This window comes from Eleutherodactylus coqui, chromosome 1, assembly GCF_035609145.1.
Source record: "Eleutherodactylus coqui strain aEleCoq1 chromosome 1, aEleCoq1.hap1, whole genome shotgun sequence".
Taxonomy (NCBI): Eukaryota; Metazoa; Chordata; class Amphibia; order Anura; family Eleutherodactylidae; genus Eleutherodactylus; species Eleutherodactylus coqui.
Genome location: NC_089837.1, coordinates 292,592,207 through 292,736,385, shown reverse-complemented (window position 1 = coordinate 292,736,385; position 144,179 = coordinate 292,592,207).

Sequence of the window (144,179 nt, the reverse complement as noted above, 5' to 3'; positions counted from 1 at the left end):
CGTTGGAAGAAAGTGTGAAGGCTTGAAAAGAGGATAGTGATGGAGAGCAATGCAAAGAGGAGAGCATTTCGCTCCAGGCTTTGGTCAGTTGTGCATGTTACCTGTCTCCTGCACTGTCGAACTGCGCTGTATAACTGCATCATTCTACAGCATCAAACACTTGTTGCTGGACACTTAATCCTCAGAGGATGCATATTTTTATGTCCTCAAGGATTAAAGCCCACTTAGGCAAGACGTAAAAAAGTAATGGGTCTGTCACTAATGGGTTAAAGACAGTCTAGGAAAAAAAAACATAAAAATAAAAAAAAGTAATAGCTTGGATTGAAGGTGCATAAGTGCATCTTGTACTGGGAATTGTACCATTACATAATTCAAATACTGGCAGTAAAAGTAATATGTGCTCTGTGCTCCCTCCCAGACGGCAGCTAACCTGTCTTTTTTGGCTGCTCCCGCTCAAGCTTTGTCACTTCCTTTTGCCCTCTGTGTTGCCGACGGTGCGCGGTTTTGATTGTGAGGGGTGTTCCGCATTGTGGGCCACTTGCTCTGTGGGATTTATGGTTTTATGCTCCACCTTTAGGCTCCACTTTTATGCTCTGGGGGGTTTATGCTCTGCCGCTGTATGCCTTTTTTTAATGCATCTTTAGTGGCCTGCAGTACCTGAAGGCCAACACCCTGTTCGGCCAGTCGGCATCAAGGGGCGTCACCTGGTGGAATTCCTGGTGGCATCAGGATACAATAATATCGGGCACAAGATGGTTTATTCTGAATGATAAAAACTAAATGTACTTTTAGGCCTCAGTCAAATGGGCATTTTTATGTGAGTATGTTACTTTCATTTACGGTCTGCATCTATATAGAACCAATGCTTTTCAATGGCAGCGGTAACGTGCGAATTTTACATGCGCAAAAACATCTGTGACGCAAATTATAGGACACCGTATTTTAAAATGCGGCTAGCTGCGTTCTGCATTCACAAAGGATTTTCTCATAAACGCAGGAACTGCCATTGGCTGCTATTGTGTTCTTTCGAGCACGCCGCACTGTACTCTGATCATCTGAACGAGTGCATAGGCCTATATGTGAAAGTGAAATCAATAGCAAATGCTGACGATGTTGTCCCTTATTGGGGCTACTGTGTAACTTCTGGGCAAAGGGGTCGTGTGAATGGAGGCATTGAGCCTCGTGTGGTGCAGAGTGTAAGCTCTCGCCTACGACCTGAAGGTTGCAAGTTCAATCCCCGTGTGATTCAGGTAGCCGGTTCAAGGTTGACTCAGCCTTCCATCCTTCCGTGGTCGGTAAAATGAGAACCCAGCTTGGTGGGGGGTAATAAGTAATAATTACCTGAAAGCGCTGCGCAATAAGTTGGCGCTATACAAATACCAAGATTTAAAGAACTTTGCATTTTCTGCGCCCCTCCTGGCAAAGGTTCATAGATGTATGCGTTTTAGCAGCGTTTGTTTTTGTTACCAAACCCTATTTTATTTAGGCCAGCTTCTCTCGCCTAAAATTAAAATAGTTGGCCTATTTTAACACCAACACATATAATACTACACTTTTTACATACTTGTTTCGCTTGATGGAATTTTTAACATCGCCACCTGAATGTTACAATCGTCTGTAATTATTTTGGACACTGATTCATGTGTTTCCACCCTTGCTTAGTAAGCTCCCCTTTGTTAAAGCATATGTAAATCTGGGCACTTCTATTCACCCAAAGCTGTTGTCGATTAATTAGGGGTGTATGTTCCCAGCTTCTATGTGTCCCCTATAAAAGTTTCCTGGTTACGTGGTTGAAGTACGGCTGACATTTATACTAAAAAACAAAATGGACAAAAAAGAGAACTGTGGAGAGTCGCCCCGCGTTATGGGATATGAGCTGCAGCGCCTATAAGAATTGAGGACAGAAGATCCTGCTGTGGGAGGAGGTAGCCCAAGGGACCTATAGAATGCAATGGCGCTCTTTCAACGACAGTACCCGGAATCAAAAGAGTGAGTTTTATGTCCCAATTATCGCTCAACCGCCTGCAAATTGCTTATAAATATCTGTAATGAGTCTGTGTTTTTCATCCTGTGTACGTGAACTATGGTTACCGTGTATGTGCCTTGATGATATTTATGTAATCTAAACTACTTGACTTAAACACTTGCATGCCATTGCCCTATGCGTTGGGCCCTTTGCTGTGACTTTATTTTGTGTCCTCGTATTGTACATGTTATTGTTTTTTTTTTCTCGCCTTTCTTATGTTTATGTTGCGTTGACATTTGTTTGATTACTTTGTTTTGTGTTCTATTATCCGTCTTTAGTTTCTGAAGTTATGACATTGTGGCGCTCCATAAGCGATGCATTTCGCAAGTACCTCCAAAAATGACCGAGCATGGCTCATAGGCGTGGCCCTACAAATTTGTGGACCAATTAAATTTTCTGCGGCCAATTATGGACCTTCCCCATAAGTAGAAATTAATATCACAGTAGGGGCCACCAGTAGGTGATGTGGAAAAAAATACTTTGTACACACGCCTTGTTTTTTTTGCAAATTAAATGTTTTTAATCCCACTACCAGTGTGTATAAACCGCTGGATAGTGCCTGGGCAGCACCTGAAAACCGAAAGTAAAAGATGTCTGGCAGAACATCACCCCTGGGACGGCGCGAAACCCGTTTGCTGGTCCAGATGATGGACCAGTTCGATTATGATGGCAAACATGAACCATACCTGCACCCCCACAAGCATGAAAAAAGGATATTGGAGAAGATCTGATGGGAAATGGCGAGGAAGTATGGGACTGTACGAAGCCAGTTTCAGTTACAAAAGAGGTGGGGTCACCTCAAATTAAAGGACCCCCAGCGCCTGCAGAGCATCCTGCGCGCACTCCCTCATCGGAAAAGAGGTAGCACGAATATGTGTTTGGGTGTGATAGGAAAGTGTTGGCATATATTGACATTGGGCGGGCTAAAAGGCGGAGCTTTTTTGCACGATCATGTAAATATTTAGAGTGTGGCTTATGCGCCTTTAGCCCTAGTGCAACACATAAAAAGTACACTTTAGTGACAGGAACATACTAGCGCAGACTTGCACCTTGAACTCTGTGGCATGGAGTCTGAAGTGTGGGGCGCCATGGAGTGTGTATGAAGCAAATCCTAGAGCCAGAGGTCTTGACTGTCCCATGGCCGAGCCCATGAGAGTGTCATTAAAATGTATCTATAAGGGCTCTTCCTTAAATGTATAATTATGTCAGCAGTAAAAACAATGTACCTTCATGACAGCCTTTGCCATTGTGGGAGAATTTTTAAAAATGTCCGTGCCACAAAGTCTGTGTCCGCTGTTCATTGGCTATTTCAGGGCCTTCAACATGTTATCACAGCCATGCTGCTCTTGTGTCAAGTGTGACTAATGTTGTGTTCACTTTAATGTCCCAACAGAAGAGTCACAAAGTCACAGGGTGGAATCTGGCCAGGCCGGCTCCTCAACACCACAGCTGGCCCGCCAGGCCCCACCTCCACCACAAGCCACTCTGGAGGAGCCACCCTGGAGGAGCAGTGTTAAAGACTGCACAGAAATAATAAAACCATACTGCCGTGTTTACTAAATTATGGGTTTGGCCCAGATTTTAAAACAATGCCTTGTTCTCCTTGTCTGCAGAAGCGCCCCCTGCCAGTAAGGCTGTATCAGCAGAGGGTTTCCCTGTCGGGCTGGCTTCTCTGAGGTGCCCACAGCCTCTGGTGGAGGTGGAGAGACCTGACTTGGACCCGTCCCGCCCTGTAACAGGTAATTGCAACACACTAGTTACACACTGGGGCCTGAACAAATAACCATCTGGGATAACAGTAGGAGAGGCAGCCAAAAGTCTCCTTGAATATTTGGCAGTCACAACGCTGCACATAGTTGAATTAATAAATGTGGTCTCCAACTACGGTGGTAGAGCAAGGGACACATGCCTTCACAGATGTTTCCTGCTTTTTAGGCTAAATAAAATAACATTAAAGACTGAAACATCTGTGTCACTTGCAGATCAGTGTGCTGTAGAGTGGCCTATGGACTTCGGGAGAACCTGTCCAACCTCTATCAGTGGGGAGTACACTACTTCCTGACGATGGAGCAGAGGTCGCTCCACCCACCTTCCACCTCCCCACAGTCCCCATCCATGTCATCGCCCTAGGATCTTACAATGACCCATTGAATTCTGCTTGCGGGGGTGCAAAGAGAGCCCTGCGTTGCCATCGTTCCGGCTGGTCCATCATCTGCAACCATAAGCTGGGTTTTGTGCCATCCCAGAAGAGGGAAATGTGTTTTTTATCAGAGAGATTTGAGCCATGTTGGCTCTGTATTTATACAGCCAATTTTTATAAATATTTTTTATAGTAAAGCAAACTAAAAGAATACATGATGTTGTCATTTTTTTATTACAATCTTTTATGATTCCACACAACAAGACCCTTTTTTCTAAACACAGGGAAGCCTTTATTTCAGATGTCACAGGTAAAATGCTTGCTGCAAGGCACATTAGGTGAAGTACATATATTTGAGGGGGAGTATATTGGCCCCGGTGAACTACATTATTTAAAAAAATAATAAATCAAACAATAAAATAACACAATATGCTGAGTTCCATTCCTAGACACAACTTGTATACCTTGTTTGGTCCTTTATTTTTTCAGAAAAAGGCGCTCTGGCTTTTAACAGAAACATACTTTTATGGTGGGTGAGTGCTTAGAGCTGGTAAGCATTTTTGCCATGGCAAAATAATGTACTCAGGTCAATACATGGAGTTCACATTGAAAAACATATATAGTTCATCCAATAAAATGGCAGCATGTAGGGCACAATAGTCACCATTCACACATGCTTCCAACGATGGTTCAGCCGACAATACTTGAGCTTCTATATCTGCTAGGTGTAGGTAGTCTTGGCACTTCACTTAAGAATTAACGATTTGTACTCGCATGGCAAGTATTGCTGTTTGCAAAAAGGTGGACAATATCTGAGCAAAGTTCCAAATTGTGAACACATGATTTTGTTAAGACAACCAGTAAGCAAATGCAACACACAGGTTTGACTTATAAAAAACAAGGAAAATATTAGAAAAACCGCCACCAACAAACATATCTCTAAAACATATATTGTCAGTCAGCAATTATTTGATAAACACTATCGGTAGCACTTACTTTTTTTCTTGATGTATGTAAATGTTTCAATCAGCCAACATAACTAGTGTGGCAACAGCACCAGATATGCTCATATACGTGATTCTTTGGGAAGGGTCATATCAGCATCCTTTACAAACACACTGAATTTGTGGCCTTGCCATTTACCTGGACGACATTCACACACCTTCTATAAAATACAGTGCTGCTGCATCCCTACTCTGCTGGCGCTCAATATTCACAGCTGAATACCTATAGAGAATGAGCAAAAAAATGTTACAATGCTCAGCCTTATATCTGTGGAAAAACAAAATATACCCTTCAAGATGTATAGAATGTAATGTTTGATAAGGTGTGTGGTCATGGGCTACAACGACACAAAAATCTGCCACCCAATTGTAATGTTGCTGGTAAAAAAAAAACATCACAGCCTGCAAATTTTGCACAACAGGCACAGAAATGGTGAGCTTATTTCCTTGGCGAACACAGGTGACCATACTTAGCACCAAAATGCAAAGAGGCCCACATTCGAAGAAGAAAAACATCACATGTCTCATTTTAAAGGCGGTCCCTTGGATGAGGCCAAAAATGAGGTATTGATTCACTACATTGGCCATTTTCTGCTGCTTGGCAAAAATTTTCAAAATAGGCCCAAAGAGGATTATCACACTTGATATGGGAAGTTGGCCAATTTAGTACAAGCTCGCAACTGACGTCAAGGGTGCTCATTATTTGTGAGTCCCTAACTACTGAAAAGTGCCAATAATGATCTAACTAAGAAAAAAGGTGAGCGCAGCCAGCTTAAAAAAATAATACTGTCTTGAGAAACCAGCTCATCGGCCTTCTCGCAGATGGTCCAACTGCCATGGAAGCGCTCTCTGTGAAGAGAGGAAGTACTCTGTAAAGAGGTCCCTGACTTGGATAGCAGAGCGAGCTGGCCTACCATACTGTACAGGCTCCTCCAAAACTTTGCACCTAAAAGCAGTGGGTAAAGCATCCACAGTATTCAAAACAGTATCATGTTGCCGGCAAAAATGATGTAGAACCACACAGGCACAAATTACCGCAGACACATTCTCAACAGCCATCTGAATGGCACTTAGTAACACTCGCCAACGATTAGCGAGAATCCCAAATGCACACTCCCCATAACACTGGGCACGTGTGAGGCAGTAATTAAACACATGCCTCCTTGTGTCAATGTTCCTGCTAGCAAAGGGACGCAGAACATGATTAGACAGGCCAAATGCCTCATCCACCACAAAGACAAATGGAGCTTCTGGACCTGACAAGCCAGGAAGGGTCTGGGGTGCAGGCACAGAAAGCTGCTATTCTCTCAGCCGCCTACCCATTCTGGAAGCTCTGAAAATGCAAGCATCCGCAGCGCTCCCTAAAGACCCAATATCAACCAGCAGAAATCGATATTTACTGTCAGCAACAGCAAGGAGGACCATCGAAAAGAACTGCTTAATGTTGAAATACTGAGACCATGAGTTAGGTGGCTTTCAGATACGAATATGTTTCCTGTCCAGCGCCCCAATGCAGTTCAGAAACTGCACAGCATCCATAAAACCTGCAGTAATGTCCATCCAATCTTGAAAAGAGGGCAGAGCCATCACCAAACATACAAGATGCCTCCAAAGGACAACACAGGTCTCCCTGACGATTCCACCAATGGTAGAGCGGCCAATCCAGAAAGCCAAATGCAGCAAAGCAAAGGAATTCCCAGTAGCCAGAAATCTGGTGAAAGAGAAGATAAAGAAGAGATCTTATAATGAAGGTACAAACCTTTCAGCCTCAGCTGACACTATTAACATGGGTAAACATCAATAACAACCATATATATACAATACAACTTTCCACTGACAAATAAAACACAGTGCGCATTGGGCTACACAATTTGCGAATAAATTATCGCTTGGGTGCTAATTTGATGCGCATATTTCACCGCCTCAGTCGAAGGGCATGATTGCTAAAAACATACTTTGGCCCTACATGAAGTGTCCCTCCCATCTTCCCCCCAAAAAAGGTTTCTAAGCCTTGCGCCTCCATTAACACAGGCTCCTTTGGGGGAAGTAAGGAAGGGGGGGGGGGGCATCGCAGACAAAGAGCCTTCGCCACAAAGTGTGGTTTATTATTTGGCATTAATGCCTGTAAAAAGAGAATCTTAACAGCTAAACATTTACGCCTTTTTAATTAAGGAAAAGCCAAACCATATGTCCCGTAGCCATGGAGCCTGTAATAGTGTTTCTGGTATAGGTGTTAGGTTTGCTAATGTGCAGGGAAATCAAAGACACAACCTTATAACCAAACATGTAACAAAATGAAAGTCCCACAGCACACCTCCGTATGCACAAAAAAGTGCAGAGGCCACGGTGATGCAACAGCCACTTAGGGGACCACGGATCCTTAGTCCCCAGCGTAGTACATCCAGTAGAGAAGCAAATGGCAGCATCAATGGTGTAGCAAAAGGATATACATTTTTATTGCTCCATATAGCAGGCAACGTTTCGACTTTAGCAGTCTTTATCAAACCTTGATAAAGACTGCTAAAGTCAAAATGTTGCCTGCTGTATGGAGCATTAAAAATGTATATCCTTTTGCTACACCATTGATGCTGCCATTTGCTTCTCTACTGGATTATAACCAAACATGTCTCATCAAAGATACAAAGCCTACACAGGGAAGGGATAAAAAATAAATACATACATGATGTGACATACAGACAGATGTTAACGCAGAGGGACCAGAAGTCTTTGCTCAGCACAGATACACTCACACATGTTGGGATCTCTGTGGGTAATCCCGGAATGCACCACCTCCAGAAGTTCATCGAACATCATGACCGACAAATGACAAAAGGTGATGAACTTGTCTGGGTAACGCCTCAGGTCCACATAAAGGGAGTAAAACTGTCCAATACGTTCGCGCTGCGACACCATCGGATGCACCCAGTACCTTCTAGTTCTCCTCCTGACCGGCCCAGGACTATTGCTAGCATTAGGATTGTCCCTAGTAAGGTAGCCAAACATATCCTCTGGCATGCAACACAAAAGAAAATATCATCTCGTGACGACATGTCTCCAAGTCCAGTAATGTCTTACACATCCAGTCCGAACCAGAAGCAGAATGAAGCAGAGCCCTTATTACCCCCAATTTATAACACCTTGTAGTGGGCTGCATCAGGAATAGATGGGTGGGGATCAATATATATATAGTGAGTTGCTATGCAAAAAAAAAAATGGAAGCCAAACATTCCTTATGGTCAACTTTGCAGAATTAAAAGGAGCTGCACCATTAATTCATACTTCATCAAGTAATCCAATATTTTAAAAACCTGTTTTAATGAAAAAGGATACCCTGAGACATTGGTATCATTGTCATTAACAAAAGCAAAATGTGACAAGCCAGCGGTTCACCAGAGAACGAATTGGCTTTAATAAAAGCAAAACCCTATGGGGTGCTGCTGCATGTTTGCAATTATTAAGCTAGCAGAGATACCCAACGTTGCCCATGATTAAAAGTTGAACGAAAGACACATTAACATGAATTGAGATTTTAAAGAAAATCTGTGTTGCCCATAGCAACCAATCACAGCACAGCTTTTACCAGAATAAACCATCCTGTGCTCTTCCTGTTTTTTGAAAAAACAATTTCAGCTATAATTTTTGATCACTATGAAGTCCTTTTTGATTTTGTGGTTTGTCTGAGAGACCCTACCTCTAAGTTTAGTTTATATTGTATGTTGCCAGTATTTGAAATATGTAATTGGTACAATTTCCAGGATAAGGTGCACTTATGCACCTTCAATTCAAGCATAATTCATTTTTTATTTTTGTTTTTTTTCCCAGACTGTCTTTAAGACTCTCCATTAGGCGTCTGCACCCTGTTGTGCGAAGTCTATGTAGCCCTGGCACCAGCGGGATGTGAGTAAAGCCCACCTTAGAAATGTCCCATGACTAAAGTCATGTGATGAACCTCTACGTGACCTCCTTCCCTCTCTCCTCCCTACAGATACTTTATTACAGTGAAACTATATAATTAGAGATGAGCGTGCATACTCGTCCAAGCTTGATGCTCGTTCGAGTATCAGGGTGTTCGAGATGCTCGTTACTCGAGACGAGCACCACGCGGTACTCGAGTCAATTCCATTTCCTTCCCTGCATGTTTAGCACCATTTTCTGGCCAATAGACATGCAGGGAAGGCATTACAACTTCCTCCTGTGACGTTCCAGCCCTATCCCACCCCCCTGCAGTGAGTGGCTGGTGAGATCAAGTGACCGCTGAGTACTTAAAGCGGTCCCGCCCACGGCTCGCCTCAGACACACGCTGGCAGAGATTAGGGAGAGTGGTGGTGCTGCTATAGGGAGAGTGTTAGCGTCTTCAAGAACCCCAACGGTCCTTCTTAGGGCCACATCTGACCGTGTGCATTACTGTTGTGGCTGCTGGGAGCTGCACCAAAAATTTTTTTTTTCATCTCAGGCTGTGCAGGCTATTACAGCTATAGCGTTCTCAGTCTGCAGTCAATTATACAGAGTATAGGGGCAGTACTGGTGAGGCAGGGACAGTGGTAGTGTAGAATCCTGTCTACAAGAACCCCAACGGTCTGCATTTTACTGTGTGTCTGCTGGGAGTTGTAGTGCTTCACTATTACGCAGCTAGGCCTGTTTGCAGCCTTCTGCATAATTTTTTTCTAGCTGCAGTTTGTGTTACATAACCGCTGACAGCCTCCAACTGTACGCCAATAATTCCATAATTTTTTACATTGCTCTGTCTGCCGTCAACTTAACACACAGCGTACGGCGACAGCCCCTGATAGAGGGAAAGTCATATACACGCTATATAGCCTGTATTCTTTTTCAAAATTTTTTTTAAAAAAGCTCCTTGGTTGGGCTACCTCTGACCGTCTGAAATTTACTGTGTGTCTGGTGGGAGTTGTAGTGAATCCCTATTGCACGGCTAGGCCTGTTTGCAGCCTTCTGTATTCTTTGTTTCTGCCTGGAGTTCGCGTTAGAATACCGCTGTCAGCCTCCAACTGTACGCAAATAATTCCATAATTATTTACACCGCTCTGTGTCTGCTGTTAACTTAACGCACAGCGTGCGGCTACAGCCACTGATAGAGGGAAAGTCATATACACGCTATATAGCCTGTATTTTTTTTCCAAAAAATTTAAATAAAAGCTCCTTGGTTGGGCTACCCCTGCCCATCTGAAATTTACTGTGTGTCTGGTGGGAGTTGTAGTGAATCACTATTGCGCCGCTAGGCCTGTTTGCAGCCTTCTGTATTCTTTGTTTCTGCCTGGAGTTCACGTTACAATACCGCTGTCAGCCTTCAACTGTATGCAAATAATTCCATAATTATTTACATCGCTCTGTGTCTGCTGTCAACTTAACGCACAGCGTGCGGCGACAGCCACTGATAGAGGGAAAGTCATATACACGCTATATAGCCTGTATAATTTTGCAAAAAAATTTAAATAAAAGCTCCTTGGTTGGGCTACCCCTGACCGTCTGAAATTTACTGTGTGTCTGGTGGGAGTTGTAGTGAATCACTATTGCATGGCTTGGCCTGTTTGCAGCCTTCTGTATTCTTTGTTTCTGCCTGGAGTTAGCGTTACAATACCGCTGTCAGCCTCCAAGTGTACGCAAATAATTCCATAATTATTTACACCGCTCTGTGTCTGCTCTGTTCGTAATCCACCATGCTGAGGGGTAGGGGTAGGGCTAGAGGACGTGGACGCGGGCGAGGACACAGAGGTCCAAGTGAGGGTGTAGGCACAGGTCGAATTCCTGGTCCAGGTGAATCGCAGCTGGCTGCTGCAGGATTAGGAGAGAGGCAAGTTTCTGGGGTCCCCAGCTTCATATCACAATTTTGGGTCCACGTGGTAGACCTTTATTACAAACAGAGCAGTGTGAGCAGGTCCTGTCGTGGATGACAGAAAATTAGAGATGAGCGAACACCAAAATGTTCGGGTGTTCGTTATTCGTAACGAACTTCCCGTGATGCTCGAGGGTTCGTTTCGAACAACGAACCCCATTGAAGTCAATGGGCGACCAGAACATTTTTGTATTTCGCCGATGCTCGCTAAGGTTTTCATGTGTGAAAATCTGGGCAATTCAGGAAAGTGATGGGAATGACACAGTGACGGATAGGGCAGGCGAGGGGCTACATGTTGGGCTGCATCTCAAGTTCACAGGTCCCACTATTAAGCCACAATACCGGCAAGAGTGGGCCCCCCCCCCTCCCAACAACTTTTACTTCTGAAAAGCCCTCATTAGCATGGCATACCTTTGCTAAGCACCACACTACCTCCAACAAAGCACAATCACTGCCTGCATGACACTCCACTGACACTTCTCCTGGGTTACATGCTGCCCAACCGCACCCCCTCCCCCCCACAGCGCACACCAAAGTGTCCCTGGGCAGCCTTCAGCTGCCCTCATGCCACACCACGCTCATGTCTATTTAGAATTGCGTCTGCCATGACGAGGGACCGCAGGCACACACTGCAGAGGTTGGCACGGCTAGGCAGCGACCCTCTTTAAAAGTGGCGGAGCGATAGCCCACAATGCTGTACAGAAGCAATGAGAAATAGAATCCTGTGCCACCGCCATCAGGAGCTGCACACGTGGGCATAGCAATGGGGAACCTATGTGCCACACACTATTCATTCTGTCAAGGTGTCTGCATGCCCCAGTCAGACTGGTAATATGCACCTTAACAGTAACCGCGTTGGTGGTAATGTGGTGGTGACTGCGGACCTAGTAGCACGGTTGTATTTTGTTGGTTTTCGGAATGTGGCCAGGATTAAGTAGGCCGTGGCGGGGGGATGGTGGGGGGGCTCTCTTGTAGTGTCGGTAAAGGTGAAATTCTTGGACTGCCACCAGACGAACCAATGCAAAGGCATTTGCCAACAATGTTTTCCCTGTTGGAGGAGGAGGGGGATGTTTTTGAGGCACTACGTGTCCTCTCCACGTGTCCGTTCCATGTCAGCAATAGTAGCACTCAAGACAGGCCCCAGTAACAATTCTGAAGCAGCAGTATAGCGGGAGCGCAGTCTTCGTTCCATGTAAGCAATAGTAGAACTCAAGACAGGCCCCAGTAACAATTCTGAAGCAGCAGTATAGCGGGAGCGCAGTCTTCGTTCCATGTAAGCAATAGTAGCACTCAAGACAGGCCCCAGTAACAATTCTGAAGCAGCAGTATAGCGGGAGCGCAGTCTTCGTTCCATGTAAGCAATAGTAGCACTCAAGACAGGCCCCAGTAACAATTCTGAAGCAGCAGTATAGCGGGAGCGCAGTCTTCGTTCCATGTAAGCAATAGTAGCACTCAAGACAGGCCCCAGTAACAATTCTGAAGCAGCAGTATAGCGGGAGCGCAGTCTTCGTTCCATGTAAGCAATAGTAGCACTCAAGACAGGCCCCAGTAACAATTCTGAAGCAGCAGTATAGCGGGAGCGCAGTCTTCGTTCCATGTAAGCAATAGTAGCACTCAAGACAGGCCCCAGTAACAATTCTGAAGCAGCAGTATAGCGGGAGCGCAGTCTTCGTTCCATGTAAGCAATAGTAGCACTCAAGACAGGCCCCAGTAACAATTCTGAAGCAGCAGTATAGCGGGAGCGCAGTCTTCGTTCCATGTAAGCAATAGTAGCACTCAAGACAGGCCCCAGTAACAATTCTGAAGCAGCAGTATAGCGGGAGCGCAGTCTTCGTTCCATGTAAGCAATAGTAGCACTCAAGACAGGCCCCAGTAACAATTCTGAAGCAGCAGTATAGCGGGAGCGCAGTCTTCGTTCCATGTAAGCAATGGTTAATGTGGCTTAAGTGGTAACTAGGCCTGGAGGCAGCCCAGTGTAACGAAAAATTGGTTCAAGTTAAAGTTCCAAAGCTTTTAAGCGCATTGAAACTTATAAAAATTGTTCTGAAAAATTATTTGAGTGAGCCTTGTGGCCCTAAGAAAAATTGCCCGTTCTGCGTGATTACGTGAGGTTTCAGGAGGAGGAGCAGGAGGAGGAGGAGGAGGAATATTAGACACAGATTGATGAAGCAGAAATGTCCCCGTTTTGGATGGTGAGAGAGAACGTAGCTTCCATCCGCGGGTGCAGCCTACGTATTGCTTACGTATCGCTGCTGTCCGCTGGTGGAGAACAGAAGTCTGGGGAAATCCAGCCTTTGTTCATCTTGATGAGTGTTAGCCTGGCGGCACTGTCGGTTGACAAGCGGCTACGCTTATCTGTGATGATTCCCCCAGCCGCACTAAACACCCTTTCCGACAAGACGCTAGCCGCAGGACAAGCAAGCACCTCAAGGACATACAGGGCTAGTTCAGGCCACGTGTCCAGCTTCGACACCCAGTAGTTGTAGGGGGCAGAGGCGTCACCAAGGATGGTCGTGCGATCCGCTACGTACTCCCTCACCATCCTTTTACAGTGCTCCCGCCGACTCAGCCGTGACTGGGGAGCGGTGACACAGTCTTGGTGGGGAGCCATAAAGCTGGCCAGGCCCTTAAAGACTGTTGCACTGCCTGGGATGTACATGCTGCTCGATCTACGCACATCCCCTGCTACCTTGCCCTCGGTACTGCGCCGTCTGCCACTAGCGCTGTCGGCTGGAAATTTTACCATCAGCTTGTCCGCAAGGGTCCTGTGGTATAGCAACACTCTCGAACCCCTTTCCTCTTCGGGAATCAGAGTGGGCAGGTTCTCCTTATACCGTGGATCGAGCAGTGTGTACACCCAGTAATCCGTCGTGGCCAGAATGCGTGCAACGCGAGGGTCACGAGAAAGGCATCCTAACATGAAGTCAGCCATGTGTGCCAGGGTACCAGTACGCAACACATGGCTGTCCTCACTAGGAAGATCACTTTCAGGATCCTCCTCCTCCTCCTCCTCCTCAGGCCATACACGCTGAAAGGATGACAGGCAATCAGCCGGTGTACCGTCAGCAGCGGCCCAAGCTGTCTCTTCCCCCTCCTCCTCATCCTCCTCATGCTCCTCCTCCTCCTCCTGTACGCGCTGAGAAATAGACAGGAGGGTGCCCTGACTATCCAGCGGCATACTGTCTTCCCCCGCCCCCGTTTCCGAGCGCAAAGCAGCTGCCTTTATGCTTTGCAGGGAATTTCTCAAGATGCATAGCAGAGGAATGGTGACGCTAATGATTGTAGCATCGCCGCTCACCACCTGGGTAGACTCCTCAAAATTACCAAGGACATGGCAGATGTCTGCCAACCAGGCCCACTCTTCAGAAAGGAATTGAGGAGGCTGACTCCCACTGCGCCGCCCATGTTGGAGTTGGTATTCGACTATAGCTCTCCGTTGTTCATAGAGCCTGGCCAACATGTGGAGCGTAGAGTTCCACCGTGTGGGCACGTCGCACAGCAGTCGGTGCACTGGCAGCTTAAAGTGATGTTGCAGGGTGCGCAGGGTGGCAGCGTCCGTGTGGGACTTGCGGAAATGTGCGCAGAGCCAGCGCGCCTTTACGAGCAGGTCTGACAAGCGTGGGTAGCTTTTCAGAAAGCGCTGAACCACCAAATTAAAGACGTGGGCCAGGCATGGCACGTGCGTGAGGCTGCCGAGCTGCAGAGCCGCCACCAGGTTACGGCCGTTGTCACACACGACCATGCCCGGTTGGAGGCTCAGCGGCGCAAGCCAGCGGTCGGTCTGCTCTGTCAGACCCTGCAGCAGTTCGTGGGCCGTGTGCCTCTTATCGCCTAAGCTGAGTAGTTTCAGCACGGCCTGCTGACGCTTGCCCACCGCTGTGCTGCCACACCGCGCGACACCGACTGCTGGCGACATGCTGCTGCTAACACATCTTGATTGCGAGACAGAGGAGGAGGAGGAGGAGGAGGAGGAGGAGGGTGCTTTAGTGGAGGAAGCATACACCTCCGCAGATACCAGCACCGAGCTGGGGCCCGCAATTCTGGGGGTGGGTAGGACGTGAGCGGTCCCAGGCTCTGACTCTGTCCCAGCCTCCACTAAATTCACCCAATGTGCCGTCAGGGAGATGTAGTGGCCCTGCCCGCCTGTGCTTGTCCACGTGTCCGTAGTTAAGTGGACCGTGGCAGTAACCGCGTTGGTGAGGGCGCGCACAATGTTGCGGGAGACGTGGTCGTGCAGGGCTGGGACGGCACATCGGGAAAAGTAGTGGCGACTGGGAACTGAGTAGCGCGGGGCCGCCGCCTCCATGATACTTTTGAAGGACTCAGTTTCCACAACCCTATACGGCAGCATCTCAAGGCTGATGAATTTTGCTATGCGGACGGTTAACGTTTGAGCGTGCGGGTGCGTGGCGGCGTACTTGCGCTTGCGCTCGAACACTTGCGCAAGCGACGGCTGAACGGTGCGCTGAACTACACTGCTGGATGGGGCCGAGGACAGCGGAGATGAGGGTGTGGGTGCAGGCCATGAGGCGGTAGTGCCTGTGTCCTGAGAGGGGGGTTGCATCTCAGTGGCAGGTTGGGGCACAGGGGGAGAGGCAGGGGTGCAAACCGGAGGCGGTGAACGGCCTTCGTCCCACCTTGTGGGGTGCTTGGCCATCATATGTCTGCGCATGGTGGTGGTGGTGAGGCTGTTGGTGTTGGCTCCCCGGCTGAGCTTTGCGCAACAAAGGTTGCACACCACTGTTCGTCGGTCGTCAGGCGTCTCTGTGAAAAACTGCCAGACCTTAGAGCACCTCGGCCTCTGCAGGGTGGCATGGCGCGAGGGGGCGCTTTGGGAAACACTTGGTGGATTATTCGGTCTGGCCCTGCCTCTACCCCTGGCCCTGGCCACCGCACTGCCTCTTGCAACCTGCCCTGCTGATGCCCTTGACTCCCCCTCTGAAGACCTGTCCTCCTGAGTAAGCGTTGCACACCAGGTGGGGTCAGTCACCTCATCGTCCTGCTGCTCTTCCTCCGAATCCTCTGTGCGCTGCTCCCTTGGACTTACTGCCCTTACTACTACCTCACTGCAAGACAACTGTGTCTGATCGTCATCGTCCTCCTCACCCACAGAAAGTTGTTGAGACAGTTGGCGGAAGTCCCCAGCCTCTTCCCTCGGACCCCGGGAACTTTCGAATGGTTGGGCATCAGTGACGATAAACTCCTCTGGTGGGAGAGGAACCGCTGCTGCCCAATCTAAGCAGGGGCCCGAGAACAGTTCCTGGGAGTGTTCCCGCTCCTGAGCAGGTGTCATTGTAGTGGAGTGAGGAGGCTGGGAGGAAGGAGGAGCAGCAGACAGAGAATTCGGATTTGCAGCAGTGGACGGCGCAGAACTGCGTGTTGACGATAGGTTGCTCGAAGCACTTTCTGCCATCCAGGACAGGACCTGCTCACACTGCTCATTTTCTAATAACCGTCTCCCGCGTGGACCCATTAATTGGGCGATGAATGTGGGGACGCCAGAAACGTGCCTCTCTCCTAATCGCGCAGCAGTCGGCTGCGACACACCGGGATCAGGAGCTCGGCCTGTGCCCACACCCTGACTTGGCCCTCCGCGTCCTCGGCCGCGTCCACGTCCTCTAGGCCTACCCCTACCCCTTAGCATGCTGTATTACCAGTGATTTGATTTCACAGGCAGGAAATAAATTGGCGCAAGACTGCAGGCCAAATATAATTTTTTCCCTTTTTGGAAAACGAAAGGCCCCACTGCCTCTAGTGAATGAATAATCTAAGTTTAATAACTGTGCTGTGTCCCTGCTAATGTGTCACAGAACGTGAGGGTAGCAGAGTTATTATAACTCTGGCAGAGCAGGTTTTTTTTTTCCCAATTAAGGAAAGCAAATGGCGAAGCCAGCAGTAAAGCGTAGCTGGGTGCGTATGATTTAGCAATGTTTTTCACGCAGCTCACACGTGTCCACAGGCGTTAGGACGGACAGAGGCTGGACAAATAGATTTGTTTTCAGTTTTTTTTCCACCAAAAGGCAGCACTGCGTATATTCAATGAACATGAGAAGTTTAATAACTGTGCTGTGTCCCTGCTTATGTGTCACAGAACGTGAGGGTAGCAGAGTTATTATAACTCTGGCAGAGCAGGTATTTTTTTTCCCAATTAAGGAAAGCAAATGGCGAAGCCAGCAGTAAAGCGTAGCTGGGTGCGTATGATTTAGCAATGTTTTTCACGCAGCTCACACGTGTCCACAGGCGTTAGGACGGACAGAGGCTGGACAAATAGATTTGTTTTCAGTTTTTTTCCACCAAAAGGCAGCACTGCGTATATTCAATGAACATGAGAAGTTTAATAACTGTGCTGTGTCCCTGCTTATGTGTCACAGAACGTGAGGGTAGCAGAGTTATTATAACTCTGGCAGAGCAGGTATTTTTTTTCCCAATTAAGGAAAGCAAATGGCGAAGCCAGCAGTAAAGCGTAGCTGGGTGCGTATGATTTAGCAATGTTTTTCACGCAGCTCACACGTGTCCACAGGCGTTAGGACGGACAGAGGCTGGACAAATAGATTTGTTTTCAGTTTTTTTCCACCAAAAGGCAGCACTGCGTATATTCAATGAACATGAGAAGTTTAATAACTGTGCTGTGTCCCTGCTTATGTGTCACAGAACGTGAGGGTAGCAGAGTTATTATAACTCTGGCAGAGCAGGTATTTTTTTTCCCAATTAAGGAAAGCAAATGGCGAAGCCAGCAGTAAAGCGTAGCTGGGTGCGTATGATTTAGCAATGTTTTTCACGCAGCTCACACGTGTCCACAGGCGTTAGGACGGACAGAGGCTGGACAAATAGATTTGTTTTCAGTTTTTTTCCACCAAAAGGCAGCACTGCGTATATTCAATGAACATGAGAAGTTTAATAACTGTGCTGTGTCCCTGCTTATGTGTCACAGAACGTGAGGGTAGCAGAGTTATTATAACTCTGGCAGAGCAGGTATTTTTTTTCCCAATTAAGGAAAGCAAATGGCGAAGCCAGCAGTAAAGCGTAGCTGGGTGCGTATGATTTAGCAATGTTTTTCACGCAGCTCACACGTGTCCACAGGCGTTAGGACGGACAGAGGCTGGACAAATAGATTTGTTTTCAGTTTTTTTCCACCAAAAGGCAGCACTGCGTATATTCAATGAACATGAGAAGTTTAATAACTGTGCTGTGTCCCTGCTTATGTGTCACAGAACGTGAGGGTAGCAGAGTTATTATAACTCTGGCAGAGCAGGTATTTTTTTTCCCAATTAAGGAAAGCAAATGGCGAAGCCAGCAGTAAAGCGTAGCTGGGTGCGTATGATTTAGCAATGTTTTTCACGCAGCTCACACGTGTCCACAGGCGTTAGGACGGACAGAGGCTGGACAAATAGATTTGTTTTCAGTTTTTTTCCACCAAAAGGCAGCACTGCGTATATTCAATGAACATGAGAAGTTTACTAACTGTGCTGTGTCCCTGCTTATGTGTCACAGAACGTGAGGGTAGCAGAGTTATTATAACTCTGGCAGAGCAGGTATTTTTTTTCCCAATTAAGGAAAGCAAATGGCGAAGCCAGCAGTAAAGCGTAGCTGGGTGCGTATGATTTAGCAATGTTTTTCACGCAGCTCACACGTGTCCACAGGCGTTAGGACGGACAGAGGCTGGACAAATAGATTTGTTTTCAGTTTTTTTCCACCAAAAGGCAGCACTGCGTATATTCAATGAACATGAGAAGTTTAATAACTGTGCTGTGTCCCTGCTTATGTGTCACAGAACGTGAGGGTAGCAGAGTTATTATAACTCTGGCAGAGCAGGTATTTTTTTTCCCAATTAAGGAAAGCAAATGGCGAAGCCAGCAGTAAAGCGTAGCTGGGTGCGTATGATTTAGCAATGTTTTTCACGCAGCTCACACGTGTCCACCGCCCGTAAGGACGGACAGAGGCTGGACAAATAGATTTGTTTCCACTTGTTTTTCCACCAAAAGGCAGCACTGCGTATATTCTATGAATAATAACTGTGTTGTGGCCCTGCCTATACAATTCTTTCCCTGCAGTATCAATGGAGGGTGGAATGCTCTGCAGAGGCGATTTTGAGAAGCCCAAAAAAAATGCAGCACAGCTAACAGCAGCCTGAACAGTACTGCACACGGATAAATATGGCCCTAGAAAGGACCGTTGAGGTTCTTGAAGGCTACACTCACTCCTAACACTCTCCCTGCCTATGCAGCACTTCTGTCCCTAATGCCAGGTGCAACGCTCTGCAGAGCCGATTTTGAGAAAAAAAAAATGCCACTGCTAACAGCAGCCAACACACAGCTATCAGTGGCCCTAATAAGGACCTTTGGGGGGTCTTGAAGCCTACACTAACTACCAATTCTTTCCCTACAGCAGCTCCGGTATAAACAGCACTGTCCCTCATCTAACTCACACCGCATCTGAGGCGAGCCGCGGGAGGGGCCGACTTTTATATTAGGCGAACACCTGATCTCGCCAGCCACTCACAGAAGGGGGGTGGTATAGGGCTTAAACGTTGCAGGGGGAAGTTGTAATGCCTTCCCTGTCTTTCAATTGGCCAGAAAAGCGCGCTAACGTCTCAGGGAAGGAAGTGAAAGTAACCAGAACACCGCATGGTGTTCGTTACGAATAACGAACATCCCGAACACCCTAATATTCGCACGAATATCAAGCTCGGACGAACGCGTTCGCTCATCTCTACAGAAAATGCATCCAGCAATGTATCGATCACACAGTCTTCTACGCCGTCCACTGCTGCAACTCTGAATCCTCTCGCTGTTGCTCCTCCTTCCTCCCAGCCTCCTCACTCCATGAAAATGACACATTCTGATGAGCAAACAGACTCCCAGGAACTGTTCTTGGGCCCCTGCCTTGATTGGGAAAAAATGGTTCCTCTCTCACCTGAGGAGTTTGTTGTGACCGATACCCAACCTTTGGAAAGTTCCCAGGGTCCGGGTGATGAGGCTGGGGACTTCCGGCAACTGTCTCAAGAGCTTTCAGTGGGTGAGGAGGACGATGATGATACACAGTTGTCTATCAGTGAGGTAGTAGTAAGTGCAGTAGGTCCAAGGGAGGAGTGCACAGTGGATTCGGAGGAAGAGCCGCTGGACGATGAGGTGACTGACCTCACCTGGTTTGCTAAGCCAAAGGACAGGTCTTCAGAGGGGGAGGCAAGTGCAGCAGAAGGACAGGTAGGAGGAGGCAGTGGGGTGGCCAGGGGTAGAGGCAGGGCCAGAGCAAAGAATCCCCCAACTGTTTCCCAAAGCACCCCCTCGCACCAAGCCACCGTGCAGAGGCCTAGGTGTTCAAAGATGTGGATGTTTTTCAGTGAGCGAGGATGACCAACAAACAGTGGTGTGCAACCTGTGTCACGCCAAGATCAGCCGGGGAGCCACCACTACCAGCCTCACCACCACCAGCATGCGCAGGCATATGATGGCCAAGCACCCCACAAGATGGGACGCAGGCTGTTCACTGCCTCCGGGTCACACCACTGCCTCTCCCTCTGTGTCCCAACTTGCCACTCAGATCCAACCCCCCTCTCAGGACACAGACACGAGCGCCTCCAGGCCTGCTTCCACACCCTCCCCTCCGCTGTCCTCAACCCCATCCAGCAATGTCTCTCAGCGCAGCGTCAAGCTGTCGCTAGCGCAAGCACAAATACGGCGCCACGCAACCGCACCCTCAAGCTTTAAACGTGCACATTGCCAAATTGATCAGCCTGGAGATGCTGCCGTACAGGCTTGTGGAAACGGAGGCTTTCGAAAACATGATGGCGGCGGCGGTCCCACGCTACTCGGTCCCCAGTCGCCACAATTTTTTCCGGTGTGCCGTCCCTGCCCTGAACCATCACGTCTCCCGCAACATCAATCGTGCTCTCACCAACGCGGTTACTGGGAAGGTCCACTGGGAATGGACACGTGGACAAGTACTGGCGGGCAGGGCCACTATATCTCCCTGACAGCACATTGGGTGAATTTGGTGGAGGCTGGGACCGAGGCAGAGCCTGGGACCGCACAGGTCCTACCCACCCCCAGAATAGCGGGTCCTTCCTCGGTTCTGGTATCTGCGGCGGTCTATGCTTCCTCCTCTAAATCCTCCCCCCCTCCTACGCAACCTCTACCTCTCAATTAAGAAATATGAGCAGCACGTCGCCAGCAGTCGGTGTGGCGCGGCAGCACAGCGGTGGGCAAGCGTCAGCAGGCCGTGCTGAAACTACTCAGCCTAGGTGACAAGAGGCACACGGCCCCCGAGCTGTTACAGGGTCTGACAGAGCAGACCGACCTCTGGCTTTCGCCGCTGAACCTCCAACCGGGCATGGTCGTGTGTGTGACAATGGCCGTAACCTGGTGGCAGCTCTGCAGCTCGGCAGCCTCACACACGTGCCCTGCCTGGCCCACGTCTTCAATCTGGTGGTTCAGCGGTTTCTGAAAAACTACCCGCACTTATTTGACCTGCTCGGCAAGGTGCGCCGCGTCTGTGCACATTTCCGCCAGTCCACCATGGACGCTGGCACCCTGCAGACCCTGCAACATCGGTTTAATCTGCCAGAGCACCGGCTGCTGTGCAACGTGCCCACATGGTGGAATTCTACGCTCCACATGTTGGCCAGGCTGTATGAGCAGCATAGAGCAATAGTGGAATACCAACTCCAACATGTGCGACGTAGTGGTAGTCAGCCTCCCCAATTCTCTACCGAGGAGTGGGCCTGGTTGGCAGACATCTCCAGGTCCTCGGAAACTTTGAGGAGTCTACCAAAATGGTGAGTGGTGATGCTGCAATCATTAGCGTCACCATGCCTCTGCTATGCCTGCTGAGAAGTTCGCTGCAAAGCATAAAGGCTGACGCTTTGCTGTCGGAACAGGAGACGGGGGAAGAGAGTATGTCACTTGATAGTCAGAGCACCCTAATGTCTATATCTCAGCGCGTTTTGGAGGAGGAGGGGGAGGAGGAGAAGGAGGAGGGGGAAGAGACAGCTGGGCCCACTGCAGAGGGTACCAATGCTGCTTGCCTCCCATCTGTTCAGCGTGTATGGCCTGTGGATGAGGAGGAGGAGGATCCTGAAAGTGCTCTTCCTAGTGAGGACAGCGATGTGTTGCGTACTGGTACCCTGGCACACATGGCTGACTTCATGTTAGGCTGCCTTTCTCGTGACCCTCGCGTTAGACGCATTCTGGCCACTACAGATTACTCTGTGTACACCCTTCTTGACCCACGGTATAAGGAGAACCTTTCCACTCTCATTCCCGAAGAGGAAAGGGGTTCGAGAGTCATACAATACCACAGGACCCTGGTGGACAAACTGATGGTAAAGCGCTAGCGGCAGAAGGCGCAGTTCTGAGGGCCAAGTAGCAGGGGAGGCGCGGAGATCAGGCAGCATGTTCAGCGCAGGCAGGGGAACACTCTCCAAGGCCTTTGCCAGCTTTATGTCAGTCAAGGCTGAGTCGGAGGGAGCACTGTAAAAAGATGGTGAGGGAGTACGTAGCCGATCGTACCACCATCCTCCGTGATGCCTCAGCTCCATACAACTTTTGGGTGTCAAAGCTGGACACGTGGCACGAACTTGCGCTGTATGCCCTGGAGGTGCTGGCTTGCGCTGCCACTAGAGTCTTGTCAGAGAGGGTGTTTAGTTTAGCTGGGGGAATCATTACGGACAAGTGTACCCGCCTGTCAACTGCCAGTGCTGACATGCTTACACTCATAAAGATGAACGAAGCCTGGATTTCCCCAGACTTCTCTTCTCCACCGGCGGAGAGCAGCGGAACCTAAAGATTCTTTTCGCTGCAACCGCAGATAAAAGCACTCCTCTCTATCACCGGGGCATTTCTCTTTGTCAATCTGTCTCTGACATTAGTCCTCCTACTGCTACTCTTCCTCCAGAAACAACATGTCATCGCACTGAACGGCCAATTTTTCTGCGGCCCAAAAGGCTCATCTACATCTACCAATGTTTTTGCAATTTTTCAAAGTTTCAAAAGATATTTTAACATGAACCAATTTTTTCAACAGGGCTGCCTACAGGCTCTGTTACAAATTAAGCAACAGTGAACTGTATCTTTCAAAAAATATTTATGGGTTTCACCTGCCCTCTCGGTTGATAGATTTTTCAGAGGTACACTTGTACTCTTGGTACACTTATTTTTCGGGCCCACGCCTACACTCTTATTCAACTAATTTTTCCGGCCATCGCCTACGCTCATGGTAGCCCAATGTTTCAGGGGTTGGCCTATACTATTACTACAGAAATTTTACTGGGTCTGCCTGCCTATACTTCTGCTACAAGAAAGTTACAGGGGTCTGCCTATACTGCTGCCACTTAAATGTTACAGGGGTCTGCCTATACTGCTGCCACTTGAATGTTAAAGGGGTCTGCCTATACTGCTGCGGCGTAAATGTTACAGGGGTCTGCCTATGCTTCTGCCACAAGGATGTTACTGGGGTCTGCCTATACTGCTGCCACGTAAATTTTACAGGGGTTTGCCTATACTGCTGCCACGTAAATGTTACAGGGGTCTTCCTATACTACTGCCACAAGGAAGTTACTGGGGTCTGCCTATACTGCTGCCACGTAAATTTTACATGGGTTTTCCTATACTGCTGCCACAAGGATGTTACTGGGGGTCTGTGTATACCGCTGCCACGTAAATGTTACAGGGGTCTGCCTATACTTCTGCTACAGAAATGTTACTGGGATATGTCTATACTGTTACTACAGAAATGTTACAAGGGTCTGCGTATACTTCTGCCACAAGGATGTTACTGGGGTCTGCCCATACTGCTGCCACTTAAATGTTACAGGGGTCTGCCTATACTTCTGCTGCAGAAATGTTACTGGGATCTGTCTATACTGTTACTACAGAAATGTTACAGGGGTCTGCCAATACTGCTGCTTCTGCTACATAAATGTTACAGGGGTCTGCTTATACTGCGGTGACAGAAATGTTACTGGGGTCTGCCTATACTTCTACTACAGACATGTTACAGGGGTCTGCCTATACTGTTGCTACAGAAATGTTACTCGGCTCTGTCTATACTGTTACTACAGAAATGTTACTGGGGTATGTCTATACTGTTACTACTGAAATGTTACTGATACTGGGCTCTGCCTATACTCCTGCTACTGAAATGTTACAGGGGTCTGCCTATACTGCTGCTACAGAAATGTTACTAGGCTCTGTCTATACTGTTACTACAGAAATGTTACTGGGGTCTGTCTATACTGTTACTACTGAAATGTTACTAATACTGGGCTCTGCCTGTACTGCTGCTACTGAAATGTTACTGGGGTCTGCCTCTACTGTTACTACAGAAATGTTACTCGGCTCTGTCTATACTGTTACTACATAAATGTTGCTGGGGTCTGTCTATACTGTTGCTACTGAAATGTTACTGGGGTCTGTCTATACTGTTACTACAGAAATGTTACTGGGGTCTGTCTATACTGTTACTACTGAAATGTTACTGGGGTCAGCTTATACCTTTGCTACAGGAATATTACAGGGGTCTGTGTATACTATGGGTGCACTAAGTCTTCCCATCGCGGTGTTCTATCTATCTGGCCCCCCAAAAAACCCAGACTGACTAGGGCATGGATTGTGGGCCGAGGCCAACATGTATTTTCTTTCACGTTACCACAGCTATCTGGGGCACTGCAATGGGATTTCCTTATGTACCGTCTGTGGGTTCCTGCTAGCCACCCATGCTGTGGGTGCACACAGACTTCCCATAGCAGAGTTGTACCTGCCTGGCACTTTTAAAAAAACCCAGACTGACTAGGGCATGGAGTGTGGGCCGAAGCCAACATGTATTTTCTCTCACGTAACCTCATCTATCCGGGGCACTGCAATGGGATTTCTTTATGTACCGTTGGTGGGTTCCTGGCAGCCACCCATGCTGTTGGTTCACACAGACTTCCCATAGCGAAGTTGTACCTGCCTGGCACTTTTAAAAAAACCCAGACTGACTAGGGCATGGAGTGTGGGCCGAAGCCAACTTGTATTTTCTCTCACGTAACCTCAGCTATCCGGGGCACTGCAATGGGATTTCTTTATGTACCGTCTGTGGGTTCCTGCTAGCCCCCCATGCTGTGGGTGCACACAGACTTCCCATAGCTGAGTTGTACCTGCCTGCCACTTTTAAAAAAACCCAGACTGACTAGGGCATTGAGTGTGGGCCGAGGCCAACATGTATTTTCTCTTACGTAACCTCAGCTATCTGGGGCACTGCAATGGGATTTCTTTATGTACCGTCTGTGGGTTCCTGCTAGCCACCCATGCTGTGGGTGCACACAGACTTCCCATAGCGGAGTTGTACCTGCCTGGCACTTTAAAAAAAAAAACAGACTGATTAGGGCATGGAGTTTGGGCCGAAGCCAACTTGTATTTTCTCTCATGTAACCTCAGCTATCCGGAGCACTGCAATAGGATTTCTTTATGTACCGTCTGTGGGTTCCTGGGAGCCACTCATGCTGTGGGTGCACACAGACTTCCCATAGCGGTGTTTTACCTGTCTGTCCCCAAAACACTGACAGACTTGGGTAGGGTGCAGAGTGCAGATGGTTTACCCCTTGCATTGTCGTTGATGTATCCGACACCCAAACAGAATGAGTAGTTTGTGGACACATGGATTCCCCATTGCTATGTCACTCGCTTCACCTTTGGCCACACAAGGTGTTTGCTGGGACAGAGGCTGACCCAGGGCCCGCTCACATACTTCCCACACCGAGTATTGCTGCATTGTGGAGATGTGTAGAAGTGCTGGGCTGGTAACTGAGTCCCCTTTATGCCCACATTTGCAGCTCCTGACGGAGGTGGCACAGGATTGGAATGAAGATCGAACGTCAATTTCTCATCGATTCTCTACAGCATTGTGGGCTATTGCCCCCTCCCCCCTTTTAAAGAGGGTCACTACGTGGCCCTGCAAATCCTCTGCAGTATGTACCTCCGGTTCCTCCTCATGGCAGACGCACTTATAAATAGACATGAGGGTGGTGTGGCTATGAAGCCAGCGTGTGGCATGAGGGCAGCTGAAGGCTGTGCAAGGACACTTTTGTGTGCGCTGCAGACGCAGGGTTATGCAGGGGGGTTGGGCGGCATGTAACCCAGGAGAAGAGGCAGGGGTGTGTCCCGCAGGCAGTGATTGTGCTTGGTTGGAGGTAGTGTGGTGCTTAGCTAAGGTGTGCCTTGCTAATGAGGGTTTGTCCGAAGTAAAAATTGTTAGGGGGGGGCACTCTTGCCGCTATTGTGGCTTAATAGTGACCTGGGAACCTGAGATGCAGCCCTGCATGTTGCCCCTCGCCTGTCCTATCCGTTTCTGTGTTGTTTCCATCACTTTCTTGGGTTTTCCAGATTTTCACAAATGAAAACCTTAGCAGAGCATGGGCGATATACAAAAATGCTCGAGTCGCCTATTGACTTCAATGGGGTTCGTTACTCAAAACGAACTCTCGAGCATCGTGGAAAGTTCGACTCGAGCAACGAGCACCGAGCATTTTGGTGCTCGCTCATCTCTATATATAATCCATACTTTTAACCAGTTCTCTGTAGAATAAGTTGGCGCTATACAAATAAAGATTATTATTATATTGTATACCTTTGAATGTCTTGCATTATACACCGGTCTATAGTATGTTTGTTATTTTGAATAAAAGAATTAATCAATTGAAGCCACTGAAAGATCCTTGGATTACTGAGGATTTACCTTGATTTAGAGGAGTCCTACCTTGGAACAGGACTCCTCTACGAAGTAAGTGCATCTAGCTCTCGCATTGTTTAATATGCATTCTCCAGGACTGCAGGGATTTTTAGTCATTTATTTTGTTGTGTTTATGCAACCGAGGTCTTCATCCTGTGGGTTTCTCCTCTTGATGCTCTCCCTGTGCCTTTTGAAGACATCTCCAGGGATTTGTGCATTAGATATCTGACAAGGTTCCCTTGGACTGGTGGTGTGGACACCTGTCACCTGATGAGTGTTCCACACCAGGTGAGTCCCCTCTTTTTTTCTATTAAATGATTTAAATATCCATAGATTGGCATGCTTATCCACCAATGTATTTGTTGTTTCCAGATATTTATTCTCACTTCTCACATTTGGCTGCAGTATCAACCCCCTTTGTATCTCTCCGGCTTCCCTCTACGTTTTTTTTTAAGCATGTTAGTTTATAACCACTCTTTAGAAAGTTGTTGTGTAATCTATTGGCCTATCTAAAGGAATAAAGTTGTTTAATATTAGATAGTCCAATAGATCAAAGGAAATGTGTGTACCGCCTTCACTCTCATTGAAATCAATGGGAGAGCTGTGCCGCTACGTCACTTCCTGCTTCTCTGCTGGTCAGGATGTCATATAAAGTGCTGACCAGGAGAGGAGCAGAAAATGCCATTACAGCGTGGCTCTCTCATTGATTTCAATGTGTGTGAAGCCTTTGCCAGCACTTTCTTCCCTTATGATAACATCTGACTGCTGCAATAGATAGCAGGCCAGATGATCAACTGATGAACATCGGTCCCTAGCAGCAGACCCCCATCCGTCTATTACTGATAACCTATCCAGAGCTAAAAGAGGGCAGAAAACCTTTTTAAAAGTGAGTTATGAGGGTTTCAAATCGGTAGGATCATTTGCAATAATTCTGTTTTATGAACATTACCAATGAACTTAAAATTACTTTGGATTCTTAAAAAAATTGAAACAGTGAAAATAGTTAGTGCCACCATGGTCTTTGAAATATCCCTTATCTGTCTTTTAAATTGCCATGCTATTATATTAATTAATTGATTATTTTCCTATTTGTATATTTTACGTCAGCAATAGTACTTAAACTTTTTTTTCAGAACAGGAATAAAAATTAAAGTGATCTAATTGGTTGCTTGTGTCAACACTGACACTTTGATATGAAGCAAACATGTTTTTTCTTTTAAATCTAAAGGTTATATCTAGAGATGAGCGAACGTACTCGTCCGAGCTTGATACTCGTTCGAGTATTAGCGTGTTCGAGATGCTCGTTACTCGAGACGAGTACCACGCGATGTTCGAGTTACTTTCACTTTCATCTCTGAGACGTTAGCGCGCTTTTCTGGCCAATAGAAAGACAGGGAAGGCATTACAACTTCCCCCTGCGACGTTCAAGCCCTATACCACCCCCCTGCAGTGAGTGGCTGGCGAGATCAGGTGTCACCCGAGTATATAAATCGGCCCCTCCCGCGGCTCGCCACAGATGCGTTCTGACAGAGATCAGGGAAAGTGCTGTCTTGCTGGAGTTGCTATAGGGAGAGTGTTAGGAGTATTTTAGGCTTCAAGAACCCCAACGGTCCTTCTTAGGGCCACATCTAACCGTGTGCAGTAGTGTGGAGACTGCTTTTTGCAGTGTTGCACTTTTTTTTTTTTTGTATATCGGCCGTGCAGAGCATTGCGCCCTGCAGTAATTATACATACTCCAGGGCCAGTAGTGGTGGTGAGGCAGGGACAGAAGACATATTTATAGAATACTAGCGTACCCGTCGCGCGTTGCTGCGAAGACAGACATACATACATACATTCGTTTTTATATATCTAGATGACGGCAGCAGCGACCACTGAGGTTTTGTAGGCCGCTGCTTCCCCCTTGCAGGCTGAATAAAATAGCCGTTGGGTGGAACATCCAATTTATCCGGCTGCTGTGGCTTCTTGGGAAGATAGCCTAGTACATGTTTGCCCACTTCCAACTCCAATGGAGACTGACTGTAAATGGCTGGCGTGCTCTAGTATTTATGGTTTCAAGCTGTACGTGTCATTGCATACAGTCTATCTATCTATCTATCTATCTATCTATCTATCTATCTATCTATCTATCTATCTATCTATCTATCTAGGTTATTGCATACAGTCTATCTATCTATCTATCTATCTATCTATGACATCCGGAAATGAGAGAATTAGATTCCGTACATAAAATTTGAACGCTAATTCTTTGGCGCTTTGAATTGAATAATCGAGTTGGGACCCATTAACTTTTCCTATTTATGACATAATCAATGCTCGTGCCAAATTTCAAGTTTCTATGACATTGGGAAGTGAGAGAATTAAATTCCGTACATAAAATTTGGACGCTAATTCTTTTGCGCTTAGAATTGAATAATCGAGTTGGGATGAGACATAAGGCCTTGCCCATAAGCATTCCCCAACCTCCAAGAACTGAACCTACCTACCTGAATGAGATTTTGTAGGCCGCTGCTTCCCCCTTGCGGGCTGAATAAAATAGCCGTTGGGTGGAACATACAATTTATCCGGCTGCTGTGGCTTCTTAGGAAGATATCCTAGTACTTGTTTACCCACTTCCAACTCCAATGGTAATTGGCTGGCGTGCTCTAGTGGTTCCAAGCTGTACGTGTCATAATACAGCCTTAATGACATCACAATGCAGCTTTATAGAACATGTTGGGGCATGTTCAAGGGCGTCCGATGTTGATGACATCAGTGATGACATCACAATAGCAGGTGGCTTACTTATTCGATCTACGTGGGGGGGGGGGCGTAACTTTCGACGACGCTCGCGCGCCATTTATCGTAGGATATTTGTACTATGCCTATAATCTTCCCAGGAGTGTACTTAACAACTTCCCAAAGTTTCATGGCGATCGGATGAATGGTGTAGAAGCGCATAAAGGACAAACAGACACGCACGCACGCAGACACGCACGCACGCACGCACGCAGACAGACATACATTCAATTTTATATATATAGATAGGCAGTGGGCCTTTCCAAAAACATTTGGGAAAAAAAATCTATTTGGGCTGCCTGTGACTGTCCTCAGTGTACTGGGTCTGTGCTAGGGGTAGTTGTCCTAATTCATACGCAGCCAGCTAAGTGTTACAGCAGGCTTGCGCAAAATTATTTCCTGGCTCTGTGTTGGCTGTTACATCACCGCTGTATTCCAGTCCACAGTGCAACAGTCTGCAGTTATTTTACATACTCCAGGGCCAGTAGTGGTGACGCAGAGAGAGAAGACATATACAGTGTATATAGGCAGTGGGCCTTTCCAAAAACATTTGGGAAAAAAAATCTATTTGGGCTGCCTGTGACCGTCCTCAGTGTACCGGGTCTGTGCTGGGGGTAGTTGTCCTAATTCATACGCAGCCAGCTAAGTGTTACAGCAGGCTTGCGCAAAATTATTTCCTGGCTCTGCTGTGCATTCCGTAAGCGAAGTCAGCCTCCAACCACAGGCCAATAAGTGGCACATTTAATTACAGCGTTCTGTTTCTGCACTACTGGTAATACAGCATGCTGAGGGGTAGGTGTAGGCCTAGAGGACGTGGACGCGGGCGAGGACGCGGAGGCCCAAGTCAGGGTGTGGGCACAGGTCGAGCCAGTGCGGTGGCCAGGGGTAGAGGCAGGGCCAGACCGAATAATCCACCAACTGTTTCCCAAAGCGCCCCCTCGCGCCATGCCACCCTGCAGAGGTCAAGGTGCTCTACGGTGTGGCAGTTTTTCACAGAGACGCCTGACGACCGACGAACAGTGGTGTGCAACCTTTGTCGCGCCAAGATCAGCTGGGGAGCCACCACCACCAGCATGCGCAGGCATATGATGGCCAAGCACCCCACAAGGTGGGATGAAGGCCGTTCACCGCCTCCGGTTTGCACCACTGCCTGTCCCCCTGTGCCCCAACCTGCCACTGAGATCTAACCCCCCTCTGAGGACATAGGCACTACAGTCTCCTGGCCTGCACCCACACCCTCACCTCCGCTGTCCTCGGCCCCATCCAGCAATGTCTCTCAGCGCAGCGTCCAGACGTCGCTAGCGCCACTGTTTGAGCGCAAGCGCAAGTACGCCACCACGCACCCGCACGCTCAAGCGTTAAATGTGCACATTGCCAAATTGATCATCCTGGAGATGCTGCCGTATAGGCTTGTGGAAACAGAGGCTTTTAAAAGCATGATGGCGGCGGCGGCCCCGCGCTACTCGGTTCCCAGTTGCCACTACTTTTCCAGATGTGCCGTCCCAGCCCTGCACGACCACGTCTTCCGCAACATTGTACGCGCCCTCACCAACGCTGTTACTGCCACGGTCCACTTAACAACGGACACGTGGACAAGCATAGGCGGGCAGGGCCACTATATCACCCTGACGGCACATTGGGTGAATTTAGTGGAGGCTGGGACCGAGTCAGAGCCTGGGACCGCTCACGTCCTACCCACCCCCAGAATTGCGGGCCCCAGCTCGGTGCTGGTATCTGCGGCGGTGTATGCTTCCTCCACTAAACCACCCTCCTCCTCCTCCAATGCAACCTCTGTCTCGCAATCAAGATGTGTCAGCAGCAGCATGTCGCGCGGCACAGCAGCACAGCGGTGGGCAAGCGTCAGCAGGCCGTGCTGAAACTACTCAGCTTAAGAGAGAAGAGGCACACGGCCCACGAACTGCTGCCGGGTCTGACAGAGCAGACCGACCGCTGGCTTTCGCCACTGAGCCTCCAACCGGGCATGGTCGTGTGTGACAACGGCCGTAACCTGGTGGCGGCTCTGCAGCTCGGCAGCCCCACGCACGTGCCATGCCTGGCCCATGTCTTTAATTTGGTGGTTCAGCGCTTTCTGAAAAGCTACCCACACTTGTCATACCTGCTCGGAAAGGTGCGCCGGGTCAGCGCACATTTCCGCAACTCCAAGACGGACGCTGCCACCCTGCAGACCCTGCAACATTGGTTTAATCTGCCAGTGCACCGACTGCTGTGCGACGTGCCCACACGGTGGAACTCTACGCTCCACATGTTGGCCAGACTCTATGAGCAGCGTAGAGCTATAGTGGAATACCAACTCCAACATGGGCGGTGTAGTGGGAGTCAGCCTCCTCAATTCTTTACAGAAGAGTGGGCCTGGTTGGCAGCCATCTGCCAGGTCCTTGGAAAGTTTGAGGAGTCTACCCAGATGGTGAGCGGGGATGCTGCAATCATTAGCGTCACCATTCCTCTGCTATGCCTCTTGAGAAGTTCCCTGCAAAGCATAAAGGCAGACGCTTTGCACTTGAAAACGGAGGCGGGGTAAGACAGTATGTCGCTGGATAGTCAGAGCAGCCTCATGTCTATATCTCAGTGCGTTGAGGAGGAGGAGGAGGGGGAGGAGCATGAGGAGGAGGGGGAAGAGACAGCTTGGCCCACTGCCGAGGGTACCCATGCTGCTTGCCTGTCATCCTTTCAGCGTGTATGGCCGGAGGAGGAGGATCCTGAAAGTGATCTTCCTAGTGAGGACAGCCATGTGTTGCGTACAGGTACCCTGGCACACATGGCTGACTTCATGTTAGGATGCCTTTCTCGTGACCCTCGCATTACATGCATTCTGGCCACTACGGATTACTGGGTGTACACACTGCTCGACCCACGGTATAAGGAGAACCTTTCCACTCTCATTCCCGAAGAGGAAAGGGGTTCGAGAATGATGCTATACAACAGGGCCCTGGTGGACAAACTGATGGTAAACTTCCCATCCGACAGCACTAGTGGCAGAAGGCGCAGTTCTGAGGGCCAGGTAGCAGGGGAGGCGCAGAGATCAGGCAGCATGTACAGCGCAGGCAGGGGAACATTCTCCAAGGCCTTTGCCAGCTTTATGGCTCCCCAGCAAGACTGTGTCACCGGTGCCCAGTCAAGGCTGAGTTGGCGGGAGCACTGTAAAAGGATGGTGAGGGAGTACGTAGCCGATCGCACGACCATCCTCGGTGACGCCTCTGCCCCCTACAACTACTGGGTGTCGAAGCTGGACACGTGGCCTGAACTCGCGCTGTATGCCCTGGAGGTGCTTGCTTGTCCTGCGGCTAGCGTCTTGTCAGAGAGGGTGTTTAGTGCGGCTGGGGGAATCATCACGGATAAGCGTACCCGCCTGTCAACCGACAGTGCCGACAGGCTTACACTCATCAAGATGAACAAAGCCTGGATTTCCCCAGACTTCTCTTCTCCACCAGCGGACAGCAGCGATACCTAAGCAATACGTAGGCTGCACCCGCGGATGGAAGCATCGTTCTCTATCACCATCAAAAACGGGGACATTTTTGCTTCATCAATCTGTGTATAATATTCCTCCTCCTCCTCCTGCTCCTCCTCCTGAAACCTCACGTAATCACGCCGAATGGGCAATTTTTCTTAGGCCCACAAGGCTCAGTCATATAATTTTTCTAAACAATTTTTATACATTTCAATGCTCATTAAAGCGTTGAAACTTGCACCTGAACCAATTTTTATTTTAACTGGGCTGCCTCCAGGCCTAGTTACCAATTAAGCCACATTAACCAAAGCGATTAATGGGTTTCACCTGCCCTCTTGGTTGGGCATGGGCAATTTTTCTGAGGTACATTAGTACGGTTGGCACACCAATTTTTTTGGGCCCTCGCCTACAGTGTAATCCAATTAATTTTTTGCCCACCTGCATTACAGCTGACGTTACATCAGCTGTGCTGGGCACTGCAATGGGATATATTTATGTACCGCCGGTGGGTTCCAGGGAGCCACCCATGCTGTCGGTCCACACGGAGTTGTAACTACATGTGTCCACTTCTAAAGAACCCCAGTCTGACTGGGGCATGCAGTGTGGGCCGAAGCCCACCTGCATTAAACATGACATTACCTCAGCTGTGATGGGCAATGCTATGGGATATATTTATGTCCCGCCGGTGGCTTCCTGGCACCCACCCATGCTGTCAGTCCACAGGGACTTCACAATAGGGAGTTGTACCTGCCTGTGTCTATGAATTAAAAAGCCCGGTCAGGTTGGGGCATGCAGTGTGGGCCGAAGCCCACCTGCATTTAATCTGACGTTAGCTCTGCTGTCCAGGGCACTGCAATGGGATACATTTATGTACAGCCGGTGGGTTCCAGGGAGCCACCCATGCTGTGGGTGCACACGGAATTCCCATTGCGGAGTTGGGGATTCCCAGTTGTACCTGCCTGTGACTATTTATAAAAAACCGCGGTCTGACTGGGTCATACAGACACCTTGACAGAATGAATAGTGTGTGGCACATAGGTTCCCCATTGCTATGCCCATGTGTGCAGCTCCTGATGGCGGTGGCACAGGATTATATTTTTCATTGCTTCTGTACAGCATTGTGGGCTATCGCCCCGCCCCTTTTAAAGAGGGTCGCTGCCTAGCCGTGCCAACCCTCTGCAGTGTGTGCCTGCGGTTCCTCCTCATGGCAGACGCACTTATAAATAGACATGAGTGTGGCGTGGCATGAGGGCAGCTGAAGGCTGCGCAGGGACAATTTGGTGTGCGCTGTGGACACTGGGTCGTGCAGGGGGGGGGGGGGTTGGGCAGCATGTAACCCAGGAGAAGTGGCAGCGGAGTGTCATGCAGGCAGTGATTGTGCTTTGTTGGAGGTAGTGTGGTGCTTAGCTAAGGTATGCATTGCTAATGAGGGCTTTTCAGAAGTAAAAATTGTTGGGAGGGGGGGGGGCCCACTCTTGCCGCTATTGTGGCTTAATAGTGGGACCTGGGAACTTGAGATGCAGCCCAACATGTAGCCCCTCGCCTGCCCTATCCGTTGCTGTGTCGTTCCCATCACTCTCTTGAATTGCCCAGATTTTCACAAATGAAAACCTTAGCGCGCATCGGCGATATACAAAAATGCTCGGGTAGCCCATTGACTTCAATGGGGTTCGTTATTCGAAACGAACCCTCGAGCATCGCGAAATTTTCGTCCCGAGTAGCGAGCACCCAAGCATTTGGGTGCTCGCTCATCTCTAGTTATATCATATATGAACAGCATGTCTCCAAGCATTGGTAAGTTTATGAGAAACACTCTACTCAATGTGGATATGCTGCAATTTATTACCAGTAGTAGTAGTATTAGTACTCAAGGCAGGCTCTGTCTTGGATTTTCTACATCTTAGGTTATTTTCCCCTATTTCCCTTGACTAAAATAAAGTTTCCTCTATGATCAATAAGTCACATACATAAAACTTGAGGATTTCTTGATACTCATTTATTCGACAATTTCTCCATAAAAATTCTTGAGTATTTTATGTTTAGGAATAAACTGCCTTCTGAGATTTGCTTCTGAGATTTCCACATTAGGATTAACTATTTTATCAAAACATAACTGCTTCTGATAATTCATTAGGGAGGCCTTCAGCTACAGCTAGCTGGCTTATAGCCAAAGATCTAATAGGCGGTTTGTGAAAAGGCTGGAGAATATTTTTCAGAGGCTTGTTTTAAATGAATGCTGCAATCTAATCAGTTGTTATGAGCAACTGCAGCAGTTTTCATTTACAGTAGTTTTGATAAATTCCACCTAATTTCCTTTGCCTTTAAAAAGGACCAGCCATGCCCTTGGGTCAGTGGGGCCAGCTGCATAGCTTTGCAGCCATAGCCCCACAATATCAATGCAGGCTTTCTTTTCTTTGAGGAAATTATTATTCAGTGCATTGCCCTCTGACACACAAAAAGGAACTTATACCTGTAATGTAAGGAGCTGTAAGACCTGCTCACATGTACGGACCGTGGAGAGGATACAAATCCCCAATACACAACGCGACTATAAGATCCTGGGGACATATACATGTTCCACATCTGATGTTGTGTACCTGATCCTGTGTAGTAATTGTCCTGATGGGGGCCTTTATATTTGAGAAACAGGTAGAGAAGAGCGAGCACGCTCGGATAAGTCAGTTACTCGAGCGAGCATCGCTCTTCTCGAGTAACTGCATTCTTGTCCGAGCAGGCTCGAGGGGACGGCGGGGGTGAGCGGGATGCTCGCTCGAGTAACTGACTTATCTAAGCATGCTCGCTCAGCTCTAGAAACAGGACAAAAACTTAAAGTGAGGATGAGATCTCATTGTCACACAATTCAATGGAGAAAGACAGAATTATCTGTGGCCGAGCACTTTTCTAGTCATGGACACAACATAGAAGATATGAAAATTATAAAACTGAAGGGCAATTTCAAGTCACAAAGCCATCGAAGAATTTGGGAATATAAATTTATGACAACTTTTGACACTTTCAATAGAGGCCTAAATTCTTCACGAGGATTCATGCATGAATGGGAAGCATGAAAAAAATATATCGAGCACAGATAACACTGCTGGCCTGGTGACCTTCCACTCAATACTAGTTCAGGGAACATACAACCTTTACTCCCTTATCAGTGACTATTCAAAGATGTTTGTTTTTCTGTGGTAGCATTATTTTAAGTGTAAATTATTCACATCCATGTCTGTGCCTTGTCATAAGTATGTGTGTATAAATATGCATGCCTTTTGGTATCTATTTAATTTTAGCCTGAAGCAAAACCTTGCATTGGTTTGAAAGCTCGCATTAACATCATGTATTTTTGTTAGCCATTAAAATGTATCATATCTATAAGATTATGTGGTTTCTCTTGCTGGGAACAATCACATTTTTCTTCAGTATTCTAGGACATTATTCATCTGGACCTGGAGACTTGAATTCATTTAAGTTAGCTAAGTGTTCCCTCACCATCTCTCAGCTTATAGATAGCCTGCATTATTTTATTCCCCCAATAGCACAGGGAAGATCAATTGATATTGCATTTACATTCTGAGAGAAAACAGATACGATATGGGCCTTCTCACCATCATTTTTAAGCAATTCACCATTTTCATCCATTCTATAGCATCTTTGACTTTTCTTTTGCTTCTGACCTACCTCCAGAATCCTTTTTATTCATTTTAACCTCTCTTGCAAGCTTCAATTCATTATCAGCTTTAGCTTTTCTGACACTTGCCCTACAGTTTCTGCATATTGCATTATATTCTTCTTTCAATATGAGTAATGTCACTTTTACACAAGATGATAGTCGGGTAAATGACTGCATGAGTGCTGACGTCACTGCTAAAGTTGTTTGCGCTTATGCAGAGCGTTTACACTGACAAACTTTACCACTGGATCATGGGCTTCTCTCTGGCTTCTTGCTCAGCATTTTGACTTCTATGTAAAGAGCCAATAGGAGAGCATTTACACTGAACGACAAACCTGAGATCCAGTGATGGTTCTTAACTTGCTAACGTAATGTCAGCATAAGAACCTGTGAACGAATAGTGAGCCATTTTTTGTATTTACACTGCACGATCATCCCTCAAATTCGTTCATTTGAACAAATTTTGAGCGATAGTCGTACTGTGTAAATGTCCTAGAAGTTCTGTGTTTATCCATCCTCGTCTCTTCTAATTCTTTTTTTTTATCAGGTCTTGCTATGCTCATCAAGAAACTCTCCTGATGAGTGTAGCAAGGACTAATAAAAGTTGGCCTATTTTGAGATGTTACTAAGTGACATCTCAAAATAGGTCAACTTTTATCAGGCAACTCAATCGAGTCCCTTCTGTTAGATGCTGCATGCCTGGCGAACCTGAGAGTTATGCTTTGTTCTACATCACTTAAGTGACCCATTCGCTCCTGCTTTAAAATGTGAAGCGATAAAATAAGTGCTAAGGAGTATTCTTTTGTAAACAGTTTTTTTATTGAGATTATTGAGATTATTTGAATGCAAAGTAGTACAAATAAACAAATAGTCTACATTGCAGTATAAAATCATATCCTGGTAGAAGTGGATAAGCAAGTCCATGTTGAGTTATATTCAAAGAGGAGTTACATGGCCTGAAAAATTCTGTAGTTATTTAAATTATCATGTATTGTAATTATTCTGGACAATAAACTCTACGGGGTAGTACCATATCATGAGCATAGTAGTTCAACAGTAACAGGAAACATAAAACCAATGAGAGGTTGTGGAGAAGACACTTATCAGTGATTTAGAAGTGTCGCTGGAATGGATGTTGGTATATTGGATTAACAAGCTTGTAACTTTAATAATAGGTTAATTATGTTAACAATGGAGTCTAGGTTGTGGAATCTAAATTGTTAGTAGGATGGCAACAGATCTCAGACATCCCACCTTTACAATTGGTAAGGCTTTATTCACACAGATATTGTGAATTTTGGCCGCCCGCATTGCATCCGAAAATTGCATGAACGGGAGAAAGGTGTGACCAAGATGCGGCTAAATCTCGCATTTTCTCGCCCCTTCACATGGCCGGATGAGATGTATATGTGCCGCAGCCTAGAATTCTGTCAGCTGGGAGGAGAGAGTTTAGTGATGCTAAGCTGTCTCCCCCTCACTCCCCCTCCCTTTGTCAGCTGATCATGGCAATAGAAGCTCCCTTAACAGTCTATGGGAGCTACCGGCAAAGAGAGGGGAGGGGAGGTATTTTAGCAGTGCTAGCCCTTGCTAAAGTCCCCCCACCCCTTGTCGGCAGCTCTCATAGGCTCCTATGGGAGCTGCTGGCTGGTTGTGGCGAAAAAAAAAGGACAAGTCCTATCTTTTCCGGCTGCGCGTAAAAGCGTCTGGCCGGAATCAACAGCACACGTACTATTTTTTCCGGCCAGCCGATTTTACAAATTGGCATCTGAATGAATGCATTGGAATCCAATGCTTCAGATGGCTGCGATTTTCATTACAATAGCCGCAATAAAACATTTGTGTGAATAAGGCCTAAGAGTATGGAGTCTGTCTATCTCTCCAAAATAAAAAAAAAGAGATGATGAGTTTACAGCAGAAAATAAGCTAAGGGGTATTCTAATTAAACATGGTACACATCTGAAACATTAACATATATATATATATATATATATATATATATATATATATATATGTTGCGTCAACTTGGGGGTCACTCGCTTACAGGATTGCCATCTATTCCATTCAGTATGGTTGGCACCACATGCACACAGGCTCAGGAGACTCGGATCTCTTTGAACTTTGGCTTCCATTAGATTTAGTTCACATCACAGCAAACACGTGTGGTACATACAACGAATTCAGGTTTCACAACCCACAGGGTCTCCCTCATGACCCAACCCCCCTCCCCCAGGGTGTCTAGAGGGCATCTTCCTTTGTCATACTATGTGATGGGCCTAGACTGGTCCATGTTGGACCTCAGGCTCTCTCCCTGGCTGGCAGCAAGCATACCCCTGAGTGTGTCAGGAAATTATAATTTTATCTAATTTCCTGCCACACTCATAGGTGTTCTCTCTTATTTAAGGTAGAAGAATGCCTGTCTACATCCCCCTACAGGTCATTCTGTGTACTGCCCTTCTACATATCTCCTCCTCTGATAAAGGCCATAGGCCTTATCACAGCTTTTGCCCCTCCAGGGTCAAAAGTCTAGACTCAGAGGATCTCTTTTTATTTTTACTACCTCTTCATCTTGCTTAACTGGCACTTTCATACCTGCCACCTCAACTTTCTTATGGACATTCCTGAACTGCCTTTGTTTCTTCAGTTACTTCTCTACAGGCCCTTGTCTGGAGTCAGCCTCTACTGCTATTCTCTCCAACTTATTTCCCATGGTTTTCTTCACCAGTCTGAGCCTTTGGCCAGTCTCTGCTTCTCTTTGGTTTCTTGTACTTCAGAGGGGTGTTCAACCCTCTCCTTCTCAATGTCTTTACTAGTGTTTACAGAGGCAATTTCTTCCCTCAAGACTTTCCCAGTTTTCACAAACAGTTCAACTGAAGTGCCCAGATCCCCTCCTAAGCATAATTTGGCATACTTTGCTGCTTGTATCTCATTTTTAAGATTCTTCAAGAAGATCTTTTTTTCTTTTACTAGCTGTCTGCACTGGGTTCTAGACCTCTCTAGTCTCTGAAACGTCCTTTCAGCAACATGACTATTCAATTTCCAGTGCTTCATCTTCGCGCATAACTTCTTGGCGAACCTTTGAAACACTACCTTTTCCTCTGACAACACTTTCAGGGTGTGTGTCAAGGTTAGCACTTTGGTCTATTTCTCACCAGCCCTTTCTTCAGCTCGGCTCAGGTTCAATGGCATATCTCACAGACGTGATTTTCTCTTCGGTAAGCCCCTGTTCACATGTCTTCTGTTTCTTCTCTAGATTACACACAATCTGACTTTGGTGAACAAGCTCCGCAGTAATATCTTTTAATTTCTGCTGAAGACTCGTTTTAAACTTCTCAAGTTTATCATAAGCAGCTGCTTTTTCTTAGTACCATTGATTTGTAGTTTCTGGTTCTCTTTGAATTTCTCTATTTTTCTCTTCAACAGCTTCTAAGGACCAACTGACAGACTCCTTTGGTCCCGGTTCAGACCTGTAAACTATGGGACCCCACCTGCACTCCAGTGAGGTTTGACTGGCCACTTTGCCTCTGGACCTCAATGCATGCAAAAGTCCATATGTGAACAACTCCAGCAGGGCACTTTTTGGTGATAACTAGAGATGAGCGAACGTACTCGGATAAGCACTACTCGTCCGAGTAATGTGCTTTATCCGAGTACCTCCCCGCTCGTCCTGAAAGATTCGGGACGCGCTGCGGAGCGGGGAGCTGCAGGGGAGAGCGGGGAGGAACGGAGGGGAGATCTTTCTCTCCTTCTCTCCCGCCCGCTCTGCCCCGCTCCCCACTGCGACTCACCTGTCAGCAGCGGAGCGCCCCGAATCTTTCAGGACGAGTACAGCGGTACTCGGATAAGGCAAATTACTCGGACGAGTAGTGCTTATCCGAGTACGTTCGCTCATCTCTAGTGATAACTCTTGACAAGTACCATCTTTGCTGCCCAATCAAATACAGCCTAGACCTTTGCCTGGACGATACCTTCATTGCCCGCAGCAACCACACTTTGTTTCTCTTTTCCTCCCGAGGAATAGCAGCTTGGATCTTTGGCAAGAAAGTTTTTTGGTGGAGACACCTCCTGCTGTGTCCACAAAGCCATGCAGTCAGCTTCCAAATGCAACCACATTTTCTTTTATTCATTTCTATTTTCTGCCCATTCTCACTGCTGCACCAGGTGACCAACTGTAGCTTCAAATTAGTTGTTATCAATGGAGGTTTCCAGGGCTAGATCTTCAGCAATTAGATTTCATACTGCCATTATCAATGAATGGTCTAAGTGGTAAATCTTCCTGACAATTTAATGTTTCACAGTACAAGGTGCTGATGCTATATCCTTGAACAATGGATATAACAAATGAATTTACACAACATGAATATATATTAAAGTGACTGTTGGTATTTGCGTGTTTTTATTATTTTATTAATGTGGAATGTTTAACTGCAGTGCCAATTATAAGGATAAAATCTAGTATAAATCTTGATGTGTTTTGTACTTAGTAAACTCATAACAAATAAACTTAGTAATCAAAAGTAAATTGTTATTATAGTCATGATGAACAAAAACAAAATCAATATAATTCGCTGAATTATCTGATTAGAGAGAATGATCCTTTCATCTATAATTAGGTCAATTCAATTCGGTTGCTTTGCTTCTAAACCAAACTTTTCACACACAGTGCAATATTATATCTTGGATAGTGTGAGAATTGAAAAGAGAACACTATCCAAAAGCTTGGGATGGCAATTTCAGAATGGACCGCTGGCTGTGCCCCAATTGTGCAATGACTTATTCAGAAACTCTACTGTTGGGAGGATAGTACTGGTAATTGTTTTTTCTGAAAACAGATAGCCATAGAATGAGCTTGCTAGATCTTCAGAAGATTATGTTAAGTGAGCCGTATTCCTTTGTTAGGCTGCCTGCACATGAACGGGTCAGATTCTGCATGCAGTAGCCCACAGCAGAATCCGACTCTGACAGCAACCATCGGACGCTCGTACTTGTCTTTTTCTTCTTTTCTTTGTACTGCGGATGCTACGGCGAGCCACCGTCAGACAAGCGCAGCACAAATTTTGGCAATTGTGTATGGGCCATGGGTCAGACAGCGTCCATTAACTTAAACTTTAATGGACGATGTCCATGCAGACACCGCAATAAAATAGAACTTGCTGCGATTTTTTCTTCGCTCTTGGAAACCGCAATTGGTTTCTGCGAGCGTGCAGGAAGAATTGATTTCTCATAGCATGCTATGAATAGCATTTGCTGCAGATCCATGGTGCGGAAACCGACCGCAGATTCTGCAATGCAAATCTGTTCATGTACTTTCAGTTTCTAATATTAAAGGGGTTGTCCCGCGGCAGCAAGTGAGGTTATACACTTCTGTATGGCCGTATTAATGCACTTTGTAATATACATCGTGCATTTTAATATGAGCCATACAGAAGTTATACACTTACCTGCTCCGGTGCTGGCGTCCCCGTCTCCATGGCGCCGACTAACGCTGTCTTCTCCTTTCATTAGACGCGCTTGCGCTGTGCGGTGTTCTGCTCTGTTCAATGAGCCTCTCCGGCCGCCGCCGAGGTCTTCTGCGCATGAGCAGACCAGCTCTCCGGTGCGAGCACGCCGGAGCGGCTCCATTGAACAGTATGTCATATGGGGTTAGGAGTACTCTTTAAAGGGGTTGAACAGCCACACACATTTTTTTTTAGTTTGAAAACAGCTTAGGATACTTGTTGTGTCTGTGCGACTTAGTTAGTTGTTTGGGATTTCTTTCCACTTCTCCTTTAACACCGGTGGGAGTTCTATTGGGTGTGTTTTGCTATTGGAGTATACGTGAGGGCAATTAAAGAGGGTTTTTATTCCTACCTTGCCTTGGTTCTGTGCTGTTCAGTTTTTGCAGTCTTCTTCTGCTGATGTAGGTGAAGATTGCTGGATCTGGGCTCTGTGATTTATCCAGCAACTCATAACATAAGTACTGAGGTTTATTTTGTGGAGTTTTGTTTATTTGCACAATGGTATATATTTGTAATTTTTGCAGGGTTAGCAAGAGACAAAGGAACAATGGTAGTATGTGTCCTTATCAGGGCGGACCTCCACTACTAGGCAGGGACTGTCACTATCTAGTGCCTAGCAGGGAAAGTTTTTCTCTTTATTTGTTTTTACCATGCATAACTAATGTTCCTGGTAGTGTGATGTAAATATTACTTTGGTTTGCAGTTATTGCACACTTGAAGCGGACATGACTTAATTGAACAGCCTCTTCTTTTTCCAGTGGCATACTGTGTGTTGAACGTATGGATCCCATAGAAGCCTTGTCCAATCAGCTCAGTGTGCTGATGATTGAGGTTCACTGAAGTTAAGCAGCAGCAACCGGTTTAGATGTGCTCGATGAAGGAACCAAAGATTAAGTTACCAGACAGGAAATCAGGTAACAGGCAAGAGTTTGCTAATTTTAGGGAGTCTTGTGAACTGTATTTTAGGTTGTGGCCTATTTCTTCAAGTAATGAGAGTCAGAGAGTAGGGGTTGTGATTTCTAGGTTACAGAGAGACCCAAAGGCCTAGGCATTTTCCTTGCCACCCACTTCAGAGGAATTGTTATCCATGGATAATTTTTTTTCTGTACTAGGTTTGATTTATGATGACCTGGATAGGACGTCATTGGCAGAGGAGAAAATCAGGGCTCTGCGTCAGGGCGAATCTTGCATTGAGGAATTTCATCCTGAGTTTCGTCACTGGGCGACTAAGACACAGTGGAACGATCCATACCTTCGAAGTCAGTTTTGCTTTGGCCTAAATGATAAAATAAAAAGTCTGATGATTTTACATCCTATGCCTCGCAGTTTAGATAATGCCATGTTATTGGCCATCCGCATTGGAAGGCGTGTGAGAGAACAACATGCTGAACAAACACTTGGGTTCTCTATGGAATCAGTGGATACGGAAAAGCTAATGCAATTGGGATCTGTGTCCAGTAGTTCTAGAATAGGGGGCAGGGTCCAGTTTAGTGAACGCTGTTTTTTGTGTGGCCAAGCAGGACACTTCATCCAGACTTGTCCTAGGTGTCCTGAAGGTTTTAGGCAAGTTTTCTCTGGGCACGAAGATTGCCTGGATGTCATCCTCTAGGCAGGATCCCCTCCCCGAGATCTTTCTTATGATGGAAAAATTTTTGTTATGGTTTTCTTGGATTGTGGAGCTGGTGTTAACTTAATTCATTGTGAAGTGGTCAAACACATGGATTTAGGGGTAAGATGAACTCCATTCCAGTGTCAGCTATTGATGTCACTCCTTTGTCACAAAAATGTTTGGGTTATTTTGTCCCAGATGCATGTCTTAAAATTGGTTTGCTTGACACCAAGACTATTATGTTGCATGTTATGGAGTCCGTCCCAGCATAAGTGGTGCTAGGCTTTCCTTGGCTACAATTGTATAACCCGGTGGTGGGTTAGAAAAAAGCGGATATTATTAAGTGGAATCCTTATTATAGATGAGACTGTATGTCTGTAAAGGTGTCTTTGGTTCAGGTGGTTGTTGGTCATCCATTTGGCCTTTGAGGAGCGGCATCATCTCCTCGAAGAGGCGCAGCATAAAGTGACAATGTTCACTGATCACAAAAACTTGGCCTGTTTACTAAAGCACTTTTAGAGGTGTCAGAAGACAATTTGTTTTCCTCTATCATTGAGATGATTTGGGAGTAGGTTCAGAGAAATCTTAAGAGAAACATATGTAATTACAAGTGGGTAGCAAATGGCAGGCATTCTGTAGGGGTTGACTGCTTGGTGGGAGACTACTAAGAACATTAAACTCAAGCAACAGTCCTTCAAACTAGGTAAGCAATTTATTGGTCCATTCAAAATCCTAGAAAGGGTCATGCAATTTATTTTGGGTTGAAGATTCCTAACTCTTTGAGGATAGCTAATGTGTTTCTCACATCTTTTTTAAAATAGTATGTTGATTCAGGGAATGGTTGGGCCATGGTGGAGGTCAATAGAGATCTTCAATTTGAGGTCAGTCACATTGTAGACCCCTGTCGTGTGAGAAACACATTACAGTACTTGGTTCATTGGTGGGGATATAGGCCAGAAGAAAGGATGTGGGTTCAGGTCGTAGATGTTAAAGATTATTATTATTATTATTATTATGTTAATGCGGACCATCTCATAAAGAACTACCATAGACGTAATCCTGGTAGACCATGACCTAAGGGCCTGGAGGTCCCTTCTAGAAGGGGAGGTACTGTTGTGTTAGTTTGAGTTTGACTTTGCCAGTTGCCAGGTGTGTTTTGCTCTTGGAGTAAACCGGAGGATAATTAGGAAGGGTTTGATTTCCACCTTGCCTTGGTTTAGTGCTGTTCAATTTTTGCAGTCTCCTTCTGATGATGTAGGTGAACATTGCTGGATCAGATCTTACAAGTTGCTGGTTGAACCACGGAGACAAGTACTGAGGTTTATTTTGTGGAGTTTTATTTATATGCATTGTGGTATTCATTTGTCATTTTTGCAGAGTTAGTGAGTGTCAAAGGAATGAGGGTCAGATGCATCCTTATCAGGGCAAGCCATTCACTATAAGGCAGGGACTGTCAGCATCTAGTGCCCAGGAAGTAAAGTTTTCCCCTTTTTTGTTTTTACCACACAAAGCTAGTGTTCCTTGTAGTGTGATGTGAACATTGCCAAGAGATTATTTTGGTTTGCAGTTATTGCACACTTGAAACGGACGTGACAATACTATAAAAAACCAAAACCAGTGATAGTCACCATGCAAGTCCGTCACACTTGTGTCGATGATTTCCTGGTACAGCTGCCCATATCTGTCACTCACTGGCCACAGTGGTGATCTCAGTGATGTCAACACAGGCTACAGTTAGTGATTGGCTTCACCAGTCCCATGTTGGCTTGACATGTCATGGCTGCAGTAGAAAGTACAGAGACTGTCAGGGAGACTGCAGAAGTATTGGCACAGCAGGGACAGGGAATTAATAAATTGAATATTACTGCTTTTGTTATTTTGTAACACTATACACTGCTTTTAACAACTGTTATGTGGCTGGACAACTCTTCTAATAATCTCACTCAGATACATCTCTTACACATAGGACTACAGAAATATGACAATGCTGGCTGCGGCCAAACATCATAGTGTAATTCTGCAATCTTCTAATCTAATAGAAGTCAAGAGGAGTTACATTGTGACTTGTGAATTGCTGCAGACAACACTTGCAGATCTCAGATAATGCAATGTTGCTGGATTTTTTGTGATCGGTTGCGACTGCAGCAGCCTGTGAGTCACAGCATTTCCACACTGATTAAATTGTGAGACCTGTGTCATAGTCAAAGTTAACGGGGAGTGCTTGCCTCAGGTTTCCTGCACTCTACTCATGCTGAAAATATGTAACTACTTCCTGACTTAATCAGTGGGTTTTATAACTACAATAGTCTTTCTTTGCGGCACATTAAACAATGTGGCAACTTTCAAGGAAGAGGAAGACATCAAAGTGGTCTGTGGGTCCACGGGAAACTTCCATCTAACCTCCAGATGACTCAGTATCTCTGACGGAGATCTGCAACAAGTCTGGACAAAGTGCTCTGTTCGGGTGCACAGAAAACAATGTCCCCAAAATCAGATTTTGCCCCCTTTTCCAGACCCCTCAGTCACAGATCTGCAAGGTTTCCTCTGCATCAGCTGATTTAAAAGAGAACCCAGGAGTTTGCTTCCAGTATCATACTCTTACAGATGGGCAATGCCATGGTGTTATTCAAACAGCAAGGCACCAGATATGAAAGCATCAGATGTTTTCTTTTATTGTTAAGGCCAAAGCAAAACTGGCTACGTAAAGCTGGATCGTTCTGTTGTGTCTCAGTCAGCCAGTGCCCAAACTCTGCACAAAACTCCTCAATGGAAGATCTGCCCTGACGCAAAGCCCTGATCTTTACCCCTGCCAATGACACCCTGTCCAGGTCATTGTAAATCAGTCTGAGGGCAGAAAAAAAACTATCCTCAGATGATAAAGCCACGGACGTGGGGATAAAGAATCGGCCCAAGCCTGCAGGTCTCCCTATAATCTAGAAGTCACGATCCACTCTCTTTGACTCTTATCACCCAGAGAAATGGGGTGCAATCTAAAATACAGTCTGCAGGATTCCCTAAAAGAAGTTATCCTTTGTCTGTTACCTGAAAACTGGCCCAATAAGTCCAGCTTCGGTTCTTTCATCGAGCCTGACTGAAGCCGTTGCTGCTGCTTAACTTCAGGGACCTCAATCGCCAATGCCCTGAGCTGATTGGACAAGGCCTCTATAGGATCCATAGTACTACACACAAGATCTTACAGAACAGTATAGGATGGTCAATCTGTCATGTCTGCTTCGTACGTGCAATAACTGCAGACCAAAATATAAACTCTCTAGCAATGTTCACACCAAACTACCAGGAACTCCATGCAGTACAGGGAAAAAATTAAAAAATGAGGGGAATTTCTCCTTAGGGAAACTAGAGGGTGACAACCCCTGCCTACTCGTGGATGTCTTGCCCTGATAAGGGAGAAATCCATCCTCGTGCCTGTGCCACTCACTAACCTTGATAAAGGAGAAAGCTCCATAAGAGTAAACCAAAACCTCAAAGACTAAATCTCAGTCATAAATCTCTGAACTTATCTGAAGAGCTGCTGCGAGAACCACGGAAACCAGATCCAGAGAGGTCGGCACTCCACAGCAGAAATAGATTGTACTGAAATTGACCAGAACAGAATCCAGGCCAGGAGGGAACTAAAACCCTCCCTAATTCCCCCCAGGTGTACACCAACACCCATTAGAGTCAAATAGGACCAAATGCACAGCCAAGCTGAAACTGACACAACACACTGGAGCATCAGCACTGCTTATATCACAGGCAGAGGAGATAAACTCCTCTGCTCCCTTACAAGCTGTTACTATATTTTGTCTACCAAGACAGATTTTAGCAGGTGAGTGAACAGCTTTGAAAGGAGGAGGTAATGAGGAAACGTGCCTGATAGATGGAGAAAGAAGCATTTTTTGGTGATAGGATATTTTACAAAGTCTCTTATATTCATCTGCATTATTGATTTATGCAAAGTTTTTTGAAAGGCTTACAATTTAGGAGTGTTAGGGTAAAGAGATCCTCTTCTGTGCACAATAGCCATTTTGTGTGCTCAGTCAGTGTGAAAGCCATGATTGCTTGCAAACTAATAAGATGCTGACTTTTACAATCTGTACAAAGATTAGTGTGGATGTACATATAGTCTCCCAGTAGCCATAACACTGTTGCCATCTTACTGAGTCTAGCCATAAACAAATACCAGATGACATGGGAACCTTGGGCTGAAATATTTGCTGACAACAGACACACAGCTCAGAGAGCTCAGGTGACATGTTTCCTTTAGAATATACTCAAGAAAGAGAGCTGAATTCACCATTGGGCTCTTTCTTTAGTGCATGGTTTTAAGTGACATAGTTAGAATATCTTAATAGGCTTATTTGTGGTCCTATAGAAAAGAACTGTTAAAACGATCCTTCAGTCCCAGAGGTTGTGTTAAAAGTATCTGCCAAACTTCATTTACAATGTTCTGCCATGTTGTGCATCAGTAGTCTAACACACTTGTTCTGCAACACTCTGCTTTGCTGCCCGATGCCTTCTCTGCCACACGGGCAGAGTGATTATATCACTGTGTGCCTGCAATGTTCTGCATGATCCTGGCCAGAAGACGTCAAGGTAGAATATAGAGGACACCATTAGAGCGTTTATTACTTTCTTTTATTGCCGGGGCACAGTGGAGCCTCACTAATTGTTCTGGGACGCAGTGGGGCCTTATTAATGACTCAAAGACACAGTAGGGCCTATAAATTACTAAGCGGGTACAGCAAGGCTTATAAATTATTAAGGGAACACAGCACAGCTTATAAATTACTAATGGGGCACAATGGAGCCTATAAATTACTAATGGGACCCACTGTGACTTTGTCGCCCACGGTCTCATGTAAACCTGAAGTTGGCCCTGGACCGGAGGGTCACTTTAATTTAGCTCTTATGGGCTCCATTAATAAAATAAATGTTTCAGCGATACTAAAGTGCCAGGAAGCAAGTTATCTCTAAACAAATGGAAGGACAACCAGTCCTGCAAGTTGTGCACTTTTAATTATAAGATGAAAACCATGAAATTAATTTTCACCTTCAAAACAGTCTACACTTATTATTGCTGCAATCTATAAAATATTTCAGTTTAAGTGCCAGCAAATAGCAGCCACAGATTCTGACAATTACTGGAGGGAGAATCTTGATAATGTACATCAATAGTACAAATACTAAATGCAAATTGTATTTTCAGTAACGAGAACTTAAAGGGTTTGTATCAAATTAGAATAAAAGTTAAGCTTTTCTTTCAAAAATAGAATTATAGTTGGTGACATTAGCTAATGCCTCATTTGCACAGGAACAAGTATCACTGGCATCGCTCACAGTGCTGTCAGCATGTAGGAGGAGCAGCACGGGAAGAGTTCTCCACCTCCATTCACAATAAGCAGACAGTCGTTCAAAAGTGAATGATTGCTGTTTACACCGAATGGCATGTTTAGTTTTCTGCATGCAGAAACTGAACGACTGAAAAAATCTTATTCAGTCAATGCATGCATTTACATGGGATGACTATCGTTCAAATTTTCATGGGAGCGCGAGAATTTGAACAATTCTGAATGATAATCGTACTGTGTAAATGGGCCATAAGGCTTTGTTCAGAATGAATTTAGTGTGTATGTTTGGTGTGTGCACGACTAAATGCTCTAATCTAGACACCTAAGCTGTCTAGGTTAAACCAGTTATATGCAGTGTGTTACTGTTGGGTGCAGCTGGGCGGTAAAATCACCCAGAGTTTGGCAAGTCAGATTGGATGAGCCCAATCCAATTTTTGCCAAAAATCATAGGGAAATAAAATTTCCCAAAATACCTGGTAAAGAGGTCAGAGCATTGCCAATCAGCAGCCAGAGCACCATAATGATGCTTCTAAATCTGTCGTCAATCTTGCATATGGGCAGTAATTTCATTTGAAGCCTGCATTACATATATAACATAGGCACAGCGTCAATTTTAGATCTGGGCTCAGGACAGAGAAGCTGCATAACGTTTATATGTCATTGCAAAATGTGGTCTGCACTTAGCGAGAAATATTCTGGAGAGGATATATTGCTGCTGGTGTAAAAAATTGTATCAAAGTGGGTTGTAGTGGAGGTACCAGAGAAAGAAGCTGCATGAATGTTGTATGCCTATACAAAACATGGTCTGTAATTTGGGACAGATAATCTGCACTGAATATATTTTGCTGTGGGTGTGAAAAACTATACCAGCACAGAAGATAAACTGGGTTGCATTGGAGGGACCAGAGAAAGAAGCTGCATGAACGTTATGCATCTACACAAAACATGTCCTGTACATAGGGAAAGATATTCTGCGGAGTGTATAATTATACGGCTGTCAACATATATAGCAGCAGAGCACACAGAAAAGCTTTACTTTGGCGTGGCAAATATTGTAGTCCTCTGTAGAATCAGATGTTGTTCAAAGTTGCGACTCTGAACAATACAAATTATTTTCAGGCATTACTCAGCTACCTGTGGGATGAAGGGAAGTACATTACACTGTGAAAAAAGGGACAGTTCGCAATATACAATATATACTCTTTTGGCAACTGTTCTCCTATATTGTATTGATTGCAGCCTAGTTATTTGATGGTGGTTTTTCATGAAAGCCCGCAAATAAAATGTGTGTTGTAGCCTCCGACATTGTTCAAAGTCCTACCACTACAAATTATTTGCAGGCTTTATGTAGCTACCTGTAGTTTTCTGCAAACGACAAACTGAAAAGTTACATAAAACTAACTTTAAAATTAAACAAAAAGCTTGCAGCCATTCCTTAGAAATGGTTCTGTTCATGCGTTATATCCGCAGTGAGCAAAACAGGTCTTAGAGTGGATGACACAGCTCATATGTCTCAACTACAACCACCCACTCTTCAGCCCAGTCACAGACACACGGTAGTCAATCTGCACTGGTCGTCAATGAGCATTCTCCCTCTACTTAACCCTGTGCTAAATCTTCCACAGCCTCCAAAGCAGTCCATAATGATCGGTCTGAAGAGCTGTTTGATTATTCAGTGTCATGGAAGTCAACAGGACAGTCTAAACAACAAGAGGGAAAAGACAAAGATACTGAATGCACTGATGCCCAACCATATTTTTACTCCAAAAAGCAAGATGAGGGTAGGTCAGTGCATGCAATCACCTCTCCATAGGCAGCTTACTCAGGTGGATGTGGAAACGGAGGTGTCAACTCCCGGTGCTCACTGAACCATGTAGTCCACTAAGGAGGAGAAGGACAATGAAGAGTAGATGGAAGATGATGTAAAAAAAAAACATAAGGGCTGTTCCGTCACCATGAGGTACTACTGGATGCAACAGCAGCAATATCAGGCCCACAGCTAGGACTTGCACAGCACTCTTTAATGACAGAAGAGCGGTCATCTGTAAGAGTTTCAAATGCATAAAGAACATAAACAAGCTCAACAAAGCATGTATGAACAGCCACATGAAATTAAAACACCTGCTGCCTTGTAGAGTCCACCTGGAACAGAGGGCAAAGACTCAGCCTCATCCTGCTCCCTCTTCAGCTACTGAAGCTGCCACTTCCTTCTGGCCTAGTAGGTTGCAATGTTTTTTTGTGAAAATAAAAAAAATCCCAAACAGGGAAACAGCAAATACACGTAGTGTGTGTGTGAGTCAGTGGGTTAAGATATTGTTCACAAGTTGTGAGTCTGGCCAATACAAATTATTTACAGGCATTACACAGCTAGTAGTGGGGTGAGGGGAAGTAAGCTGCACTGTGCAAAGCAGGGAGAGTTTAAAATCTAAAATATATACTCTCTGGTCTTCAATTCTCACATATTGTGCCACCCTGGGATTGCAGCCTAGTAGGTGACAGTGTTTTTTGTGAACATAAAACAAAAAGAAAAACAGGGAAACAGTAAATACACATTGTGTGTGTGTCAGCAGACTCAGAGTTGTCCAGCCAATGCAAATTTATAGGATGCATGATGCTGCTGACAGTTGTTTTCTTTTTAACTACAAAGTTAGTTGAAAAGTTAAGTGGAATGAACTAAAAACTGGAGCATTTTTCTGAAATTGATCCACAATTTTAGACATGGTTTTTCACAAATTGGTGAACCTCTGACCATCCTTGCTTCTCAGAGACTCCGCCTCTCTAACATGCTCTTTTTATACACAGCAAAATACTTTACCAGCCTTTAATTACCCCTGTTTCAACTTCTGTGAGATGTGTTGTTGTCACCACTTTTTAAATGTTATTTTTTTTTTTATGGAATGGAAAAATGTCTCACTTTATCTTGTGATCTATGTTCTTTTGTAAATTAAAAATAATTAGCTAAGATTTCAAAATCATGGCCGTCTTTTTTTAACATTTATTTACATTTTATGCAGCGTTCCACTTTTTTTAGAATTAGGCTTGTAAAATAACCCCTATTACACACTGGACACTGAAGAAGGCGCTGCTGTCCATCGCTGACTTCGGGTTGTGTGATCATGTGGCAAACACGTAATCACTGCTAACATTCCCAGGCCTCACCAACACTGAGACTAAGGGTTGACAGCAATGATCATGTGTTTAACACATGGTTGCCCAACCTGGAAGTCAGCAGTGCTGACTACAGTGGCCGGGGAATGACAAGGAAGGCGATTATGTACTGGTTTGTATACATAAATGGAATTTTAAAAAATGGCATATTTATGTAAAAAAAAGACAAAAAACTGGGGCAAATATGTGACATATTTATATAAAAGGTGGTATAGATATGTAAGAGGGGTAAAAAAAGTGGCATATACAAAAAGGGGTCAAAGGTGGAATATATATATGTAAAAGGGGGCATATATATATGTGTGTCAGGAATCAAACAGGCAACCTCCTGTACTCCAGTCGGTAGCTTTTTCAGATTATTGTTGTTGCAATATAATAAATTCAAACCTTTCTGTTAATAGCATGTGATTTCTATCATGAAGTTTCTGAAGTTTATTAGACTTTTTTTGCCTGGTTTTATAGTCATTTAGTTTAGTTTTTCTTTTTGTAACTGTTGTCTTTCACGTTTTTGATAGGGAAGCAACTAAGTAACATTTTCATTCCGCTTGCAGGAGTAGATTGTTTCTTTAATATCCAATTTAAATTTACATTTTATATTTAATTAATTGAATTACATGGCAGTGGTACTAAAAGGCAAAAAGTTGAGAGGCAGTGCTATCTAGGTGTGTAATGGGAATTACAAATATTTTTTGCCAAAGAAAATTTTTTATTTATGTTCAACACACTAAATTTTGAGAGTTGGTTCTAGAGGAAATACATAAGACTTCAGTCACATTCAGTTATAATAGGAATATTGAGATTAGGAATAGAGATAAAAGATCTTTTGCAATAAGACCTAACAGATGAATCCCTATGGTTCCTTAGAACAGAACAGCAGGCACTGTTTGTACCACAGCATGGAGCCTTCATTCTTCCTAGAACATTAGATCTATGAATGTCTACATTCCAAATGAGAATTGCAGATATTTTAACTATTTAAGGCCGCTTTCACCCGGCCCAGAATCTGAAACGAATACAAGCCTCATTATTTTTAACATTCATAAGCAATGTCCGCTAGGCGATGATGCGGATCCTGCAGCCTTTCCGCAATGACGATTGTGGTAGGGCTGCAGGTCAGCCGGCTTCCATTGACTTCAATGGAAGCTGTCCGCACAGAATCCGGCTCCAAATAGAGCATGAAGCGATTTTCTCCCTGCAAGCGGAAAATCGTAATTGATTTCCGCTCGTAGGCATGAAAACCCACTTTTACATTGCATGCTTATGTAAGGTATTTGCTGCCGAGCCCGGAAGTGGACGCCCGCTCTGGATTTCACAACGAAAATCCGGCAGGAGCTTCCTCTGTCTAGCTTTCTAGCCTTTATCTATGAGCTGTAACTTAATGGGGGCTGCCAGGACCCAGGGCTGGGGGCTCCTTTGAGCCCAGCAATTGATATGACAGGGGGAAATCATGAATGCCAGAGCAGCATTTGATTTGGATGGGTATATGATGCCAGTCCATTAGAATTTGATATGAGATGAGTTGGATGCCAGCCTAGAAGCTCTGACTTAAATTTGGGGGCTACTTTTGATCCAATAGATAAGTGTCATTTTGTGTTCCAGGGACCTGTAGTTCTGCGGTTTTCCAGGAGCACACGGCTGCAGATGTGGTTGCAGATTTGGCTGTCTGATAGTGTGAAGTTCTCCAGCCAGCCAATCACCATTTATCTATTTACATAACTACCAGCCCCTCTTACTAGAGGGTGCTAGTCATTATTCATTTCTTATCCTTCCCTCTCAAAACACTGGTGTTTGGAATCATGCATGCTGGTGTTAGGACTTGTTTGAGTTATTCTTCCACACCCTCCCTGTTGATGGTCTGGACACCTGATTCTCTAGTTCGCATGGTTTACAGGCCTCCTGCTCCCTTACCCTTCTGTCGAGTGTGTTTTCAGACATCAGATGTTCTTTATGCTATCAAATGGGTGATGTCTGACACCTTAGTCCCTTCTCTGTCAGATGATTGATGTGTAATGCTTTACCTGTGTGGTTTGGGATGTTTAAGCTATGTCTTTTGGTGTGTATATATACATGCATGATGTTCTAGTCAGGAGTCCCCTGTGTCTGTAGGTGTGCAGACACCAGCTATAAACAATGACTTGTTCAGTGCCTGTCTGTAGGTGTCCAGACACCTAGTGTGTATTACGTCCTATGTTGGTGTTCCTACCTATTCCTGTCTATGTTGAGACAGGTGGTCCCTAGGTTCCAGCATGGGGCCGCCCTTATTGGGACAATTGACCCACTTTTAGGCAGGGTTCCTGGGTTTAGTTGTCTTGTTAGTGTAGGGACTCATGAGACAATGAGGATCCTTGACATGGGCTTGTGAGTCCCTACATTAACATCTATTTGTTGTGTTAGTACATTGGTAAGTAATTGGTCACCTGTACTTGGTGTAGGGTCTATCTCCCTGTTTTTCCTTTGTTCCTTACACGTTTGGTTTATGTTTGGTGTGACCCCTTCCGTCCTTAGCTGATATGATGTTTGGTTTATGTTTGGTGTGAACAGTATCTAAACATGTGTATATCCCTTCATCTTTCCCTTCCAGTCTTCAATTAGATTGTATTAGAGTAGGCAAGGTTAATAGGACCTGCATGTCAACGTAATGATAAGCATCAATATGCTTATCCTCCTCACTCCCGAGTCCCCTTCATCTCTGGCACCACTGCAATGGGCACCAAAGCTGTCAAAACCAGTGCAGCAGTGACCAGAGCTGTAGCAGAGAGTGAAGGAGGGTAGGTTTGCCAGGATATAGTCTAGCATTTGAATTTTTTACCTTTTCGTCTAATCTGATGTCTGAATTTATTTTAGGGTTTCAATATGTTGTATGATTAGCTTAGGGTCTGGTCTGGGTTCTGAATCTTTAAAGGATGTGTCTGGGGAACGGGGAGCCTATTTGGCACAATTTGTTTCAGTATTCTGTGTGACGTGAGGCAATAATGTCATTGTGGCAGTGAGTGTGAAGCTGTTGACTGCTGGGAAGGGGGCACGTAGAGTCAGTTCTGGATGCCTTGTGAGAACGAGGACAGCTAAGTATTGTAAATTGATCACTGTTTATTAGGGAACTCTTTATATGGAAGATTTTTTACATGGGCACTATTTGTGGCATCATTTTGTTTGGGGACACTTGGGAGTGCTATCAACATTCTACAATTTTATATTGAGTATTATCTATATTATGACATTGTTTGCTATTGAGCATTATTTGTATAGCTCGATTTACTGATTTACTGTACAAGTGGGGGTTTGAGGGGGATTATTTGTTTGGCGCCATTTAATGTGATACACATTATATTAGGGCACAGTACTCAGGGGCAATGAGCAGCACAGCAAACACATTATTAGGGGTAACATCAGGTTGACACTATGAAAGGGGACAATAGAATATGGGGTTTGAAAGGGGTCAGAGTATGCTGAGGAAGAACAGAAACAAAGAAGCTTATGCAGCTAACTCTGCAGAGGCAGGGGTCATAGCTAGAAGACATTGTCATGATGGTCTGGGCAAGTCAGAGAAGTTAAACAATTCCAATTCTCTGTTTACATTCAGTCAGAATTTTTTACTGACTGAATACAGACAGAATATGGACCCACTGAATTAAATTGGTGTATTCAAACATAGTTTTTTACATGGACCACTGTTGTACATATATAAAATATCCTAAATATCCTAATATGCTAAATATCCTATTATGGTCCATATTCACAGACCAAAATCTGCCATTTAAGTATATGGGTGCAAGAAAAAAACCTGCAATGAATGATTTTATTATTTTTTTGCCCACCCTACTTTCTGTGGGCTGTGTCAAAACTAGCATCACGAAGGTCTTCTTGCATTTTTTTTTTATTACATGCTTGAAAAATAGTGAAGATGGATGCAACATGGACTGAAAAAAATGCACCAAATACGAATATACACATGCATCGAAAATGCAGCATTTTTTACAGACCAAAAACTGCATAGACTTGTGTGAATGAGCCTTTAAAATTATATTTTACTAATATTGTAAAGAGGTTAAATGCTCACTATGTATATGTAAATGGTTCAAGAATACTAACAATATTCATAACAATTATTATATCTTAATAATATAACATATAATACATGTATTATATTTATGCAGGCCATATCTAATAATAATTTCCAACCGATCCCGAGAATGGGGATGCATGTCCCCCCATTTCTCAGTTTAGGCTGACATCCCTATTTTCATAACATTATATAGCATATGCGCTGCCTGTGCATTCATTTAAAAGGAGATGATGAAAAACGCTGAGCATAGCACTCAGCTGTCAGCACTATTGAGGTGAATGAATCCACATCCGTGTATGCGTGACCAGTGGTCTATTCACTAAATGTTATGGGAATAGGGATAAGTGTTTCTGCATTGAGAAATAGAGGGAACATTGGTCCCTGTTCTCAGGATCGATGGGGTTCTCAGCGATCGGACCCCCTCCTATCTACCAGTTTTTACCCATCCAGCTGATGGGTGAAAACTTGGAAAAAGTCTTACTCTATGAAATACCCCTTTAAGGACTGCAAGTTCTAATGAGACCAATTGACGCTACAACTCACATTACAACCAGGGGATAGTCCCAATAGACACACATTAAATCTAATGACAGAATATCGCGAAATTATGTTGTTTCTAAAAAACCGTCATCTATGTATAAATAACCAAGAGAATAGGTAAGGCAGGACACATCCGTAGAAAGAAAGTGAGGAGCGAGTATGCATATGACCACTTGGGGGATAATTTACTCATTGGGGCTGCCATCTTCAATCATAAAGTAGTTCTTACAAGAGGTTATTCACTTCCACACCAAAATTATACTTTTAATACTGGTCGCAATCAGCTTTATTTACTTAAATAAACTTCAACTTCAATAGCTGTACTGCTACATATCCCTTCCCACACAAAAGCTATAGGTCTTGTCACTTTGATCCAACCTCTAGGGTCAAAGTTCCTACATTGGGGTACATTACATCTTTGGTCACCCCTACTACAAGCTTCACGTGATCACAACCACTCTTAACTGTAAAGGGCAATGGTTTAGGAGGCCTTATATTTGCAACTACTTTTCTTTTTCTAGCTTTAGAAAGCAAACTTTTCTGCTGTTCCTCTTCAAAGAGAATACTTAGAACACTGGCATTCTTTTCTTTTTTGCACTGCAGACCACTTTCTTTCACAATGGCTCAAATTTTCTCTTTGAAGCTAAAAAAATCAACAGCTCCTGTACTTTTACTTCATCAAGTGTTTCCACTGTACAAATTTAAAAAACCTCCAGCAGAGGTAATGTGTGACCCAGCATAGGCTCCTCCATCAGATCTTGTCTGGCCACCTTCTTGTCACCTGCTGTCTGCAGCACCCCCACTATAGAATCATATTCTTGGGAACATTTACATTCCACAGTCTTCACTTCAGGGAAGAAGTCAGATGAGCATTTTTTTTGCACGCGCCTATGTGTGCAAAAAAAACGCGTATGATAGAATCTTTGGTTTCCTGTGGTGTGTTCACATGTCCATCTTTTACAGGTGCAGAATACGCGCACCTGCAAAAGATAGAAAATCCGTGTGCCAGGAAGGTCCGTGCTATGCGTAAAATATCCTGCGATGCTATCTCATGGATTTTAATGGGGTCGGCACTACAGCAGCCAGCTGCATTGAAAGCAATGGGATAAAGGCAACCCCTGCAGTGATTTTCAGGGATGGGCTTGAAATATAAGCCCTTCCCAGAAAATCATCCCTAGCCGCTGTAAAAAATAAAAAAAATATCTACATCACCTCCCCACCGCTGTGTAGCTCCAGCGCGTCTTCTTGCTGACTTCCCGGGCATTCTTCTAAAGCTTCTTCTCCTGCCAGAAATTTAAAAATCTCCCTCTCTTGAAAGAGCTGTGTCTGATTGGCTGAGTGCTCAACCAATCACAGGCAGCGCTCAGCCATTCATTGAATTCAAGAAGAGTGCCGGGAAGCCAGCGAGAAGACGTGCTGGAGCGGTACAGCAGCAGAGAGGTGATCTATATTTTTATTTTATTTTGTACAGGAGCTAGGGATGATTTTCAGAGAATGGCTTATATTTCAAGCCCTTCCCTGAAAATTACTGCTGGGATTGCCTGCATCCCATTGCTTTTAATGGGGCCAACTGCAGTAGTGCCAGCCGCATTGAAAGCAATTGGCAGGGAGCTTTGGTCACGCACATTTTTAACACATAGGTGCACCAAAAAAATGCTTGTTTGACTGAGCCCTACAGCATCAAGCTGCACCATCATAACCATCTGAACATTACTGAATATGTCACTTGTGTCTGTCTGGCTCTGCACCCTAACTATCTGGACATCACTACCATGTTCCCCCCCCCCCTCCAAAAGACACTGTCTTATATTAATTTTTGCCCCAAAAGAGGCACCTGGACTGTGGCGTCTGGGTCCCTGGTGCTGCTGATCTCCGGCGGCGATGCTACAGGCTGCAGTGTCCTTGGCATTCATACAGAACTCTCCTTCTGGTGACGGGGCTTGGAATACTCTGCCTCCAGCAAGAGAGTGCTGTGATTGGCTCACGAGCATCGTGGCTCAGCCAATCACAGACATTCAGTGATGTCATTCACTGAATGGCTGTGAATGATCGAGCGCTGGCTCTCATTGGCTGGTGCTCGATCTAATCACAACACTCGCTTGCTGGCGGCAGGGTATTCAAAGCCTCGTCACCAGAAGGAAAGTTCTGTGTTACTGCAGAGGACATGGCAGCCTGCCACAGCATCGGGGACCAGCGCAAGAGACTCAGACGCCACCAGCTAGGTGAGTATTGATGTTTTTAATTTTTTTTTTCAAATTTCTAAGGCTGAAAATAGGGGTAGGGCCTATTTTCAGGGAAACCCAGTATTAACATCATTTGTCATGTCACTCATGTCTGTCTGACTCTGATCCATAACACATCTACGTAAATTCATCTGTACTACTCTTTTCTGGTCTCTGACCAATCATCTTTTCTTTTACCATTTGCATCATAGTCTTGCAACTACTATTGCAGTTTTATCCTTCACTGGAACCAAAGCAATACTTTGTTTAGGTTGCTTGGCTTCTCCTACCAGTTTACCACCGAATCTCTTAAAAGGAGATGCAAGAGGCTTTTCTGGTTAATGCCCACGCTCCATATTCATCTCCACTGAAAGATTATTCTCCATTTGTATGTGGATCATTTTTGCTTCCAGACTCCTCAGTTTCTAGTCATCTTCTTTAAACTGAACCATAATGTCATCCCTGAATGCTCTAGTGCACAGGTGTCAAACACAAGGCCCGCGGGCCGAATCCGGCCCGCTGCCTCATTTTCTGTGGCCCGCCGTCTGTACAGTAAGTTCCCTCACCTCCATGCTGCTGTCAGTAGGCGATCTGCTATCGGCTTGTACTGTCTAGTGCAGACAGTAATAGAGGAATGCCGATAGCAGACTGACAACAGCCGCGGAGGAGGAAAGCAGACTGCAGAGAACATGAGAGCGACGCTGAGGAGGAGCAGCTGCAGGGTAAGATCCTGGTCAGCCCTGACCTCCCCTCACCGGCCCTCCCTCTGTTCATGGCTGCAGACCTGGGAGACATCAAGGGCCCAAGAAGGACTGAGAGCAGTCAGTACACCTGCCGGTGGAATCATATTGGATGCAGGTAAGTATAAAAATGCAGGTGTGTGTGTGTTTTTTATATATATATATATATATATATATATATATGTGCGATAGTGTGCGTCTGTGCGCGCATGTGCGCCTGATACTGTGCGTGCGTGTGCGCGTGATAGTGTGCGTCTGTGCGCGCATGTTTGCGTGATAGTGTGTGTCTGTGCGTGATAGTGTGTGTGAGTGCGCGTGATAGTGTGCGTGTTTGTGCATGATAGTGTGCGTCTGTGTGCGTAAGTGCGCGTGATAGTGTGCGTCTGTGCGCGCGTGTGCGTGATAGTGTGCGTCTGTGCACGTGAGTGTGCGTGATAGTGTGCATCTGTGCATGCGTTTGTGTGTGATAGTGTGCGTCTGTGGGCGTGATAGTGTGCGTCTGTGCGCGCATGATAGTGTGCGTCTGTGCGCGTGTGTGCGCCTGATACTGTGCGTGCGTGTGTGCGTGATAGTGTGCGTCTGTGCACGCATGTTTGCGTGATAGTGTGCGTGAGTGCGCGTGATAGTGTGCGTGAGTGCGCGTGATAGTGTGCGTGAGTGCGCGTGATAGTGTGCGTGAGTGCGCGTGATAGTGTGCATCTGTGTGCGTGATAGTGTGCATCTGTGTGCGTGATAGTGTGCGTCTGTGTGCGTGATAGTGTGCGTCTGTGCGCATGATAGTGTGCGTCTGTGTGTCTGTGCGCGTGATAGTGTGCGTCTGTGCGCGTAATAGTGTGCGTGATAGTGTGCGTCTGTGCGCGCGTGTGCGTGATAGTGTGCGTCTGTGCACGTGAGTGTGCGTGATAGTGTGCATCTGTGCATGCGTTTGTGTGTGATAGTGTGCGTCTGTGGGCGTGATAGTGTGCGTCTGTGCGCGCATGATAGTGTGCGTCTGTGCGCGTGTGTGCGCCTGATACTGTGCGTGCGTGTGTGCGTGATAGTGTGCGTCTGTGCACGCATGTTTGCGTGATAGTGTGCGTGAGTGCGCGTGATAGTGTGCGTGAGTGCGCGTGATAGTGTGCGTGAGTGCGCGTGATAGTGTGCGTGAGTGCGCGTGATAGTGTGCATCTGTGTGCGTGATAGTGTGCATCTGTGTGCGTGATAGTGTGCGTCTGTGTGCGTGATAGTGTGCGTCTGTGCGCATGATAGTGTGCGTCTGTGTGTCTGTGCGCGTGATAGTGTGCGTCTGTGCGCGTAATAGTGTGCGTGATAGTGTGCGCGTGATAGTGTGCGTCTGTGCGCGTGATAGTTTGCGTTAGTGTGCGGCTGTGCGCGTAATAATGTGTGCGTCTGTGCGCGTGATAGTGTGCGTGATAGTGTGCGCGTGATAGTGTGTGTGATAGTGTGCGCGTGATAGTGTGCATCTGTGTGCATGATAGTTTGCGTTAGTGTGCGTCTGTGCGCGTGATAGTGTGCGTGATAGTGTGCGTCTGTACGCGTGATAGTGTGCGTCTGTGCGCATGTGTGCGTGATAGTGTGTGTGTATATGTATATTTTATTTATTAGTGTGCGCCACTGGCCACTATGGGGGACCTTATTGCCAATCGGGCCACTATGGGGTTCACTATTACTATACAGTCTTACAATTAGAATCGGCCCCTTGAAGGCAGCCATGAGGCTGATGTGGCCCTCGGTGAAAATGAGTTTGCTCTAGTGTTTTCCAACTCTCTTTGGCAATCCTGTGCCTGCAACTTGCATAGCTATTTGAAGGCTTGTATTCTTGGTTGCAGAGGCAACTTCTTCATTTAAATCTTTTTTACTCCCTTCAAACCTTTCCCACACAGCTTGTGAGTTAACTTCTATGTGCAACTTGGCATCCTCTGTGGCTTGCACACCAAAAAAGAAAAACGATTCATGAAAGGTATAAACACATAACAAAATACAACTTTTATTGGTACAAAATACATAAAAAACATTAATCCCTTAGTGACCAAGCCTGTTTGTGCCTTAATGACCAAGCTAAATTTTGGAAATCTAACGTGTCACTTAATAACACACAGAATAACTCCATTAAGGTTTTGCATATCCAAGTGATTTTCACATTGTTTTTTTGCCACACATTGTACTTCATTTAGGTGGTAAAAACAGACAGATTGTATGTATTTATTAAAAGCGCCAAAATTGGTAAGTTTTGAAAAAATTGTCATTTTTTTTTTTACATTTTCAATTGCAATATCTCAAATATATGCAAACATACTATACAAATTTTTGATAACATATATATCTCCATTTGTTTACTCTATTCGGGACTCATATTTGAAAAACTTTAGTTTTATTTTAGCCATTTAGGAGAAATACAAATTTAACATTAATTATCAACATTTTGAGGCACTTCTTTTTTCCTACACCAAGCCAAAATTGCAAAGGCTCATAGTTAGAACTGTAGCTGTGCGCTCAAATAAGAGAATGGTAATTTGATGATGATCTGAGTACTTACTCTGAGGGAGGAGTTTCCCAATATAACCATAAAAGGGTATCTCCTCCTCCCCTGAGGCCTTTCAATCACTAGAAGTATATCCTTGATCCGAATAGACACTATTACCCAGTGATAGTTTTATCTTCTTTATTCTTCTTCGAAAAGACACAGTTTACAAAGATACAGATGCAGTCCCTCCTGCGAAGGGTGGGACAGCGGTGTGTTTCGGCCCCTTGATGGCCCTTATCAAGCATTATAAGGGCCATTAAGTGGCCGCTAGACTTTTATGCAATCGCCGTTATCAACTTGATAACGCTGATTGTGTGACCGGGAATCAAATATCTTGGTCCCCCATGACCGCTCCAGGTTGTCGGCTACCTCTGGCAGCTGACAGCAGGGAGCTACATCCAAAAATATATGAAGACAGCAGAAGACTTGTGGTGCATAAAATCCATCTTCAATAAAAGTACACGTGATGTTTCGACTGTAAAACGGTCTTTATCAAACATACAACACAATACAACAGACCCCCCTAAATACTAAAACATAAGTCATCATAGCCAATCAATTGATTGAGCGGCTGTATAGAATGCATACTGATTAACCATTTTGCTGGAGTTAAAACCACTCCTCCATCCGGATCCCAGGTGCCGGCACCGATGTTATCCAAGTTCCATCATATCACTGGCGTCTCGATGTGCCTCTTGCGCATGCGCCATCAGTGCTCCTCATCATCACACGAAATTCTGCTGTTCTCTCTATCCACTGCGTCTGTTCAATTCAATCCCTCCTCTGAGGGCTAGTTCGCCTGCGTAGGCGTCCCTAGTGATCCACACATCCTGTAGTATTAGGATGTCACTGATGTCTCAATGCGCCACTGCACATGCACCGTTCTCTACACTTTTCACCGCTACATCACCATCATGTGGGATCTTACCCCTCTCCCCCAATACTGCGTCTACCTATTCAACCACATCTCCGGGGCTATTGCGCCTGCGTGGGTATCCCTAGCAACTCGCACACCTTGTAGCCAAGAGAACCATAGCGTCTACCTTCAACCCAAACATAGTAGGTTACTCTAGAGCAGCATGCATAAATTCTTATCTGACAGCAGGGAGCTGTCACGTCCTCAGCCATGTGGCTTTAATCCCCTGAGCGTGGGTGTTTTTACAGCCCTGGGGAGTAAAGCCCACTAAAGCAGGACAGAAAAAGACTATGGAGTGGTCACTAAGGGTTAAAGTTAAACTGGCAGGGGCACAATTATGATGAGTGCCAAACTAAGCAAAGTAAAGACTAAATATATAAATCCAGTATAATGCATACCGACCCTCAGGATGGCAAACCCAATGCACATTTTGTGTTACTGCTTTCTCAATGGGATGCAAAAGACTAGCCACACATCATATTTAAGCCCTAGAAAAAAATTACCTAATGCGGAAAAAAAAAAACAGCAGTGATAGAGGCATGACTCGGAGAACAAATGTCACATTATATACTATAGTGACATAATTAACCAGCATTCCAATGAGAAAAAGAATATGCGGCAGCATACACAGGTGCAAAAGTACCAAAAAAGCTTTATTCTTCCACAACCATAATCAATGCTACGTTTTGACTCTAGTGTTGGATCTTTGTCAGGCTAGGGTCGAAACGTAGCATTGATTATGGTTGTTGAAGAATAAAGCTTTTTTGATACTTTTGCACCTCTGTATGATGCTGCACATTCTTTTTCTCATTGGAATTCTACTATTGGGATGATGGCTCAAGTCCCTTGAAGCGGCTATTGCATCAATGGAGTCCTGCCTTATTGGATGTTACTGAGTGCTGCTGGCAATACATTCTTGGATAATTAACCAGCATGTCAGGAAATGAGGATGCTCATGCACCAAAACGCATGCGTATAAATTGTGGAAGCCTGGAGGGCCCTATTGGTAATGAAAAATAGGCAAAGAGCAGATGCAAAGTGAGAAAGAGTGCAAAGAAAACAGAGAAAAAAATAATAATATATGATGCCCAGGCTAACAAAAATTAAGAAAAAGAATATGTAAAACTTCAAACAACATGGTATGAAAGAAATCCAAAACAAAACCGAGGATTCCAAGTTGGTCTCCCATACTGGTACTAACCAGGCCTCAAGTTACTTAAGGACTAGAGATAAGCGAGCATACTCGGCCATGCCCCTTTTTCGCCTGAGCACCGCGATTTTCGAGTACTTCCGTACTTGGGCGAAAAGATTCGGGGGGAGCCGTGGGTGAGTGGGGGGTTGCAGCGGGGAGTGGGGGGGGAGAGGGAGAGAGAGAGGGCTCCCCCCTGTTCCCCGCTGCTACCCCCCTCTCCGCCACGCCTCCCAGCGCCCCCCGAATCTTTTCACCCGAGTACGGAAGTACTCGAAAATCGCGGTGCTCGATCGAGTAATCACTCGAAACGAGTACGTTCGCTCATCTCTATTAAGGACCTTTTGCATGCTATGCTTATGGCTCAAAATTTGTTCAAGCAGCCGAAAGTGAGTGATAATCGATACCTGTAAACGCGGGCAGTCGTGCACTATTCGTTCACTTCTCATTAGCCACAGGTTTTTAGCCCATATAAAAAACATTGCTTGGCATTCTAAAGAAATTCTTATCAACGTACACATTTTGTTTGCTTTCCATACACAATGAGTACACCATATACGCATGCTGGGAGTATTTATTGGAATTCTCCTTGCCAGATAACCCTTACGTAAACACACGCCCAGCTGAGCAAACAGATGCTTAAGCAAATGAGGGAAAATAAGAGATAATTATGTGTGAGTAATTTTATGCAGAAATGTTGGCAATTCGTTCAATCGTTCGGCCTTTTAAGCGATAATCGTAGAGCACAAAAGGGCCTTTAGACAATTGTTGCCTTTAGACAACTCAGTCCACAATGTTTGGGAGTAGTTAACATATTCAAGATCACCACACACATAATGCATCAAAGATGAAAGTGACAAATGCCCAAACAGCACATATATATGGCATGTGCAAGGAGATAGGTGAGATAAAACTCCAGTCTAGGTCTTACTTCTGGATCCCAGTGAGCTTAGCTGGACCCACTGCGGTAATCACTGGGACATAAAAGGGTGCAAGTTCAGGCAGTCATAATCAGAGTCTGGAGTGAGCACATCTACCTGGCGGACAGCTGCTGTTTGCTGACCATTGCAGCACATTAGTAGAAAGTGAGAGTACTATTGTTTAGTTAGTGCCTTGACAGGCAAGCGTTTTTTTTTGTTTGCTGCACAAAGTATATGTGCTGTCAGGAGCAATTGTTTTCCACTCACTAGATTTAGATTTGCTGTTATTGCTGAATATTATAGAAGAGCGAGCACCAAAATGCTCGGGTGCTCGTTACTTGAGACAAGCTTTTTCTAATGCTCGAGAGCTCATTTCGAGTAACAAACCTCATTGAAGTCAATGGGAGACTCGAGCATTTTTCAAGGCGCCAGATGATCTGCATTGTTTTCAATGGAGCCGAGGCTGCTGCCGGTGGCTCCATTGAAAAAAATGGTCTGCCGGCACCCCTGAATTGTTTTTCATGGAAGGGCTTTACATATAAGCCCTTCCATGAAAAATAAAAATTTTAGTGTAAAAAAAAACAAAAGAAAAAAAAAAAAAAGGTACCCTCCGTCGCTGCCGTGTCCCCCGCGGGGATGAAGAATCCATCTGCTGCATGCAGCAGATGTTTCCTTCATCCCTGCTAGTAAGGAGAATTCCCTGCTGCTACATCTGTCACATCTGTGACTGATGCAGTAGAGGAATTCTTCAATTCCCTACCGCAGCTGTCACACATGTCACGCAGCTGCGGTAGAGGATCCTGTTGTCAGCACCCGTCAATGGATTTCAGGGAAGGGCTTTAATATAAGCCCTTCCCTGAAAAAAACTAAAAAAATAGTGTAAAAAATAAAAAGAAGATTTCATACTCACCTGCCTTCAGCTGCCCGGGCTCAGCCACATCTTATCCACGCTGTCCCTGATTCTGTAACGCCGCTGATCTTTCAGCACGCCAGGATTTAAATTCCCGCCTACTGAAAGAGCTGATTGTGATTGGCTGAGGCGCTCAGCCAATCACAATCAGCTCTTTCAGCAGGCAGGGATTTTAAATCTCTGCCTGCTGAAAGATCAGGACTACAGAGCCGGGAACAGCGTGGAGAAGATGCGGCTGTTCTCCGGCAGCTGAAGCAAGGTGAATATCAATTTTCTTTTTTTACACTGTTTTTTCAGGGAAGGGCTTCTGTTAAAGCCCTTCAGTGAAATCCATTGACGGGTGCCGGCAACAGAATCCTCTACCGCAGCTGTCATGTGTGACAGCTGCAGTAAGGAATTGAAGAATTCCTCTGCTGCATCTGTCACAGATGTGACAGATGTAACAGCAGGGAATTCTTCTTACTAGCGGGGATAAAGGAAACATCTGCCACATAAGTTTTTCTTTTTTGTTTTCTTTTTACACTAAAATTATTGTGTTTCAGGGAAGGGTTTATATGTAAAGCCCTTTCATGAAAAACAATTCAGACCATTGTTTTCAATCGAGCCACCGGCAGCAGCGCGGCTCCATTGAAAACAGGTGGGGAGGAGAGGGATACAATTTTCTCGAGAACCCGAGTATCTCATGGTGCTCGGCTCGAGTAACGAGTAGTTCGGAAGAGCATGCTCGCTCATCTCTACTGAATTTTTAAAAAAAAATAAAACGATTCAGACTTTTTTATGAACTGAGTGTGCCAGTGCGTCGCTGCCAACCTCCACTCCCCACGCAGACATATATATATATATATATATATATATTTTAGTACTAATATATATATATATATATATATATATATATATATATATATATATATTAGTACTAAAATATAAAATCTGTACAAATACATAAAATCACTGTCACAGTAATAATAATGAAAGTTCCATTGCCCCAAAAAGTTGCATAGAGAATGTGCTGAGCAGAAAAATTGGATCCAAACTGAAACTGCAATCATCCAAATACTTTGCTCCATAGGTGGTGCACATAAGACCAAGAAGTAAACCTAGGACTTAAAGAGAAGCAAATTAAAAACACTGAAACAAGACTAATGCCAATGAAGAAGCCAAAAGGCAACAACCCAGGAACTAATCAGCAAGAACGATCAGTAAAAGAGAAAAATAAAAAAAAGTAATCAACCATATAAGAAAATGAAGGCTAACCCAGCTATAATGAAGGCAGATCAAAGGAAAAGAGCAAAACTAATTTTGTTCATTTAAGCCTTTTGGGCTAACAAATGAGTCCAACAAATATATTCATCAGGTTGCTTTTTGGGTAAGGAGACATTTTCAATCCTCATCTCAAGAATTAATGATAACACGATCAATGCCTCTAATTCTTACTCTACTACTATCGCAGTAGAGTAAGCTATAAAAATGTTTAAAGTACCTGGGAATAGTTTTTAACATAGATGTATTTTTCTTCAGTAGTTGCTTCAATACCCAGTACATGTTCTCCTGCACAATTATCTGGATGTTAAGCCTATATATTTGAAATTGCATTGATACAAAGCCAAATATAGACAACACTCATTGTTGTGCATGTACTACTCAGAGTAATCACATATTCTTTCATATTAGAAGAAGCAGAAAAAGTATATGCCACCTCCATAGTGGAACACACTACACAGTTCCTACAAATACAACATCCCCACCTGAGGGCCTGGGAACCAAACGCATGACTGAGAAGCTTCCCCGGATGGTACCTCCTGACCATGGGGTGCCTAAGATTCTTAGATTTTTGAAACATTACTGATGGTTTAGCAGGTAAATATGATCTAAGAGTCTGATCAATCAATAGAATGTCCCACTACCCAACAAGACCTGAATACATCTCCCTGCACCTTGAGGTTAAAAGGGGTTCGGTCATTAACCCCTTAAGGACCAAGCTGTTTTGTACCTTAAGGACCAGACACTTTTTAGGGATTTTACCCATGTGGCGGTTTTACTGCCGTATTTTGTTTCCTTTAGCTATCAAAATTATTTGTACTGCGTTTTTTTTTTTCCCTTGACATATAGGGTGATTTTTAAATATCTTTTTCACTGACTTTTTTTTCTGTGTTTTAGTTTTATTAGAGGGTAAAATGCTAAAAAAATGATTTTTTTCAACATTGATAGTTCTTTTTTAAAATTTAGTATATTTATGCTAAAATAAAGTATGGGAACGGGTTCCTCTATTTATCTGCCTTCTCTTCCGGGTTATCAGCTGTTACTAACAGCTGATAACCCGTTCCTGCCTCTGATTGATTGCAGAGCAGGAGGCTTAAAGCACCGCTGTAATTTTACTATCGGCGGTGCTCTAAGCCCAGGATCAGGCACCGTATATTTACTGCGCCTGGTCCTTAATGGGTTAAAAAAGAAAAATTCTATACTTACCTATTCCTTCCTCGTCAGTCTACTTACCAAATCTTCACGTCACCGATCTCCTGTAGTCCCGGGGGAAGAGTGGGGTGGGTCACCTGACCTCCAGCTGGCTGATTCTTATGCTTCCTGTGGTGTAATGCACATTCACAGGCAGTCTCCTTCCTGCTCTGCAATGCACACTATGTCACAGTTCACAGCCTAGAAAGGAGAGTGCCGAGTTATTTCAGAGACTGCTTATGCGAGCTGTCTCTGCAATGTATCAGCATTCTTTCCTAGGCAGTGAATTCTACTTCACAGGGACGTAACCTTCACTAACCTGCCAGAAGGAATGTGAGGAATGACCGTTTCATAACAAGCCAGTCAGATGGAGGTGACGTGACCTAGGGTACTGCAGAAGCTCAGGAAGGAGAAGATGCCTTAAGAAGACTGTCTGTGGAGGAATAGGTGAGTGTATGTGTGCGTATGTGTATATGTGTGTGTGTGTGTATATATGTATATATATATATATATATATATATATATATATATATATATATATATATATATATATATATATATTTTCTTTTTAATGACAAAACCCTTTAGAAGATTAAATAAATTTTACCTGTTAGTCATTAGAGTTCCTAGGTTGCTGGGATGCCAATAGTTCTTGACAATGTGTACTCTTAACTCGTTGGTAAGCTTTAAGAATCAATTATCTCATAACAGCAAACCCGAAAGCGGTCCCTCAGTGATACAAATCCTACATATTCAATGGAACTGTCCAATAGGAATACTGTTGATAAGAGTATGCCGGTAAGTAAACGACATGGACAAGAGAATTCACAGACCTTTTTCTATGAAATTCATTAGACTGAATGGCTAAGTGATGCCAACATAAAACATCCAAAACTGCAATCTCAATTGGACTATATTTAAACGTCCATTTAATGTTCAATCTGCTGCCATGAACCAACTGAGCTCAGAAGATGGACCCTGGTTGATCATGATGATGTTATCAATTAGAGATGAGCGAACGTACTCGTCCGAGCTTGATACTCGTTCGAGTATTAGCGTGTTCAAGATGCTCGTTACTAGAGGCGAGCACCACGCGATGTTCGAGTTACTTTCACTTTCATCTCTGAGACGTTAGCGCGCTTTTCTGGCCAATAGAAAGACAGGGAAGGCATTACAACTTCCCCCTGCGACGTTCAAGCCCTATACCACCCCCCTGCAGTGAGTGGCTGGCGAGATCAGATGTCACCTGAGTATATAAATCGGCCCCTCCCGCGGCTCGCCACAGATGCATTCTGACAGAGATCACGGAAAGTGCTGCTGATGCCGGAGCTGCTATAGGGAGAGTGTTAGGATTGATTTTAGGCTTCAAGAACCCCAACGGTCCTTCTTAGGGCCACATCTGAACGTGTGCAATACTGTTGAGGCTGCTTTTTGCAGTGTTGCACATTTTTTTTTTCTTTTGTATATCGGCCGTGCAGAGCATTGCGTCCAGAGTAGAGATGAGCAAACGTACTCGTCCGAGCTTGATACTCGTTCGAGTATTAGCGTGTTCGAGATGCTCGTTACTCGAGACGAGTACCACGCAATGTTCGAGTTACTTTCACTTTCATCTCTGAGACGTTAGCGTGCTTTTCTGGCCAATAGAGAGACAGGGAAGGCATTACAACTTCCCCCTGCGACGTTCAAGCCCTATACCACCCCCCTGCAGTGAGTGGCTGGCGAGATCAGATGTCACCCGAGTATATAAATCGGCCCCTCCCGCGGCTCGCCACAGATGCATTCTGACAGAGATCAGGGACAGTGCTGTGGGTGCCGGAGCTGCTATAGGGAGAGCGTTAGGAGTTATTTTAGGCTTCAAGAACCCCAACGGTCCTTTTTAGGGCCACAACTAACCGTGTGCAGTAGTGTGGAGGCTGTTTTTTGCAGTGTTGCACATTTATTTTTTTTTTTGTATATCGGCCGTGCAGAGCATTGCGTCCTGCAGTAATTTTACATTGTCCAGGGCCAGTAGTGGTGAGGCAGGGACAGAAGACATATTTAGTGTATATAGGCAGTGTGCCTTTCCAAAAACATTTGGGGAAAAAAAATCTATTTGCGCTGCCTGTGACCCGTCCTCAGTGTACTGGGTCTCTGCTGGGGGTAGTTGTCCTAATTCATACGCAGCCAGCTAAGTGTTACAGCAGGCTTGCACAAAATTCTTTCCTGCCTCTGTGTTGCCTCTTACATCACCGCTGTAGTCCTGTCCACAAGTGTACTGGGTCTCTGCTGGGGGTAGTTGTCCTAATTCATACGCAGCCAGCTAAGTGTTACAGCAGGCTTGCGCAAAATTCTTTCCTGCCTCTGTGTTGCCTCTTCCATCACCGCTGTATTCCTGTCCACAAGTGTACTGGGTCTCTGCTGGGGGTTGTTGTCCTAATTCATACGCAGCCAACTAAGTGTTACAGCAGGCTTGCGCAAAATTCTTTCCTGCCTCTGCTGTGCGTTCCGTAAGCGAAGTCAGCCTCCAACCACAGGCCAATAAGCGGCACATTTAATTACAGCGTTCTGTTTCTGCACTACTGGTAATACAGCATGCTGAGGGGTAGGGGTAGGCCTAGAGGATGTGGACGCGGGCGAGGACGCCGAGGCCCAAGTCAGGGTGTGGGCACAGGCCGAGCCAGTGCAGTGGCCAGGGGTAGAGGCAGGGCCAGACCGAATAATCCACCAACTGTTTCCCAAAGCGCCCCCTTCGCGCCATGCCACCCTGCAGAGGCCAAGGTGCTCTAAGGAGTGGCAGTTTTTCACAGAGACGCCTGACGATCGACGAACAGTGGTGTGCAACCTTTGTCGCGCCAAGATCAGCTGGGGAGCCACCACCACCAGCATGCGCAGGCATATGATGGCCAAGCACCCCACAAGTTGGGACGAAGGCCGTTCACCGCCTCCGGTTTGCACCACTGCCTCTCCCCCTGTGCCCCAACCTGCCACTGAGATCAAACCCCCCTCTGAGGACACAGGCACGAGTGCCTACCGGCCAGCACCCACACCCTCACCTCCGCTGTCCTCGGCCCCATCCAGCAATGTCTCTCAGCGCAGCGTCCAGCCGTCGCTAGCGCAAATGTTTGAGCGCAAGCGCAAGTACGCCGCCACGCACCCGCACGCTCAAGCGTTAAACGTGCACATAGCCAAATTGATCAGCCTGGAGATGCTGCCGTATAGGCTTGTGGAAACGGAGGCTTTCAAAAGCATGATGGCGGCAGTGGCCCCGCGCTACTCGGTTCCCAGTCGCCACTACTTTTCCCGATGTGCCGTCCCAGCCCTGCACGACCACGTCTCCCGCAACATTGTACGTGCCCTCACCAACGCGGTTACTGCCAAGGTCCACTTAACAACAGACACGTTGACAAGCACAGGCGGGCAGGGCCACTATATCTCCCTGACGGCACATTGGGTGAATTTAGTGGAGGCTGGGACAGAGTCAGACCCTGGGACCGCTCACGTCCTACCCACCCCCAGAATTGCGGGCCCCAGCTCGGTGCTGGTATCTGCGGCGGTGTATGCTTCCTCCACTAAACCACCCTCCTTCTCCTCCTCCAACACAACCTCTGTCTCACAATCAAGATGTGTTAGCAGCAGCAGCACGTCGCCAGCAGTCGATGTCGCGCGGCGTGGCAGCACAGCGGTGGGCAGGCCGTGCTGAAACTACTCAGCTTAGGAGATAAGAGGCACACGGCCCACGAACTGCTGCAGGGTCTGACAGAGCAGACCGACCGCTGGCGTTCGCTGCTGAGCCTCCAACCGGGCATGGTCGTGTGTGACAACGGCCGTAACCTGGTGGCGGCTCTGCAGCTCGGCAGCCTCACGCACGTGCCATGCCTGGCCCATGTCTTTAATTTGGTGGTTCAGCGCTTTCTGAAAAGCTACCCACACTTGTCATACCTGCTCGGAAAGGTGCGCCAGGTCAGCGCACATTTCCGCAAGTCCAAGACGGACGCTGCCACGCTGCGGACCCTGCAACATCGGTTTAATCTGCCAGTGCACCGACTGCTGTGCGACGTGCCCACACGGTGGAACTCTACGCTCCACATGTTGGCCAGACTCTATGAGCAGCGTAGAGCTATAGTGGAATACCAACTCCAACATGGGCGGCGTAGTGGGAGTCAGCCTCCTCAATTCTTTACAGAAGAGTGGGCCTGTTTAGCAGACATCTGCCAGGTCCTTGGAAAGTTTGAGGAGTCTACCCAGATGGTGAGCGGGGATTCTGCAATCATTAGCGTCACCATTCCTCTGCTATGCCTCTTGAGAAGTTCCCTGCAAAGCATAAAGGCAGATGCTTTGCGCTTGGAAACGGAGGCGGGGGAAGACACTATGTCGCTGGATAGTCAGAGCACCCTCCTGTCTATATCTCAGCGCGTTGAGGAGGAGGGGGAGGAGCATGAGGAGGAGGGGGAAGAGACAGCTTGGCCCACTGCTGAGGGTACCCATGCTGCTTGCCTTTCATCCTTTCAGCGTGTATGGCCGGAGGAGGAAGAGGAGGAGGAGGAGGATCCTGAAAGTTATCTTCCTAGTGAGGACAGCCATGTGTTGCGTACAGGTACCCTGGCACACATGGCTGACTTCATGTTAGGATGCCTTTCTCGAGACCCTCGCGTTACACGCATTCTGGCCACTACGGATTACTGGGTGTACACACTGCTCGACCCACGGTATAAGGAGAACCTTTCCACTCTCATACCTGAAGAGGAAAGGGGTTCGAGAGTGATGCTATACCACAGGACCCTGGCGGACAAACTGATGGTAACATTCCTATCCGACAGCGCTAGTGGCAGAAGGTGCAGTTACGAGGGCCAGGTAGCAGGGGAGGCGCAGAGATCAGGCAGCATGTACAGCGCAGGCAGGGGAACATTCTCCAAGGCCTTTGCCAGCTTTTTGGCTCCCCAGCAAGACTGTGTCATCGCTCCCCAGTCAAGGCTGAGTTGGCGGGAGCACTGTAAAAGGATGGTGAGGGAGTACGTAGCCGATCGCACGACCGTCCTCCGTAACGCCTCTGCCCCTACAACTACTGGGTGTCGAAGCTGGACACGTGGCCTGAACTCGCGCTGTATGCCCTGGAGGTGCTTGCTTGTCCTGCGGCTAGTGTCTTGTCAGAGAGGGTGTTTAGTGCGGCTGGGGGAATCATCACGGATAAGCGTACCCGCCCGTCAACCGACAGTGCCGACAGGCTTACACTCATCAAGATGAACAAAGCCTGGATTTCCCCAGACTTGTATTCTCCACCAGCGGACAGCAGTGATACCTAAGTAATACGTAGGCTGCACCCGCGGATGGAGGCATCGTTCTCTATCACCATCAAAAACGGGGACCTTTTTGCTTCATCAATCTGTGTATTCTATTCATCCTCCTCCTCCTGCTCCTCCTCCTGAAACCTCACGTAATCACGCCGAACGGGCAATTTTTCTTAGGCCCACAAGGCTCAGTCATATAATTTTTGTAAACAATTTTTATACGTTTCAATGCTCATTAAAGCGTTGAAACTTTCACCTGAACCAATTTTTATTTTAACTGGGCTGCCTCCAGGCCTAGTTACCAATTAATCCACATTAACCAAAGCGATTAATGGGTTTCACCTGCCCTCTTGGTTGGGCATGGGCAATTTTTCTGAGGTACATTAGTACTGTTGGTAAACCAACTTTTTGGGGCCCTCGCCTACAGTGTAATCCAATTAATTTTTTGCCCACCTGCATTAAAGCTGACGTTACATCAGCTGCGATGGGCAATGCAATGGGATATATTTATGTACCGCCGGTGGCTTCCTGGCACCCACCCATGCTGTCGGTCCACAGGGAGTTGTAACTGCATGTGTCCACTTCTAAAGAACCCCAGTCTGACTGGGGCATGCAGTGTGGGCCGAAGCCCACCTGCATTTAATCGGACGTTACCTCAGCTGTGATGGGCACTGCAATGGGATACATTTATGTACAGCTGGTGGGTTCCAGGGAGCCACCCATGCTGTGGGTGCACACGGAATTCCCATTGCGGAGTTGTACCTGCCTGTGACTATTTATAAAAAAACGCGGTCTGACTGGGACATGCAGACACCTTGACAGAATGAATAGTGTGTGGCACATAGGTTCCCCATTGCTATCCGACGTGTGCAGCTCCTGATGGCGGTGGCACAGGATTATATTTCTCATTGCTTCTGTACAGCATTGTGGGCTATCGTCCTGCCCCTTTTAAAGAGGGTCGCTGCCTAGCCGTGCCAACCCTCTGCAGTGTGTGCCTACGGTTCCTCCTCATGGCAGACGCACTTATAAATAGACATGAGGGTGCTGTGGCATGAGTGCAGCTGAAGGCTGCGCAGGGACACTTTGGTGTGCGCTGTGGACACTGGGTCGTGCGGGGGGGTTGGGCAGCATGTAACCCAGGAGAAGTGGCAGCAGAGTGTCATGCAGGCAGTGATTGTGCTTTGTTGGAGGTAGTGTGGTGCTTAGCTAAGGTATGCATTGCTAATGAGGGCTTTTCAGAAGTAAAAGTTGTTGGGAGGGGGGGGCCCACTCTTGCCGCTATTGTGGCTTAATAGTGGACCTGGGAAATTGAGATGCAGCCCAACATGTAGCCCCTCGCCTGCCCTATCCGTTGCTGTGTCGTTCCCATCACTTTCTTGAATTGCCCAGATTTTCACAAATGAAAACCTTAGCGAGCATCGGCGATATACAAAAATGCTCGGGTCGCCCATTGACTTCAATGGGGTTCGTTACTCGAAACGAACCCTCGAGCATTGCGATAATTTCGTCCCGAGTAACGAGCACCCGAGCATTTTGGTGCTCACTCATCTCTAGTCCAGAGCATTGCGTCCTGCAGTAATTTTACATAGTCCACGGCCAGTAGTGGTGGTGAGGCAGGGACAGTGAAAGACATATCCAGTCTATATAGGCAGTGGGCTTTTCCAAAAAAAATTGGGAAAAAAAAATCTATTTGGGCTGCCTGTGACCGTCCTGACTGTACTGCGTCTCTGCTGCGGGTAGTTGTCCTAATTCATACGCAGCCAGCTAGGTGTTACAGCAGGCTTGCGCAAAATTCTTTCCTGGCTCTGCGTTGCCTCTTACATCACCGCTGTCATCCTGTCCAGAGTGAAACAGTCTGCAGTAATTTTACATAGTCCACGGCCAGTAGTGGTGGTGAGGCAGGGACAGTGAAAGACATATCCAGTCTATATAGGCAGTGGGCTTTTCCAAAAAAATTTGGGAAAAAAAATCTATTTGGGTTGCCTGTGACCGCAGCCAGCTAAGTGTTAGAGCAGGCTTGCGCAAAATTCTTTCCTGCCTCTGCTGTGCGTTCCGTAAGCGAAGTCAGCCTTCAACCACAGGCCAATAAGCGGCACATTTAATTACAGCATTCTGTTTCTGCACTACTGGTAATACAGCATGCTGAGGGGTAGGGGTAGGCCTAGAGGACGTGGACGCGGGCGAGGACGCGGAGGCTCAAGTCAGGGTGTGGGCACAAGCCGAGCTCCTGATCCAGGTGTATCGCAGCCGACTGCTGCGGGATTAGGAGAGAGGCACGTTTCTGGCGTCCCCACATTCATCTCACAATTTATGGGTCCACGCGGTAGACCTTTATTAGAAAATGAGCAGTGTGAGCAGCTCCTGTCGTGGATGGCAGAAAGTGCATCCAGCAATCTATCGACCACCCAGAATTCTGCGCCGTCCACTGCTGCAACTCTGAATCCTCTGGCTGCTGCTCCTCCCTCCTCCCAGCCTCCTCACTCCATTACAATGACACATTCTGAGGAGCAGGCAGACTCCCAGGAACTGTTCTCGGGCCCCTGCCCAGAATGGGCAGCAATGGTTCCGAATCGTCTCCCACTGGAGGAGTTTGTCGTGACCGATGCCCAACCTTTGGAAAGTTCCCGGGTCCGGGGGATGAGGCTGGGGACTTCCGGCAACTGTCTCAAGAGCTTTCAGTGGGTGAGGAGGACGATGACGATGAGACACAGTTGTCTATCACTCAGGTAGTAGTAATTGGAGTAAGTCCGAGGGAGGAGCGCACAGAGGATTCGGAGGAAGAGCAGCAGGACGATGAGGTGACTGACCCCACCTGGTTTGCTACGCCTACTGAGGACAGGTCTTCAGAGGGGGAGGCAAGTGCAGCAGCAGGGCAGGTTGGAAGAGGCAGTGCGGTGGCCAAGGGTAGAGGAAGGGCCAGACCGAATAATCCACCAACTGTTTCCCAAAGCGCCCCCTCGCGCCATGCCACCCTGCAGAGGCCGAGGTGCTCAAAGGTCTGGCAGTTTGTCACTGAGAGTGCAGACGACCGACGAACACTGGTCTGCAACCTTTGTCACGCCAAGATCAGCCGGGGAGCCACCACCACCAGCCTCACCACCACCAGCATGCGCAGACATATGATAGCCAAGCACCCCACAAGGTGGGACGAAGGCCGTTCACCGCCTCCGGTTTGCACCACTGCCTCTCCCCCTGTGCCCCAACCTGCCACTGAGATCCAACCCCCCTCTCAGGACACAGGCACTACCGTCTCCTGGCCTGCACCTACACCCTCACCTCCGCTGTCCTCGGCCCCATCCAGCAATGTCTCTCAGCGCACCGTCCAGCCGTCGCTAGCGCAAATGTTGGAGCGAAAGCACAAGTACGCCACCACGCACCCGCACGCTCAAGCGTTAAACGTGCACATAGCCAAATTTCTCAGCCTGGAGATGCTGCCGTATAGGGTTGTGGAAACGGAGGCTTTCAAAGGTATGATGGCGGCGGCGGTAGCCCCGCGCTACTCAGTTCCCAGTCGCCACTACTTTTCCCGATGTGCCGTCCCAGCCCTGCACGACCACGTCTCCCGCAACATTGTATGCGCCCTCACCAACGCGGTTACTGGCAAGGTCCACTTAACAACGGACACGTGGACAAGTACAGGCGGGCAGGGCCACTATAACTCCTGGACGGCACATTGGGTGAATTTAGTGGAGGCTGGGACAGAGTCAGAGCCTGGGACCGCTCACGTCCTACCCACCCCCAGAATTGCGGACCCCAGTTCGGTGGTGGTATCTGCGGCGGTGTATGCTTCCTCCACTAAACCACCCTCCTTCTCCTCCTCCTACCCCTACGCAACCTCTGTCTCGCAATCAAGATGTGTCAGCAGCAGCACGTCGCTAGCAGTCGGTGTCGCGCGGCACGGCAGCACAGCGGTGGGCAAGCGTCAGCAGGCCGTGCTGAAACTACTCAGCTTAGGAGAGAAGAGGCACACGGCTCACGAACTGCTGCAGGGTTTGACAGAGCAGACCGACCGCTGGCTTGCGCCGCTGAGCCTCCAACCGGGCATGGTCATGTGTGACAACGGCCGTAACCTGGTGGCGGTTCTGCAGCTCGGCAGCCTCACGCACGTGCCATGCCTGGCCCACGTCTTTAATTTGGTGGTTCAGCGCTTTCTGAAAAGCTACCCACGCTTGTCAGACCTGCTCGGAAAGGTGCGCCGGCTCTGCGCACATTTCCGCAAGTCCCACACGGACGCTGCCACCCTGCGCACCCTGCAACATCGGTTTCATCTGCCAGTGCACCGACTGCTGTGCAACGTGCCCACACGGTGGAACTCTACGCTCCACATGTTGGCCAGGCTCTATGAGCAGCGTAGAGCTATAGTCGAATACCAACTCCAACATGGGCGGCGCAGTGGGAGTCAGCCTCCTCAATTCTTTACAGAAGAGCGGGCCTGGTTGGCAGCCATCTGTCAGGTCCTTGGAAACTTTGAGGAGTCTACCCAGATGGTGAGCGGCGATGCTGCAATCATTAGCGTCACCATTCCTCTGCTATGCCTCTTGAGAAATTCCCTGCAAAGCATAAAGGCAGACGCTTTGCGCTCGGAAACAGAGGCGGGGGAAGACAGTATGTCGCTGGATAGTCAGAGCACCCTCCTGTCTATATCTCAGCGCGTTGAGGAGGAGGAGGAGAATGAGGAGGATGAGGAGGAGGGGGAAGAGACAGCTTGGCCCACTGCTGAGGGTACCCATGCTGCTTGCCTGTCATCCTTTCAGCGTGTATGGCCTGAGGAGGAGGAGGAGGAGGATCGTGAAAGTGATCTTCCTAGTGAGGACAGCCATGTGTTGCGTACAGGTACCCTGGCACACATGGCTGACTTCATGTTAGGATGCCTTTCTCGTGACCCTTGCGTTACACGCATTCTGGCCACTATGGATTACTGGGTGTACACACTGCTTGACCCACGGTATAAGGAGAACCTTTCCACTCTCATACCCGAAGAGGAAAGGGGTTCGAGAGTGATGCTATACCACAGGACCCTGGCGGACAAACTGATGGTAAAATTCCCATCCGACAGCGCTAGTGGCCGAAGACGCAGTTCCGAGGGCCAGGTAGCAGGGGAGGCACGGAGATCAGGCAGCATGTACAGCGCAGGCAGGGGAACACTCTCTAAGGCCTTTGCCAGCTTTCTGGCTCCCCAGCAAGACTGTGTCACCGCTCCCCAGTCAAGGCTGAGTCGGCGGGAGCACTGTAAAAGGATGGTGAGGGAGTACGTAGCCGATCGCACGACCGTCCTCCGTAACGCCTCTGCCCCCTACAACTACTGGGTGTCGAAGCTGGACACGTGGCCTGAACTCGCGTTGTATGCCCTGGAGGTGCTTGCTTGTCCTGCAGCTAGTGTCTTGTCAGAGAGGGTGTTTAGTGCGGCTGGGGGAATCATCACAGATAAGCGTACCCGCCTGTCAACCGACAGTGCCGACAGGCTTACACTCATCAAGATGAACAAAGCCTGGATTTCCCCAGACTTCTCTTCTCCACCAGCGGACAGCAGCGATAGCTAAACAATACGTAGGCTGCACCCGCGGATGGAAGCATTGTTCTCTATCACCATCAGAAACGTGGACCTTTTAGCTTCATCAATCTGTGTATAATATTCATCCTCCTCCTCCTGCTCCTCCTCCTGAAACCTGACGTAATCACGCCGAACGGGCAATTTTTCTTAGGGCCACAAGGCTCAGTCATATAATTTTTGTAAACAATTTTTATACATTTCAATGCTCATTAAAGCGTTGAAACTTTCACCTGAACCAATTTTTATTTTAACTGGGCTGCCTCCAGGCCTAGTTACAAATTAAGCCATATTAACCAAAGCGATTAATGGGTTTCACCTGCCCTCTTGGTTGGGCATGGGCAATTTTTCTGACGTACATTAGTACTGTTGGTACACCAATTTTTTGGGGCCCTCGCCTACAGTGTAATCCAATTAATTTTTTGCCCACCTGCATTAAAGCTGACGTTACATCAGCTGTGCTGGGCACTGCAATGGGATATAACTATGTACCGCCGGTGGCTTCCTGGCACCCACCCATGCTGTCGGTCCACACGGAGTTATAACTGCATGTGTCCACTTCTAAAGAACCCCAGTCTGACTGGGGCATGCAGTGTGGGCCGAAGCCCACCTGCATTAAACATGACATTACCTCAGCTGTGCTGGGCACTCCAATGGGATATATTTATGTACCGTCGGTGGGTTCCAGGGAGCCACCCATGCTGTCGGTCCACACGGAGTTGTAACTGCATGTGTCCACTTCTAAAGAACCCCAGTCTGACTGGGGCATGCAGTGTGGGCCGAAGCCAACCTGCATTAAACATGACATTACCTCAGCTGTGCTGGGCAATGCAATGGGATTTATTTATGTACCGCCTGTGGCTTCCTGGGACCCTCCCATGCTGTCGGTCCACACGGACTTCACAATCGGGAGTTGTACCTGCCTGTGTCTACTTATAAAGAACCCCAGTCTGACTGGGGCATGCAGTGTGGGCCGAAGCCCACCTGCATTAAACATGACATTACCTCAGCTGTCATGGGCAATGCAATGGGATATATTTATGTACCGCCTGTGGCTTCCTGGTACCCACCCATGCTGTCGGTCCACAGGGACTTCACAATAGGGAGTTGTACCTGCCTGTGTCTATGAATTAAAAACCCCGGTCAGATTGGGGCATGCAGTGTGGGCCGAAACCCACCTGCATTTAATCTGACGTTAGCTCTGCTGTCCAGGGCACTGCAATGGGATACATTTATGTACAGCGGGTGGGTTCCAGGGAGCCACCCATGCTGTGGGTGCACAAGGAATTCCCATTGCGGAGTTGTACCTGCCTGTGACTATTTATAAAAAAACGCGGTCTGACTGGGGCATGCGGACACCTTGACAGAATGAATAGTGTGTAGCACATAGGTTCCTCATTGCTATGCCCACGTGTGCAGCTCCTGATGGCGGTGGCACAGGATTATATTTCTCATTGCTTCTGTACAGGATTGTGGGCTATCGCCCCGCCCCTTTTAAAGAGGGTCGCTGCCTAGCCGTGCCAACCCTCTGCAGTGTGTGCCTACGGTTCCTCCTCATGGCAGACGCACTTATAAATAGACATGAGGGTGGTGTGGCATAAGGGCAGCTGAAGGCTGTGCAGGGACACTTTGGTGTGCGCTGTGGACACTGGGTCGTGCGGGGGGGGGGGGGGTTGGGCAGCATGTAACCCAGGAGAAGTGGCAGCGGAGTGTCATGCAGGCAGTGATTGTGCTTTGTTGGCGGTAGTGTGGTGCTTAGCTAAGGTATGCATTGCTAATGAGGGCTTTTCAGAAGTAAAAGTTGTTGGGAGGGGGGGGGGCACTCTTGCCGCTATTGTGGCTTAATAGTGGGACCTGGTAACTTGAGATGCAGCCCAACATGTAGCCCCTCGCCTGCCCTATCCGTTGCTGTGTCGTTCCCATCACTTTCTTGAATTGCCCAGATTTTCACAAATGGAAACCTTAGTGAGCATCGGCGATATACAAAAATGCTCGGGTCGCCCATTGACTTCAATGGGGTTCATTACTCGAAACGAACCCTCGAGCATCGCGAAAATTTCGTCCCGAGTAACGAGCACCCGAGCATTTTGGTGCTCGCTCATCTCTACTATCAATATATCTGTGCTACAAATGTAGTGGGAATGAAAAAAGAAAACATACATACATGTATGGGAGGAGACACAAATTAGATATTAGAAAAAACTTTCTGACAGTGATGGTGATCAATGAGTGGAACAGGTTACCATGGGAGCTGTGAGTTCTCCTTCAATGGAAGTGTTCAAATGATCCTGCATTGAGCAGGGGATTGGACCATATGACCCTGCAGGTCCCTTCCAATACTACCATTGTATGATTCTATATACATACATACACACACACATTATATCATGTCCTATAATATGTTTACAAAACAGGATGGAACACAATGAAAAACAATGCACGTAGAAGTGACAGCTTGTTATTTGAGAATCATGTAATCACATAACTGGAAGAATACTAGGGCTAAAAAATTCCCAGCGGGAACCTAGTTCCTCTACACTTTTTTATACTTCAATGGGTTGATTTAAGAAATGTTCAGTTTTGCATAGTAGCACCTTAAGGTTTTCAATTCGTTTAGTGAAAGACTTTCTTATCTTTAAGCTCTTGCTCTCAAGCTGCAATAGAGCATACAAATATGGCTACTAATTAAAATACAGTTTACATATTTCCCTATCTTTGTGCACAAACATTGAAACTGTACTTGGCAAGACACTGTATTTTAATCAAAAATGCTATGTCCATTCTTGCAAAGTACAGAATGATTAGTAGGGCATATAAGGGTCAATTGAGGCCTTGGGAAAAAGTTTGGTAGTTAAATTATGTTTTCGGCAAAATTAGATAATTTGATAACAATTTATTGTATATGGAGGCAGCTCCACTGTGCCCCCTTGTCTGCTATTAACAGAAACAAGGTTTAGCATGTTGGACATGAACACATCTGATCCTTTAATCAACCAGGTGATCTGACAGCTGCTTATCCCCTCCTTCTACAATAAACGTTCATGCTTGACTACCGGATTTCTTCCAATTAGCTGTATAAGCAGGAGAATGGAGCTCCTTCTTTTTAAATGAAGATCCTTAGTGATAAATTTTAGTGAAAGCTGCACAATTGCTTTTTCTGCCACTTAAAACCTTTGTAACATTGGAGTTATGCTTTTAACATTTCTAAATGCCAATTTCTTGCCATTGGGAGGGTCTGAGACGAACAGAAAGAAAATGTTTGATGTAACCCCTCAATGGGTGAGTTTGAAGGGCTCTTTTATTATATCACAGTTCTGATGATTATGCTTTGCCTGGACAATTTATTTAATACATAAGATAATTCCCACTGCCAGGATATCAATGATCCTTGAAATTACCTCACGTGAACAGACCTATCAAATCACCAGGGTTTCCATACACAGGTTTTGAGCCCCCTCTACTAGTCACCACATTTCCTCCCCTGGTCACCTGGTCTGTGGTCCAAAATAAAAAAAAAAATTACTCTACTCACCTCTTTGGCTCCAATCAGGGCTCCTGTCACTGTCGTTAGGGTCTCCATTTACTTCTTGAATGTGCAGTTTCATGAACTCTGCAGCCAATCTTTGGCTAGGATTGGCTGCAGTGGTTACTTGTTGTTGCATATGACCAGTTGCTGGAAGAAGAGTTAAAACTGGTGGGACAGCAGCCAAGAGGAGCCAAAAGTGGGTAAAAATTTTTTTAGAATTTTACTAAGTCATTAAAAGGAGACCTAATAACTGTGGGGTCAGCAAAAAGGGGCCGAATAACTGTGAGGGAAGCAAAAGGAGACCTAACAACTTTGGGGCCCCAAAGCAAACTTAATTGTAGGTCCAGAAAGGTGGGAGCTGATTACTTGGTGGGCACAATGGAGAAAACTAATCACTAAGGCACGCACAAAAGATGGGCTAATTACTGTGAAGGCCACAAAGGAGAGTTAATTACTGTGGAGCCACAAAGAGGAAGTAATTATTAAGGGGCCACAATAGGGGAACTATTGTTTTGTGTTTCGAACTGATACTATGGAGGGTACACTGAGAGGAGCACTGGGGGTGACGGCTGGAATAAGTCTTCATAGCGTTGGGACCGAGATAGAGAAGAAAAGAAGATAATTTCAGGTGGCACAGTGAATTATAATTATTTCAGGGCATAGTGTATGATAATTTTTCAGGAGGCACAGTGTAGATTCTAATTTATTTCAGGGGGCAGAGCATGGATTATAATTTATTGCTGGGGTTCAGTGAGTAGCACTATTTTCAGGTGTCACAGTGTGCGGCACTGTTATTTTCAGAGGAGCCAAAGATGTCTAAGCCACAAACTCCGCAGAGGCAAAAATTAGTTGAAGAAGTCTGGAAGGTCTGGATCAGATGGACAATAAAAGGAAAGAGTCCAGTAGACATCACCTGTGAGTCACTCAATGTCTCTTGTGTATTTCTGTCTCTAACTGCATTAGAATTGTGTTCACATATAATGTCTAAGCATTATTGTCAACCCAAGTGTACAACACAACTGGACAGCACTATCTTTCTTTCTCTGTCGCTCTACTTCCTCTTTTTAATTCCCTCACTCCTTCTTTGTCATGTGAAAGGCTTTTTCTGGTTGACATCTCTGCTAAAATTGGACAATGTTGAAGTTTTCTCCACAGGAGTCTTGATGTGAAGGGACCATAGTTCCTCAATTTTTCAAGCTTAGAGGTTGAAGCTCTACCAATCATAATATTCTACTAGCAGAGCCTAATAGGCTTCTATATATGGCAGACCTGGAGGTCATTGTAACACCTGCTGCTATCATATTAACTCATCAGAAAAACAACAGTATAACTCCTCATCAACATGGGTTCATGAAGGGTCGATCATGTCAGACCAAGTTGATCAGCTTCTAAAATGAAGTAAGTTCTAGGCTGGACCTGGGAGGGTCTATTGATCTTGTATATCTGGACTTCTCTAAAGCATTTGACACCGTGTCACATAATAGGTTGATATATAAAATGAGATATGTTGGACTGGGCGTAAACGTGTGTATCTAGGTAAAGAACTGGCTCAGAGATAGAAAGCAAAGGGTGGTAATAAATGGTTCATACTCTGATTGGACCACTGTTGCTAGTAGGGTGCCACAGGTCCCAGTCTGTTCAATATATTTATTAATGACCTGATAAAAGGACTGCACAGTAAAATATCAATATTTACAGACAATATGATATTATGCAAGATAATTAATACAAAGGAGGACAATATGCGGCTACAAATGGACCTAGATAAGTTGGGGGCTTGGGTGGAAAAATGGCAAATGAAGTTCAATATTGATTAATGTAAGGCTATGCACATGGGCAGGAGAAATGGATGCCACCAATATACACTAAATGGGGTACTGCTACGGAAAAGTGATATGGAAAAAGACCTGGGGGTACTAGTTGACTGTAGACTTAATTGGGGCAGTCAATGCCACTCAGCTGCTGCAAAAGCAAATAAAGTCTTGAGGTGCATTAATAGAGGTACAGGGGCGAGGGATGAGAACATTATTCTTCCACTATATAAGGCACTTGTCAGGCCCCACGTGGAAAACTGTGTACAGTTCTGGACACCAGTGCTCAGGAAAGATGTTGCAGTGCTTGGGGAAGTTCAAAGAAGCGCGACTAAGTTAATAAATGGAATGAGAAGACTGGAATATGTGTGGGAGACTGCATATTGACATGCACTATTTTCGTCTGATAATTGGACAAAAATAGGAGTTAAAAAAAAAAGCCCATATGTATACACCCATTTAAATGAGAGTGCTATTTTTGTCCAATTTTCAGACCAATTTTTTGGTCCAAAAATCGAACAGGAAAAAGCGCGGTGTCTGAATGTACCCTATGTAAGATTCCTTAAAAAGTATGTCATTAATTAAAGATTGCAAATCGTGACATTTAGATTGGCAGAAAAAATGGGACTTGTGAGGAAATTAAAGGCTTTAAATGGTGACTTCTATAAAAAGAAATCCATGTAGTGCGCAGAGCAACTTAATGGGAGACATTGGCACTTGTTTTTCACCATCATTCAGTTGCTAATACTTGGCCTAAAAAAATTGATCCAAAGGAGCTAACACATCACTGTGACTATTTGTCCCTAAATTAACTTTCCCTTATTTAACAGAATGTGTGCTTGATCTTAACATCTGACTGTAATAGGTCCTGTCTTTTAATCATTGGTGCTGCATATGAGATTGGATGCTTTTATTCCTCAAGGAGCACATATAGAAATGCACTTTAAGTTGAAATCTTTCAGGCTTACAGTGTCAACCTTACTTACAGTCAGATGCAGTAGCAGTATCTTCAGCCCTGTATTTGCTATTAGTCGTGCCATCAGATGTACAATGAGAACAGGGCAACAAGGAACACTGCATAGAAGAAAAATTAATTATACCATATGTGAATCTAATTATATACTTAATATATACTGGAAACCCCGCCTAGAGTTATTGCTTATTGGGTCATAAATCTGGTGCCAGCACTGAATATGGATCATACTATTTACAAATCATTATATTATTATTATTATTATTATTATCATGATTGTTCTACTGATTTAAGATATTCTAGTAAGGACAGATGTAGAATACATCAATGTAACACATGAACCAGGACCATAAACATATACAGCAGCTGATGACTTTAACCTTTCTTTGCTTCTTTACCTATACACATGTACTGCACGCCTGTCTACTTCATTAAAATGTACTCTGCTGATCTCTCCTACACTATATGTACTAGACTGCTACTATGTACATGCATAATTCTGCTCTCTACCTACACTACATATACAGTACTATAGGGCTATTTACCTGTATTGTACTTTCCTCTGCTGAACTACATGTACTATATTGCTATTTATTAGAGATGAGCGAGGACACTCATCCGAGCTTGATGCTCGTTCGAGCATTAGGGTACTCGAGATGCTCGTTACTTGAGTTGAACACCACGTGGTACTCGAGTCAATTGCATTTCCTTCCCCGTATGTTTAGCGCCATTTTCTAGCCAATAGACATGCGGGGAAGGCATTACCACTTCCTGCTGCGACATGCCAGCCCTATCCCACCCCACAGAGGGTGAGTGGCTGGCGAGATCAGGTGACTGCCGAATACTTAAAGTGGTCCCACCCGCGGCTCGCCTCAGACACACGCTGGCAGAGGTTAGGGAAAGTGCTGCTGCTCATTCAGGGATAGTGTTAGCGTAGGTCCTGTCTTCAAGAACCCCAACGGTCCTTCTTAGGTCTGTATCTGACCGTGTGCATTACTGTTGTGGCTGGCTGGGAGCAGTAGTGCACCATTTTTATTTTTTTTTTCCATTTCGAGCTGTGCAGGCCATTTCATCTATAGCGTTCTCAGTCTGCAGTGCATTAAACAGAGTTTAGGGAAACAGCTGCTGCTGATATAGGGAAAGTGTTACAGTAGGATCCTGTCTTCAAAAACCCCAAAGATCCTTCGTTGGGCTACATCTGACCGTGTGCATTATACTTGTGGATGGCTGGGAGTTGTAGTGCATCTATTTTTGTATTACGCATCTAGGCGTGGTCCCAACCTTTTAGTACTAGTTTTTTCAGGAAAGTGTTAGAATAGGATCCTGTCTTCAAAAACCCCAAAGCTCCTTCGTTAGGCTACATCTGACCATGTGCATTATACTTGTGGCTGGCTGGGAGTTGTAGTGCATCCATTTTTGTATTATGCATCTAGGCCTGTTCGCAGCCTTTCAGTAATAATTTTTTCAGGCTGCAGTGCCGTACAACCAGCTCTCACCGTGAAACTGCACTCAAATATTTCCAAGCTGCTGCGAACGACTTTATTTATAACGTTCTGTGTCTTCAGTGCATTATACGGAGGTCTCAACGCTAAACAGTACTGTAATATTACCTGGGCCACTGCAAAGTATTTTAGCTCTGCCGCTGTGCAGAGCGTCTCGCAATACCCTTTCCTTGGTGGCGTTGAGATAGCCACAGTTACCAGCACTATCTTTAGAGTCTTCTCCCACTCCACACAGCCTCTATTATCTACAAGTCTCTGCGAGCAGTAAATTACTCCTAGGTATCAGCGCAAGACAGCGGGTTAATTTTTTCCAGTCACAGCATAGAGCCTCCACTATCTACAAGTCTCCGTGTGCAGTGAATTAAGCCACAGTTGTCAGTGCTGTACAGTGGGGTAATTTATTTGGGCCCTGCTCCATTCTTAATCCGCCATGATGAGGAGTAGGGGTAAGGGTTGAGGACGTGGACATGGATGCAAATGTCCATGTGAGGGTATGGGCACAGGCAGAGTTCCTGGTCGTGGTGAATCACAGCCGGCTGCTGCGGGATTAGGAGAGAGGCAAGTTTCTGGGGTACCCAGCTTCATATCACAATTTATGGGTCCACGTGGTAGACCTTTATTACAAACAGAGCAGAAAATGCGTCCAGCAATATATCGACCACCCAGTCTTCTACGCAGTCCACTACTCCTGGCCTAGTGACTGCAACTCTAAATCCTCTGGTTACTGCTCCTCCTTCCTCCCAGCCTGCTCACTCCATGAAAATGACATATTCTGATAAGCAGGCAGATTCCCAGGAACTGTTCTCGGGTCCCTGCCATGAGTGGGAAAAAATGCTTCCTCTCTCACCTGAGGAGTTTGTCATGACCAATGCCCAACCTTTGGAAAGTTCCCGGAGTCCGGGTGATGAGGCTGGGGACTTCTGGCAACTATCTCAAGAGCTTTTTGTGGGTGAGGATGATGATGAGACACAGTTGTCTGTCAGTGAGGTAGTAGTAAGGGCAGTAAGTCTGAGGTAGGAGCGCACAGAGGATTTGGAGAAAGAGCAGCTGGACGATGAGGTGACTGACCCCACCTGGTTTGCTAAGCCTACTGAGGACAGGGTTTCAGAGGGGGAGGCAAGAGCAGCAGCAGGACAGGTTGGAAGAGGCAGTGGAGTGGCCAGGGGTAGAGGCAGGGCCAGAGCGAAGAATCCCGAAACTGTTTCTCAACACACCCCCTCGCGGCAAGCCTACATGCAGAGGGCTAGGTGTTCAAAGGTGTGGATGTTTTTTAGTGAGAGCGCGGACGACCGACGAACAGTGGTGTGCAAGCTGTGTTGCACCAAGATCAGCCGGGGAGCCACCACTACCAGCCTCACCACCACCAGCATGCGCAGGCATATGATGGTCAAGCACCCTACAAGGTGGGATGAAGGCCAACCTCCGGGTCACACCACTGCCTCTTCCCCTGTGCTCCAACCTGCAACACAGATCCAATCCCCCTCCCAGGACACAAGCGCCTCCCGGCCTCCCACACCCTCACCTCCACCGTCCTCCACTCCATCCAGCAATGTCTCTCAGTGCAGCGTTCAGCTGTCGCTAACACAAGCATTGGAGCGAAAGCGCAAATATGCCGCCACCCACCCGCATGCACAAGCTTTAAACGTGCACATTGCCAAATTAATCAGCCTGGAGATGCTGCCATACAGGCTTGAGGAAACGGAGGCTTTCAAAATCATGATGGCGGTCTCACGCTACTTGGTCCCCAGTTGCCACTATTTTTCCCGGTGTGCCATCCCAGCCCTACACCAGCACTTCTCCCGCAACATCAATCGTGCCCTCACCAACACGGTTACTGGGAAGGTCCACTTAACCAGGGACACGTGGACAAGTACTGGTGGGCAGGGCCACTATATCTCCCTGACGGCACATTGGGTGAATTTGGTGGAGGCTGGGACCGAGTCAGAGCCTGGGACCGCTCACGTCCTACAAACACCCAGAATAGCGGGTCCTACCTCGGTGCTGGTATGCCACCTCCTCTAAACCCTCCCCCTCCTCCTCCTCCGCCACCTCTACCTCTTAATTAAGAATTGTGAGCATGTCACCAGCAGTCGGTATCGCGCGGCACAGCAGCACAGCGGTGGGCAAGTGTCAGCAAGCCGTGCTGAAACTAATCACGGCCCCATAGCTGTTGCAGGGTCTGACAGAGCAGACCGACCTCTGGCTTTCGCCGCTGAGCCTCCAACCGGGCATCGTCGTGTGTGACAACAGCCGTAACCTGGTGGCGGCTCTGCAGCTCGGCAGCCTCACACACGTGCCATGCCTGGCCCACGTCTTCAATCCGGTGGTTCAGCGGTTTCTGAAAAACTACGCCCACTTGTCTGACCTGCTCGGTAAGGTGCGCCGCGTCTGCGCACATTTCCACAAGTCCACCACGGACACTGCCACCCTGAGGACCCTGCAACATCGGTTTCAGCTGCCAGAGCACCGACTGCTGTGCAATGTGCCCACATGCTGAAATTCTACACTGCACATGTTGGCCAAGCTGTACGAGCAGTGTAGAGCAATAGTGGAATACCAGATGCAATATGGGCGGCGTAGTGGTAGTCAGCCTCCCCAATTCTTTACTGAGGAGTGGGCATGGATGGCAGATATCTGCTAGGTCCTTGGAAAATTTGAGGAGTCTACCCAGATGGTGAGCGGTGATGCTGCAATCATTAGCGTTACCATCCAGGTGCTTTTCCTGCTAAGAAGTTCGCTGCGAAGCATAAAGGGCGACGCTTTGTGGTTGGAACAGGAGACAGGGGATGCCACAATGTCGCTTGATAGCCTGACCACTCTCATGTCTATATCTCAGCGCGTTTTGGAGGAGAAGGAGGAGGGGGAGGAGCAGGAGGAGAAGGGGGAAGAGACAGCTGGGCGCACTGCCGAGGGTACCCATGCTGCTTGCCTGTCATCTGTTCAGCGTGTATGGGTTGTAGATCTTACTAGTGAGGACAGCAATGTGTTGTGTACTGCTACCCTGGCACACATGGCTGACTTCATGTTAGGCTGCCTTTCTCGTGACCCTTGCGTTAGACGAATTCTGGCCAACACGGATTACTGGGTGTACACCCTTCTCGACCCACGGTATAAGGAGAACCTTTCCACTCTCATTTCCGAAGAGGAAATGGGTACGATAGTGATGCAATACCACAGGGCCCTGGTGCAAAAAGTGATGGTAAACTTCCCATCTGACAGCGCTAGTGGCAGAAGACACAGTTCCGAGGGCCAAGTAGCAGAAGAGGCGCAGGGATCAGGCAGCATGTCCAGCGCAGGCAGGGGAACACTCTCCAAAGCCTTTGCCAGCTTTATGGCTCCCCAGCAAGACTGTGTCACCACTCCCCAGTCAAGGCTGAGTCGGAGGGAGCACTGGAGTACGTAGCCGATTATACCACCATCCTCCGTGATGCCTCTGCTCCATACAACTCTTGGGTGTCAAAGCTGGACACGTGGCATGAACTTTCGCTGTACACCCTGGAGGTGCTGGCCTGCCTGCCGCAAGCGTCCTGTCAGAGAGGGTGTTTAGTGCAGCTGGGGGAATCATCACGGAAAAGTGTACCCGCCTGTCAACTGCCAGTGCCGACATGCTTACACTCATAAAGATGACCAAAGCCTGGATTTTCCCAGACTTCTCTTCTCCACCGGCGGAGAGCAGTGGAACCTAATGATTCTTTTCGCTGCAACCAGAGATAAAGCATTCTCTATCACGGAAAAAAAGGGGGGATTAGCTTTGTCAATCACTCTCTGATATTATTACTCCTCCTCCTAAAACAGCATGTCATCACACTGAACTGCCAATTTTTCTGCGGCCCAAAATGCTCTGCTTAGATTTTTTTTACAATCTTTTAAAGTTTCAAAAGTATTGTATTGATACTTTAACAGAAACCAATTTTTTTCACAGAGCTGCGTCCAGGCTCTGTTACAAATTAAGCAACAGCGAGCTGTATCTTTAAAAAATGTTTATGGGTTTCACCTGCCCTTGTGATTGAGCAATTTTTCAGGGGTACACTTGTACTCTTGGTACACAAATTTTTCTGGCCCTCGCCTATACTGTTATCTAACTAATTTTTCCGGCCTTCGCCTACACTCATGGTACACCAATGTTTCAGGGGTTCACCTATACTCTTGCTACAGAAATGTTACTGGGGTCTGCCTATACTTCTGCTACAGAAATGTTACTGGGGTCTGCCTATACTTCTGCTACAGAAATGTTACTGGGGTCTGCCTATACTTTTGCTAAAGAAATGTTACTGGGGTCTGCCTATACCTTTGCTACAGGAATGTTACAGGGGTCTGCCGAAAGCTTTACTACAGAAATGTTACAGGGGACTGCCTATACTGTCACAATCTGGCACAAATACACTGACTGACTAGGGCAGAAATGTGGGCTGAGGCCTAGGTCCTTGGTGGGGTGAAACTCTCCCATGTTTAGGCACTTCTGATTTCTTCCTGTGTAATACCATCTTTGTGTACTGACAGCATAGGCAAGGAACTCAAAGATTTCCCCTTGCGATGTTGAGCTATCTGATACCTACACCGAATGAATAGTGTGTGGACACATGGATTTCGCATTGCTATGTAACTCAGGCCACCTTGGGTCACATAAGGTGGAGGCTGGGACCGAGCCTGACCCTGGGCCCGCTCACGTGCTTCCCACACAGACTATTGCGGGTCCTACCTCGGTCACGTTTTTTTGCCCTTGTTATGCCACCTCCTCCCCCTGCTTGGGGTCCGGGGATCAGCACTGGGGAACATGTATTTTCTCTCGTGTTACCACAGTTATCTGAGACACTGGTTTGGGGCAAACAAAAGGAGCATTACTGCATTAATGAGATGTTCACAGCTCTACTAGCATTGGAGTCCGCTTTATGCCCACAATTGCTGAGGGTGTGGGCAGAGGCCGAAGTCCTGGGGCAAATGCAACTGCGCCAGGTTTGGCCCATGGAACTTCTTCCTGGTTCATCCAGTCTTTGGAGCAATGAAAGCAACCACAACTAATTAAATGAGACGTTCACAGCTGTACTAGCATCGGTATCCGCTTTATGCCCATGATTGCTGAGGGTGTAGGCAGAGGCCGAAGTCCTGGGGGAAATGCAACTGCGCCAGGTTTGGCCCGTAGAACTTCTTACTGGTTCATCCAGTCTTTGGAGCGATGAAAGCAACCGCAACTAATTAAATGAGACATTCACAGCTGTACTAGCATTGGAGTCCACTTTATGCCCACGATTGCTGGGGGTGTGGGTAGAGGCCGAGGTCCTCAGCGGAGTGAAAGTCTGCCATGTTTGGGCACTGTAATTGCTTCATGTTTAATACTTTCCTTGGGTTCCTTTAGCTCGCCTATGCTGTGAGTGCACAAAGACTTCCCATAGCGGTGTTTTACCTGTCTAACACAAATACACTGACTAACTAGGGCAGAAATGTAGGCTGAGGCCCTTAGCAGGGTGATACTCTGCCATGTTTGGGCACTCTGATTTCCTCATGTGTAATACCATGCTTGAGTTCCTTGGGCTCGCCTATGCTGTGAGTGCACAAAGACTTCCCATTGCGTTGCTTTACCTGTCTGGCACAAATACACTGACTGACTAGGGTAGAAATGTGGGCCGAGGTCCTTGGCAGGGTGAAACTCTGCTATGTTTGGGCGCTCTGATTTCTTCTTGTGTAATACTATCTTTGTGCACCCACAGCATAGGCAAGCCCAAGGAACTCAAAGACTTTCTATTGCGGTGTTGAGCTATCTGACACCTACACAGAATGAATTGTGTGGGGATACATGGATTTCCCATTGCTATGTAACTCGCGGCACCTTGGGTCACAGAAGGTGGAGGCTGGGACTGAGCCTGACCCTGGGCCCACTCTTGTGCTTCCCACACAGAGTATTGCTGCATTGTGGAGATGTGTAGAAGTGCTGGCACCTGAGTCCCCTTTATGCCCACGTTTGCGGCTCCTGACAAGTTTGTGACGGAGGTGGCACGGGATTAGAATGATGATTGTATGCAAATTCATCATCAATTCTCAACAGCATTGTGGGATATCGCCCACACTTTCAAAGAGGGTCGCTGCTTGGCCCTGCCAACCCTCTGCAGTGTGTGCCTCCGGTTCCTCCTCATCCAGTATGCGCTTATAAATAGACATGAGGGTGGTGTGGCTATGAAGCAAGTGTGTGGCATGAGGGCAGCTGAACGCTGCGCAGGGAAACTTTTGGGTGCGCTTTGGATGCAGGATTGTGTGTGTGTGTGTGTGTGTGTGTGGGGGGGGGGGGGTTGAACAGCAATGCCAGCATGTAACCCAGGAGAAGAGGCAGCGGTGTCACCTGCAGGCAGTGATTGTCCTTGGTTGCCGGTAGTGTGGTGCTTAGCTAAGGTGTGCCTTGCTAATGAGGGTTTGTCCGAAGTAAAAATTGTTAGGGGGTGACGCCAGACTCTTGCCCCCATTTTGGCTTAATAGTGGGACCTGGGAGACCCAGATGCAGCCATGCATGCTGCCCTTCCCTATCCGTTTCTGTGGTGTTTCCATGACTTTCTGATGTTTTCTGGTGTTTGACAAGTCATCAGCTATGCGGAGCATCTGTCCCATACAAAAATGCTCGAGTCACCCATTGAGTTCAATGGGGTTCATTACTCGAAACGAGCTCTCGAGTATTACGGGAAGTTCGACTTGAGCAACGAGCACCCGAGCATTTTGGTGCTCGCTCATCTCTATTATTTATTTGTATTATGAGCTTCCTGTGCTACTTCACATGTACTATACTGCCATCTACCTGTACTAGATAGACATGCATTTGTGTGCAGGTAGAGAGTAGTAGACTATATTTGGTGCAAGCAGATAGAAATATAGTATGGTTGCGCTTGTATAGAGCAGTACAGTAAATGTGCTTTGGTAGAGTTTTTTAAGTTATTAGAAGTACTTTTATCTTTCTCAACAGGCCATTTATTTCACTTGAGAATTATCTTCATTGGCCTCGCTAAAGTCCTCTACAATACCATTTAAAATTTAAAAAAAAGGTTACTTGCAATACATATTACACTTGTACACATAGAAAAGCATCATACACAGCCCTCAAGCATACAATGTGCTGTTACTCTTTATAACAGGCTCCATCACCTACCTTTAATCCTATATGCTAAGTTTATGAGCTGAAAGTAGTTGACCTGTGAAGTCCAGGACTGTAAAATTTACACTTACCTACCCCATCATTACCCTCGGTGTGAGCACTGAAACACATCATCATGCCTTTTCCATGGTGTCCTGATATCCAGAACCCGCGCAGGAAGGCATACTCTGCATCTGTAGACGAGGCATGACGTGTTGGCAGCCTTAGGGTGCGTTCACACTAGCGCATAAACGGCGCGAAAAAACGTCGCAGCGTAAATACATCGCCATAGTTACAATAGCCTTGCAATGCTTTGGTTCACACGAGCGAATCTACGGCGCGTATGTACGTGGCCAGTAGAAATTCGCATTGTGTGCGACGTAAAAACGGCGTAGTGGTATTCAAACGCTGCGTCCGCCGTATTGCCGTGATTGTTTTCAGAAGCAAACAGGTGCTGCCGCTTTTCACAATTACTATGATTTGCCGATAGGACCAGCTGTGTTTCGCGGATGCGAAGCCTTTCTTTCTGGAAAGATGATCAGCTGTACATTATGCGTGCACCTGGCGGTAGGCGGCAACTACAAAAAGAAGCAGCGACCTTTGAGTGCGCTGTGGCCTCCAGCAGCTTTGCGGTGTCACTTTTCTATCGTCATGAACAGGCTGATCCCTGCCGTTGAAGCGCGCCCCCCACTGTGGGACACGCGGCACCGCCAATTTCGGAATGTGCAGAAGAAGGACGCCCTTTGGCGAGAAGTCGCCCAAGCGACCCATAGGAACCAGTGGTGGGCGGCAAACACATTGGAGCGAGCGGAATTAGGTAAGCGATTTATATGCAGTTTCTCCCCAAGACGGCCATAGCGAGAATAACTGTCACAGCGCTACTGCAGTTGGTACAAGTAATCCACGAATGTCTGTATAGTCGCAAGGTGTTGCATTGCGAAGCCTTAGTTCTGCGGTTTGTTTTAGTGTGCAGACAGTACATGATATCTCAACCACGCAAGCATTGGGACAAGCGCACGAACGCTTACCGATATGTTCCTACATCCATCATTAGACGCACCAAATGCAGTGGCAACTGAGGGACACTATCCTTTAAACAGTTACCTTTTCGATTATACCACCAAGTATGCAATTGCGTGCGTGCCTTGGCATACAGCTGTTGAAAGGGGAAAGGTGATTGCAATAGCTAACTAACTTGCTACTGGTAACTAACAGTTTTTTTGCCTATCCCTGCAGTGGCCGCGGTGCAGCGCAATTGGAAGTCGGCACGCGACCAGTACCGGCGCGAATCCAGAATGTCGCAGAGTGGGGAGCAGCTTACAAAGAAACGCTACAAATTTGCACATCTGTTGGGCTTCCTAGACATTATAATGGATGTTGGAGCGTAAGTTCCCTATTACACTCTTTTAACTGCATGCATGTATTAGCGAGTGTCAGACGCTGCATGCTGGCCATACCGATATAAAGTGTGGCTGGCATTCTGCATTGCTATGCGCGCGTATATTTTGCTACCTTTTTTTTTTTGTTTTTCGGGTGCAGACTCTGTAAGCATTTAGCACTTTTGCTGCCAACAATGTTACATAGCCATGCCCAATGTTGATTCCATTGCTTGCAACAGCTTTCTGGTTGCGCGCTGCCGACTCCTGGGGCAACAGTACCAATGCGTTCCTAATTTGGGTAATTCATGTACACTTATGTCCTTAGCGCGGTCCTTCTTCCAGCATAGCTTCGCCGCATTCCAGACTGCAACGGTCGCATCCAAACACCAGGGAAAAGTAGATCCTTTTTCTTTTAAAGAAAGAAACGTTACACAAAAAAGGTTCCGTGGGCAGCTCTAAATTTGCATAACAGTATTAGTCAGTAATGCATATAGCTCTGTGTGTTTTTTCACGTGTGACACTGTAAACGAGTTGTGTGCTTTCTGTTTGTTTTTTTTTGTTTTGCGCTGCATGACGTCCTCGCCACACACAACACAGAAACTACACTGAAGCATGATATGTTCTTGGAGGATAGTGGGACATACTGCAGTACTGCTAGCAGACTTTGGTGCAACAGACTCTGCCTGGTCTCCAAGCGCACACTGAACACTGCCTAGTGCACAAATTTGTTTGCAAACTTTTGCTTCCTTTCACTAGTACACAAGCACTAACAGTCATTTGAAGGCTGGCATGTAGCAAATGGTTAGCAGCTCCTACATTGTTTCGCTGTGTTTCGGGCGGCAAGCAGCCATTGTGCATTATTGCAGTGTTGCCTTGGCAAATTCATAAATGTGTTCCAGACTGTGGGAAAATTTTAAAAAATGAACGACCAACATCACTGCAGTTTTGATTCTAGAGTACTGCCGTTGCAAACTTATGCTCGAATTGGAGCTTCGTTGACCCTATTACAGAATTCCATTGAGCAGTACCACACAAGATGCATGCCAAACACAGCAATGTAATTCGACACCACAGCCAGCGGGACAAGTAGTAACCGCTAGCCTTGCGTGCTAGTAGGCATTTGCATGCTGCTTTGACACTACAGAGGTCTACCTTTCCAGCACTGCAGTTGCACTGTTAGACAATCAGAGACCCGGTGTTAACCTTGAACTATATAACGGCCAATACATGTTATTAGCTGACTCCAGTTCTTAGTAAGTTATGCGCCAGGATGGGAAGCAACCATCCGGCTTATTGGGCCACAGTTTAAAGCATTACATTGCCCTGCTTCCAAGTCACGGCATGTCGCAAAGTGTGTGGGTTGTCTCCTCCACACAATTTTGCGTGTTAGCTGGAGTTAGCCCCAAACTGTACTGAGACCTCCATAGCGCGCGAGCCTAAAAGCTCGAACACCTTGTAGTGTGTACATGCATAGTATATGGAGCACCAAAAGGTGCTGCGTGCCAAAGCACTGTTGTCTCCATGAAACTGTCAATGTAGCAGGAACTTCTTAGGACTTTGGCGGCCTTGGTAAATGTTACAATGCTTTAAATCTCACGAGAGCACGAACCCTGCGAAGGTTTTTTTTTTCATTGCACATTTTTTTTAACATCATAAGCGAGATATGCCTAGGCGGTGTAAATGCGATGCCCAAACTGAGGAGTGACGCAAAGAAGGTTAAGAAGATTACTCTAGTATTCCTTCTTTGTCTCCTTGCATGCACCTCTGATCGCTATGTGTAGCTGGGGTCGTTTCGGGCGGGGTGGGTTTTGGCAATATGGAATGTCCAAGGTCACGTATGCGTAACCTCTCCGTATAGCCTCGTTCCACATTCGCTGACACTCTACCGGTAACTGTAAAGTGACCAAGAAGGGCAACTGCTCATTGTTTGTTTACAAGTGGGTCCCCTGTTAAGAGACGCAATGTATCATCGACAACAGGGATCTTTCTTCCTGGACCTTGTCATTGTAATGACTAACCATTATTCTCCTTTTTCCTATTCAACAGGGTTACCACCAATTTGCCGGCCGCACAGGACTCCGCATCGGCACAGGAGGGTGAAGGGACGGGCCCAGTGCACAGGCGAGCTGCGGTGATCGCCACTCGTCCAGACGTACAGCGCACTGAAAGGCGCCCAGGCCACAGCTCGCCCTCTGAAGTATCCGCACGCCGCGCCCAGCGCAGCGAAGAACTGCAGCGCCCAGAATCTGTTCCCTCAAGAACGAACCCGCCGCCTGGAAGTCTGTCCCCGTGCTCACGGGTTGACCAGGCCGTTTTGGGTTACCTTCGGGGGAGGGAGGGCGGAGACTGGGCGGATGCGTATTGCGCCTCTTTGGCCCACAGTTTCCGCGCTCTCCCTGACCATTTAGTCCCGAAGATGAAAGTGGCCGTGGAGACTCTATTTGAGTCCGTGCTGGGGCCAAATCCAACAGAGGAATGTTTCTGGATGCTGACGCAATGGAGTCTCCACGGCCGCGATCGCTACCCCAGTCGGGGAACCTACAGCTGGGACCCGACAGCGAGACCAGTCAACCCGGTTGAGCCCGGGCCAGAGCCAGTGTCGGACTTCTCGCCACTTTTGGAGGGCCTCAGGTCACCTATTCCTGCACCAATCCCTGAAAACCAATCTACGACGCTGCCACCAGCCGAGCAGCAGCAAACCACTGAAAAGACTGTTGCCGTATATCAGCCTAGCTGTCCCGGCAATGCACTGCCGGCGCGACAGCGGGCAAACAGCGACACAGACGTGCCACAGCCATTGCAGACAGTGCACAAGCCGAAGCTAATGACAACACCCACCGCAACACAGCGATCGGTCCTGTGTCCCACACCTCCCCGCGTAAAATTGCAGCGCAAAACTGCCACAAGAACGTCCTCGGTCTTTCAACAGCGCCATGGCTGGGAGACCACTTCCAGCGAAGAAGACCTGAGATACAGCAGGCCCTGTCTAACGCCAGCACCCGCTGGCACTGCGGGAACAAGTGCGAGTATGGCTGCTCGCTCTCCAGCCATACCGCTCGTTGCAAGCATAGCACGATTAAGGGCAGCAGCCTATCGTTCGTGCTTTGACGATGAAACAATGGCAACCCCCTCCCGAAAAGGCCACTGCAGTACAGCAGCAGATCCAGAAGTATTTCAAACTAAGCATTTTTTAAGCGGCTACGCCCACACTTCGGATTCACCAAGTGAAGCGGGCGATGAGTGAACCGCGAGATAGTGCTATATGTAAACTGTATGTCGAAATTCATGGATTGTCTGACATGCTGCGTAGCAATTACGTTTCTAGCCGCTGTGATGCAGAACAAGGAAACGGTGGGAAGTGGGGCTTTTGGACTCATAAGACCGATGATAAGACTCGGTCGCTGCAAGAGCATTCTTGTTTGCCCAAGCAGGACGCATTACTTTGCTTTCGCATCCTTTTTTGTATGTTAATTCACACCTGCAACTCCCCTAGCTCTTGCTTGCAAAAGTTTCAGCTCGTGGTTACTGCAATCAAAGTACATGATGGTTATTCTTTTATTTGCCAGTAAACTGATTTGTCAAAAAGAATGACACTTGTGGTTTGTCAATTTAACATCCTGTGCTATAATGTCGCTCTGGCCGAGCGCCGCTATGTTACTATTTTAGGCCAGCATTGCTTCTCACTACTTCCCATCACAAACATCATTCTAAGACGGTATTCACATATTTCTAGCCAGCTGGCAAACATAGAAGGGAGACAAGCCGTCCATTACAATTTGTTGCGTGACGGTAGGATTACCCATTGCTGACATTGTTGTTTGTCAGACCTGCTGCTGCAAAGGCTGGCGACTGCGTAACAGCTATGGAAATTTTTGGCCTCTCAATTATCCGGCCTGTCTTTAAGGGCTCAGGTGTGACGAAGCAATGGCCGCCCCACGCTCATTGTAACGCACGACAGTGTCTTCCAAGGATTAACAAGGCTCCGTATACATGAAATGCACTATCAGCCCGGCTTAGCGGTTCGTGGGACAAGAGATTGGCGCGTAGTCTATTAGAAGTCAGCGCTATACTTGCAGTCAGGACACACACCGGTTAATACTTTCAGAAGCGTTACGCATTGCCTTGCAGTTCTTGGATGGGGATACGTGTTTCTTGTGGTGCCGGGTTACAGACAGGGTAGCACTGGGGAGAAGGGGTGATGTATCTATTTGCATGGGCAAGGGTCTCTCAGCATGTATTTAGAGCACATTGCTGTCGAGTAGTTAATGCATAAACATTATTTCAGGAAACATCCAAAGTAAAAGTCATTTGTGGTTACTTGGGTGAGTTCAGTTTGCACTGCAGTGGGATTAGACTGTCCTTTTTGGGCGTTCACACGTGCAGCTCTACTCAGGGAACGCAGCTTCCCTGCGCCAACTGCCTATGGCTGCAAGTGCAACAGCAGTGTTAGCAAACGACCTAGCACGTGTGGCTGGGACCAAAGTTTTTATTTTGGGTGGTTTAACGCACCACCCACAAAACGGCAGTTGACGGCAACAGCGCTAAGTGGCTGCTTGCTGCTGGCAAAGCCATGGTCAGCAATGGGACGTTCCGGCAATCACTCAGCGCCTAGGTGCACATTTAACGGCGAGTAGTAAGCTTTGTAACAGCAACCTCTGTTAATGTATAATTTCTTGCAGCCTCTGAAACGCCGGACTTACGGCATTTCATACCCTCGCAGGTGCATACAGCCGTTACATTGGGGGAATGTATTATTACGACCCAGTACATACCAGAAGTGTAAACGATGGTGTAATGCTACCGTGTTCGCGGGCAAAGTGTGTAGGCTAGTCCTGTACGCGCTTTCGCGTCACGTTGCAGCGATGCTAGTGGAAAAGCCAAATACAAAATATAAAAACGCTCCGACGACTATCGAGACATGAAATGGCGACATGACCGTTTGAATTGCGACTTTTCTGTGGAAAGGTCGCCCATTTTTGAAAAAAAAATCGCAACCTCGCGAATAATTCCGTTATGAAATTGCATATGCCTGCAATGACGGCTTGTCTGTGGGCCTACAACGGAAATGCGTGACAACGCGGCGCCCCGAAACAGGAAAGGCGCCAAAATTCAGCAATTTGGCGCGCACCCCAGGCCCTCCCCCCCACACCCCCAGAAATTGTCTAAAATGGCTGCCCGCACCGCACCACTTGCCAAACGAGAACTGCACACATTTGTGCATATTATGGATCGTAGGGACTACGATGGAGTGAAGGGGCCCTACTTGCGCCCCAACGCTCACAAGCGTAGTGTTTTGCGGGAAGTCGCTCAAACTTTGGAGCGGCGCTATGGGACGGTGCGAACCCGCACCCAGCTCCAAAAGAAGTGGAGCGACCTGAAGGCCAAGGACCCCGAAGGACTGCGCTCCATCCGCAGACGCAACCTTCGCCGCGAAAGAGGTAGGCCCTGTGTTGCTAAGGTAAAAGTGACATGCCGGAAGTTTGAAGTAGCTCCGCGGGGTTTGTTCCGTGAACAATTCGTTCGTGCGAAAATTTTCGGAAAACTATCGCGTTATGGGCGTACACTTGCAAATAACGATCGATCTACAGAGGTGGGGGTTAGTTAATACTGAAACGCCGGAGAAGGTGGACGAAAAGGGAAATTGCGTGTTCATGATTATACATTCCCCGACGTTCGACAAACTTCGCCGGCATTGCTGTGTGCAGTGAGAACGCATGCTCACCTTCTAGAGTTTGGGAAATTGGGGCCAAAATTTGGTACATGCAGGAAGAGAATGGGCCTTCTTTTGGTCTAATGCCTTTACTAGTTGTGCAGTTGCATAGCCGTTTGGGGAAAAGCATTTGTCTCGCAACCCAAGAAACGTCAGGCAAATGCACCAATGCTTTATGGCCACGCTCATGCCCTGCTGTGCCCCGGTTTGGTGAAATCAACATCCGTAGTCGTGTGATGACTCCTATAAAGCCCTTTGATAAAGTGAGCCAATGTTGGTGCAAAGGATGAGTCCGAGATTTCCAGGCATACTAGCTTTCTGTTCTCGAGTACACTAAACTATGACCTCGTGAAACTGCTGTGGTCCAAGTCGGGAACTTAACATTTATTTGGGTGGCTTGCCGACGCGTGCCTCAGTCTCCTGTTGTGCTCGGTTGCTCAGTGCGTGCATCCCTAAGGCTGCAGGGAATAGCGGTTCCAAAATGGCATATCCTGGGCCAAAAGAGATTGCTTCACCAGCAAAGTATGACTGTGTCGTGCCGTAGCACCGTTGTTTACCTAAGAATGCCCGTTGACGGCCACCCCCCCCTTTGCGGCTTGCGCTGAATGCAATCGCATTTGTCCGTTTTTTTTTGTTTGTTTTTTTTTTCCAAAACAAAAAATACAATAAACAAAATTTTGCATTCCAGAGGGAGTAATTTTGCTGCAGTACGGAAAGTGTAAACTGTAGACAAACACACTTCATGGACATGCACAAACAACATGGAGAATGAAGGGCTACGTGCTCACTGTGCTGACGCAGCGTGCAATCAAGCTGCATGCATTCCACGCGTTCCATACCGTGCTACGTGTCTTGTTAGCGATACATCTGATTGTAGTTTCGTCAGTCGAAAGCACAATTCATTTTCAGTGCCATGCCTACTGTCCGCAGTAAAATGACAATTGCATCTTGACCTTTGCAAACAGGCACGCCACACAGACGACCCACAAGGAACAGTGAGGAGCAGTCCAGAACCCAGAACGGTAAGTAGTCAAGCTAATTGTAGAGCAACTATGAATACTGTGTACTGTACTGTCATTTTTTCGCCTTATCAACTGTACCAACTAACGGTGCTTGTAGCCCTGTTTATATGTGGGTCCATTTCCAGTCCATGATATACCCCCCCCAAAAAATGTATGTTTCTCTGCAGGCAGTGCAGATTCTCGACGGTCTAGTCCGCCAGGGGAGTTTCGCCGTCATGGTTGGCGCAGAATTGCAGAACCACACGGTCGTACAGCGCCAGAGCGTCCAGAGTCAGCCAGCAGAGAATGGCGTGAAGAGGGTATGCAATGCTTTCATAGTTAATGCACTAAAATAACTTTTATGTCGTCAGGGGGTCGCAGTGGGCATTCTTCCTCAATGTTGCCGAGTCGCAAACTGTGCTCCGCGTCAAGTATGTTATGTACTTGCTGACACTTACAGCGAGCAGCACCCAAACAAGTATTTGCATTGATTGGCTTAGTGAAACTGAACTGGTAGCGGGAGCAGTGTAACTAGCGACATGGCCGATATACTCTACCGCCTCAAGTGTGATTGATGGAAAACTACATGGAGTCCACCCGCTAAACCCGTTAACAAACCAGCCACCTTGTTTTGGGTGCTGAAAAGCATAAAAAAGGGGAAAAAAACTATAGCACTGCTTTACATCATTCCGCTCCGATCTACAGATATAGGACAGGCCATTGCATTAATTTCATCCACATTGCATGTCTTTTGGACTAGCCAAGAACCAATTCTTTCAATTTTGTCCTTGTGTCCAATGAGCAATAGCAAAGCTTCTAATCTCTTCCATCTGCAAGGCCAACCACGCATAAAGGGTTTTCCATAGTACACCGCGCTGCTACTAATTACAGGAGGGCGAGTCAGTCTTTCATGGAATGCTAAACTGCACGCTGAGGTGGCATTGCATTGCAGTTTCAACAAGTAATGTTGAACGCGTGGCGGGTAGCTCCTGATACCACGAATAACAAAAGGACAGCTTCACAGTGTGCGCGCTACAGAGGCTGCAGTGGTAAAAAGGAAAGGAGCACAGAACTGGACACGCACACGCTGCACATCGCAAAGCTGCACACACTGTGGGGCCCCCCAAAGGGCAAGGTAAAGGCGGGGCATATAAAGATATTAACAAACGCTATGTCGCAAGCAGTTGTGGGCCCTTTAAATGGTTATGGAAGTGTTAGACTGCCATACGCCGTTAGTTCAGCCAACGTTATCTTGCAACGGGCGTGTATTGAAAACAAATTGCGCACGTTGCGACAGTGCACCGCTGTTATGGCATATTGGCGCATTAGGCCTGTGGCGGAAGGAGACCTGAGAGCACTGTGTTGCGTTCCACAAATGCTACAACTACCGGTAATGAGAACAAGCTAGACCACTGCGACCCAAACAGCATTGGTCTGGTTGTAATGTTCCAGCCAAGGTTCCACTGCTGCGTGTGGGAATCATTAGGGATCATTCATCCCACCAACATTAATTTCACTGAGCATCTATGCATAGTTACGCAATGGCAAATATATTGCTGTTCGCGTTCTGGCCGCACTCGCTTTGGTTGCTCCCTGCAGTGGGTGGAAAAGTGATTGCCCATTTTAGAAATCCATAGTAGTATGTTGCATTCGGTGACATCTGCGACTTTGCCTTTAGATGCTCTTTCGGTGTAAATCGCACTGCAACAGCATCTAGAAGATGACATGCCCTTCCCTAACTAGCCCGGCGCAATAACTGGAGAAGCGTTAGAATCGAGCACAAGAAATTGCGTGTGCTCCACCAAACGTTGCATTCCATTTGAATCTACATCAGCAGAGAAGACCAAATGAGAGAATACAATGGCAAAGCAAGCGGTAATGTTGTACTTGCCAAGGCTGACTGCTCTGAAAAGCCACATTGCACAATTTGGTGTATATGTCGACTTGCGTCATCTGACCACAGCTTTTCTTCCCCTTTTGCTAGATTCCATGCCGGAGCCGAACCAGACCAATGCAAGCACGGTGCAGCAACTGATCCTGAGCAGCACGGCGTCACTGCTTGCGGCACAGCACCACATTTCTGAGGCCCTTGAGTGTGTAGCCCAGCTACAGGCGTGGCGGGAGGAGAATATAGGCACGCACCTTTAAGTTTGTACAGTTGTTTTTTAAAAAAGTGATAATAATCGCCAGTTAAGCTCGTGTTTTTCAATTGGACATTGCAGCCCTAGGCGTTTGGTTAGTTTTGGTTTTTTTTTCTTCCTATTACAGCACTGGGTGACATTTTGTAATAAAAAAAGGTTACGCACTTTAGCAATTTCTGCCCTACTTTTATCTCAGCTGGGTCAACTTGCAGGAGGATATGCACAACGGAGATACTTATGTGTTCGCAGATGCGCTTACAAAGCCGATAACTTCCGCCCAATACGACTCTTCATGGGACACCCACATGGATGAGTAGACATGATAGCAGTGCCGTTGGAACACCACTTACAATCCAAGACAGACAAACGAGGTGAAAAAGGTACTAAAATGGTTCTATCCCTCTGTCCGCATAATGGACACCAGAAACTTAGCATTAAATACCCTCTAAATTTACTGCAAGTGCCCCATGCCCTTTTGAAACAATCCCATGTGCGTGAATCCGCACTATGGCCTACATTTTTAAATGTTTCATGCATTCCCTCATATAAGGTAATCAAAAACATGTGGCAGTGTAGCACACGGTTCAGCGATGAAACATCGTTAAGTGCCCCAACGGATCTTAGTACTTCGTCAACACTTCTGCCATGAAGCCTGTCGCACACAGAAATCAGTGAGGCATTGCCGTCTTTGTCAGAATAACATACCTAGCTATCAACTTGTTTAGGCAGAAGTGTGCATTCGGCGGTCCTCTTTTTAGGCCACTTTTAGGTCCGCGCCGATAAACGTAGTACTCATCTGCACATGGGGGGGGGGGGGGGGGCGGCAGAGCCCAGGAGCAGGAACTGTGCTCCCGCCCCCACACTGCCTCCTCTCCGCCGCTCTGCAGTATGTGCAAGGCGGCGAGGCAGGACGGGGATCGGGGCAACTTTTTGGGAAGTTAGCCCCACCCCCTGTTCCGCCTCTTCCCATTGCAAACATTGCAGCGTGGTTCAGATGAGGCAGTGAGGGAGCGCAAGCTGCTTTTCTGCTCAAGTGCTCTTCCTCTTCCCTCCCCCTGGTCATGAGGAGAACGCATGTGGGCTCGACGTAACCACCTAGTTTTTCTACTTCCGCGTGAACGCGCACGACAAACTGTGGAGCGTCCAAAGAGTTTACAGTAGTTGAAGAGATAAAAAACCCGTAAAGCATACCGATGCGAGCGTGGAGAGCTGAACGAAAAACTGAAAATGTCAGGTGGCAAAATGCTAAGGCGCCGCTGTAATGCAGCTTTGAACATGCAAAAAACCTTCCTTTACAAGTTCTAGAAGTGATCAGGTCTTGGGCAGCTAAACTTACCAAAGCATTGAAACGTGCGAGTTCAGGCAGTACACCCATACAAGTACAAAAAAATACACATTTAGTAAGCACAGGGCTTCGAAATGTAGCTGCGAAAAGTAATGCAAAAGACTGTATTGGGCCTCCACCGCTCTTGAAAAGTGGCATTCTGCACACAAATGGCATCGGTGTGGCACACAGACATTGTTTGTACAGCGCTGCAACCATGGAGAGCGACGGGCATATCGAGGGCCAAATGCTGTCGCTTGCTGGTCTGGGTCTTTACTTCGGAGATTGCTTTGCGTCTGCAGTAATGCAAGCCATTGCCCGTTGCTGTACTGATATGTCAGAGCACATCTTTGAAACCACAGCAGTGCTGCGCAGGGCAAGACTTCAGGTTCTAAACAGTGGCATGTAGCAAAGCAGTAATGCCAGAATTTCTCAACAAAGAACTAAATGCTCAGCTTATGGGGGAAACTTCTGCAATGAAGGTTTTAATCACCAGCATTACACTAATTATCCATACCATCCAGTTTCCCGGTTCAGTCCCGATGCACCAAACTAGAAACACTCCATGTGAACACTGTAGCCCAAGGGTTATGCTATTAACAGATAAGGGCCATTACACTAGCCTGCAGGTACAATGGCCGGACCGGTATTGTGTGTTGCCGTGCAATGTATTGGTCGTCGGCAACAGCATTATAATTGCTTCACAGAGCTAGAGTGTGTTTAATTCCAGGAATGAATATTCATTTTGCGGTAGTGGTAGTTGCTGTGTTATCGGCTAACGGAAGGTATTTGCTAAAACGGAGGCTATTACATTTCTGCTGACTTATCAGTGATACTGCAGTAACGGTGTGCTGACAACAAGAACAGAGGAAGCCATATAACACTGCATTGCTAACTTATTCCCAGTGTGCCTACTAAGAGGCTACGATGTTTCAAGAAACGGGTAAGTTGCACCACACCAGCAAAAGTCATAATGCCAGTTTGCGGACGATCACCTTTGCAACGCATGCATTATCGGACATGGCTGAGAAGTATGGACAGCAAATTTGTGGAAATAAAGAAATCTTCCTGTTGAGTCGTGAATGCGGGCACCGAATTGTGGATAAGTGCCTGTCTTAGTTGGCAGGTAAGGTAATTGCCTGAGGAAGCTCCCGATGTTGTCATGAAATACTACACACAAGTAAAGACATTAGATTTCTCAGAAATCGAGGTATTAGTTACAACATATGCCGTGCAAATGTTTGCTTAGCTGTGCCAAGCAAGGAGAAAATGAAAGAAATCTGCACGACATATGATGCTTAAGCTCGCAACCCACGTCACGGGTCCTCGATGCTTGCGAGTCCCTAGCCTTTGTTGTACAAACAACTGAGCAGCCCAAAGTCATCTGCTTTCATAAATCTTATAGGCTTAAAAAAAAAAAAATGCTGCTAGGATGGGCAAGTTCAACTGCCTCCCTGCACATGATCCATCTGCCAGGGAAGGTGTCCATGTGGACTCATAAAAAATGTGAAAAACTGTCTCGCACTCGCACAGCAGTTGGTACTTGCCTTGCATACTGCCTCAGGTTTAAGTTTGCATTGTGCCCGGCAAACTGACCATCGACAGCATTCCAGGCAACATTGCTTCGCCGACATAAGTTATGCAAGACCACGGCCGCTTTAATTACAGCGCACACGTGCTCCGGCGTCAGTTGTATGGCTGAGTGCAGCACCCGCCACCGGTTACAGAGCAACCCGAAAGTGCACTCAACAAAACGCCTGGCGCGTGTGAGCCGATAATTAAAGACATGCTTCCTGGTGCTCATGTTCCTGCGAGCAAAGGGCCGCATAACATGGGTTGACAATCCAAAACCCTGATCCGCCACAAAAACAAAAGGAATGGCTGGTTCACTCAGACCAGGAAGCGCACATGGTTCAGGCAGGGCTAGCTGGCCAGCCGAAAGCCTCCTACTCATTCGTGAGGTGCTAAAAATGCGTGCGTCAGCACTGCTACCATATGCTCCAATATCAACTATGCGGAAGCAGTAGTTGCTATCGGCTACGGCAAGAAGGACCATAGAGAAAAAATGCCTATAGTTGAAATATCGGAAGCCAGAATTAGGAGGCTTTCGAACGCGTATATGCTTGCCGTCCAGCGCCCCAAGACAATTTGGAAAATTGGCCCTCTCCCAGAAGGCACTCGCAACTTCTTGCCAATCTTGCTGCGATGGAGGGGCCATTACTATAGGAACTAAATACTCCCATATGAGAGTGCATGTTTCAGGGACAATAACGGAAATTGTGGAACGTCCTCGTTGAAATGCAAACCGCAGAGATGCATATGAATGTCCCGTTGACAGAAACCTATGAAACAAAAAAAGGAAAATAGTATAACAATTCCTTTGACTTCCATTGACTACACATTACTGTATCGAACTGACTCTGGCCTCAAAATGTCATAGGTAGATGTAATGGGTAAACGTAATGTCGCTTTACAATTGCCACTATCACCTGCTACACAGCCACCACATAGGCCATAGGGTCGTTTGACATGCACAGCGAATGCGAAACGCTAACAGTAATGGAATTTCAAGCGCGTAACCTATGATTGCGTGACGTAGTGTTATAAGAAGTCAGAGACGGTGCTTAAACGGCCCACTGGCGAAGTTGCAATATATGATTAGGCAACAATGTGTCCAAGGCTTTCAAAGTGATTGCGACACCTCAACAGGTTTTACTGCTCTGCCCAACGAGCACAAGCAGAACAAAGACTGTGGCTACTATAATGTATGGTGTTGGGGCGGAGAAATGGTATCTTTATGTACGCTGTATCCCTAATGCAACATGCGCATGAGGCAAGACTACGAGCTTGGCGAGCGCAGAGCACCGGCAGTATGTGACACCACCTTGTTTTAAGAGAGTATTGGCAAGCTTCCGGTGCGTCTTTTCAAAACATTGGCAAAAAATAATGCAACTTTCACATCCAAAGTGCTCTTGTAAATACTGTACTTCGCATTAGTAATCTCAGTATAAATAGCAGTAACGCTTTAATTTCAGCATGCAAGAAAACCAGGACTGATAATGCAATGCATAGACGAAAGGCTGCAGAGATTTCAATTTATCTGTGACAAGATACTCTTGTGGCAAGCTACGCAATAAGCATGCGAATTTACGCTACATGAACACGCGGTTACTTTTTAGGCCAGACACAATGCACTTTAATTTCAAAGTCTTGTTGGCCTGGCGTGTAAGGCAACCAAAGGGGAACAACTATGTAGGTATTGGTCTGCGAAACGCTATGCAAATTACCTAAAAAGCTTACTTACCGCAAGGTTAATAAGAGGCGTTCCTCAGGTGGCACTGAGTCTCGCATGGCTGTGTTTTGGCGTGTGAGAGCAACGGACAAACCCTGCAGGAGAGAGTCAAACTGCAATATCGTGAGCCTACAGAACAGCTTAAACTGTTCCGGATAGCTGCGTAATGCGGCATACATCTGTGGGAAGAAGTCCTGGCTCTGCGCTGACAGCATTATGGGATGCACCCAAAAGCGTCGCTCACTTTCTGCCCTGCGCTGCATGTTGGGCTCAGCATGCAGCAACAATGCATGCTCTGCTCCAGAAAGACGCCGTTGCCTTCTGCGACGTCGACAGAAACGGCGATGCAGCAGCCATGCCGCGGCGGCATCGTCCCTGGTGATGGGCAGCATATGAAGAGTAACTGCAGGATTTCTGCAATGAGTATTCAGTGTCTCCTGTTGCAAAGTGCAGTCAATGTGGAGTGAAGAACTCCTTGTGTAACGGTGGTAAGCCAAGGGGCAGGGCCAGCTCATTAAGCGGTAATGGCACACAGCTTGCAGCGTCTGCATTCTTATCGACGTTTTTTCGCCAGCGCTTCGACGCTCGTATGAACGGGCGACACACCGCAGAACTTTCCGCGTGAAATACGACCGCCAAAGCGCATTTACGTCGCACTCGCTTCGCCGCGTTAACGGCGACGCTCGTGTGAACGCACCCTTAAGGTGAAACTTTTCTCCAATAACTGCTGCACATTTTCCCCCTTTCTTTCTCTTTTCTTTCTTCAGGTATCTGAGCTGCCCTTCTCTGTACTGTGATTTCCATATAAGCAGAAAATTAAAGAGTTGTTATATGTAAACACATATTGGGACTTATCTACTATTCAAAATATGACAGTTTCCTTGTGCAAATTATGCCACTAAACTACTTTACAATTTCTATATTTTTTAGACACTTTTTCGAACTTGTGCAAAACAAGGACGTGTCCTAAATTGCACCACATTTCTGCAAATTGCACCAAAAATGCTGTAAACTAAGCCAACTTAAATTTAGGTGGTCTAAACTTACACTAGATATTCTTAAAATTATAAGATTTATGATTCATCAATGTTACTGTGATACATTTGGCACATTTAAAGACTGTCTAATTTAAGTTTACACTGTCTAACATTTAGATAGTATTAGTAAATATGAGCCAATATACGACTTATCATCACATTCATCAATAAACAATAGTCACACAAGTTGCAAATCATTGAATAGTACACAGTATTGAAGCATACACAGGCAGTTTTATAAAGGATATGTCATTTTTGTTTTTATTATAAATAAAAATACATTATGCATTGGTTTGTACACTATCCTACTAAAAGTAATTGGACACATGAGCAAGATTCAAAAGTGCACTTCAGTTGTTATTTCCCTCCATTTATCTTGCAAACCTCTGGCAAGTTCTTTCAACGACGATGCACTTGGCCCTCCTACAATAGTTGTGATTGCACAGCTGAGCAATTGAAAAACATCCTATGGAGGGGCGAATCACTCTATTCCATCTATAAATCAGATGGACGTACCGGGGTGTGGAGGATGCCTGCGGAACGTCTTTTGCCTGAGTGGGTTGTCCCAAGAGTTAAGTAAGGTGGAGGTTCCATTAAGATCTGTCGATGTTTTACATGGAATGGTCTTGTTCCAGTGACAAGAATCATTAATACGGGGGTGTACCTTGACATTCTGGACAATAGTGTGCTGCCAACAATGTGGCAATACACCGAGAATGGTCAGCAACACTTCCGACAAGACAACATGCCTGGTCACAAATCCAATACTGTTTTAGGGCTAAGTCACACGGGTGCCAATCCGCCCGTGTTTCCGCAGGATAAGACGGCCGCACTGCGTGCAGACGACTCTCTGCATGACCGGCTCCATTGCTGGCCATGTGTTCTTCCTTCCGGCGGTGCGGAGAGTTGTCCGCACCTGCAGTGCAGCGGTCTTAATACTGCAGAAACACGGGCGGATCGGCGCCTGTGTGACTGAGCCCTTGCGTTGATTTGAGGACATGAATGTTCTTTGGTTAGACTGACCCTAACTCTACTGAACAACTTTGTGACAAACTGGAATGTTGGGTCAGGAAATATGAACAACATCCATCTTCTTTGAGAGAACTCACCAAATGTTTACAGGATGATTGGAGGAAATACCAGGTGAAGTGTATCATACATTGCTAGAAAGCATGCTACAGAAAACATCCAATATCATTAGGACCAAAGAAGGCCCCAATAAGTAATATATGTAAATATATACTACTATTGTTTCTTGCTCAGGTATCCAATTGCCTTTGGTAGGAAAGTATATTTAATTTTATATGTCATTGTTGCCAGATTTAGTAATAGCATGATAACCAGTGTGGGATGCCTGTGTGTTGATAAATGTATAGGTTTCCCCATGTCTATAAACAATAAAAGCCTATCCTCTCATGACAAATTCTGAAATCAAAAGATTGACCAGAATTGACTCTGGTCATAGTTACTGCTTACTACATGTGATTGGAAGGGGTGTTCCCCTTTACTGTACCTCAAAATGAACGTCTCTAACTGATCCTTTTGAAAATTCTGCTATCTGCATTAGGCCTCTTTCACACAGGCTACAAAATCTCGCTACAAAATCATCATTCCAAACGCATGTATGTGAAGCCCATGGCTTTCAATGGGTTCTTTCACATGTGATGTTTTGTAGCCTGAAAGAACCCATTGGAAGCCATGAACCTAACATACAGGCGTTTTGTAGCAATGATTTTGTAGTGAGATTTTGTAGCCCCTGTGAAACAAGCCTTATACCTTGCTTCTTTTTATAATTTTGTATCTCTTCTGTAAATATATTGCATTCCTTGCTGAAGTGACGTCACAAAAGCAATTGTATTGCTAAACTTGAAGTTACTGAGCCCTAGTGCAAAATCTGCAATAAGAAACTTCAAACTGCCAAAGGACAAGAAATGGTTTGTTTGTTATACTTTCCCAAAATCAAAATAAAATAATAAACCTTTATTACATGTATGCAAAAGGGCTAAGACAAAGGCAATTAAAAATAGAGGAGCAAGTAGTCTAAATACACAAAACCAATCTGTCATTTTAAGACATGTGTATTGCAGGTAGGGTTGCCACCCGGCCAGTAAGCCACCCGCCTCACCAGAATTTTTTTCTGTCGGGCTGGTGCCAGTATTTTTTTTTACCGGCCCTATTACAAGCCGGTGTTTTCAGAGCCTGCACTGCCCCCTAGCGCCGGTTAACTCTCCTCCGGCAGGGGAAACACAGACCTGCAGAGCTGACAGCTTCCAGGGCCTCTGATGATGTCATGTCATGTGATAACCTTTGTGGGAGGAGTCAGGGATCACATGACCACGGGGGCTAAGTAAATGTAGGACTCTGCAGCGATGGTAGTACTCTGCAGCTGTGTGTGTGTGTCAGGATGAATGTAGTGGAGCTGTGTGTGTGTTGGAGCTGTGGGGTTCTGGATGGATGGATTGAGTGAGTGGAGTTGAGTTGTGTGTGTGATGTGTGTGGGGGGCAGAATGGATGTAGTGGAGCTGTGTGTGATGTCTGGGGATCAGTATGGATGTAGTGGAGCTGTGTGTGACGTGTGGGAATCAGGATGGATGTAATGGAGCTGTGTGTGTGATGTGTGTGGAGGTCAGGATTGATGTAGTGGAGCTGTGTGTGTGATGTCTGGGGATCAGGATGGGTGTAGTGGAGCTGTGTGTGATGTGTGGGGATCAGGATTGATGTAATGGAGCTGTGTGTGTGATGTGTGTGGAGGTCAGGATTGATGTAGTGGAGCTGTGTGTGTGTGATGTGTCTGGGGATTAGGATGGATGTACCGGAGCTGTGTATGTGTGATGTGTGGGGATGAGGATGGATGTAGCGGAGTTGTGTGCGTGTGTGATGTCTGAGGATCTGGATGGATGTAGGGGAGCTGTGTGTGGGGATCTGGATGGATGTAGTGGAGCTGTGTGTGTGATGTGTGGGGGTCAGGATGGATGTAGTGGAGCTGTGTGTGTGATGTATTGGGGTCAGGATGGATGTAGTGGAGCTGTGTGTGTGATGTGTTGGGGTCCGGATGGATGTAGTGGAGCTGTGTGTGTGATGTGTTGGGGTCAGGATGGATGTAGTGGAGCTGTGTGTGTGATATGTGGGGGTCAGGATGGATGTAGTGGAGCTGTGTGTGATGTCTGGGGATTAGGATGGATGTAGCGGAGCTGTGTGTGGGATATGTGGTGATCAAGATGGATGTAGTGGAGCTGTGTGTGGGATGTGTGGGGGTCAGGATGGATGTAGCGGATCTCTGTGTGTGAGGTCTGGGGATCAGGATGGATGTAGCGGAGCTGTGTGTGTGATGTCTGGAGATCAGGATGGATGTAGCAGAGCTGTGTGTGTGATGTCTGGGGATCAGGATGGATGTAGCAGAGCTGTGTGTGTGATGTCTGGGGATCAGGATGGATGTAGCAGAGCTATGTGTGTGATGTCTGGGGATCAGGATGGATGTAGCAGAGCTGTGTGTGTGTGATCTGTGGGGATCAGGTTGGATGTAGCAGAGCTGTGTGTGTGATGTCTGGGGATCAGGATGGATGTAGCGGAGCTGTGTGTGTGATGTCTGGGAATCAGAATAGATGTAATAGTGCTGTGTGTGTGATGTCTGGGGATCAGGATGGATATAGTAGAGCTGTGTGTGTAATGTCTGGGCATCAGGATAGATGTGGTGGAGTTGTGTGTGTGTGATGTGTGGGGGTCAGGATGGACAGTGTCAGACCCGAGGAGGAGAGCAGAGGAGCAGTACATGCGGTACGAGGTATGTACCATGTACTTCATGTAATTTTGTATGTTTAGGTGGTATATGTTATACCAGCTGTACATATAATCACATACAGGACATATCTACTTTACATCAACATCACTATATACAGGGGAGGTATATCTCCTGTATATAGTAATATGGACCATGCTGGGGTAACCTGGGTATCTCCTGAATATAATTATATATGTGTAGATTGTATGCAATGCGAGCATCTGCAGCGTGTACTCGTGAGTAGATGACATGAATCACACTAAATGTCATCTACGTGCGAGAACACACTGGTCTGGATCCCGCACATGTGCACAAACGCTGGACGGGATCCACGAGATAAAGGAGGAAAAAAATGCTGCGATAGGCCACGCCCCCAAGTCACACCCTGACATGCCCCTTATTTACCATGACCGGTATTTTTTCATGACAAAGGTGGCAACCCTAATTGCAGGTGGTACCATAGTCAGACCAAACTGGCTAAAGCTAAGCAAGCCTGCCTGGCAATCTTAGTAATAGTAGAGTGGTAAATTAATCCACCACCATCACAGTCTCCTGAACACCAAGGAGCAATACGCAAGATGATGTTTTGCATGCAGCACTCAGCGGTCCTAGGTCTCCTCCCTTCCTCCTCCCTCAGCCACTGCTTACTGCTTCCAGCCACTAATGGGTATGTCATGCTGTGCAGATAGCAGGTCTGTCATTCCCCCAGGGGCTCAGGACTCTAGAAAGGGCTCAGGACTTCACAATGAATCTTTCCTCCGCAGGACCCATTCGCCTGTCACGATTATAAAGTACCAGTAAGAACTAGGCATGAATACTTAATTACTTTATTCTCTGTATGTGTAAAATCTGTTAAAGCTTGCATGTCAGTAAGATAAAACGTGTACGTAATATATATAATCACAGGTGCACCTATGTGCACATGTGAGGGTCAGTTCACATTTCATTTTCAGCTATGTCACTTAGGCCTCATGCACACGGGAGAATATTTGCTGGCATCTGCCTCCGGGTTCCACAGCAATAACCCTCTATAGCGCGCTATAGAAAAATGATTCATGCACATGAATGGAAACCATTTCCGGTTTCTGTATGAAAAATCACAGCGTGCTGCATTTTCCTGCGGTTTCCGCACGGACGGCTTCCATTGAAGTCAATGGAAGCCATCCAATTGACATTGCAGATGGGCTGCCGATTCTGTGGGAAAAGCAGGAATTGAAAAAAACCTTACTGCGAATATCCGACAGTGAGCCATGAGAATCATCTGCAGTACAGAGAAGCTGAAAGAAGACAGGTCCGTGCAAACACCAGCGAAGGAGACGACAGATACGCAGGCTGACCCGCTGTGGTCAGGGCCGGGTTCCATGCGGGATTCCGCAGCTGGAATCCGGACCTGCTGTGTGCCTTAGGCCATAGGTAAATAAAACAAAAAGAAAACCAAACAGAAACAGCAAATACACAGTGTGTGTAAACAGCCTTAGACACCGTTCAAAGTCACCAGTCCGGTCACTACAAATTATTTCCAGGCATTAGGACTCATTCACACGGATGCAGTGTCACTGCGTATTACGCGCATGTATTTCCCATGTGTAACACATAGTGAATGGAGGCAATGAAAGTCTATGGACTTTCATTCTTCCATTCACACCTGCGTTGGAACTGCGAGTGGGAATCCATATAAAACGCAGGAGAAATTAATTGCAGCATGCTCTCAAAATTTGAAAAGCTGCCCCTTTGCAATACCTGCGCATTGACAGAGTTTAATATACAACCCCACTCTACACAGAGTAAAAAAAAAGTCACACTGCACATGTCCGTGCCGTCGGAATCCCAGGTATGCACTGTGCCTATCATACGCGATCTTTGCTGGCTTTCTGTCGGCAGAGCGAATGGGTTGCAATACTACAACACTGCAAGTGTTGTATGTATATGACTGTTTGATTGAGCCCTTACACAGCAAATAGTTGGGGTTTGTGTCAAACAGAGACAGCTCACAAAGATACAAGCTGTACTCTCTCTGCAGCCTCACATATCATGCCTCCCAGGGATTGTGGCTTATTCAGTTGTCTATTTTTTGTTAATATAAATCAAAAAGAAAACCAAACAGGGAAACAGCAAATACACACAGTGTGTGTCAGTGGCTTCAGATGTCACTCAAAGTCAGCAGCCCAGGGACAACAAGCAATTTGCAAGTTTTAAGCAGCTGCCAGTAGTTTTCTGCAAAGTTAGCTCATAAGCTGCATAAAACTAAACAAAAAAGTAAAACAAACCCCAAAATAAATTAAAAGAAACATGAAAACTACAAGGGGTAGGGGATGTGTCAGTTGTGGTGGTGGAGGTGGTAGAGGATGGGCCAAGTTGTCAATTCAAGCGACTCCCACTGGAGCAAGAGCTCCACATTCTACACGAGGCAAGACAAGCCCACTGCCATTCCTTAGAAGTTATTCTTCCTATGTTTTACATTGCAGCACATTGTAGAATGCATGACAGAACATTCTTCAAGTACCACCTCCACCTCTTCCTCCCAGTCACATACACAAGTCCTTGAGCATCCCCCCTTCTACTTCGCCTTGTGCCAAATCCCCCACAGCCTCTGAAACAGTTCACATGGATCAGTTTGAGGAGCTGTTTGATCATTCAGTGTTATTTATGACAACCAGGCAGTCTAAATAACCAGAGGGAGAAGACCAAGACATTGACTGTATTGATGCCAAACCATTTTTTTCCTCTGAAGAGGAAGATGAGGGTGGGTCAGTACACATGTCAACCCTTCACAAATAATGTGTACTCAGGGGAATGTGGAAATAGAGGTGCCAACTCCCTCTGCTCACTGTGACAAAGAGTCCACTCAGAAGGAGAAGAAACAGGAAGATGAGGAGAAAGATGATGAGGTGCTTGAATTAATATGGACAGATGGATAGTCATGATAGCAACTCGCTGGGTGGGGAGGAAAAGGTGGACATTGCAGGGCAACAGACAAACATAAGGACTTGATCAACATCAGCTACTACTAGTCACAGCAGCACAAACATCAGTCCCACAGCTTGGTTCTGCTCCCAGGACTTGTGCAGCCTGGGATTTCTTTGAAACCGCACGTGACAGTAGCAGAGTGGTCATCTGTACAATCTGCAGTAAGTGTTTAAAACACAGCAAGAATGCTACCAACCTCAACACATGTATAAAAACACACATGAACACCCATGAGCAAGAAAAACACTTTGAGGGCTTATTCAGACGACTGCATATCGGCCGGGTATTCACGGCAAGCTGATATACGGTGTCCCTCTCTGCAGGGGAGGAAGCTGGAAGAACCAGGAGCAGTGCACTGAGCTCCCGCCCCCTCTCATTGCAAATAGTAACATAGTAACATAGTTCGTAAGGCTGAATGAAGACAATGTCCATCTAGTCCAGCCTGTCTAGCCTCCTGTTTTGTTGATCCAGAGGAAGGCAAAAAACCCCAAGAGCAGAAGCCAATAGCCCTTTTGGGGAAAAAATTCATTCCCGACTCCCTAATGGCAATCAGACTGTTCCCTGGATCAACCCCTAATAGTTCCTACCTGCCTGTATAACCGGATTAACAAATAATCTTAGATTTATATCTTATAATATTCTTCCTCTCCAGAAAGACGTCTAGTCCCCTTTTAAACTCCTCTAAGGATTTTGCCATCGCTACGTCCTCAGGCAGAGAGTTCCACAGTCTAACTGCTCTAACAGTAAAGAATCCCTTTCTATGTTGGTGATGAAATCTGCTTTCCTCTAAACGTAGCGGATGCACTCTTGTTACTGTTGCAGTCCTGGGTATAAACAGATCCGAGTGGTGGAGAGGAGGTGGAGAGGGGGCGGGAGCTCAGTGCACTGTTCCTGGCTCTTTAAGTGTTTTTCTTGCTCATTTCGCCTCCCAAAAATGATCAAACAAGTCATAGGAAATGCCAAAATGGTACCAATAAAAACTAACACACAGAGGTCATCACTAGAAACATTTTAAAAAGTCATAGGTCTATCAATGCAGTGTTGCAAAAATAAAAAGGTTTAAGAAAAAGGGGGTTTTATTGTGCAAAAAAAGAAAGGCCTGAAAAAATATATAATTTTTGGTATCGTTGTAATAATTACAACCTGCAAAAAAAGTTATCATGTCATTTTTAATGCATTGTGAACGTCACAAAAAAAAGAAAAAATGAACCAGACATGGATTTCACCTAACATCTGCACCCTCATAGCAGTCTCCACTAATTAGTTAGCACACTGGCATTTTGTTAAACACACATGACTGAGCTTAGATTTATATGAAAAACCACACAGTGCCTCCCAGGTGCTATTGTTGCTGCTGCTGCTGTCATTCTTCTGCTTCCACCATGTTTCCTCCTACTACTTCCCTCTCAAATGAAAAAATATGTCTGTATGAAAATACCACGAAGAACACACTCTGCCCTCAAGGTCCTGTTGCTGGTTGTGATAGTGCTGCTCCTGCTCTCCTTCTGCTGCTTCCGTCATGTTTCCTCCTCATTCCCCCAAAATGAAAATTTTTCAAAAGCACAAGAAACAGCTGTAGCTCTACAACTTTTATTTGAAGAAGGCCTTTGCTTGGCTGTTCTGTGCACCTGGTAAAATTTGTCCTTAGCAAAACTTGTGACATACCTTTTAGAACAAGCATCACATCTGCTGTCTCCCTTGGTGTAATTTTCGGTAACTCTACTGCTTGATTGATACCCCTGTACTACACGTGACACCTCCATAGCAATATACACTATTTTTTACCAATTTTTGAGAAGAGTGTAGTATTCCCCAGATGTGTGGCTGTGTTCCTATGCAATTTAAGGACTTTGGCTGCCCTGCGAACCCTCTGGAGGGCAAATTAGTGAACCCAATTTTTACTCTCAATGACTTTATTGGGATTCGGAATCGGCTCTCCCAAATCACAATGTTTTTGATGAAATTGGTCTGATCCCAACCAGAACTGATTATTCCACTAGTTGCTCATCACTACAGTTAGCCGCCAACACCTTCACTCCCTTTTCAGAGATACACTCATCTCTTTAAGGGTTTTAGGGTATTCCGTATTATTTTATTTTTCTAGATATTTAATTGACATTTATAATGGAGTAAATTTAACTACATGGTTGTCATAGTGAACTCACTAAAAGACTTCAAGAGGGGCCTGAGTGCATTTCTTAAGTGTAAAAATATTGCATGTCACAATCACTAGAATGCTTCAGAAGGGTTTTAACTAGAGATGAGCGAGTGTACTCGCTAAGGCAAACTACTCAAGCGAGTAGTGCCTTATGCGAGTACCTGCCCGCTCGTCTCTAAAGATTCGGGTGCCAGCAAGGGAGAGCGGTGAGTTGCGGGAGTGAGCAGGGAGGAGCGGGGGGGGGGGGGGAGAGAGAGAGAGAGAGATCTCCCCTCCGTTCCTCTCCTCCCCGCTCTCCCCCACCGCTCCCCGCCGGCAGCCGAATCTTTAGAGACAAGCGGGCAGGTACTCGCATAAGGCACCACTCGCTCGAGTAGTTTGCCTTAGCGAGTATGCTCGCTCATCTCTAGTTTTAACCTAGAGAGTTATTCTGATTGCCAGATTTTGAGTTAAAAAGGCATTTATTCCCCTAAAATGAAAAAAATGGCTTCTACCTCATAAGGCTTTTCGCATTTATCTGGATCACCATTGTAGGATAATAGGCTGAACTGGATGGGCATATGTCTTTTTTCAGGGTTACATAACATGTTACTATGTTGCATTTTGAGGAAAGACGATGAGGACCAACTTTTTAGATCTGTGTACTGGGCCCATCAATGTGTTCAAACAGTCCTGATTGCTAGTATATATCACCATTGTCTAATTGGGATGTGGTCTGACCATTTTGACCCCACCACTCAGTACAGATGTGTCCTTTCTTACCCTTTCTATCAGCTGGATATATTTATATATGTGTGTCTTGAGGTGTCTATCCTATAAGCGTTTATTGTGTCCACCCAATGGTTGTGAATTGCAGAATAGGGAGATTTTGCTACTATGTTGCGATACTTTGGTGTATTCGTTTTACGAGAAATTGCAGTCCTTAACCAAATTGAAGATAATGTAAGGACAGACACTTCTGTACAGTGACCGCAGCAAAGTACAGGTGCCATGCCATCTTGTCTCTGGTCAGTTCTGCTCAATTTTTTGTGTGTGACTGCATTGTCAACCGTTATAATCAATCATCGGCCATACCTCTTGGAAAGAGCAGAGCAGCCAGGAGACAAACCACACCTTTCACAATTTATGCTGCCACTTCATTCTAGTGATGACAGTGGTCTGACCCCATAACAATCAAATATTGTTGGTATATCCTAGTGACATTCTATTCATGCTGGAAATTAGATAACCCATTCTATTTATAGTGTTGATATACGGGAGTCCGTAGGAAGGAAATCTTTATTACAGTGTCGACACTTGTCTCCAAGAGGAATACTAATGATCATAAATCTCTGAGAGAGCCTCTTACATCATATGCACAAGTTTATATAGCGAGTAGGCATAGCTTAATAAAAGTTTACTGTTGGTATAATAGCTAGAATAATAGTTAACACTATTGGTTCATGTTATCTTTACATCAAACAACGAAGAATCCAGGAAGTACATTTACTTTCACTTAGCAGTGGGAAGAGGAGGGAGAAAGTGTTAGTTTGGAAATTGCAGCTGCATTTCTTCTGGTATCCAACTACACAGTGTTCATTAGCTACAACTTGGGAGACAGTATCATACAAGAGAGGATTAGATACATAGCTCAGCTGACTATCTACTATTGTTAGGGCTAATGCCCGCAGACGGATTTCTGCCGCATTTCATTCGGCGGAAATCCGTTGCGTTATCACGCAGCTATTAGGTTCTATTGAGCCTAATAGCTTTCTGCCTTTCAATGTTCACACTGCAAAATTCTACGGCGGAATTCCAGAAAGAAATCGCGGCATGTTTTAATTGCCATGAAAAAATGCACAGCCGGCTTCCATTGTAGTCAAGGGAAGCCGTCTCTCATGCAATACTTCCGCTGTGAGCACAGCAGAAGTATCACGTGATTACGCATCACCACCCACCGCTGGCATGTCATGCGTTGCACTCCACATGCGCGCCAGCTCGCCAGATGGGACTCGAGTGGCAGATCCGGAGAGGTGAATCTGGGGTCTTTGGGGGGTGCCGTGTCAGACTCTGCTGCAATATTCCGCTGGCGGAGTCCAACACAGCCGTGGGCATGATGCGTTAGAGAAAAACATCTTTTAGTCAACCACGATTTATACAAAGAGGAAGGGAAGTTATAAGGCTCAAGTTAGTATGCAGTAGCTACATTTCATTTAGTAGATAAATATGTAAAAAAAAGAACAATATATAATATACCGTATTTTCCGGCATATAAGACAACGGGGTGTATAAGATGACCCCCGACTTTTCGTCTTATATACCGAGAATACAGTGTGAAAAAAAAAAAGAATACTCACCTCCGGCGGTGCTGCTGCAGGCTCTCGCTTCCCGTGCACGCTGGCAGAGCATTAGCATTGCTTTCTGCAACAGGGCATGAATGCCCTGCCTCCAAAAAGCTAATGCTCTGGTTGGCTAACTTAGTCTGGCGTTAGCCAATCACAGCCATTCAATGACGTCATGAATACTCATTGTGAGTATTAATTTTTTTTTTTTGGACGCTGTATACCCGGCATATAAGACGATCCCCGACTGCAGAGCAAATTTTTGGGGGTTAAAAGGTCGTCTTATACGCCGGAAAATACAGTAGTCTTTGGGCTGATAACAGGGAAGCAATAGCTCTTTATAAGTCCTTGTACCACACTGTTAGGCCAGATGCACACGAGCTATTTTCTCGCGCGATCTTGTCGCAATGTGACAGTGCTACAAATCACATGTATGTAGAGCCTATGCTTTCTTATGGGTTCTTCCACATGAGCGATGTTTTGTAGCCTGCGACATTGCAAGACTACAAAATTGCGGCATGCTCTATAAAGCTGCAATTTGCAATTTTTTTTCTCGCCTATGTTTCCCTATAGAGCCTTCTTTTTTGTTGCATCGCACAAAAACGCATTTTTCATGCAGTGCAATGCAACTTTTACAGTAGGAAATCATACTGTAAAAGCCCTAGCTGCAGTAAAAATAATAATACATCACTTAAGAAACGCTGTCTGGCTCCGGTGCGGGTCTCTTCATTGAATGTCTGTGATTGGTTCATTGAGCACTGGCTCTGATTGGCTGAGCCCCAGCGCTCGTGAACCAATCACAGCCAGTCCTTCTGGGGGCAGGGATTTTGATCCTCTAATCCAGGAACAGCTGGCAGAAAACTGAAGGCAAGTGCAGGATTTGAAGAATAGACCCGTGCTGGAGGCGGACAGCGCTTCTTAGGTGATGTATTAATTTTTTTGGTGTTTTTACTGCAGCTGGGGCTTATTTTGAGGGTAGGGCTTATATTTTAAGCCCGCTCCAAAAATTCTCGCAGATATTGCTTTAAAGTTGCATCACTTTATAGCACCATGTGTGACTTTGTAGCACCACAAAATCGTGTTATCGCCACAAGAAAATGTAGCAATATCGCATGGACCACTGATGCGATAGTGCTGCGATTTTCTCGTGTCGATATTGTATTGCCCATATAGATGCGGCCTTACATAGGTAACTCTGGAGATTATTTATGAAAGGTACACTAGACGTGACTAGAACTGTTTAGGCATCTGTAATAGGCAGTCAATGGGGCACGCACAGTTCTTCTATGAAAATTATTGTTGAACAGACTAGGTAAATGGCTGGATCAGAGAATCCAAGCAAAGCTGATTGCTGAGACCAAGTAGGCACTCTATTTGATCTGTATTTTGTGGACCATATTTTAAAGTTAATGTAAATCAGTACTGATTGGCTAGGGTGGTGACAGGAGTAGCAGCGCCGGAACTTAGGTTTCCCGTGCTTGGAAGGTTAGGGTTCATGTTAGTGTGAGGGTTACAGGAGTAGTAGTGGCAGGACTGATGGAGCCGGCTTCACCAGCTGGCCAAGCTACAGCATGAGCGGCTGCAACGGGACAGAGGGAGACGGATGCTGCAGTTGCCCCACCTGTAGCTGAGATTGACAGCGCAGTATGCGGGAGAGCACAAGGGACAGTGGCGCGAGAAGGAAGATCTGCAGGTGGCGGAGACAGTGAGAGCCATTGTAGGACAACAGATGGGGGCTGCCGCCGGAGACCGTGCCTACCAGGCTAGGGTCGCATATGGGAGGCCGACGGACAGAAGCAGAGCGTAGGCGGAAGGTCCAATGGGAACACGATGGCAAAAATAGACACAGCGGGTCCGACACCGCAGATGGTAGGGCCATGGGGACAGTAACAGTGCAGCTGGGAAGCAACATGGGAAGCCACTGGGGGCAACAGGTGCAACGCGGGTGGGAGTGAAAAGAGAAGACTGCCGGGGACAGTGACAGCGGTGTCAGGACAGGACCTAAAGAGAGCTACATTTGTCTCTGCAGGTCCGTAGCAGAGCAGGGAGGCTAGCCTGTAAAGCATCCAGCATCCAATCAGCACCTGTGGGTGTCACTTGCATATCAACCCAGCTAACGCATGTCTCCACCCATACTTCCGATGAAGAAAAGATGCACCAGTACCATGCAAATCTATTTATCTTTTCATATGGCCATATTTTTCATAGCTGTGTTGTTAAAGCACATCATGATCTATTTTTGTCCTTTTTTATCCTTCTATATTTGCATTCATTGATATTATTTTCTTTTGGGCGTATTCCTCTGTAGAAAATAAAACCAATGACAGCAAACACAGCAGTTAAGTTCAGATCAAATGCTGATGATATGCCATTGCATTGTGATTTGGAACACATTTGTATTTCAGATCTGTATGTGACAATACACTTGACTGCAACTGGCCATAGGGTGGTTTCACACAAGTATTTTTTGAAAACATTCCACAGTAATTTTTGCTATCGCTTTTGGGTCAAAGCCAAAAATTTATCCCACAAGAAGGAAATTCATAGTTCTTTTTTGTTGCCAATTCCTTTTGTAGTGGCCCAGAACACCATTCTGGTCCCCTTCATAAATTTCATACCTGTTTTGTCCTCTGTAGATACACTGTGCAAAGCCTGTCTTGCTATATCCAGTGTGTGTGTTGCACAGCTGCGGCGCTTGAGAGGTAACTCTAATAAAAATAAAATAAAATGTAAATGTAACAGTTTGTCATGTCATGTGGTATGAGTGAAGCTATAAATAGGAAGGCTTGAGAGCAGGAAAGCAGTACCATCTTGCCTGCTACAGAGTGCTAACACAGACCCACATGAAAGCACCTTCAGCGATATCCCATAGCGTGTGAAAGTTGGATTGGAATGGAGTGAGACCCAAGATCTTAGAGTGAGAGCAAATTCTAATAATTCTGTATAAAGGAACCCATCATACAGGTACCAATTCATACTACAGAATTTTCCTGTGCGGTCGTCCAAAGTCAGGATCACTGCACAGAGGTACATTACTGAGTTTCACCCATGTGCCGCCATGCGGGGTGTTTATTGTGTAAGCCTTCCTTTGAATAATTGTTTGCCGGAGTGTCTGTGGAGTGATCCCTACCCCCCTTCCTCCTCTGGAGTGCTCCCAATCCAGGAGCAGTACCATACAAATAACGTGGACTGTAGGACCTTCCTACCTCTGAGCTCTAGCCTTCTGTTACTAAAAGAGAATTGTACCTGCATTGTCTGAATACCTGTGTTGCAAAGGTTATTCTTAAGTAAAAGTTATATCGGGCCCTAACCTTCACGGGGACCCGAGGTACTATAAACAAGTCTCTGTGTTCTTTTCTCCACCACATAGCATACCGGTGTGTGGGGGAACGATGGCGTCATGAGTGATAACTACTACTACCCCCATCAACCCTTTTATTGACATTCCCTATCCTAGGGGTGTCAAAGGTAGCCTGTGATCCTGCTCTGGCCTTGGCTGTGTGTCATCCCTCTTGGACCAGAGCCTGCTAAGTGCTGCCGTGACAAGCCAACATATAACCCTCCAAGCACTGCACAGTAGTCAAGTTTCCGGGGTCATCCCTCTGGGGTGTTGCACTTTTGCATCTATATCTTGCTTAGACTTAAAAAACTGCATGAAAAATATATAAATAGAAATTGCCTAAAGTATAAGGATGGTGGTGGAGTTTATGAACAGAAAATGCCTTAGGGTGCTTTCAGACATGTCAGAAAATTTCTCTACAGACAAATCTGCACTCAAATCCACGTCTGACATGCAAATTTTGCTATGGATTTGCAGTAAATCGATGCAAATTACTAAGGGTGAAATCCTCAGTAGTTCTGTGGCAAATCTGCATGCAAGATATGCAGATTTTGGAGTTAATTTCCTAGTGGCAGAATTTTCCACTGCATGTTGTGGCCAGGATTGTCCAAGAGGCATTAGAATTCTAGAAACACTTGTAAGTAAATTATAACTTTTGTAGCATAGATACAGCAGTAAAGAGGCACCTGTGCTTTTAAGTTGCCATTATACAGAATAGAAATCTACAGTATGTACTAAGTATGATAACATAAAATATTCATGTGATGACATTGAGGTATTTTTTACAACGTTTGGAATGTGCTACATTTTTTAGATTTCCCTCACCCCTCGTCTGCATGCATATGATGGGTCCCGAAGGTTGAGGCGAGGAATGCAGTCCTAGAGGTTATTTCTAGATCACAGCTTATGCACAAAAGGAGTTTTTTCTGTAAGAAATTTTTATAATTTGGAATATTTATTCATTTCTGCAATACAATGTTGAGTTTTATCTATTGAAGTCCGTTGAACTTTGTGTACGATAGCTGTAGGCACTTTTTATTTATACCATTTTATGTGTGCAGTCAGAATATGGAATTATATAACTGTGCATCAGTGAGTACCTGATGTCCGCTCAGTATAGTAACATGACCAATCTGCTATAATGTACTTAGACTAGTTTAGTGTAAATCACACTTGTAAAAATAAAGAGCAGACACGTTCCTCATGTGTAATCTATGATTTTGCACATTTTCATTCACTAAGAACTGGTTAATCTACTCTGTGATGATGCAAACAGTAAAACTCCTCCCATAGCTTATACTGTGAATCCTCCATCAATATATACTGGAGACAGCTATGAGCTTCAGTCAGTCAAACACTGCTCTGTTCCAGTATAAAACAATCTTTCCTGGATGGACTTTAATGCAGCATTGATGAGTTTTGTGGAGTTATCCATTCCAGAATAGATCAGGATTTAAACTGAAGCAAAAGAATGAGGATTTTCAGTTCACTCTGCCAGCTGCCTGAATGTGGAATACAAATTTTGGCATGAAAAAGAAGAGTCTATGGATTTATTTCCTAACTACCCCATGTAATAGGGTTAGAATATATTTTCTCCTTTTATTTGCTAATGCAATGTGAATATTTTTCATTCCTGGCAGAGCCTTGTACGTAGTAATTACCTTATGTAGCGGATTGCAGTGCACTTTTGGCTTGCTAAAACCTAGCAGGAAATCTTTTTTTTTTGCATTTACACATTCATGCACTTGAAAACTGGTAAGTAAATCTGCGTTATCCTATTATTTCAGAATTCTTACAACACATGAGAAACATTACTCATATCAATGATAATATTTGCATACTCAGAAAAGCTAAGTATGGGATCTGCATTATTTTATAAGTTAATAATGATTAAACAGAGCTTTTCTCATTCAGCTGTTTCTTTAGTGCGCCCTCATACTGTGATGAGTTAACATAACTCATCAATTATCCTATTCAGTCCTATGTAACACTGAGATGATACGGTATATCATGCCAAAGAGCAAACTCAGCTTTACTGTATCTGAATTTTCAGTGTACTGCTATGCATTTCTAATTAACAAAGCCTATAACTGGGAAAATGTAATGAACTTTTTATAGGCATTGCTTAAACATTAAAGCACGTGTAAAAAGGTAACATTATGAGTCCATTTTAGATCCATTTGAAACCTAGTATATTTTATGCAGTTATAGAAGTTACTTCTTTTGGATCATTTTTTTGGTTTGCCTTTATTTTACATTTCAATTAATTGTTAGATTTTGCATACCACTTCTGATAAAAAGGGGGATATCCTTATTGTAAATGAGCAAGTATACAAGTTGGGTAATGAACCTGGAGGAAAAAGCTAACAGTACATATTGGTTATTGAATTCATTCACCTATCACTATTTTAATTAGATTAACTAGTTTCCACAAAATGTCATTCTGTCGAGATGAATTAACTCGTGTCACTAATCCCCATATAGCTTGTTGAATCAGAAGTCTTAATCAATACAAGCTAGCTATACTGTATATGTGATATGCAATGTAAGAAAGAAAAACTCCATTTCTACTGTGACTTTAATACACACAGCACTATATTGTGAGTGTAAAAGAGAGTTAGAATAAGTCATAAAAGGAAAGTGCTGGAGATGCAACACTAAATAAAAGAGAAGGTTAAAGTACAGTATGTGGGTCGGGCAGCTAAAGAAAGACGTTATGAAATAAGAACATTTCAATTTTTTTATTTCTTTTTGTACTATTCTTTTTTATCTGCTACTCATATCAACACATTAAAGAACAATAGTATATATATGTATACCAATCTTTGTATAGTATATGTCTAAAGCACCTCTACACATAGGCAAGATACAGTGTAAAAAGGTTTTATTTGCTTTCATTGTTTATTACTAGATACTTTCATGTTTTACTTTCTTGTCTTCTACATGTTCTAGTCTCAGCCGCCAATGCTACCTTAGATGTAGCTACCATTTCTTAGAAAATACGTTATCTTTACATATTATCCTGATTGGATGTGAGCTGGGTCAAGTAAAATAGGTTTTTGCTTTAATAAAACAACTAAAAACAAAAAAGGAATGTGCCACTATCATTACACTTACAATATTATAAGATACATTATTATGTAAGCGTTCTCCATTTTGCCAAACTATTCTCATTGTCTCCAGAAACAACTATTTTGGCCAGTGCCAGCTGATGCAATATGTATAATATTTGCTGTGGGCACTGTTCTTGTGAATGGTGTATTCCCATAACTATAAAAAGTGACTTACAGAAGTGAAGGAAATGTATCCATTCAGTTCAAATCTAAGGTGATGCAGAGGAAGGCAAATATCAGCCTTGAAAGCCCAGCCAAATTTGCCTTTTAAATTCTTACTGATAACCTACTGTAAATTAAACAGATTCCTGGATCAATAATCTGCAGCAAGAAGAGCCTGCTAAGTGCTTTTTGAGATAGAATACCAACACCTAAATTTAAAGGGGTTGTTCAGTTACTGGACAACCCCTTTTCAATAGGACCTCCTGTGTTAAAATAATAAACATAGATACACCTACCCCTCCATGGCTACTGGGATCCGATCCATCGCTGCAGCTCTCTGTAGTCCCTTTAAGGAGCCTGCATGGAAGCATAGAAAAGGGGAAAAAATTCTAACAACTTAACTCCACCCCTTATTATCCTGCCCACACCACCTTCTGTCAACTCTTGTTGCTTTTTTTGACACGAAAGGCCAGTATAGAAATAGCAGATATCTGTAGATCTGCCATGTTGAGATCAGTTTCAAAGGGCTTTTTTCAATCTGGAGGACCTATACTGAATTACACAGATAAACCAATAATTTGAATGAGCCATAGGAAATGCTTAGGTGGTCCAACAAAATTGAACTCTTCTAGGTTTGTTTCCCTACAAACCGCAGCGTATCGCTGAGATCCCCAGCAGAGGAACAATTCTAACCAAAAAGATAGTACTTACTGTACAAAGTAGAAGCAATCAGAAACAGTATATGTTTTCAATTCTAGTACAGTGAATAGTTTGATACATTTTCCTGCTGCTTTAGTGTACATATGATCTATAATATATGAGTAAAATTTACAAATAAAAAATAGAAAAAGGTACTCAAGTTGAAATGGATCATTCGTGGTTTAGAACAAAAGAAAAGAACACAAGGGTACTAGAGAAGAAAGCAAGAAGCATTGTGCATGATTGGTGTTATTAGTAGTATTATATTAGTGCAATTTTTAACTTCCCTGTTGTGCATTTCTTCAACAAATTACCAGGAGTTGCAGCTAAATAGAAATGTTGTTTAACACTGGTTAAATTACATGTTTTATTGATTTAGAAGTAAACAGCAGTTAATAAAACTGTGTTGGTAGAAATCACAGTCTCTAAAGATTTCTTCTAGCCACTTGGCATTTCTTCTAATCTTGCTTTAGGATTTTATTTTCAGTCTTGCAGAAAGCTTTTACTTCCTATGGCAACTTGCATTTACAGCACGTTTGGGATCCAAACACTTTTTAGAATCAATTTCCTAAGTGACCTCAGGATATGAAATGTCAACATTTGTCAATACATTTTCCACCTCCTAAAAAAATACAGTTACAAGTAAAAGTATGTGAAACAGAAATTATGGCATGGCTTTTCAGAACAAGGTACCATATGTGTTGTGACAACCTGGAGGATGTCAGCTCAATGAGATCACCATCTATACGGTAAAATGATTAATACATGAAGTAATGTACTCTAAGGGTGCGTTCACACGAGCGCATAAACGGCGCGTTTTTGCGCCCAATCGTATAAATGTGACCATCTGAGGCGTTGGTTTCCAATGTATTCGTTCGCATGGGCGATTTTACGGCGCGTAAAAACGGCAACCCGAAAAAAAAACGGAACATATGCGACCGAAATACGCGCCAACGCATATTCGATGGCCGAAAAGATAGTTTGCAAAGTAGGAACAAACGATAATACGCTTTCTAGCTCTGGTCATGATCGGCGAAAAACGTTCTTTCCGGCGATTAAACGCTGCGCACGTGCGAACGTAAATACGCCTACGCTCGTGTGAACGCACCCTAAGATTGTGGATTTCAGTTCAGACTGAACTCACCAGCTTTCATTGTGCATTATACAACATCGACAACTTCACATATACATTTCATAAAATAAATCTTCCTATCTTGCCACTAGCTAGACAGTGAGCCCCCTCGCTAAACAATGGGCACTGATACCGCCTACACCCCTACACTCCTTCCCCCCCAAAAAAACTCTCTCCTTTCAAGGTGCATCTTTACCTTGATGTGCTGGTTTGCATAGGCCTTAGCAGTAACTGTCAAGTTGGAAGCCATTTTGGGAAGAGCTTCCCTCTCACTTAATAAGCTCTTTCCATGTGTCTGCTAATTATTCTCATTAGCCAGATAACTACAAGAAACACCCTTTTCTTACTAAACATTTTATCCTCTTTGGCTCCTCAGTGTCAAAACTATTCTGCCACAGTGACTACTGGGCCACAGTGCATACATTAGGAATTACAATATTTCTGGTCATTACATGACTCTTAGGCCTTAGTCAGACAGGCGTTTTTTCGCGCGATATGCGCATCCGTCCGGGGATTTTATAAAACCATTGCTTTGCAATGGTGTCGGACACATGAGCGCTTTTTATGCGCTCGTCCGATAAATTATAGAACAGAAATCGCAGATCGCACCTATCTGCGATCTGCGATTCCTGTTCTCTTCTCTATATGCACTCAATGGGGCCGGCGGCAGCAGCGCCGACCCCATTGAGAACATATAGTAGACAAATCATTCTTCTCTGCCACAGCTGTAACAGCTGTGGCAGAGAAGAACGATGTTTGCCCATTGAATTCAATGGAGCCGGTAATACAGCCGGCTCCATTGAAAGCAATGGGCTGCCGGCGATCGCGGTATGAATTGTCGGGAAGGGCTTAAATATATAAGCCCTTCCCTGCAATTCATCCAGAAATGTGTAAAAATAAAAAAATATATATATACTCACCTGGTCCCGGCAGACGGAGTTCAGCCGCGGCCGGCGGCAGTTCTCCTGAACTGCTCTCTGTAGTATTCAGCAGCCGGGGATTTAAAATCCCCGCCTGCTGAATGAGCTGCCTCTGATTGGTCACAGCCTGACCAATCAGAGGCAGCTCTCACTCACACCCATTCATGAATTGAATGGGTGTGAGTGAGAGCTGCCTCTGATTGGTCAGGCTGTGACCAATCAGAGGCAGCTCATTCAGCAGGTGGGGATTTTAAATCCCCGGCTGCTGAATACTAGAGAGAGCAGTTCAGGAGGACTGCCGCCGGCCGCGGGTGAACTCCGTCTGCCGGGACCAGGTGAGTATATATATATATTTTTTTTTTACACCTTTCTGGATGAATTGCAAGGAAGGGCTTATATATTTATTCATCCCGCGATCGCCCGACAATTCATCCCGCGATCGCCTGCAGCGCAGTGCTTTCAATGGAGCCGGCTGTATTGCCGGTTCCATTGAATTCAATGCGCTGGACAGCTCCGGCCCGTTTCTATTGAAACGCGGCTAGGAGCAGATTTTTCGGGCGATTGTTCGGCCCCGGTCACGCGATTTGCGGATGCGCATCCGTCATGTGATCCGCAAATCGCGGGAAGAAACGCCCGTGTGACTAAGGCCTTATTCTGCATTTATCACTTTCCTTTACCCTTTGCAGGCTGTATATCTAATTTTCAGTAATCCTTAAGTTGGTTGAAGGAGCCTGCTCATATGATGTCTTCTATACACTGTGCACTGCTCCATAACGGTCCTTTTACACTGAACAATGATTGTTCAAAGAAACGTTGAATTAAGTGAAAATGAATGATAATCATCTAGTGTAAAGATGTCACATGATTGAATGATGAACAATAATTCATTCACTTATCATTTATCATTGATTTTATGCAGGCATAAGGCCTTAGTCACACGGGCGGATCGCATGACGGATGCGCATCCACAAATCACGTGACCGGGGCAGAAAAATCGCCCGAAAAATGTGCTCCTATCCGCGTTTAATTAGAAACGGACCGAAGCAGTGCAGCGCTGTCCAGCGCATTGAATTCAATGGAGCCGGCAATACAGCTGGCTCCATTGAAAGCAATGGGCTGCGGGCGATCTCAAGATGAATTTTCATCGCCGGCCCCATTGAGCGCATATAGAGAAGAGAACAGGAATCGCAGATCGCAGATAGGTGCGATCTGCGATTTCTGTTCTATAATTTATCGGACGAGCACATAAAAAGCGCTCATGTGTCCGATACCATTGCAAAGCAATGGTTTTATAAAATCGCCAGACGCATGCGCATGCGCAAATCGCGTGAAAAAACACCCGTCTGACTAAGGCCTAAAAAGCATTATTTGTCATTTACTAGTTGTTACAGATAAAGGGTGATCATTCAGTTGTTTGCAAACTATTCCCAGGCATTTCCAGATTCTCCTAACAAGCCAACAATGGACTGAATAAGCTTTGATGAAAAAATGTAATGAATCTGTACATGTAAACGAACATCGTTTGAAAACAAATGAATGAATGAGTAAGCAAGCCATTTGCTTTCAAATTGTATTCAATTACACAGATAAGTGTTAAATTTTCTCTCTTTACTAATCTGCTTGTTCCAACAGCTAGTTGCTAATTGTAAAAGGACCCAAATGGCCCATTTACACTGCACGATTATCGCTCAAAATTCGTTCAAACAAACAAATTTGAGCGATAATTGTTCAGTATAAACAGAAAAAAATAGCTCACTTTTCGTTCGCAAGTCATTATCGCTGACTTTCAGTCAGTATAGGAACTACCGCTGGATTGCTGGCTTCTCGGGTCCAGGTAAATCATCCCTGCTCAGCACTTCAGATAGAAGTCTAAACGCTTTGCACAAGTGCTAAAGACCTTAGCAGTGATATAAGCACTGGTGCAGTAATTTAGCCAATTAACGTCTCAAGTAAAAGGGTCATAACTGTCTCTAACATACACAGAGATGAACGGATGTAGGGAAGTTTAACGTGACTGTGATAACCTTTTGCAGCAAGTTTTCTTACCACAACAAAAAACATGAATAATCTACTGAAAGGGCAATTAAACTTTGGCACAGAAAATTATCTTAATGCATTAAGAATGTAGCTAAAATTGGCTACATTTTAATCATGAGGTCAGACTCTAGAGAAGTACTGAGCAGTAGAGATGAGATTTCAGTGGCTGTAACATCTAATATAAATAAGCCTACAGGCTTTTCCTTGCACCACACATTGATCCCTTTGGGGACGATTTTGGTGTCATTAGATTGGTGACATCCTTACCACCGCCGTAAAATCCTAAAATTTGAGTTTGTGAATTTCAGTGTGTGACCTGTGAGGGCAGCCCAAGGTTCCTTCATGAAGTGTATGGGCGTGCAGCTGGGGACAGTAAAGCGTTGCTAAGCGAGTGCGAACAGTGGTGCTGAAGGAGAGCAGGCAGTGCTAAGGGGAGTGGGCGGTACTGAAGGAGAGCGGGCGGTACTGAAGAGCAGCTGGCGGTACTGAGGCAGAGTGGGTGGTGCTAAAAAGCAGTGGGCAGTACTAAAGGAGAGTAGGCGGTGCTGAAGTACAGTGGGCAATCGCTGTGATTGGTTCATTCTATCAATGCAGCACTGGATGAACCAATCGCAGCCATCATGTCATGGAAGCAGGATTTATGAACTGGCTGAGCCGTGGCTCAGCCAATTCATAAACCCTATTCATCCACCGCTGCTCAATGTTGGCTCCTGAGAACAGAGTCAGCTCCCGGGGCCAAGACAATGGAAGAGGTCATGGTGGCCCCACCCATCATCGGCTGATACCCCCCCTTCTGGGACACCAATTACAGCCAGAGACCAAAGAGAAAGAGAGAAGACAGAAATGAGAGCCACAGAAGACAGAGAGGTATACAAAGACAAACACAGAGTGAGAGACAGAGGCAGCAAGAGAGAGAGAGGCAAAGACATAGCAAAACATAGGGGCAGAGAAAGAGAGAGAGGCACAAAAAGACAAACAGAGGCAGAGAGACAGAAAGAGGCAGAGAGACAGAAAACCATCTCTCCAAATCTTTTATGTTCACGTAGCGAACATCAGATCAATTTAGTAGTTAAAAAAGCTCCCCATTAGCTCCAATACCACACCTGTGTGTCTCTGCATCTCCATTCTCCCCTCTCCATAAACTACTATGGATAACATAAGACATTATCATCCTTCACGTCTTGTTCTCTGCCGTGATATCTCTGCTACTAGAGATGCTGCAGTAAGAACTAAACATCTAGAAAAGGCCTTTATTTAAGAGTATAAGCTATTTGTCATTAAACTTTCACAATACTAGTGCATAGGGATTTAGAGAATGCCTGTGTACTTAGAAGAGCTCCCCCTACAGTCATGATTGTCAACCATCTAAAAATGTGAGGACAATCTATGAAAATAGGCAACTTTTTTCTAGTATCCGTAAAAAGAAATGGAAGTGCCCATCTTTTGTTTCGTTTTTAAAGCTGGAGTAGGTTGTGCAGATTGTTTTGATTATAATTACCACTACATACTGTAAGTCACAATAATTGCTCCTAATTTGTTCATACTGTATCTGTATTCTAAGTGATGGACACATATTATATAAAACTTTTAATTCATTCTGGTTTACCAATTAGTCCATAAAAAATGGTTTTCCATGATTCTTGGATAACTTGTCCAGAAGAGAATCAGTTTGAATACCTTACCTATAGTTTAGAAATGTACTTGATGGCAAAAAAAGAAAATATTGTCCATCAAAACTGGCTTTATATTATGTCCCTTTTATTTTTCTCTTGGGATAGATGTATGCTTAAACCAGGAATGCTTGAATTCATTTATCTTTGATTTTCCAACCACATTGGCTTCCAAGTATCTACTACCTTTTCAGTGGAAAAAAAATTCTAACATTGCTTCTCAGATTGTGCCCTCTTGTTCTAGTGTTTAGCTTCCTAATAAAAACATTTCCCTCTCAAACCTTATTTATTTATACCTTTAACATATTTAAAGGTTTTATCCCTTTTTTTTAAATGATTTTTGAGGAATTTCTGGATGGTTGGCAACCCTGGTATAGGATATAGCTATCTAGCCAAATGTTGTTGTTATTGCTGTTAGCGGTTTAGTTGTTCACGACCCTCGGCAACCCTACAGGCGAGCTCCCTCCATGTTTTTTTGGGGGTTTGCACCGCTTCTTTCAGTTGGTTGATATGCATACCAGTATCAGCTTTGACCGTATGAATTTGGGAGAATGCCTGTGCTGCATGTAGCTAATTAAAAATCTGAAATTAGGCCCTCTGACACATTTCACTGAATACACCAGATTCATCAGAAGTTTTTGATTTTTCACTAGTGTTTTGTGGTTTTAACTACCTTAGTTGGTTTCTTTTTCATCAGGAATGTTTTTTTATTTTCATTTATATTAAAAGTTAAGTTTTAAGGTAGATGTAGCACATGCATAATTTTTGTTGCCTACTGACAACTTTGCTGGGACAGTATATATTTTTAATATATTTGTGGATGATAGCCAAATACTGCTGTCAATGATTCAATGTTTTTCAGAGCAAAGGCTCTTTGCACACTTCGATTTAATATTTTTGCATTGTTTTGATATGTACACCTCTGCTTGTACGTGAGTTTTTGCAACAAATGTATGGTTTAATACATTTCTCAAAAATAATTCCTGCTTGTCACAAAGTAACATAAAAAAGACATGGCTGTCAAGACTTCAATCTTCAGATTGTATGCCCTCAATAATTATACAGCACAGGATTTAGAGGTGCACTTTCTTTTCAAGGTATATAATTCCAGTATTTTTATTTTTTTAATATTTTGAACTTAAAACCATTTTTTTTTTCTTTTTCTAGTTTTAGTTATTTTATAAAGATATGTGCATGTAGACATAAGCCTAAGGGGTGGGTATATATGAGCTCTACACATCTTGAGCTTTTATTTTTATAAGGTAATGTGCAACTTATTTTCTGCTTCAGTTATACTTTTAGCTACTAATATCAATTTTACACATTTTTTTAAAAATTACATTGAGGTTCCTGTATGTATAAAGTGCTGAGTGGTATGTTCACAATTAGTGCTAAACTTCTCAGTACATTTATGACAATGGTAGTATCTGTAATATATAAAATGGTGGTTAGAAAACCAACAACCGGAAAACTAAAAACATTATAGTTAAGCACTAAAATATACATTAGAAATTTATATTTTACATCAGACTTATTACAACATTATGTTTACTGTTCTTGTCTGTAAAGAACCATCAACTGTTACAATAAAATTCAACCAAACATACAATTTTTATTTCCTAATGTATATACATTAATAAATGTGTCCCATTCACATCAATGGAGCTGACTTTCTTAACCAAAGAAGAGGTGATAGGCTGTTTCTGGAAGAAAGCAATCATGTTTCACTTATCCTGTACAGCCTCTTTAAATAACATGCTGAACATTAATTGCTTCCTCAAAAAGAATGAAGTTCCATAGGAAACCCAGTTCTTATTTTGCATACAGGGCATATGGATTATATAGAATGCAAAAAACTCTAGGAGGGGTTTGATGACAGGTCCACTATAAAGTAATGGCACATTCTTGAGTTAAGCTATAATATCACTTTAGGATTGGTGGGAGTCCACTGATCCTGAGAAAAAAAGAGACAGTGCATAAACAACTTAGAAGGGGATTCAAAACTAAACTAGTGCATCCCCTTCATTCTCAGGATTCGTGGAGCACCCAGAGGTTGGACAAACACTGATCATAGAATGATGGTATATCCTTGGTTGGATGATGTAATTGTAACGTAATGTGACATGTAGCACAATTGGAGAGAACTTAGACACCCATATATTTTCATATAACACTAATAACTGTCCCTTTGGTTACCGGGACTGCTTGGGAACAGCAGCATCAGACTTCACAAACAACAGTCTTTTATTCACTGGCTGTGTTGGTGACATCTAATGCTGCTGTTCCCCAGTGATCCTGGTATCAATGCACACTTTTATTTATATCCCAAGGGCAAACTTTATTAGGCCACCTGGAACACTAGAATGGTACAGTCCTGTTAAATGATCTAAAAGGCTGGTAAATTGAAGCAACATACCTGCATGGAAATTGGAGGTGTGTGACATAGCAAGCAGCTGAGATGAGAGGCATGCAGCATAGTTTGTTTTCTATATCACTGTCTGTGCATAACTATGGGGTTGTCATCTTGTCTGTGTTGCATAGAAATGCTTTATTGCAACTTTTAGAGACTTTACAGCAGTCTCATGGGCTTTTCACGCAATCGCCAGGAAATGACTTCTCAGGGAGATTGTTTTAGACATGATCTATGACCTGTGCAGGATAGATAAGCTGTGATCATCATCACCTATTGTGAATGGTAGATCCTGTGTTATCTTTATATAGGTATAAAGTTTCATGATGAGTGCTCAAAAGTTCTCTTTACACAGCAGGAAGACTCTGGTTTAGGCCTGATGTTCGTGGGCACGCAAGGTTTCCAAGTGTGGAAGCCCACAGCTGTTTCCACCCATTCTCGCATTTCTTCTGCATGGCGGATGCACCATACTTTCGCTTTTTTAAAAATCTCCTGCTTTCCTGCTGATCCACAGCACATCCACAGTGACAGCTGTGGCTTTGCCGTGGATTAGACAGCTTCCATTGACTTCAATGGAAGCTGTCCCCGCGGGATCCGCAGAAAAATGGAGCATGCTGCGATTTCTCCGGCTCCCGGGGGAAAATCACATCCGCATGCTTTGAATTGTTTTGCGGATGCTAATGCATCCCTATGGGCAGCTTGATTTGCAGATCTCCCGTGCTAATCTGCTGCTCTAATCTGCTGTAGTGAGGGCCCAACTCACCCTCTAGGACCTTGTGTAGCAGAATCAGCTGCATAGGTGGTATATGTGGCCCTGAGTACAAGGATGAACCCATCCTCTTATTAGCCAAAAAAATCTGGCAAAATTTATTGTGCCGTTTTGGCTAACAGAATTGATCTGTCCCTATAATATGCTTCCCTTGTACAGGGCAGGAAATTCAGATGATAGATTCACATTCACTAAGGTTAAAATAGCTGTTCTATAATAATGCTGTTTAATATGTGCTAACCGGAATTATTTCAATGCCATTTTTGTATAAAAACAGCTAATGGATATATGCATATATGATAAATAAAATCCCCTGCACAAAACAGTAGGATATCCCACAGCTTCATAGTTTATTGTGTTCCAATACAAAGATAAAGAAAGCTTTTAATTATTAAAACAGGATTTGCTCTTATTGATTTAGAAAAAAAACATTGCATTTTAAAATAGGTTCTAAAAGGGCTATGATACCTCAGAACATTATTTATCAAAATATGCCTACAGCAGAGGAATGTACTTAGCTAATCATCATAATGTTATAGTATAATAACTATACTGTATATTAACCCCTTCCCCCTGCAACCAGTTTTGACCTTCCTGCCCAAGCCCCAATTTTCAATTCTGACATGTGTCTCTTTTAGGGCTCCTTCACACTGGTGAGTGTGATATCGAGCCATGAATCACAACCCAATATCGCCTCCACCATTCATGTCAGAGGATTGCAGAGTTCTCCCATTGTTTTCAATGGGTCCGCCGGCCCCATTGAAAACAATGGGCAATATCACAGAAAGTTAGGACATGCTGTGACTTTTTTCCTACACAGCATCGTAATGCCAGCAGCATCGGCCACATTGAAAACAATGGGAGAACTTAAGGATCATCTCGCAATACAGAAATCTTGCACGATTTTTTCACCAGTGTGAAAGCACCCTTAGTGGTAATAAATTTGGAGTGCTTTTTCATTACACATTGTACTTTATGTTAGTAGTGAATTTTAGTTGATATGTTTTGCATTTATTTATTTATTTTAAAAAATCCTAAATTCACTGAAAATGTAAAAAAAATAGCAAAATAGCTAATACATAACGTTTACCATATGTGCACTGTATATTGGTAACATTTTGAAAGCATTCTTTTATTTATTTTGGATGTTAGAAAGCATGTAATATAGCTGTAAGTGACCAATGCAGTTCTGAAGTGACTTTAAGAGGTCTATATTAGAGATGAGCGAACACCAAAATGTTCGGGTGTTCGTTATTCGTAACGAACTTCCCGTGATGCTCGAGGGTTCGTTTCGAACAACGAACCCCATTGAAGTCAATGGGCGACCGGAACATTTTTGTATTTCGCCGATGCTCGCTAAGGTTTTCATGTGTGAAAATCTGGGCAATTCAGGAAAGTGATGGGAATGACACAGTGACGGATAGGGCAGGCGAGGGGCTACATGTTGGGCTGCATCCTAAGTTCACAGGTCCCACTATTAAGCCACAATAGCGGCAAGAGTGGGCCCCCCCCCCCTCCCAACAACTTTTACTTCTGAAAAGCGCTCATTAGCATGGCATACCTTTGCTAAGCACCACACTACCTCCAACAAAGCACAATCACTGCCTGCATGACACTCCACTGCCACTTCTCCTGAGTTACATGCTGCCCAACCGCACCCCCTCCCCCCCACAGCGCACACCAAAGTGTCCCTGCGCAGCCTTCAGCTGCCCTCATGCCACACCACGCTCATGTCTATTTAGAATTGCGTCTGCCATGACGAGGGACCGCAGGCATACACTGCAGAGGTTGGCACGGCTAGGCAGCGACCCTCTTTAAAAGTGGCGGAGCGATAGCCCACAATGCTGTACAGAAGCAATGAGAAATAGAATCCTGTGCCACCGCCATCAGGAGCTGCACACGTGGGCATAGCAATGGGGAACCTATGTGCCACACACTATTCATTCTGTCAAGGTGTCTGCATGCCCCAGTCAGACCGGGCTTTTTAATTCATAGACACAGGCAGGTACAACTCCCTATTGTGAAGTCCCTGTCGACCCACAGCATGGGTGGCTCCCTGGAACCCACCGGCGGTACACAAAAATATCCCATTGCATTGCCCAACACAGCTGAGGTAGTAATGTCGTGCGTAATACAGGTGGGCTTCGGCCCACACTGCATGCCCCAGTCAGACTGGGATTCTTTACAAGTGGACACATGTAGGTTTAACTCCCTGTGGACCCACTGCCTGGGTGGGTGCCAGGAAGCCACCGGCGGTACATAGAAATATCCCATTGCATTGCCCAACACAGCTGAGGTAGTAATGTCGTGCGTAATACAGGTGGGCTTCGGCCCACACTGCATGCCCCAGTCAGACGGGTTCTTTAGAAGTGTACAGATGTATTAAAAACTCAGTGTGCACCTACAGCATGGGTGGCTCCCTGGAACCCACCGACGGTACACAAAAATATCCCATTGCATTGCCCAACACAGCTGAGGTAACGTCAGCTGTAATGCAGGTGGGCTAAAAATTAATTTGATTACACTGTAGGCGAGGGCCCACAAAAATTGCTGTATCAACAGTACTAATGTACATCCCAAAAATTGGCCATGGCCAGCCAAGAGGGCAGGTGAAACCCATTAATCGCTTTGGTTAATGTGGCTTAAGTGGTAACTAGGCCTGGAGGCAGCCCAGTGTAACGAAAAATTGGTTCAAGTTAAAGTTCCAATGCTTTTAAGCGCATTGAAACTTATAAAAATTGTTCTGAAAAATTATTTGATTGAGCCTTGTGGCCCTAAGAAAAATTGCCCGTTCAGCGTGATTACGTGAGGTTTCAGGAGGTGGAGCAGGAGGAGGAGGAGGAATATTAGACACAGATTGATGAAGCAGAAATGTCCCCGTTTTGGATGGTGAGAGAGAACGTAGCTTCCATCCGCGGGTGCAGCCTACGTATTGCTTACGTATCGCTGCTGTCCGCTGGTGGAGAACAGAAGTCTGGGGAAATCCAGCCTTTGTTCATCTTGATGAGTGTTAGCCTGTCGGCACTGTCGGTTGACAAGCGGCTACGCTTATCTGTGATGATTCCCCCAGCCGCACTAAACACCCTCTCCGACAACACGCTAGCCGCAGGACAAGCAAGCACCTCAAGGGCATACAGGGCTAGTTCAGGCCACGTGTGCAGCTTCGACACCCAGTAGTTGTAGGGGGCAGAGGCGTCACCAAGGATGGTCGTGCGATCCGCTACGTACTCCCTCACCATCCTTTTGCAGTGCTCCCGCCGACTCAGCCGTGACTGGGGAGCGGTGACACAGTCTTGGTGGGGAGCCATAAAGCTGGCCAGGCCCTTAAAGACTGTTGCACTGCCTGGGATGTACATGCTGCTCGATCTACGCACATCCCCTGCAACATGGCCCTCGGAACTGCGCCTTCTGCCACTAGCGCTGTCGGCTGGGAATTTTACCATCAGCTTGTCCGCAAGGGTCCTGTGGTATAGCAACACTCTCGAACCCCTTTCCTCTTCGGGAATCAGAGTGGGCAGGTTCTCCTTATACCGTGGATCGAGCAGTGTGTACACCCAGTAATCCGTAGTGGCCAGAATGCGTGCAACGCGAGGGTCACGAGAAAGGCATCCTAACATGAAGTCAGCCATGTGTGCCAGGGTACCTGTACGCAACACATGGCTGTCTTCACTAGGAAGATCACTTTCAGGATCCTCCTCCTCCTCCTCCTCCTTCTCCTCCTCAGGCCATACACGCTGAAAGGATGACAGGCAATCAGCCGGTGTACCGTCAGCAGCGGGCCAAGCTGTCTCTTCCCCCTCCTCCTCATCCTCCTCATGCTCCTCCTCCTGTACGCGCTGAGAAATAGACAGGAGGGTGCCCTGACTATCCAGCGGCATACTGTCTTCCCCCGCCCCCGTTTCCGAGCGCAAAGCAGCTGCCTTTATGGTTTGCAGGGAATTTCTCAAGATGCATAGCAGAGGAATGGTGACGCTAATGATTGTAGCATCGCCGCTCACCACCTGGGTAGACTCCTCAAAATTACCAAGGACATGGCAGATGTCTGCCAACCAGGCCCACTCTTCTGAAAGGAATTGAGGAGGCTGACTCCCACTGCGCCGCCCATGTTGGAGTTGGTATTCGACTATAGCTCTACGCTGTTCATAGAGCCTGGCCAACATGTGGAGCGTAGAGTTCCACCGTGTGGGCACGTCGCACAGCAGTCGGTGCACTGGCAGCTTAAAGTGATGTTGCAGGGTGCGCAGGGTGGCAGCGTCCGTGTGGGACTTGCGGAAATGTGCGCAGAGCCGGCGCGCCTTTACGAGCAGGTCTGACAAGCGTGGGTAGCTTTTCAGAAACCGCTGAACCACCAAATTAAAGACGTGGGCCAGGCATGGCACGTGCGTGAGGCTGCCGAGCTGCAGAGCCGCCACCAGGTTACGGCCGTTGTCACACACGACCATGCCCGGTTGGAGGCTCAGCGGCGCAAGCCAGCGGTCGGTCTGCTGTGTCAGACCCTGCAGCAGTTCGTGGGCCGTGTGCCTCTTATCGCCTAAGCTGAGTAGTTTCAGCACGGCCTGCTGACGCTTGCCCACCGCTGTGCTGCCACACCACGCGACACCGACTGCTGGCGACATGCTGCTGCTAACACATCTTGATTGTGAGACAGAGGAGGAGGAGGAGGAGGAGGGTGCTTTAGTGGAGGAAGCATACACCTCCGCAGATACCAGCACCGAGCTGGGGCCCGCAATTCTGGGGGTGGGTAGGACGTGAGCGGTCCCAGGCTCTGACTCTGTCCCAGCCTCCACTAAATTCACCCAATGTGCCGTCAGGGAGATGTAGTGGCCCTGCCCGCCTGTGCTTGTCCACGTGTCCGTAGTTAAGTGGACCGTGGCAGTAACCGCGTTGGTGAGGGCGCGCACAATGTTGCGGGAGACGTGGTCGTGCAGGGCTGGGACGGCACATCGGGAAAAGTAGTGGCGACTGGGAACTGAGTAGCGCGGGGCCGCCGCCTCCATGATACTTTTGAAGGACTCCGTTTCCACAACCCTATACGGCAGCATCTCAAGGCTGATGAATTTTGCGATGCGGACGGTTAACGTTTGAGCGTGCGGGTGCGTGGCGGCGTACTTGCGCTTGCGCTCGAACACTTGCGCAAGCGACGGCTGAACGGTGCGCTGAACTACACTGCTGGATGGGGCCGAGGACAGCGGAGATGAGGGTGTGGGTGCAGGCCATGAGGCGGTAGTGCCTGTGTCCTGAGAGGGGGGTTGCATCTCAGTGGCAGGTTGGGGCACAGGGGGAGAGGCAGGGGTGCAAACCGGAGGCGGTGAACGGCCTTTGTCCCACCTTGCGGGGTGCTTGGCCATCATATGTCTGCGCATGGTGGTGGTGGTGAGGCTGTTGGTGTTGGCTCCCCGGCTGAGCTTTGCGCGACAAAGGTTGCACACCACTGTTCGTCGGTCGTCAGGCGTCTCTGTGAAAAACTGCCAGACCTTAGAGCACCTCGGCCTCCGCAGGGTGGCATGGCGCGAGGGGGCGCTTTGGGAAACACTTGGTGGATTATTCGGTCTGGCCCTGCCTCTACCCCTGGCCACTGCACTGCCTCTTGCAACCTGCCCTGCTGATGCCCTTGACTCCCCCTCTGAAGACCTGTCCTCCTGAGTAAGCGTTGCACACCAGGTGGGGTCAGTCACCTCATCGTCCTGCTGCTCTTCCTCCGAATCCTCTGTGCGCTGCTCCCTGGGACTTACTGCCCTTACTACTACCTCACTGCAAGACAACTGTGTCTGATCGTCATCGTCCTCCACACCCACAGAAAGTTGTTGAGACAGTTGGCGGAAGTCCCCAGCCTCTTCCCCCGGACCCCGGGAACTTTCGAATGGTTGGGCATCAGTGACGATAAACTCCTCTGGTGGGAGAGGAACCGCTGCTGCCCAATCTAAGCAGGGGCCCGAGAACAGTTCCTGGGAGTGTTCCCGCTCCTGAGCAGGTGTCATTGTAGTGGAGTGAGGAGGCTGGGAGGAAGGAGGAGCAGCAGACAGAGGATTCGGATTGGCAGCAGTGGACGGCGCAGAACTGCGGGTTAACGATAGGTTGCTCGAAGCACTTTCTGCCATCCAGGACAGGACCTGCTCACACTGCTCATTTTCTAATAACCGTCTCCCGCGTGGACCCATTAATTGGGCGATGAATGTGGGGACGCCAGAAACGTGCCTCTCTCCTAATCGCGCAGCAGTCGGCTGCGACACACCTGGATCAGGAGCTTGGCCTGTGCCCACACCCTGACTTGGCCCTCCGCGTCCTCGGCCGCGTCCACGTCCTCTAGGCCTACCCCTACCCCTCAGCATGCTGTATTACC